This window comes from Nyctereutes procyonoides, unplaced genomic scaffold, assembly GCF_905146905.1.
Source record: "Nyctereutes procyonoides isolate TBG_1078 unplaced genomic scaffold, NYPRO_anot_genome, whole genome shotgun sequence".
Classification (NCBI taxonomy): Eukaryota; Metazoa; Chordata; class Mammalia; order Carnivora; family Canidae; genus Nyctereutes; species Nyctereutes procyonoides.
The window spans coordinates 6,402,901-6,512,612 of record NW_026575155.1 but is presented as its reverse complement, the minus strand read 5'-3'; the positions used below and the strand labels follow the sequence as shown (position 1 = coordinate 6,512,612).

At 39.0% G+C, this 109,712-nt stretch overlaps 2 protein-coding genes and 1 non-coding gene across 13 annotated transcripts; 2 read left to right on the top strand and 1 right to left on the bottom strand.

Annotated features, from left to right (window-relative positions):
- The first annotated feature begins 4,427 nt into the window (after positions 1 to 4,427).
- SYNJ1 (synaptojanin 1) lies at positions 4,428 to 96,302 on the top strand. 10 transcript variants are annotated; one of them, XM_055313356.1, is made up of 33 exons: positions 4,541 to 4,637; positions 5,569 to 5,714; positions 27,868 to 27,954; positions 29,465 to 29,732; positions 32,925 to 33,150; positions 34,241 to 34,324; positions 40,057 to 40,118; positions 42,558 to 42,654; positions 43,792 to 43,961; positions 45,318 to 45,399; positions 47,854 to 48,006; positions 50,964 to 51,120; positions 53,616 to 53,639; positions 56,385 to 56,576; positions 58,470 to 58,554; positions 63,580 to 63,720; positions 63,989 to 64,181; positions 64,630 to 64,788; positions 65,923 to 66,079; positions 66,769 to 66,886; positions 66,985 to 67,200; positions 71,088 to 71,166; positions 74,681 to 74,843; positions 78,288 to 78,497; positions 79,346 to 79,486; positions 80,049 to 80,087; positions 82,203 to 82,250; positions 83,517 to 83,555; positions 83,689 to 83,759; positions 86,237 to 86,345; positions 86,585 to 86,802; positions 90,753 to 90,776; positions 93,263 to 93,398. In XM_055313356.1, the coding sequence occupies exons 2-32, from the start codon at positions 5,591 to 5,593 to the stop codon at positions 90,771 to 90,773; spliced, it is 3,933 nt and encodes a 1,310-aa protein (XP_055169331.1). In that variant the 5' UTR covers positions 4,541 to 4,637; positions 5,569 to 5,590; the 3' UTR covers positions 90,774 to 90,776; positions 93,263 to 93,398. The 10 variants fall into 10 exon arrangements, with proteins under 10 accessions (XP_055169323.1, XP_055169331.1, XP_055169330.1 ...); XM_055313355.1 differs by lacking the exon at positions 53,616 to 53,639 and having other exon boundaries at positions 50,955 to 51,120; positions 90,756 to 90,776; XM_055313354.1 differs by lacking the exon at positions 53,616 to 53,639 and having other exon boundaries at positions 50,955 to 51,120.
- On the bottom strand, positions 66,288 to 66,434 carry LOC129502272 (U4 spliceosomal RNA). Its single transcript, XR_008662924.1, has one exon. It is a non-coding gene; the product is annotated as a U4 spliceosomal RNA (small nuclear RNA).
- A 2,672-nt stretch (positions 96,303 to 98,974) lies between the features above and the next one.
- On the top strand, positions 98,975 to 109,423 carry CFAP298 (cilia and flagella associated protein 298). 2 transcript variants are annotated; one of them, XM_055313358.1, is made up of 7 exons: positions 98,975 to 99,267; positions 102,045 to 102,212; positions 103,403 to 103,470; positions 105,437 to 105,595; positions 106,297 to 106,428; positions 108,736 to 108,831; positions 109,116 to 109,423. In XM_055313358.1, exons 1-7 carry the CDS (start codon positions 99,129 to 99,131, stop codon positions 109,224 to 109,226), a joined length of 873 nt encoding a protein of 290 aa, XP_055169333.1. In that variant the 5' UTR covers positions 98,975 to 99,128; the 3' UTR covers positions 109,227 to 109,423. The 2 variants fall into 2 exon arrangements, with proteins under 2 accessions (XP_055169333.1, XP_055169334.1); XM_055313359.1 differs by lacking the exon at positions 98,975 to 99,267 and adding an exon at positions 99,438 to 100,994.
- Positions 109,424 to 109,712: the final 289 nt, after the last annotated feature.

The window sequence follows — 109,712 nt, the reverse complement described above, 5'->3', positions numbered from 1 at the left end:
CGCCATCACCAATTGTAACAACATTTTGGTCTGTTGTTTCAGATAAATTAAAACACTAGAAGAACTTATACATGTAGTAAGAACGATGTAAAATGTCTGAATGTTTGGGAGGCCTGATGCTTTGATACGGCTCTCGTCCAAAATGTTTTGGAGACTGTCCTTCACAATGGAAATTATGGATAATGGGTTCACAGTTGCTGGGAGAGGCTTCAGACTTAACTGGCAAAGGCAGACAGGCTAAAAGTTTATGGAATTGGTTCTGTGTACAATGTTGACTGGCCTCTGGCCTGTTTCTGGACCTCCAGGCCTCAGTAATTTATGCTGGCTTAACCCTAGGCCTGCAGCCCTAAGTCTCGCAGGGGTTTGGATGTTAATCCTCCAGCTCAATGAGAACGCCTAGCACATTTCTTGGAAGATATACTATGGTCCTTAGTTTAGGGCCTTTTACTTAAAAAGATCTTCAGAGGGACACCTGGGTGGCTCAGCGGTTTAGTGCCTGCCTTCGACCCAGAGGTGATCCTGGAGTCCTGGGATCGAGTCCAAAGTCGGGCTCCCTGCATGGAGCCTACTTCTCCCTCTGACTACGTCTGCTTCTCTCTCTCTGTCTCTCATGAATAAATAAATAACATCTTAAAAAAAAAAAAAAGATTTTCAGGAAGCTAATATCCTGAGCTTGATGATTCAAAACACAGGGTAAAAGGTGAAAGATTTGTCAAATTCTGTAGAAGCCTCTACAAAAGGCACTTTGCCCATAAAAGCTTACCTTTTGTAGCCATAGGTGTTGAAATTCCAGAGACACCTGCTGCTCAAGGACCAAGAGCTAGGTTGACATGAACACCCTCCAGCTCTAATCTCAATGAGGCTGAGCCCCCCCTTTGCTCTGGGCCTTCGGTTTCCATAACAATCCTTGGGTATCATTAAACCCCTTCACTCACTCCGTGAGTTGGTCTGTTATTCCAAATGAAAACTTTTTGGCACACACAAGTTTCCTGTTCATCACAGGGGTAATGTCCTTATCTATGGTATGTGTGAGCAATTTTCAGTCTTTGAAAAGTTTTTGATTTTATTTTCACAATGATTCTGCTCTCAAGCTTAGTATGTATCCTACTTACAGGGTTTCCGTTTTCCATTTTAAAATCTTTTCCTTTGCTGATTGCTACAAACTTACTCTAAGCACATGGTTAATGCTATTTGGAAGCTACTGTTGTGCTGCCTCTCAGGGAGCTGTCCCTTTCTATATACTAACAGTTCTGCAGAATGTGATACAGCTCTAGTCTATGTAACCTGAACAAGAGCCTGTTAGAGATAACTGGATCAGGCTGTTAATATTCCCCAAGTTTGCCAAACATTTTCTAGTATTTTTGATAAAACTCAGGCTATAAGGAAAAGTAGACCCTACTACTAATTTGTATTTTAGACATCTGTCAAAATTCGTGATATAGTAACCGGGTATATAGTTTTTTAAAAATCTCTTGGGAATAATATGTTATTTCTAAATTAACCCTAGCTACAGTGTACTGGGGACAGACTATTAGATTGAGCCATTTATAGTTTCCTATAGGAGTATTCTGGACTTAATAGAAATGATGAGTGCATATATTATTAACTTGATACAGAGAATTGACCATAGGAGAAATAATTTGGTCAAAATCAACATTTAAAACTCAAGAGTGTTTGCCTTCAATTTGTTGATGCTATTGAAGCTCGTATCTGAATCATCTATCTGGGACTGTTTTTGGTTTTCTCAGTTTCTCTCCTGATGGGAAGTCATAAAAGACTTGCATTGAAAAAAAAAAAAAAAAGACTTGCATTGATTGGGGTTATTGGAACAAATTATCACAAACTGGGTAATTTTAAACAATAGAAATTCTCTCACAGTTCTGGAATCCAGAAGTTCACAATCAAGGTGGTGGCAAGGCCATGCTCCTCCAAAGGCTCTAGGGAAGAATCCTATCTGCTCTCTCTGGTGGCTTCTAGAGGTGGCTACAGACATTCCTTGGCTAGTGGCCACATTGCTCCAGTCTCTTCTGTCTTCACATTGTGTCTGTGAGTCTAATTTCTCTCTGCTACCCTTTAAGGACAGCTGTGATTACATTTAGGGCCTACCCAGATAATGCAAAATAATCTCAGATCACATTAGCAAAGGCTTTGTTTTCCCTACAAATTAACATTCACATGTTCCAGGGATTAGGACATGATATTTTTTTCAGCCTACCACAGGCCTCACTGCTCATTTTCAAGGGAAAAGAAAGTGTCAGCACATCTCTGTGGGTCCTTAAGACCTCATTAAGAAGTTTGTGGGTGCCCCTTAACATGTATTTTAAGTCAGCCACCCCAACCCCTGACACTTTTCAAATCTGGGGAAACTGTCCAGCTATTTTCATGTGCTATAACAAACAAGTAATAGGTAGTAAGGAGGGACAAGAAAAGGAAGGAATAAAATTTTACGAAAGTCACTAGTAAAATGGCCCTTGTGTTCAAGGGCATGTGCTTATTTCATGACTAAAATAATTTTGAAAGGCTTTGGAAAAATCCTTGCCTTCTGACAACTCTGATAATGAGCCCTGCTTACCCTCACTCCCACCCCCAGTTCATTCCAAAGAAAGAAACAACAGTTTAAACCCATATCCAAGAAACTTTGACCTTAATCTCCTTAGTCCAGACTCCAAGGAAATCAGAAATAGAACATCTACTTCTAAAAGAGCCCCGCTCCCATAATTGCCACTCTGAGAAGGAGGGGTTCCCAGTGTAGCCTCATGGATAGGCATGGTGGAAGTCGTCTTAGATTAGGGGTGGGCACGTTTGGTTTCAGGTCCCAATTCCACTTGAAATTCAGTAAATTTTAAGAACTCATCTTTTCTGGGTTTCAGCTGACATTAAAAAAAAAAAAAACAAAAAAAAAACCTCCCAAGCCAAAGTATTCAATAACATCAACATCTCTCCTGGAGCGATATCCTTCCATATGTTTTTCTGGTGCATACATCTGGTATTCCTTCAGGGCTAGAGAGGCATTATAATTGAATAGGCAAATAAGAAAATTTCCATTCCCACCCACTCCCATGTACTTTCCTCTGTCAAATGCAATCTCTAATTGAAATGGATTCTTCAGGGGTAGGGGGTGGGGGGTGGGGGTGGAAGCAACCCCAGTCCAGCAGAAAATCTTCATTTAAGTTCAATTCTCAGTCACCACTACTGAGAGCCAAACACCTTTTTCTTTTTCTTTTCTTTTTTTTTCCAAACACCTTTTTCTAAGTCCATAGGACTAAATGAGAAATCCTCTCCAGTTCTCAGAGCTAAAACGTGTCCTTGCATACTGTCCTTCTAGAAAAGAAATGGCTTCTCCTCTAGTGAATGAGAGCTACTTTAGTATCCTGAAACCAGGGTGGGTCCAGCTTCTCTAAAACGGATGAAGAAATGTTGAATCAAGCCGCGTGACACAGGGCCTGCAAGGAGGGGGGAAATGATTTTGTGCAATATGACAAATTTAAATTCTGCTTTCGCTGCTGAAATAAAAGCAAGAAGGGGAAGAGGTAAAAAAAAAAAAAAGAAAAAAAAAAGAAAAACAACGAAAGCAAGCAGGAACGGTCTCTCAGCGTGTCAGAGTGCTGGGTTCTTCAGGATTTCAATTCCCTTGGGCCCCGTTGGCTCTGACTTCATTCCCATATTTGAGTCTCATGGGGGGAAGCAGAAGGAAAAGTCCGTGGGACACGCTGGTGGCCACGTAGCATGCTTTGTTGAGAAATGAGTACGCTGAACGGGTCAGATGCCTTTGGTCATTAAACTCCATGGCTGACCCAAGCTGTCGGCCATTCGCTGCCAACCCCAGCGGCCTCGCACAGCCACGCACGCGTCAACTCGGGCCTTGGGGTCCCGGCGTGTGACTCCCGCCCTCCCGGTGTGGACGGCTCAGCACTGTCTCACGCTGCCTCCTGCGAGCTCTGGAACCCTCCAGGAGAAAAGGCGGCCCGCGGAGTTGCTCCAGAGCAGGCATTCGTTTCGCTTCGGCCACCTACCCAGACACGCTCGGAGCAGCAACCGGGCGCTGCCGGCGGGAGACACCATGGACAGCTCTCCGGGCGCCGCCCCGCAGCGCACCCGGCCGGGGCGGGCACGCACCAGTCCCCGCGCCCCAAAGCTTTCCCCTGGCGCCCGCGGGGACGGCTGGTAAGCTCTGAAAAAGCCCCCGCGAGCGGGCCAGGGGAGGCCGAGCCTCCCCGTCCCCGCCTCCCCGGCGGCGCGCCCCGCGACTCCCGCCGGGACCCCAGGGCGGCTCCAGCGCGGGGCGGCCGCGCGCGGACCGAGAAGGTAGAGACCCGCGGTGGGGCTCGGGGTGGGCGGGGCCTGCCGCCCGCAGCCCCGCCCCGATCCCCCGAGGGGGCGGGCCTTCCGCCCCCGGCCGCGGCGCAATGCGGAAGAGATGGGCCCGCCGGAGCGGAAGTGACGCCTGCGGCGGCTGTGGCGGCGGCGGCTGCGGGTGAAGGAGGAGGAGGAGCCGGAGGGAGAGGTGAGCAAGCCGGCGGGGGGGGGGGGGGGCGGGGAGCGGGAGCGGGAGCGGCCGCGGCCAGACCCACCGGCAGCCGGGCGCGCGGGCGGACGCTTCCCGGGCAGCCTCCGCCGCCGCAGCGCGGGCGGGAACGGTGAGGGGCGACCGCGGGCAGCCCGGGGGCGCGGGAGCGGGGAGCCCGCGGGGCGTGCGTGGGGCGGGGGGCTGCGGTGACAGCGCTGTCAGCCCGGCGGCGGCGGCGGCGGCGGAGCCGAGCGCGTCGGGGCGCGGGGTCATCGCCTCTGGCGCATCGTGGAGGGAGCCGGCGCCCGGGCGGCCTCGTCCGCCGGGGAGGGAGCGGCTTTCCCGGGACCCCCCGAGGAGCCGCGGTCGGGTCCGGGTGCTCAGCCCTCCCGGGGGCCTGCGGGCGGCACCCGCGCCGCTCCCCCCGCCTGCCCTTCTGGGCCGCCCCCGGGCGAGCCACTGGCGTCGGATCAATCCTCTTCCCTCCTCCTGCCCCCCTAAGGAGCTTTGGAGGCAGCCTCGCTCACCTCCCCACCCCCCCACCCGGGCCGCGGAACGGCTTGAAGTTTCCGAATCGGTTCCCGAATCGGTTCCCTTTCAACGTCAGTGACAAACCCCGACGCAGGAAGCTGATAAACAACTCCGGACGAAATACGCTCAGAAATCTTATTTTTTTTTCTTTCTTTCTTTCTTTTTTTTTTTTTTTTTGCAAACATAAAGTAAACGAGTAACTCCTCCGAACCAAAAACCGCTCGTGGACTTAGAGTTAATTCAACCTTACGTTGCGTTTGCAGGGAGAATCGGTTAGCTTTTCTTTCCTCCGGCTTTTTTTTTTTTTTTTTTTTGATGAAATTAAGTGACGGCTTATCTTTTTTTTTTTTTGGAATAAACCATTCTCAACCCCCCCTTTTTTTCTTTTTTTTTTTTTTCCTTTTTCTTTTCTTTCCATCCCCCACCCCCCACCCCTACCCCCCATCAAAACCTGGCAGGGAGGACTTCTGGACGCCTTGCAGTCCTTGCTGCAGAAGGAAACGTTAGCTTCATTTATTCGTTCTTTGCAGGGCTGCCTCTGAAGAAAGGAGGATGGCGTTCAGCAAAGGATTTCGGATCTATCACAAACTGGACCCCCCACCTTTCAGTCTCATAGTGGAAACTAGGCATAAGGAGGAATGTCTCATGTTCGAGTCTGGGGCTGTAGCTGTGCTTTGTAAGTCATCTGTCATGGCCCAGCTGATCGTGTCTCTGTTTTGGTTTGAAACCATTCCGATGCAGCCGGTTCTTTGGAGGACACCCCTGGCAACCCCTTTCCTTCACTGTATTTTGCTAAGCAGATTATGCTCTAATTTTCCTTTCATCAGACCTTATTTTAAACTTTGATTTTCTTTCCTGCCCCCTGCTACAGGTTTCTTTAGGAAGTTTGGTGGGGGGGGCGGGGGGATGCAAGTTTGGTTACAGGTTTTTGCTTTCTTGGGTTCTTTGGCTGCTCATAACAGTAAATCTTTCTTTCCAAAAACAAAACAAAACCATATATATATATATGTGTATATATATATATATACATATATATATTATTACACACACACACATATATATAGTTACAGTTTATATCACATCACATAAACCCATAAAGGCTTGCTTGACATCTTCACCGTAATGAATGGGATTTCTTATATATCAGTTATCCTAATGAACTACCAGGGTGCTTATTTATCTGATCTTTTCGGAATATTTTATGGTGAGGCCCTTACATTTTCTATTAAGAAAACTGTACGTAAACTTCTAAAAGCTTATGTGGGATATGTGAGTGGGTTCATATTATTTAAAAAAAAACTATCTTGATAAGTCTAAAGAAAAGGACTACTGTAGCACAAGGAAAATAGCAGATTGGTATGGTGTAGGTTATTTTTGGGCAGATGGATGAAGTTAAAAATAAAAATACTAATTTGAATATTAATTTTCTTTCTTAATCTAAGATGTTGGCAGATAACTCCAGCTTGGAGTTATTTGAAATGCGATTGTGTTTTTAAAGGCTTTTATTAGTGATAACTACTTTTTTTTTTTTTTTTTTTGTCATGTTTTTGCTTTGTTAGCATCAGTTTAGCTACTGGTCATATTTTATGAATTAAAAATAGTATTTGAAGGTCATACTTAACAGGGGTGCCTGGGTGGCGCTGTTGGTTAAGCATTTAGCTCTTAATATTGGCCTAGGTCATAGTCTCAGGGTTGTGAGATCCAGCCCTGTGTTGGACTCTGCACTCATTGCAGAGTCTGCCTGAGATTCTCTCTCCCCCTCTGCATCTCCTGCTCCCATGCAGGCATCCTTTCTCTCTCACTCCTCTCCCTCAAATAACTAAATAAACCTTTAAAAACAAAAAAGTCATACTTAGAAATATAAGCCCCTAGATATTTTAAATTGTTAAACTTTGTTCAGATTCAGTAAGTGAAGAGCATATGTAAGGCCCTAACTTTTGCATATAGAACATTAACCTGATAAAATGTTAACCTGATCTTAATATTCTAAAATAGTAAAATTTTATCCTGATTGGGGAAAAGAGAGTGGTGACATAATGAAAAGGCTTAAGCAAAGTGTAATGTATAAGAAATGTATATATTTTTGGTACATACAGTAACATGGTTTGAGTGAGCAAGAAGAGCTATTTGGGTTCTAACAAACAAGTATTAATGAGTTATACTTGGTATGGACTTAATTCAAAGTTTTTTATATTTAAATAAACTGAAATATATCTTGCTGTAATATTAATTTGCAGTTTTCTTTTCATACTACAAACAGTTCTTATACTCATGAATTCTTAATATCTGGGGGGATGGTGTGGTTTAGTTGTGAAATACTTTTTAGCTGCTTGCGTTTTTTTTTTTGTGATGTTATCTGATTTTCTGATTTGCCTAAATTTTAAATGTTTCTTCAGTTGTGATTACTGGTAATAATAGGGAGTCAAATTCTCAGTTATCCAGTATATATAAGCCATAGTTATTAGAATTATTGCTATATTTTACTCTCAGGTAGGAAACCTGAGAATAATCATACTTCTAAACCTCTGATGGCTCTCTTTTATATCAAATAATGGTTAAAAAAGCAAATGACCTAAACGATCCATTTTGGCATTAACATTTACTTTAAGGAAGAAAATATTAAAAATACTGTCTTAACATTATTGAGTGTATTTATTTTCATTAGATTTAGACTATATAAGCAATTCTTTCAGGAGAAAAAAGTTCAATAATGCCTTTCTCAGTAAAAGTAGCATAAATGGATGTATAATTTTTTGGATATGTTATTAGCTTTCCTAAAATAAACTCTATTGTAATAACTTAAAATATTACTATGAAGAGCTAACAGACCTATTTATAAATCCTTTACTTATAAAATTAATTTGACATTCATTTGGGAGCAATACCAATGTGCATATTGTGCTGTAGAGTGTTCATTTTTAAAACGTCACATTTCTTAAAGGCCTGTTATATTCAGGGAACTGTGCTTGGAAGATACTGAGATGTTCTTTTTCTCTTTAACACTCCCAGCCCCTTGAGTCTCAAGACATTCTGCTTATTAATATGTAAGAAGAATCTTTTCAAAACATGTTTGACATTAAACCAGTTTTTCAGTAAGATTAAGTTTAAAGTCTTCAACTTGTCCATCAAGGCCTTCCATAACTCGGCCCCACCCTGTGTGTCCAGTGTCAGTATTGGTCTCCTTCAAGGAGGCTTACTTTTTCTCAGTGCTTTCCCAAGTTACCATGCTTTTTTTCCCCCTTCATCGTGCTGTTCCTATTGCACCTTCTTCCTTCATGGCTGCTAGAATGCTCTTCTCTATCTTTTTTTTTAAGATTTTATTTATTTATTCGTGATAGACATAGAGAGAGAGAGAGGCAGAGACACAGGCAGAGGGAGAAGCAGGCTCCATGCCGGGAGTCTGACTCCGCCAAGACTCCAGGATCACGCCCTGGGGGATGATAGGCGCTGAGCCGCTGAGCCACCCAGGGATCTCCTCTATCTTTCTAATTCAAGCTCATTCATTCTCGCTCAAGCCTTCTTCCTTCCTGAGAATCTGCCCACCCGCCCAATCCATCTCTTGTCTCTTTCTTTTCTTCATTTTGCTAGAACCCAGTCTGTTTTGCAGGATAAACCTTTTTTTTTTATGTGCGGGTTTGTGATTCTTATGTGCAGGTGATCTTTGTGAAAATAGATGGCAAAAGTGACCCTTGCAGGAAGTAGTTGTGCCCCATAAGCTGATGGTTTCTACAGGCCTCAGTTGTCCTGGCTTTAAAGTTTAAAAAATCAGACATCTTAGGCAGTACATATTGGATTGACAATCACTTAATTTTTTTGGCTTATGCCAAAAGTGCCATGAGATAACCAACAGGAAACCTTATACACAATATAATTGTGTATTATTAGCACATATCAAAAAATGAGGTGCAAGTAAAAACAATTTCAGGTGATGGATCTTTGTAGATCCTGAGGGTCTAATCTAGCCTCAGGACTCTGTCTTTATGTTGCTAAGCTTCTAAACTTAAATCAGCCATGATACTATGACTTAATCAATTAGTGAGCCAGTGGTTTTCAGCCTTGGAGGCACATTGTAATCACCAGTGGGGGTTTACAAATACTGCTGCCTGGGCTCCAGCTCCCTAGAGATTCTGTTGTAATTAGGTTGGGATGATCATTCTGAGCATAATTTATATAGGCCTTTTTAGGATAGATTATGAGACAACTTTTTAGCATTGCAAATTTTATCCAAAGTAGCCACATTTCCAGAATTTTAATGCTATTATTGACTATTATGGGCCAGTAGCTAGTTTTCTTGAAACCTTCAGCCTGAACCAAGTGCTAATGATCCCATAAGCACTTTTGATACAGTGCTTTCAGTGGAACTTCTGTGCCTGGGCACTGTACTCCTTGAGGAAAAGATCCATATCTTAGTAATCTTTACATCTCTACTGCTTAGTACAGTGTTTTACTCATGCTTACAGAATAAATAGCTAAATTAGTGCCTTGAGGGAGAGTGGAGATTAACCTAAACTAGCTTACCAAGTTGACAAAAATACAGTATTCTGTGTTTGAAAGTACGGTACCTTTTTCTCTAAAAATTTTTAAAAATCTTTTAAAGAATGCTATTTGACAGAACTGCTGATATAAAAGACATAAAAATTATCAGTTCAGAAAACTAATTAAACTGAAATTCGATGTCCGTGGAGCCAGTGGTTCAGTGTAGCAAGTGGATTCTCTGTGACCAGTATACTGTCTGGACCAGTATAATAAGCAGCAAGTGTGATGGGCAAGTTATAACATTATTTTTTTCTTGGAAACTAATAGGAGATTAAAGAAAACATCTACTAGTTTTTGTTTTAAGATTTTAAAAATTTATTTATTTATTCATGAGAGTCACAGAGAGAGAAAGAGAGAGAGGCAGAGACACAGGCAGAGGAGGAACAGGCTCCATGCAGGGACCCTGATGTGGGACTCAATCCCAGGACTCTAGGATCATGCTCTGGACCGAAGGCAGGTGCCAAACCATTTAGCCACCTAGGGATCCCAACATCTACTAGTTTTGAGTCAGGTTCAGTTTTCCTCATCTTTCTAAAGTTATTCGCACAGAAAGACTGCAACAGGAGAAGGACAAGTAGCCAGTCTGACCAATGCATGCATGAAATTCACAACCTGTCCCATTATTTTTCATCCCATCTCCTGCTTCAGGAGAAGTAAATAATTTACTTGTATCCTAAGTAGAAAAGAAAGGGAAGGGAAGGTCAACAGATGGGAAATGAAGGATGATTCTAAAAACAAATTATGAATATCTGTTTAAAAGATGAGATGGAGGGCAGCCCAGGTGGCCCAGTGGTTTAACACCACCTTCGGCTCAGGGCCTGATCCTGGAGACCTGGGATCAAGTCCCGCATTGGGCTCCCTGCAGGGAGCCTACTCCTCCCTCTGCCCCTGTCTCTGCCTCTCTCTCTCTGTGTCTCATGAATAAATAAATAAAATCTTAAAAAAACAAAACACAAAACAGATGAGATGGAAAGTGGTAATGTAAATTCCTTACTTTTACTATTAGAGCTTTTGCTCTTTTCAGTATATGCTAGTATGGAAGTAAGGATTAATTGCTTCTGTCTAGTGGTAAGATTATTTTCAGGTTTTCCAACTCAGGACTCAAATCATGTACTTACTAGACAGCAAGGCCATATCACTGTACTCTGGACCTGGTTTTACTCCAGGTTGTCCATCTGAATTTCTTCATATATCTAATTTTTTCTTTATGGAAATATGAGCCATAAAACTATAGGACAACATTCTGGTGATCTTTGTCACAGAATGTGAATTACACTGCCTTTTCTATGAAACTGCAGACCATAAAGGAGTAATAATAGAAATAATAGTTGCCATTTCCTGGAATCTCCCTCTGCCAGTCACGACATGAAGCCAGAAGTTCCAAAACCTTATTTTTTTATGTGTCTCATTAAGTTTTTCACCGCACCCCCAGGCCACAGTTCTGTTTCTTAAATAATTAGGTCCAAATGTTAAATATGTCTGTCATAACAACCCCAGTGGCTATTTGAAAAAATGCAGGTAAATGGAACATAATCTATTTCCTTCATAAATAACCAGTTACTTACTAATGTGATATTACTGTACATGTTGAGCATTGAGCAGCTTTTCAAACCTTAGAATCAGACTGGACAGCTCCACCCTCATTTCCTGTTCTACTTTGATTTTAGAGTGGTACTTGCTTTTTGTCACAGCAAGTACTGAAAACACAGATTTACAAAGATACAGTATCATTAAAGGAATGTACTACGGTCTAATGTGAAAACTCTGAACTACCTCAAGCTAATAGTTTGAGCAAGGCAGCATCTGTTGAGTATCTCTGTGTTTCTTTTGATTTAAAATCTCCTGCAGCTCTTATGGGAGTTTGTTGACATGTCCTGGAGCATTTCAGCCTACGGTTGAGGAGATGTGGTCATAGACATCCTTTATTTCATTTAATTCTGTGGATTATGCTTTCATTTCCATTTCACAGAGTGCAAACTGAGGCTTAGACAAAATAACTGGTCTAATGATGTAATCTAACCATTTTATTTTTTTCACTTTAATGATTATTATTTTGCTGTGAGAGTGGTGGTGATTATTTTGGGAGTTAGGGAATGAAGAGCAAAAATAAGGGAATGCAAGTAGAAGACTTTAAAGTTAAGAGTGAAATTGGTAGCATTTTCTAATGAGGGAAATGTTAAACTTGCTGTGTTTTTGCCTACAAACTATTGATATATTAGGGAACATGATTTGATTTAGAGTTAGGTCATTAAAACAAAGTTGCTGTGCTGAGCCAAGTTAAATGTCAGGTTCTGAAATTTTGGATAACAAGTATAGTAGGTGGTGATGACAAGCACTGTGCATGTTTTTTTTTTTTTTTCCTTAATTGCCAAATGCTGGCAGTCAGCATGCTTACCCTTTAGATAAGTTGCAGTATCCTATCTCTTTTTAAGAAAAATTTCAAGTTGAGGGAAGAAGTGACTTTTTATAGTTGACCTTTTCTGCACAGAATGATGAAATTTAGACTTGTTATATATCACTTTGTGTTAGGGTTGCAAAAATGCATTTTCATTTTGTAAGTAATTTTTGGAATGTTCTATTTGATAGAAAAAGTAAACAGCAACTTAAATATCTATGCTTAAAAAGAAAAAAAATTTAACCTAACCTTTTACTCCTGGGCCAGAGAGCGGGATTAGCTTGTTAATATAGGGCCAAAGTAGTAGTTCCTGAGTGATTTCCTTTCTCTACCACTTAACTTTGCTATGAGAAAATAAAAGGTGAAGCACAGTGTGTCTCTTATTGAACAGTGAGCCCCCATTATGTAACTTTTATTATGTAACTTCAGGTTTACCGGATGTTCTAACTTGTTTTATAACTAGTACAAATCCATAATAGAGTTTTTCTTCTGATCATGATGTTATAATAGGAATTGGATTTACCCTTTTACTTTACATAACAACAAAACAAATAGAATGAAGCAGTTTTCAGACATGAACAACAAGCAGGTGGCATGAGACACTGATCCTTGAGGGAGGGGAAACAAAGAAGTGAGCCTTATGATTGCTCTAGCGGATCACTCTGCTTACTACCTTGAGTACTTCCAGGCTGCAGTAGCAGTGAGATGCACCCAAAGAAAGCCTGGCAGTCTCCTGAGTTGAGGAGACAGAGTAAGGAATTTGTGGAAGCCAAGTCAATGAGAATTCTCAGGGCTAGTACCAAAGAGGAGGTAGCTGCACAGTTTTAAAGATGTGCTGAGGGTTCCACTTGAGATTTCAGCTGAGCACTGAAACTGTCCAAGGCAGGGAAAGAACCAGCAAAAAGGAGCAGTAAGAAAAATTCCTGGACCTCACCCAGGGCTGGAAATAGTTAAGCTGTTAACAGCTTCCAGAATGAAAAAATATTATAGTACTCTGGGAACTCGGTTGAATATTCAGAAGGGTATATTGCTTCAGTAGTGGGGCAGAGTAGCTCTAGACTAAAGGCTTCTTGTGGTCCTCCTATCTGACAAAGCTTAAAAGCAAGACCTAAAGGGATCAGGCTGTTTCCAAATAACCTAATTTATAAAAATCTTCACTGTACCCTAGAACAAAGTTTAAGAATATAGGAAGACAAAATAGATATCCATATATCCAGCATTCAACTCTGTAAAATTCACAATGTCTGGCATTCAATTAAAAATTGCCATACATGGAAAGAAACAAGAAAACACACCCCATAATGAGGAGAAAAGTCAATCTGTAGACACAGATGTTAAAATTAATAAACAAGGAGGGGCACCTGGGTGGCTCAGTGCGTTAAGTATCTGACTCTTGATTTCGGCTCAGGTCATGATTTCGGCTCTGCCCTGAACATGGAGTTAGATTCTCTCCCCCTTTCCTCTGCCCCTCCCACACATGCTCTCTCTTTTAAAAAAATCAATAACAGCTATTGAAAATATACTTCATATTTCTAAGAAGTAGAGGAGAGAATAAACATGTTAAAGAGAGACATGAGGGGTACCTGGGTGACACTGTCAGTTGGGTGTCTGCCTTCTGCCTAGTGGTGATCCCAGGGTCCTGGGATTAATTCCTGTGTCAGACTCTGCTCAGCGGGAGTCTGCTTCTCCCTCTGTTCTCTCTCTGACTCTCAGATAAATCTTAAAAAGACAAAAATGTGAAAGACCTAAACCAAATAGAAATGAAAATAATTATCTGAAATGAAAAAAAATACACTGATAGGTATTAGATTAGACACTGCAAAATAAATGATTGTGAATTTGAAGACATCATAATAGAAAGTATTCAAAATGAAACACAGAGAAAAGACTAAAATTGATAAACAGAGCCATCAATGGCCTGGAAAACAACTTTATATGGCCTATATATGTGTAATTGGAATCCTAGAAGAAGGGGATTGAAGCAGAAAAATTTTTGGAGAAATAACAGCTGACATTTTCCAAATTTGGTGAAAACTATAAATCCATAGATCCAAGAAGCTAAGTGAACCCCAAGCAGAAGAAACATGACACAAACTACACCTAGATACTTTATCAAATTGCTTAAAACCAGTGATATGGAGAGAAATCTTAAAAACAGGCCAAGAAAAAAGACATAACCTACTGAAGAAAGAAGACGTGAGATGAATAATGATAGACTGTTCTTCAGAAACAATCCAAGCCAGTGGATGTGGAACAACATCTTGAAAGTACTGAAAGAAGAAGAAAATAAAACTGTACACTCAGGTTTCTGTGCCCAACCACAATTAAGATGATGTAAAGACTTTTTCAGATACCCCAAAGCTGAAAAAATAGCCAATTATGTGGGTAGCAGTTTAAATAGTATAACTTTTCTTTGCATCTAGTACCAACATGTTCAACAATGGTGATAAAGTCTGACTCAGTGAAATTTTATCACTTAGTTACCATACAAAGTTAAACATAAGAAGTTAGTTAAACCTAAGAAGGAGGGTGGACTAGTGCATTTGGGGTTAGTCTTGTAATTCGAGTGCCAAAAGGAGACAGAACTTAAAAATTGAATACTGTACTTTTATTGGTGACAGATTATATCTGCTTGAGTTTTTTAATGGTTGTAAATAAGAATTTGTGTTTTTAGCATTTTCTACTAAAATAGAGTTTGCAAGGGTAAGCCATCGTTGTTCCTCTTGTTGTATTACATGATATAAGCAGGTGCTCACATTGGAGTGCATTTCACAGCCGCTGAACTAGTCACATTCTTGAGTAAATGTGGCATTTGGGGAGATGAATTAACATGTTGGTCAGTTGGGCACTTTTTAATCACTCTTTTAGTTTAGGTTGAAAGATATGCTCTTTAAATTTCTGGATGATTTTGAAATAAGAAAAAAAAGGAAGGGAAAGAAAAGGAAGGAAAAAAATACTTTGGGTTAAATTGTAGGCTTAAACATTATATATTACTATGTATTGAATGTTATATTAAAGTCTTCATTTCCATTTTATCATAGTTTTTTTATAACATTATATATAAAGTGTTTACTTATATAAACTAGCTCTTACCAATAAATATTTATTATGAGTTGTGTTTTCTTTCTGCTTACTAGTAGACCATAGGATGCTGTAGTCTTTTGAGTACCTTACTGAAATGTAGCTACTCAAAGTCTTTTAATCCTATGAACTTTGTGTGAAGTATAGGAAGAATGAATCTTATAATTAAGTAAATTCCTAGCTAATTGTACATTAGTGCTCATTAGTGATCTGTGCTTGGTCCACATTGGGTCTAGTCTTTGGCTTATTTTGTTGGATGAGTTTATCATTCTCTTGGAGAATAGGTGGAAAGTATAGTTTACCAGACTTGTAGATGTTGCAAAGCTGTGTGGGACTGATACAGAGCTGGGTAGAATAATTGCTTATGTTGGATGACACAATTGAAATCTAAGGGAATGGATTGGAACACACAAAATGAACATGAACTTTCTGTTGCGCTGGATCAAACTGAGTTTTTCGTCCTTTCCTGATTCAAATGCTGTGGCTGTAGGGGTTTCATATGCAATTTGCATTGGGATGTTGATTAGCAAAATAAGGTAGAAATTACTATCATTGTCTAGGTTTCCATGATACCCCAACCTGTATGGTGGCTACACAGTACAGAAAGGTTGAAATAGATACTGGGTTTATAGTCGCATCGATCTCTGCACTCCCTCAAACCTGCTCTTCCCTATATTAGTGGATTGCAATCCATCCTGCCTTGTTGTTTAAACCAGAAGAATCATTCTCTACATTTCCTTCTCTCCAACTTCACACGTTCAATCTACTACCATGTCCAGTGTACTCAACCTTCTAATTTCACTGAGAATCCATGCAATTCACCATTTTAACTGGTTCTACCACTGTCAAGCCACTATAGTCCCTTTCATGGACCATTACTATAGCCTCCTTAACTGATCTCCTTGTTTCCACTCCTCTTACCCACTGTCCAGTATCTTTAAAAACAATTTAGATGATTATTATTTCCCTGATTAAAACCTTTTTGTGGTTGACCACTGACTTAAAATCCAAGCTCTTTAAAATGATCTGCATTAAATCATTGAGTCCCTGCCTCCCTCTTCAGTCTTAGATTATTTTGCCTCTTGATTTTTGTGTCCCAGCCACTTCGGCCTTCTTTTAGTTCTGAATGTACCAAATTATTTCTGATCTCAGAGCCTTCACATATGCTGTTTATTCAATATTTATTTTAAAAAATACATTTACTCATGCATGTAGAAAAATACAGAAATCATAAATGTAGAATGTGATGAATTATTAGAGTGAACATATCCATGTTACCACTGCCAGGTTGAGAAATAAACATTACTGGCTTTCTAGAAGATTCCCTCACATTCTTCCCCAATTATTATCTCTACCATGATTTGCAGAGATATTCACTGCCTGATTTCATACAATCACAGATTAGTTTTATCTGGTTTTTAACCTAATGGAATCATTCAATATGTATTCCGTTGGATCTGGCTTCTTTCAAAGTTCTATATGAGAGATTATCCATGTTGTAGCATGTTGCAGTAGTTTTCATTGTCAAGTAGTATTCCATTGTATAATTTTTCCAGTATTTGTTCTGTTGACATTTATTTCTAATTTTTTCTGTTATGAATGACACTAGTATGACATGCTTATCCGTGTCTTTTGGTGCATATATGTACACATTTCTGTTGTATATATTTTTAGGAATGGAATTTCTGGGTCATAGAGTATTTGTATGTTGCCTGGAATGTTTTTATTATTATTGTTGTTATTATTATTATTATTTGCCTGGAATGTTTTTACCTCCACTCTTCATTTGGCTAGCTTTCTGTTTATTCTTCAGGTTTCCTTGTAAAGGTCACTTCTGCAGGCAGGCTTATCCTAACCGTTGCTCTTCCCCTAACAATTTTAAATGAGTTCCTCCTGTTGTAGTCTATTGGAACTCCATCATAGTACTTACTATCACTTAGAATTTTGCATTTGTGTAGTTATATAATGGCTATCTTCCCAATGGAAAGTATTAGAACACTGACTTTATTTGTAGAACTTTGCTAGAGTCCTGGTACATAGTAAGCATTCAGTAGACTGGTTACATGAATGAGTGAAAGGTTATTATTATTTTGAAATGTTGTCAAGATTGGGATTTGCAGTTTATACAGAACATTAATTTGGATAGTTTAATGTCTTTCAGCTGGAATTTTAATTATTTAATTATACAAAGAGAACCTTTTCCTTTTAAAATAATTTTTGTTTTAATGTATGGTAAAATGGAAAGTGGCTTTACTGCCAGGTAGTTATATGATCTTGAATGAATCACCTAAACTCTTAGTGTTTTTTCCTTTTGAAAATGAGTAGCTTGTTTTGCATGATCTCCAGGATCCTTTGACTAGAGGCTCTCTCATTCTACACCAAAGTGCTACCTGTATGCAAATAAGCTGACCACAAACTGCAGTGCATGCAACCACAGGCAAATTGTGATTCTAGGAAGAGCATGCTAATTTGTAATCTTGTTTTCACATTCTTAATGACTTTCTTTAGTTTGGTCTTATCAGCTGAAGAAAGTCTACTGCCCAGCTGGAAGGTTTGAGTCACAGTAGAATGTTGACATTGGGTAGCAGGACCTTCATTAGGTAGCTTAATTGTTTAATTTGAATTATTGTAATTCTAAGAAGTCAGAGAAATTTTCCTATAAACTTAATCCTCAATACCATTTAAATTTAAAATAAATGACTTTGTAATTATCTTGTGATCTTAGGTAATAAGTTAATTTTGTTTCTTTCTGTTCAGATGGTAGAGTTAGCAGTGCAGGTCTGATCACCAGTTATTCTCTGTTTAGTAAGCCTCTGTTTTAGAGTCACACTCATGAAAATCAAGAAATAGGTATATGATTATGTTTTCATCTGACTTTCTATAGATGATGTTATGCTTCATTATTTGCCTAACATTCTAATTTGAGAAGAGAAGGTGTGATACCAATAATGCTGAATAATGCCAGTTATGTCATATGATATAATCCTACAAAAGCAAGCCACTCCAGCAAAGGAGGGTGCTGAGCAATGTGCTAGAGGACAATTAGTATGTTAAATTTTGATGAAGACCAATTGATACATGTATACTTTTGAGTGTTTTCTGTAGTCTATAAATAGATCACCTCTTCAGCTTCTATTTTCATTACTTTCTGTTGCTTCAGTAGGAAACATAGGTTAGGCCTCCTTGCTGTCCTGAATTTGTTCAGTTAAAAGAACTTTGAAAGCAGTACAGAGCTAAAACAGCTGAGTGAGTTAAGTCACTTGAATAAAGGTGTTGGATGTCACTACCTCATGGCTTAGTGTAGTTTTCAGTATTCCTCAACCTCTCCTGTGATGAGCCAGGGCCAGCTTATTATTCCCCAAGACTGTTTTCAAGAGAGGAGGATACTAAAGCTAACTTATTTAGGATGAATGGAAGGAAAACATTTATGGCGGAGTACAGCATTATTTACCCTTCCTGGGGTTTCCATTCTGGAATCGCTGAGTTTTCCTTTCCAATTTATTATACATTTATCATTTGATGATTATATGATGGCCTTAGATTGGGCTATGAGGTCATTCTTTTTTTTTTTTTTTTAAAGATTTTATTTACTTTATTTGAGAGAGCATGTGCACCTGTGTATAGGAGGGGGGCAGAGGAAGAGGGAGAGAGAGAGAATCTCAAGCAGACTCCACACTGAGTGTGTAGGTGGACATGGGGCTCTATCCCACAACCGTGGTGAGATCATGATCTGAGCTGAAATCAAGAGTTGGTTGCCTAACCACCACCCAGACACCCCCTACGGGTCTTTCTAAAGGCTGTAGGACTTACAGCTTCCTTTCAAGTTCTAAAAGTCCAGATGCCCATTGAGCTTTTGATTAGTATACCTTTGGTCGAAGGTAATTGGAGGAAAGTATCTCTCAGATTACTTAGAATTCCAGTAGCCCCTGCTCTCACTGACTGGCCAGAGTTATCTTGCCTTCTCTTCTTTCTAAACTTATCCAGCATACCAAAGAATGTTGTCAGAATAAGTTTTTTTTTTATCATTTTATTTTGGGAAGTATCAAACATGCATCAAAAAAGGGAGACTAATGTCATTGTACTCCATGTATCTGTCACCCAACCTCCATGATTATCAACTCATGGACACTTGTGTTTATCTATATCCCTATCTACTAGGTCCCCCTCCCCATTTATTTCAAAGTGAATCCCAGATGTCATGTAATTTCATCTATAAATATTCTTAGGAGAATAAATGTTGGGTAGCCTGGGTGGCTCAGCGGTTTGGTGCCTGCATTCGGCCCAGGGCATGATCCTGGAGACCCGGGATCAAGTCCCACATCGGGCTCCCTGCATGGAGCCTGCTTCTCCTCTGCCTGTGTCTCCCTCTCTTGCTGTGTCTCTCATGAATAAATAAATAAAATCTTTTTTTTTTTAAAGAATAAATGTTTATGGCACATATTTTCTTTTGTTTTAAATTCTATTCTGTGCCTCTCTTGCTGTGTCTCTCATGAATAAATAAATAAAATCTTTTTTTTTTTAAAAAAAAAAAGAATAAATGTTTATGGCACATATTTTCTTTTGTTTTAAATTCTATTCTATGATCTTATTCGTATTCACATACTTACTAGGATTAAAGTCAGAGGACCTTCAGATGATCAGTTCTATAGAGGTGTGGATATATTGTAAAATAGCCCCATATTCTCCGGGACTGCATGTTTGCATTAGATGGTAAATTAAGAAAAAATTGAAAGCACAAGTGAAAGGCAGTGTTGGGTGTGACAAGGGAAAAAAGAGCTTTTCTCTTTCAGATAAGCCTTAGAGGAAGTTGGGTACTGTTGAACCCTGAGGTATTCCAGTAGTAACTTGGGGAGTCAGGCCCTGCCTTACTTTACATGTTGAACAGATAAGCCAGAGAAGTCCAGCCTTTTTTTTTTTTTTTTTTTTTAGTCCAGCCTCTTTTACCTGAGTTGAGCTGCTATGGGTCTTGATGATGGTTAGAAATCAGTAACTTTTAAAAAGAAAGGTTTGTTTTTCCTAGCATCCTGTTTGCTTAACAACATCAACATGAACAGAAGAAAAAAAAATACAGAGCAGTCTCTTCCCCTGATTGAAAACCCAGTAGATACCTTGAAAGACAGCCCCAGGGGCAAGGAGGAACCTGAACCTCCGAATCACCACACCTGCTGAACTCTCATTCCTCTCATTCTTTCACTCTGTTTTCCTTGGGGCTCTCCAAACATCCTACCATTCCATAAACTCCACTAGTTTAAGTCTGGTTAGAAATCATTTAACAAGGCCTGTGTTGCCCACTCCCAACCTCACACCCCCAGAGACATCCACCATAGATAGACATCATATTGGAAAATTTCCAGATGTCACTGTGAGGAAAAGTCAAACTTTAGAGCATTCAGGTGCTATTGGTAGTAAGGTTAAATGTTTATCTTTTTCTATATTATTTTAAAACTCACAGCACATTCCCCTCTGTGCTATAACCTCTTAATTTGTTTTGGTCTATTAGATGAATACTTAACAATCTCAGTGTTCAGCATCTCTGGTTAGGTTGGTATTGTGTTGAGATAAAAAGAAATGAGGGCACCTGGGCACTCAGGTGGTTAAGCAACTGACCCTTTGATTTCAGCTTAGGTCATGGTATCAGGGTCATGAGATGGAGCCCCTGTTCTGGGTTCCCCATTCAGTGAGGAGTCTGAGGACCCCCCCTTCTCTCCTGCTCTTCTCCCCATTTGTGTGCTTACGTGCTCTCTCTCTCATTCTCATAAGTAAGTAAATAAATCTTTTTTAAAAAATGAGGCCATTTCTGTTGCTGTTCGTATACAGGGAATGAGGTATAAAATAACGAGAAGGAAGATTTACTTCCGGCATGATCAAGGAAAACATTTGAGTTAGGTATTGAAGGATGGGTAATATTTGGAAACAGAGAGATGACTAAACGGTGTTCCAGATGGAAAGAACATTGTGAACAAAACAATGTGGAGCACACAGAAGGAGCCACCCATTATTCATTTTTTATTCATTTTGGCTGCAGTGTAGGACACCAGGGGAAAGTATGAGGAAAAAGGAAAGATGGGGATGAGTGAGTGAAAATTGGTACATTTTGTGTTTTATCTAAAGGTTATACACAGTATTTTAAAGTACTATGGCTTTTTAATTTAAGTAATCTCTTTGTAGTGGAAGATTCCCAAACTATTTTCCAGAATTAAAAGTTACCAGAGAAATAGAACAATAATTAAGTCTCTCCCTCTTACATCATGTACTTCTATTTCATGGAGTTTCATAAAATAAGAGAATTCTTTCCCCATTAAAAAAATGTTTGGGGAGGAGGTAACATGATACTGTAAGCATTTATCTTAGTGCTTTGTAGAGATAAAAGCTTCTTAATTTAGGAATGTGCATGTGTTTAAATTTTAGTTTTGATGGTTACATTTCATTTTTTTTAATTTGAAGCAGTGTCAAAGATACAGAAAAGCTGAAGTTCAGTACAAAGAACTTTTCTCTGATTTATTGGAGAATATTGCTGACATAATGTTCAGTCACCCACAAATACTGTTACTTATTTCCTAGAAAGAATTGCTCCTTCATAACTACAATATAACCATAAAAAAGTTAACATTGTACATCTGTCTAATCCTCAGACTCCCTCCATTCAAGTTCACCAACTGTCCCAACGACTCATAGTAAAACGATCCAGTTCAGATTTATCATTTTATTTGTTGGCCTCCCTCTTTATTCCCTTTAAATCTGGAAAAGTTCTTCAGTCTTTGATGTTTACGACCTTGAAACTTCTGGAGATGAAGGCCAGTTGTTTTGTAGAATGTACCTCACTTTGAGTTTGTCTAATGGTTCCTTGTGCTCAGATTCGGGTGATATGTCCTGGCAGGAATATTACAGAAGTGGTGCTGTGTCCTTTCCATTATATCTTCCTGTCAGGGGGCACACAGTTTTGACTTGTCCCATTACTGTTGGTATTCATTCTGATTATTTGATTTAGGTGGTCTCTGGCAGACTTCTTGTATAAAAAGTGTTTTGAGGTAAGGTACTTCAAGAACGTGTAAACTTCCCCATGACTCATCACACTTTCAGTTGATGGGCTTATTCAGTGGGTTGTAATCTGTTACTATTATAATTTGTTTTGATGCTTCAGATTGTTCCAGATTTCTCTAGTAGACGCCCCTTGAAGCTGGCTTCTTATTTCTGTGACATTTCTCCATTATTCTTTGAGTATTCCTGTTGTGACACAAGAATATGTTCCAGGCTCCTCTTGTCTCTGCCTTTGCCCTAGAATAGCCATTTTTCCAAGGAATCCTTAATAGTGGACAGTGGTATTAGAAAGCAAAGTCTGGGTGCTAGGTGTGGCCATTGCTATTGGAGTACTGCTGATCTCAGGCCCTGTCAATGGATAGAACTAAGGAGAATGTGTAATTATGTGTGAATATATATATATATATATATATATATATATATATATATATATATATATAGTTATACACACCCATTTATATCCATGTCTGTCCATCTGTCTATCTAGAAAACTAGGAGTTCACATTGGTAACTCCAATTCCTATCAACACTGCAGTGCCCGTTCTAGTTTTCTCTCCTTCCATATTTGTACACTCATTCACTGACAGTGAGGAACCTGGTTCCCATTTTCCTGATCATTCCCCTTATAATCAACCACTTTCCTGTTGCCACTGAAGCCACCTCCACTGTGTGGGTGCCTTCCTCAGCCTACAGGGCCTCCAGCACCCTTCCCTGGGCTTCCCTTCAGTGCACCCTGCCCTCCCCACCCTGCCCAAGCTTCAACCTACCATACCAGGCCTCTCCCAACATCCCTGGGTGGGCACCACCCTCCTCACCCTACTGAGACTTGTCTTATCCCAGGCTGTCCTCCCCCCAAACGAGTGCCCTCTCTCCCTGCCTCTGGCTTCAAATCCATGCACAGAGCCATTGTTCTTACTCTGCTTGGGCTCTGACAACCTGCAAAAGACCTCCCTCAGTTCTACCCCAAACCTCTGAAACATATATGGAAGAATAGGAAAACATCTACAGTCCTTTACATAAAAAAATGTTTAGGAAGAAAACACTATGTTCTCTTAGGGAATTGAAAGTATCTGGAATTAAAATTGCATATGGCTCTGAAATTTCATTCACAAATTCATTTGACATAATATCTTTGAACTCCTATCGAGCGCCGGGCACTGAGCTCTGCCACTGGGGATAGAGCAGTGAGCTAGGCCAAATCCCTTCCTTCCGGGGATCCCTGGGTAGCTCAGCAGTTTAGCGCCTGTCTTTGGCCCAGGGTATGACCTGGGGTCCCGGGATCGAGTCCCACATCAGACTTCCTGCATGGAGCCTGCTTCTCCCTCTGCCTGTGTTTCTGCCTCTATGTGTGTGTGTGTGTCTCTTATGAATAAATAAATAAAATCTTAAAAAAAAATCCCTTCCTTCTGAAGCTGCATTCTTTGACTGGGGCTGTTTAAGAAGTTATCAGTTTGTTAGTAACAAATTGATCACCTCTCTAACCCTGTTTCCTCATGTCAGATGGAAATAGTCGTAATTTTGCTGATGGGATTGTTGTGAAAATTGAATAATATGTGTTAGTTACTGTCATAATCATCACAGAAACAATATACAGATACTTCAACTGCAGCATCATTTATCACTCTAAAACTTATTTTAAAATTTCATTTAATAGTTTGAGGAGAAAGCAAAACGTTCCTGGGAAAAAAAGTGATATCTGCTCTTCAAATTATTTTTCCTTTCCTTAAGGAGCATACTTTTATCTAGGAATAGGCACTTTAGTTTAAATTGTATGCCTGTGTGTGTGTGTCTGTCCTGTTTCCTGAGTCTTAGAATAAAATATAAAAGTGTAAATGAGCAGCATGACATTTGTTGGCATGTTTGAATCAGATGACAGTTTAATAGGTTTTCATGGGGCCTGAGAGACACAACATACTCATATATTTGGAGCACAGTCAATGAAAAGATAATTATTATACATGACTAGAAGAGTGACCATTTTGTTTCATAGTATTTAAGTGATAAAATACCTTTTTTTGTTTTTAAGGAAAGGTGATGGCTTAATACTAACAATACAATTTCTTTTTAATCTTACGGCTGCTGGTCTTTGAACCTAAATAATGATTGCTGTTGAAACTGATACATCTGGTAATATCTATATTACTATATTAGTGATGGTATTTAAATACATACAGCATGTATGCTCTAAAACTAACATTTGCCCTGGAAGCCATGCCTTCTGTCATCAGAGATGTAACAAGTCTCTAACGTTTGCTTTAATGTACATGTGGTACTCTTAAAGAGGCAGTATTTAGGGATAGGATCCTGATTTACTTTATAAAATATAATTAAAATTAATGTGACATTTTATATTTGTGTCATTTGTCATTTAATGTTAGGAGTAACAGTTACTTAAGCATATGTTGTAATAAGGAGAAGAAGAACTCTGGGAATGCAGAAGGAAATACAAGTCCTCAATTTTAATGGCTGGGTGAAATCTTACTCTCTAATTTTGTATAGGCAGCTTTGATAAAGGTAAAGGCCTCACTGAATAATGAGCATGCTGGAGAATTATGACAGTATTAAATTAAAATTGCATATGGCTCTGAAATTTCATTCACAAATTCATTTGACATAATATCTTTGAACTGATTAATTGAGTAATTTAGTTTTTGCCTGTGCTGCCAGCTAGCAGAGCACAACTCATTCCAAGGCAGAAGTGGGTTAACTAGGAAGAAGGCTTATGAGTAGATAGTCCAAAAAGAGGTGACTCGGGCAAGGAAGATGAGATTGATGAAGTTTTGGAATATAGGTGAGTTTTGGTGGGGTGAGGTCCAGAGCCAACGACCAGGAAAGAATTCTTGAGACGTCTTTGGTGCAAAATGGTGGGGTTTTTGTTTGTTTGTTTTAAGATTTTATTTATTCATTCATGAGAGACACACACAGAGAGAGAGAGGCAGAGACAGGCGTTCCAAATGGTGTTTTTATTAAAGCACGGGGACAGGACCTGTGGGCAGGAAGAGCTGCTGCCCCGGGCCTGTGAGGAGTGACTGATCATATACCTGAGAGTTGGGAGGAGTTTGAGGATAGCATACTGTCTAAGGAATTCTGGAAGCAAGGTTTCCAGGATCTTGAAGGGCCTAGCTATTGTTGGGAAAAGGTCTTTTATTACCATCTAATAAAACCTTAGTCATGAGACCCTTCGGAGGTATATTGGTGTGCCATGTGCTTGGGGGATGATTGCCAACATGTATCTTGGGGGGGTTTAGAGATAAAGGAGGTTTCTAAAGGAATTTTTATATGTTAAAGTAGACTTACAGGATCCTGGGGGTCGGGCTAAGATTTTCTGCCCTTAGCAAAGTATTAACATGGATTGAGGCAGTTGAGTCAGTAGAGGAATGTCCCTCTGCCTGCTTCAAGACTTGTCAGTGTGCTGCCCTGGGCTTGTGCTTTGTCCTCAGATAGTCCTCTGTTCCCTCATCATATCCCCCCCGCCCCCCCCCCCCAACAATTAGAACCCTGGAGAAGAGCTTGGGGCAAAGGAAAAGTTCTCTAATACAAAGTACTAAGGAATATTAGGCAAAGTAGTAGGCGGGGAAGATAGCCCTTTTGTTGGCTGTAAAGATTGACAAGTTGGAAGGCATGAAGGATCTGATGATATGCTTTCCTTTTCTTTTCTTTAAGATTTTATGTGTTTATTAGAGGGAGAGAAAGAGCACAAACCAGGGATAGGGGCAGAGGGAGATGGAGAAGCAGGCTCCCCACTGAGCAGGGAGAAGAGTGGAGCTCTACTCTGGGCTTGATCCCAGGACCCTGAGATTCTGACCTAGGCAAAGGCAGACGCTTAACCTACTGAGCCGTCCAGGGGCCCCATAACATACTTTTCTAATGTTGAACACATACTGTTGCCAAAATGTATTATAATTCTATATTGTAGATGAATGAGGAAAGGAGAAAAGGGACAGACACAAGAGATTAGGGTAAATAAGGAATGAACCAGTCAGTCAGGAGGTGAGTTGGGGAGTGTGGAATACAGAGTGGAAAGGGAGAACAGTAAAGAAGGAAAGAAATAGAAGAGAAAGGACAGAATGAGAAAGAGAATCACATCTTTCTGGATTTGTAGACTTTAGAATTATTTGGAATTGTCCATTGAGTTACAAGTTATGGCTTAAATTTCTTCGGGGTTTTTGGTAAAATTTTTAATATTTGCTAAGAACTGGGAAGAGTTTTCCTTTAAAGTTTCAGGATTTGTTTTTGTTTTTCAACAGAGCAACCATAACACCTGACCTAGGGATATTATTCTGTGGATTGTATTCATCAGCAAGATAACATTAACTTGATAGCAGAAGAAATGAATCAAGACAAAGGTGCAACTGAAGATATCGTTCCTCTGCTAAACTCTGTAGTCAAGCGTTGCTGTTAGCTTTTATCATTTAAACATTTGTCATCTTCTATGTTTCAAGCACTATTCTAAATGTCAGGGATAAAAGGATGCATAGGACAACATTCTTGCCTTCAAGGATTGGGCTGGTTAATGGGAAAGAGAAGTGATGGGTCTATTTAAAATGTTTTGACAACATGAAGAGGGAGCTCTGTGAAAGAAGTGTGCCTGTAGAGGTTAGAGAAAGGTTTCCAGAAAGTAACTTTGTGTGATGTTTACATAAGGTGGTCAGGTGGAGCCTTGTAGGCAGAAAGCTAGATTGCTGTGCAAAGGTGCAGGAGTGTAAAAGAGTGCTATGGGGCAATTAGGGACAGTTTAATGTGATGAGAGCATGGGGGGGGGGCGGAAGGAGGGGGAAAGTAATTGAAAAATGAAGCAGAAAGAGGAGGTTGAGGCCACATTCTGAAAGATGACTGGTGAAGGAGTTGGATGTTGTCTACTAGGGGTGTGATAACACAGGGCACTGCTGGTAGTAGACATGGGCAAACAGGTGAGTGGGACAGAGAAGATTCAAAAACAATCTCCAAATAAATAAAATCTTAAAAAAAAAAAGGGGGGGATGCCTGGGTGGCTCAGTCAGTGGTTGAGCGTGTGCCTTCGCCTCAGGGCGTGATCCCAGAGGTCCTGGATCGAGTCCCGCATCCCGCGCCCTGTGTGGAGCCTGCTACTCTCTCTCTGCCTATCTCTCTGTGTCTCTCATGAATAAATAAATAAAATCTTTAAAAACAAAAAAGTCTCCAAAGCATGAGTATTATTTAGGGCAGTACTTCAGATCATTGGGAGAGGCTGGATTTATTCATCAGTGGTGCTGGAAAAATTTGTTGACTCTTTGAGAAGGACAATTAAGTTACTAGCTGAGAAAATCTTTTATTTGATATATTTATATTAAGAATATCAGGTTTAGGGATGCCTGGGTGGCTCAGTAGGTTAAGCATCTGACTCCTGATCCCAGTTCAGGTCTACATCTCTAAGTCATGAATTCAAGCCCTGCATTGGGCTCCACACTGAGCATGGAGCCTACTAAAATAAAATAAAATAAAATAAAATAAAATAGAATAGAATAGAATAGAATAGAATAGAATAAAATAAAATAAAATAAAATAAAATAAAATAAAATAAAATAAAATAAAATAAAATAAAATAAAATAAAATATAAATAAAATAAAATATAAAATAAAATAATAAATAAAATAAAATATAAAATAAAATATAATAAATAAAATATAAAATATAAAATAAAATAAATATACACACACACATATACACATATATATGTATGTATATGTATGTATGTTGTATTTAGATTTTTGTTTGAAACTCTGGCTTTATAACTAAATAACCCTGGAACTTTTTTTGTAGCATCTGCAGAAAAAGAGGCAATCAAGGGTACATACTCCAAAGTACTGGATGCATATGGACTTTTAGGTGTTTTACGATTAAATCTTGGTAAGTTTATTATTCAGTATAATTAATAATCTTTTTTATCTCTATAAATTCTAAGGATTTGAGTGATTGCTTGTATATCATTTCATATTCCATATTTGAACTAAAAGCATGGTAACATCTTTTAAACCCTAATTATGCTAATCTTGGGAAAATGTCGGTTGAAAAGGCATGTGACATACTCAAGCTGTTGTGATTTTAAGTTTCAGAGACATTATCCTATATGAACACTTTAAGATTGGTATCAGTTGTTAAAAGCCAAGTGAGTGGCTTTTAAAATCAGGGCATTGTCTTTTTTGTTTGTTCCAGTGCTTTAAGAAAAGACGTCTTAGAACCACACTGATTGCTCTGGTTTATAGTAGAAAGGACATCTGCTTTGTATTTAAAAGGTCTCAGCTTGAGTCTATCCCTGCCACTTAATGTCACCGCAGGCTGCAGAGTAACCCTTGTGATTGATTACTGATTACTGGTTTGACTGTAGCTGCGTAGCTGGAAGTGTGGCCCTAGGCCTGGTACCAGTCTGTGAACCATTTTGTTATTGGTATGTAATGAGAATAAGGAGCTTGCACCATCATGCAAATCAACACATGGCTCCCTTGGTTGAGTCTTACTATGCAAAAAAAGTCAGCTAAGCTGAACAGTGAATTTAGTGAGGTAATTGATTTCCATTCTGGAACATGCACCTTTCTCACTGTGACAGTCCATGGGCCAACTTTGAGGAGGACTGGTGTAAAGTGGAGATTCGTCATTTGTTATGAATCTATCACATGTAAAGCACTATGCCTAGGTGCTTAGCTAATATTGCCTCAGGTAACCCTCACAGTCCAGTGAGGTTTATTTTAATCCTGGTTTGTGAGGGAGTATATCTCAGGTTGGTTCTGTTAGCACACTAAAGTTGGTCTAGATAATAAGTGGCAGAGCCAAGATTCAGGGCCACTTCTGCCCGTCAAAGTACACCACCGCTGAATTTCGCCTTCATGCTAATTTCATGGGATTTTTGCCAAAATTAGTGAAAATATCTATGAAAGTTTTTGTAAACCAAATTGCTTTATAAATTGTTATCAGGGGATTTCTGTTCATATGTCAACTACAGCAGCTCACATTTATATTTTTTCCATTTCTTTCAACTGTGCTATTTACAAAGAGCTCCCACATTTATTGTCTTATGTGGATTTCCTGACAATCATAAAGGAAAGATGGGGAAGATAACATATAGATTATTTTTTTACTTGATAAATTTTTTTATATCAGATTAATCAAAGGAATAATTTCATCAATGTGAGATTATTCTGTTAATGTTTAAATGGTTCATGGATCTAAATGTGTTTAATCAAGGATTTTTTTCAACTTTTGCAAAAATCCAGTTGTAAATGTAAACATGTCCATGTCAGTTTAAAATAAGCATGCTGTCAGATTTTAAAAGTTGGAAACATGACAAGAAAGTTGGAGGAAATTTTGAATAACTTGAAAAATATTGGGACTTTTCATCTGATGAATTCTTTGGTTTTTGCAGGTGATACCATGTTACATTATCTGGTTTTAGTCACCGGATGTATGTCTGTTGGAAAAATTCAAGAATCTGAAGTTTTCCGAGTTACTTCTACTGAATTCATATCACTACGAATTGATTCTTCAGATGAGGATCGCATATCCGAAGTGCGAAAAGTTTTGAATTCAGGAAACTTTTATTTTGCGTGGTCTGCATCTGGAACCAGTTTAGATCTAAGTCTTAATGCACATCGTAGCATGCAAGAACACACAACTGATAATAGATTTTTCTGGTGAGTTTGTGTTAACGTTTTTTCCCTTGGTAATCATGTGCTTGCTGTGCAATAGTTTGGTGATTTGGTGCATAGTGTGTTCATCAGTTATTTCCAGAGATAGCAAGGATGGACATTGCTGATTGAGCACCCCACTGTCTCCTGCTCCAGAATCCTCAGCAGAGCATCGCAGGCAGCCAGTGTCAGTTTATTGAAGTTCCCATGTGACATGTGACATGCAACCCTTTTGCTCTGCCCAATCTAAACTGACCTTTCATTTCTGAAATATATTTAAGATATTTATTTTAAAATTAAGAATGAATTAGTTGTAATCAAGTTGTGATACTCATATTTACTGTTCATAGTTTGAGATCTTGTTTCTGGCAGTACTGTTTTTCCTTTTTTTTTTAGTACTGTTTTTCTAAGACAGCATTGCCTCATTATTTTTAATTTAAAGGTAATAGGTGCATAATCTTGATTTAAGAGCAATGGACTGTGAAGAAGTGATATGCTAGGATAAAGTTTAGTACTATAATAAAGTAAAACTTAAGTAGGTAATGGATATTTCATGATTATGCATAAACTGTACTGTAGTATGCACAAAAGGTAAGCACATGTAACTATAATTAGTGCTGCTTTATTGGAGCTGACCAGTTTTCTAGGATATTGTTTCTCTTGTCCACAGTCAACATTGCTGTAGACATTTTCCCCTAACATCATGTAGTAATTATATTTCATTATGTTTGCACGTCCTAAGACCGCAGTCCAGGACTCTCTGCCCTTGGGTCTCCCTCAGTAGGTCAGATTCAAGGTGTTCCTCCTAGATATTTTCTTTTCCTCCCACTTGCACCATCTACCTATGGTCCTTGAGTGGCTCGTTTAGTCTGACCTATCTGTCTTGGGTGTCAGAGGGCTCAAAGTCAACAAAACCTTAGGATAAGAAACAAACTTTAGAGGAAGCTTTTTAGTTAATGTGCAAGTTTTTTGGCCCAGCATAGTAATACAGAGGAGAAACGAGGCAGAATGAAAAAAAGACTCCAGCATCCTAGAGACTTGGAACCTCACAAAGGAGGAGACAATGAAGGGCTGGGAAGGAAGGGTTAATGGGGCAATTAAGTGAGCCTAGTCAGCCCCACACTTTTTCTGATGGAAGAGACATCGAAATCCCTGAAAAGTTAAGGTGGCGCAGATGGGCAGGGCAGTTGCCCTGACTTTTTTCTCCCCACTCTGGTCATTCTAACCCCAAATATCTTAGATTAAGAGAGAAAAATTTTCTTGCCAATAATTAGAAGTTTAAGCAGGTGTGGATGCATTGGCTCCAATGATCAGCAGTTAAGCACATTTGCTAAGTTTAACCAGTAGGAGTAATTTGTTTATTTCATTTACTTAAGGGTGGAGGTGGCAACAGTTTACCTAACAGACTGAGGGGGTTTATTTTTTTTTTTTTAATTTTTTTTTTTTATTTATTTACGATAGTCATACAGAGAGAGAGAGAGGGGCAGAGACACAGGCAGAGGGAGAAGCAGGCTCCATGCACCAGGAGCCCGACGCGGGACTCGATCCCGGGTCTCCAGGATCGCGCCCTGGGCCAAAGGCAGGCGCCAAACCGCTGCGCCACCCAGGGATCCCCTGAGGGGGTTTATTGAATAGGAGACAGGTTGAACAAAAGGGAGACTAAAACACCAAAAATGAGTTTTGGTAATTTTACACTTTCTACAATTTTTCCGAGGATTGGCATTCTTGAGCTTCACCTTGCATAGAAAAATGAAAGCTTTATGAATTTATTATGCATACTCTTGTAGCTTAGTAGAAATATTTTCCAGGATACAGCCAAGTAAGTTTTGTTTCCAGAGTCACAAACACCTATCACAAAAACCCCACTCATTTATTCCTTTGGAGATTTGAAGCTGCAGCCCGTTGAGAGTTGTTTATGAATTTAAATAGAATTAAGACAGCAATTCATTGACAGCAAAGAAAAATGAAAACTGATGGTAGAGGGAGAAACTACCTGAACAAATACATAGGATCCCAGTTGTATTTAAATGGAGACAGGTATGTTGCTTATACCTCTGCCATGACATGGGACTCTCTATGGTATCTGGACATACTGGATCACAGTCATTTGAACTTCACCTCAGATCAGTATAAGCAATAGGAGAGTATGGAGGCTTATGTCATATTTTGAAAATACTTAATGGCCATTGGATTGAGTGTTAGTCTAATAGTAATCTCACCATTCACTTACGTAGATGGTTTATCAGAACTGCACGTGCCCACCAGCTGTCTTATCTCTACCATCGCCTATACCTTGAGGAGGAGGGCTGGGCAGCTGCTGGTGTAGCAGTAGTGCTGTGTATTAATGAGACTAAGACAGTGAGATAGTGCAGAGTACTTAAGAAAAATTTCTACCTAAAACAGGAGAGTTTTAAAACTTGAGAACCAAGCTTCAGTATTATAGAAAATTCACTTTTATGAGACTCCTGGTTATCTGAAAAGCCAACCAGTAAGTTTTTCTGCACAACAATATATTTCCCTTGGTGATAAATTGGTCAGGATATTCCATATGCATTCTTTGGAGAGCTAGAGTTCCAGTATAGAGCCCAGAAGAGGCAGTCAGCAGGATCAGAAGGTAGCCAACCTGGCAGGATTCCAGCCCCTCTCCTTGCTTTAGCCATAGTGACTCAGCTCTGGTGAGTTTCCTACTCATTGGGCTTCTGTATGTTTATTTTAATAAAACTTTTTGCCCTGAAAAAATTTGAAAACGAGGCCCCCACTAAACCATTCAGAGTAATGGAAAAATCTAGACATGTATTAATATGGTAGCTACTAGGTCAGTTGGCTATTTAGAGCCTTATTAAAGTCGAACATTAAGAGTAGAGCTTTATAAAGTGGGGTGGGAATATTTGTATGAAATCCTTTTTTTGGGGAAAGTTAAGTTATATATACATTATATGAAAAGACAACAGAATGGAGCACAGATAGTAAAAACATAAAAGATGTTTCTTTTCTTTGAACCATAGATCATATGCCGGAGGATCACATTTTATAGCCCCATCTTCTGATTCCTAGCATGGTAAATGTAAATGAATTGACTTATTTGTAGGGCCTTTTAATTGAATGACATTAAATTAATGTTTCAGGAGCACTGTTTTAAAACTTATGCTGTGTTATCTGGTACTCAGTAAGCTAATGAGTTGTTTTTTTTTCTGCTAGGAATCAGTCTTTGCATTTGCATCTCAAGCACTATGGTGTGAATTGTGATGACTGGTTATTACGCCTCATGTGTGGGGGAGTAGAAATCAGAACAATTTATGCTGCTCATAAGCAGGCAAAGGCTTGCCTCATTTCCAGACTCAGCTGTGAACGAGCTGGGACCAGGTTTAATGTCCGGGGAACAAATGATGATGGTCACGTTGCTAATTTTGTAGAAACAGAACAGGTACATAGTGTTTTATATTGCTTGATTCATGTATTAGAAGAGAGGCTCAGAAAATAATAGATCCATAGATTTCTACTGGATTCAAAACTCCTTTTCACATCTGTAATGTCATTTTGTGGTTGTTCTTGGCTGCTTACTAGCCTTAAGAAAGACTTCCCTAAGACAAACTTATTTATAAACAAACTTCGGTATGACTCTTCAAATGAGTAACAAGATTTTTACTAATTAGCATGTTGTCAGTGCTATACGTTTTGGTATTGAATTTAAAAATCCTCAATTAGAGAGCTAGATAATTTAATAAAATGTTTTGTGTGAAATTAAATAAAAAATAAATAAATAAAAAATAAAAAAAATTAAATCAAACCCAGTTCTTAAAGGTAGATATATATACCAACTAAAAGTAAGTTATGACATTTGCAGTTAGAGAAAGGCAGATACCGTATGATTTCACTCATATGTGGGATTTAAGAAACAAAACGAAAAAAGAAACAAACAAAAAAAAGTGCTCTTAAATACAGAGAACAAATTGGTGGTTGCCAGAGGGGAGGTGGGGGGGTGGGGCTGGATGAAATAGATGAAGGAGATTAAGAGTACACTTATCTTGATGAGCACTTAGAAATGCATAGAATTGTTCAATCATTATATCATAGGCCTGAGACTAATAGAACACTGTATGTTCATTATATTTGAATTAAAAACATTTTTTTTGGCTCTGAAACTATATTATTGTACATTCAGGCCTCCCCCCAGCCCAACTCAGTACTTCAAATTAGTTTTAGAAAACAGAAAAAGCTAAAGAAAAAAAAATAAATATAAAAGTATGTGTGTAAAATATTGAGATTCAGAAGGCAAACTAAAAATTGTGATTTTTATGCTTATATTTTTACTATTTTTTGGTTAATTTATGGAAAAACTATCACTAGTTAAGAGAAAATCACACTCATTTGGTGGCCTCTTCTGGATATTTTGTTAGGACAATTAGATGTGAGTTGGTTATGAGATAAAACTAGCATGCAAGAGATGTTAGTATATTTGTCTTTGTAATGTAGTAACTTTGTGGAAATATTTTATATGTTATTTTTCTCTGTAGGTTGTATACTTAGATGACTCTGTTTCTTCTTTCATACAAATCCGGGGATCCGTTCCATTGTTCTGGGAGCAACCAGGGTTGCAGGTATCTGTACAACATTGTTTTGTCTTGCGTTTTCTCTTGAATGTTTTCTAACCTCTCAGGGTAGTTCATTACTTCATTAGTTAGTTATTCAGTTTAGTAATATTAGCTAGATGCACAAATGAGGGTATAAATACAAGCATTCTTGGAATTGTCTTAGGTATTTTTGTTTAATATTCTTTCAGATGTCCATAGAAATTCAACTGCTGTTTTTAATATTAAAATTTTAATGTTTCCATAGCACATTGATATTTAGTGTTTCATATTTACTATCTCCGTATCTTTATATAACAATTTTGCCCCTTTAGGTAGGAGAATGTAGTAGTTAAAAAGGCATCTGAAACCAGACTTCTCAGTTTGGATCCTTACTCTGCCACTACTAGCTGTGTGTTCATGGGCAAGTGGTTTAACCCCTCTGTGTCTCAATTTGCTTATCTGTAAAATGGGAATGATAATATTAGTAGTTCCTCTTCATAGAGTTGTAAAGATAAAATGAAAAATATTAAAACCAATGCTTGGTACCCACAGGCAACACTGTTGTAAGGGTTAGCTATTGTTGTTATCAGTAATATATCTGATACTGAACTTTTACTTTATGATTTGTAGGGACCAATCATCTTTATTATGTTCTTTGGTTTGCTTCCTGATGGTTTCTTTTTAATTTTGTTGATATAAATATCTAATCTTTAAAATAAAAGATTTTTTTCATGTAAGTTCATAACATTAGATTGCCCATAATAGTGTGATTTTGCATTTTATTTTTATTACAAAATATTTAGTCCCTAAAGTTTACATTATTTTCATTTTAGGCTTCTAGTGTGTATTGTCTAGTAAGTTTTATGCCTTAGCCTATAGTACTAAGAAAATGGACAGAAAAAAAATCTTGCTTCCTTTTAGCTCACAGCTGGATCTCTTACATTTTAGGATGACTGTTATGGAGATTGATTGCAGGCCAATTGAACCTTTGCAATACTGCAATTTATATAAGATGAGCCAAGAATTAACAAGGATTAAAAGCAGTTACAATTCCTGAGTTCTTGTCCAGAATTTTAACTTACGCAGGTTTTCTCTTTGGCATGTAGGGATAACTTAAGTAGATATATCTCTCGCCAAGTCTCTTTTGGGAAAGAATCCCAACCCTATTCCACTTCCTCTAAACCTTTGTGATCAGCGATGGGTGTTTAAAATATTCAAGAACATTCCTAAAGCCTTGTTTTGATGCAAGGTGAATGCTTTTGCTTTAGAGACAGAGGAGTATAAGAAATGGTAGTGATCTATTTATGGGCTATTTGCCACTCTCTGTGATATTTTATGAGAAGCTCAGAATTACAGTGTTTGACCATTCAAGATGGTCGGATGTTGAGTAGTCACATTGATGGATGAGGCTACCCTCCTCCCTCCTGCTGTGTTCTGTGGCTGGCCCACACAGTTTCTGTCTGGCCAATGTCATCTTGTTTATGGGCTGAGAACTATGGATTTTTAAATCATGCATTTCTTGATAGAGATAGTAATTTTTAAGACGTTGAAACAGTCCAGCAGTTCTACTAAATTGTCATGGAGCTGGCCTATTGTTGTCTTGAGTTGAGGACTGACTAAGTGATTCTCAATTATTTTAGCTTAGTAGTTTTTAAAGTCAGCCTTTTTTGGAACAGGAATGGATTATTTTTATAAATATCTTTTACAGAAAAACATTCTCCCCATCATTCTAAGAATTGGTAATAGAGGGATGAAAATATTTTATCTATTTTTAAAAACTGGAAAATAGACATTCATTTTTAAAAATAAAAAAAATGCCAAGTCCCCAAATTTATTTTCCCTTAGAAGACAAAGAATGGCTTTTGACAGAGACTGGTTGAAAATGTTGTTAGGTATCTTGTGTATTCTCAAGACTGGAATTAATTTTGGGGTTCCTTGGAGTTAGTGTTACCTAATGAGATGTCCTACTTCAGAAGGCACGGGCAGAGAATCCTTAGGAGTTGTTCCTTGACTTGCCTTTTATTCTCCACAGTTAATTCCTCAGAGGTTTTTTAATTGTAAGATTTTGAAGGAATCACCTGAAATGATTAAATACAAATCCATGGCCTCAACTTCATATCAGCTGAAATAGAGCCTCTTGGAATGGGGCCAGCAATATGTATTTTTAACCAGGTTCCCTACCATTCGCATTTGAGAACTTCTGTGTACATGATGCTCTTCTGCTATTCTTTAAGCATCTCTAAGGTCTGTTGACCTTCAAGCAGCTCCAAGCCTATTTGTTCCAACAGCCAGTCCTGAACCAGCAAATGTAGCCTGCCCTGTGACACTTAGCCCAGCGTTCTCCTAGGCACTGGGACTCTCCCTTTCTTTCAGTTCCCACTCCTATCATCCCAGTTAGGGTCTTCTCATTTCTTCTTGCCCAGAAGACTCTCACAGTTTTCTAATTGGTCTCCTCCCAGCTCTCTGGCACGTTTCCCGGCTTTTGATATATTATGTTCATCAGATCTACAAGGTGCCCTTTTCTTCACAATCTGTCTTCCTCTGCTTTCCTCTACCTATCTAACCTCATGCCTTCCTGTCTTCTAACAGGTGTCCTCTGCTCCCCAAATTAAAGTTGTCATCCTTCAATATAGGCCATTCAGATCTCCTTGAATGGAGTCAGTCCCCCCTCCACACTGATCTCTTCATTAAATACTTAATACTTCCCCGATGTATATTATTCTATACTGGGTGTATAGTGTTGTATACTATGAGAGTTTCAAAGACTGTACTGATGCTTCAGAGAGAGCTTACCATCTGTTTGGAGAGGCAGGCCTTTTATAGAAAAAGCAAATGTCAGTATGAATTAGAGGAATTATAGGAGTTGTCATAAGGTGCTACACAAGTAAGAATGATATTTTAAGTGGTAACAACTCATTCATTTTACTTATGACTTTGTTTCTTTGAAATTATTTAACATTTACACTGTTATTCTGACAGTATGTTCTAGCTTAAATTAGCCTTAAAAGATGGTAAACATCATCAGATCTATGTCTAGTATAGTGTTGCACACTCAATTTTTGGTCGAATTGAAGTTTTAGAAATACATGAACATGAAGCAATAATATTGATGGAAAATGATGTCCCATACCGTCCAATTAAATGTTTTTTTAAAAAATATCTTTGATACAACTTTTTTTAAAAATTGGATAAATTTGTGCTTATTTTAAGCCTTAAAACTTTCTGGAGTACTACTTTTATCATAATTAATATAAGAGCTCTTTTATTATAGAATTTTTTTAGGCAATTGTCCTAAAACTTTAGTAATAAAACAATCGAGTTTAACCAATATATTACTATAAGAGTATGATGTGTGGCTAGTTATGTGTTGTAGCAGGATGATGGGGAACAACCCCAGCCATTGCTTGAAAAACAGAACTTGTATTTTGTTTTACCTTCCTGACAGTTGGCAGTACTGTTCAAGATAAATATTAATCAATAGACAAAATGCTAAGTCTTGGATTTTTACAGAGTTATAGACAATTACCTGAGAGTACTCCAATGAAGAGGTATCGACTTCTGCTGAATTTTCTTCAGTCTAAAATGCTTAATGTCCTGGGGTACACATCTTTCAAATTTTAAAATTTTCATGAAGACTACTAAGCACTATAAAGTAAAATTGAATATAGGCATAACTTTAGGCTAATCTATTTCTTATTGAAAAGAAAAAACAAGGGGCATGTGGGTGGCTCAGTGGTTGAGCGTCTGCCTTTGGCTCAGGTCGTGATCCCTTGGTCCTGGCATCCCCCGGTCCTGGGGTTCAGTCCCACATCGGCCTCCCCACAGGGAGCCTGCTTCTACCTCTGCCTATGTGTCTGCCTCTCTCTCTGTGCTTCTCATGAGTAAATTTAAAAAATCTTTAAAAAAAAAAGAAAAAACAGGGGATCCCTGGGTGGCGCAGCAGTTTAGCGCCTGCCTTTGGCCCAGGGCGCGGTCCTGGAGACCCCGGATCGAATCCCACGTCGGGCTCCCGGTGCATGGAGCCTGCTTCTCCCTCTGCCTGTGTCTCTGCCTCTCTCTCTCTCTCTCTCTCTCTGTGTGTGTGTGTGTGACTATCATAAATAAATAAAAATTTAAAAAAATAAAAAAATAAAAAACATTAAAGACAGGATACTGATTATCAGGAGAGTTAGTAGATTGTCTTATCAGGAGAGAAGAATGATGAATGAATAATACTGTTAATTTAATTTTCAAATTGGATGAGCGTGTTAGAATTTATTTTCTTATTTTATCCATTGAACTGCATGACTGATTTGGTAGCCTTCTTCCCATGCCCCTTTATTATTGATTGATTGATTTTTTATTGGAGTTCGATTTGCCAACATATAGCATAACACCCAGTGCTCATCCCGTCCAGTGCCCCGCTCAGTGCCCATCACCCAGTTACCCCAACCCACTGCCCACCTCCCCTTCCACTACCCCTTGTTCGTTTCCCAGAATTAGGAGTCTCTCATGTTCCGTCACCCTCACTGATATTTCCCACTCATTTTCTCTCCTTTCCCCTTTATTCCCTTTCACTATTTTTTATGTTCCCCAAATGAATGAGACGAAACAATGTTTGTCCTTCTCCGATCGACTTACTTCATTCAGCATAATACCCTCCAGTTCCATCCACTTGAAGCAAATGCTGGGTATTTGTTGTTTCTAATGTTCCCATGCCCCTTTAAAGTCACTTTGTCCGGATTAGGGAGAATGAATTCTGGGGAACTTTGATCTCAGAGCTTCAGAGGGAGATGTTTAAAAGTGAAGCTCAGGGAAATAATCTGGTGTTACTTTTATATTTCGTCTTGGCATCTCTTGTATCTTTCTTAATTTTGTCTAATCTTTCTGCTACTCTCCTTTGTGAGAACAGAAAAACTATAACAAAACAGAAAGGCAGATATTTTCCATATTGTTTAATTCTCCTAACCCATATTTTCTGATTCTGTGTGTGTGTGTGTGACTGTGAGACTGCCTTGGAAAGCCTGTTTTTCCAGGTACAGTATTGTTTTTAATTTGTTGACTTGATGTAGGTGAAGTGAATAAAGCATTTAGTGTAACAAAGAAATTTGTAGACCTTGTACTTGTAGTCAGCTTGGAAGAGTAGGAATTTAGTTCAGGAGACCTAAATTCCCATGTGAATTGTTTTTTGGCATTCTGTTGACCTAAGAGGACGAGTTATTTCATTTGTCTGAATTTCAGTTTTTTTATTGCCCAAATGGCAGTAATATGTTAACTTACACAGGGCATATAGTTTGAGTTTTAAACAAGATAATGTATATGAAAGACCTCTTAAAAATATCTTTCATAAGTAAAAATTCTTGTTATTTTGTGTTTTATAACTTCTTTTTTTTTTTTACAACATCATGTTTTTTGTTTTTTTTTTTTTTAAGATTTATTTATTTGAGAGAGAGAGGGCACACAAGCCAGGGAGAAAAGAGGGAGAAAGAGACTCCCCACTGAGCAGCGAGCCCGATACAGCTTGGTCCCAGGATTCTGGGATCATGACCTAAGCCAAAGGCAGATGCTTAACCAACTGCACTCAGGTGCCCAAGAAGTCATGTTTTTAAAAATAAAGGAAAAGGAAACCCTTTGAATTTTTTTAAACAATAATATGAATGAAAATCAATTATTCAATTTACTGTTGTATGTTCAGCAAATGAATTACTACATATTATGAACAGTTTTCCTTTGTCTGCATGTTGGCTTCTAGTATAATTAAATGTATTTCTCTTGTGTAGGTGGGATCTCATCGTGTTCGTATGTCAAGGGGATTTGAAGCCAATGCACCTGCTTTTGATAGGTAAAACTGATTATTTTTACATAATGCTATAAGTTTTGATTAAAAATGTTGTTAAACAGCGAATCTAGTTATTATATTTTACTGATTCATTTCAGCTTGCTTTGGCTGTAAGTAGAATTTTTTCTGACTACTAATTTAATCAGAAGAAAGTGATACCCAGTTTTAGACTTCTGGGGTTGGTAGCACTAGGTTGTGGTCTTGATCTCCTGGCCTTAAAGCCACGTCTTTGGATGTGCTGTCTGATAGGGTAGCCACTAGCCACGTATAGCAATTGAGCACGTGAAATTCAATTTGAGATGTACTGTAAGTATAAAATACAAACTAGGTTTCAGAGACTTAGAGCACAGCAACTTTTTTTACCTCAGCCACGGCAGCTTCTTGCTAGACATGTTCCAAAGCAAGAGAAACAAAAGCAAAAATGAACTATTGGGACTTCATCCAAATAGCTTTTGCACAGCAAGGAAAATAGTCATCAAAACTAAAAGGCAACCTACAGGATGGGAGAAAATATTTGTAAATGACTTCTCAGTTAAAGGGCTAGTATCCAAAATATGTAAAGAACTTATCAACCTCAACATCTCCAAAACAAAAAATCCAGTCAAGAAATGAGCAGAATACATGAACAGACATTTCTCCAAAGAAGACTTACGAATGGCTAATAGACACATGAAAAAATGCTCAAAATCACTCATCATCAGGGAAATACAAATCAAAACCAAAATGAGATACCATCTCACACCAGTCAGAATGGCTAAAATTAACTCAGAAAACAACAGATGTTGGTGAGGATGCAGAGAAGGGGGAACCCTCTTACATAGCTGGTGGGAATGCAAACTGGTACAGCCACTCTGGAAGATTGTGTAGAGGTTCCTCAAAAAGTTAAAAATGGAACTTCCCTACAACCCAGCAATTGCACTACTAGGTATTTATCCGAAGGATACAAACATAGTGATTCAAAGGAGCACATGCATCCCAGTGTTTATAGCAGCAATGTCAGCAATAGCCGAACTATGGAAAGAGCCCAGATGCCCATCAACAGATGAATGGATAAAAAAGGTGTGATGATTATATTTATATATATTACATATATATAAAAAATATAAATATATATTATATGTGTATATACTTGGTTATATATATATATATGTATATATATATATTAGTCATCAAAAAATGAAATCTTACCATTTACAGTGATGTGTATGAAACTAGAGGGTATTATGCTAAGTGAAATAAGTCAGTCAGAGAAAAATACCAAATGATTTCACTGGTGGAATTTAAGAAACAAAACTGATTAACGTAGAGGGAGAGAAGGAAAAATAAGATGAAAACAGAGAGGGAGGCAAACTATAAGAGACTCTTAACTCTAGGAAACAAACTGAGGTTTGCTGGAGGGGGTTGAGTTAGGGAGATGGGGTAACTGGGTGATGGGCATTAAGGAGGGCATTTGATGGTAATAAGCACTGGGTGTTATATGTAACTGATGATTCACTAAATTCTACCCCTGAAAGTAATACTTACACTATATGTTAACTAAATTGAATTTAAATTTTAAAAATATTTTTAAAAATGCAAAATATAAAATATCTTATTAATATATTACATATTGAAATGATATTTTAGCTATATTGGGTTAAATAAAAAATATAAATTATTTTCATTGTTTATTTTTGCTTTTCTTAATGTACCTTCTAGAAAATTTAAAATTATGTTTGTAATTATGTCTGTTCCTGTTATATTTCCTTAGGATGGCATTGCTCTATAACACCTGGAATGGTTAGAAGCTAGAGAGAAAAAAACCCTCATATTTGGGGCCTATTTTTCTTAAGACTAAAACTGTTAAGGAGATCTCCCTGAATACCCATGGGGTATATGATGTCCTCACATATGAGGTGCAACCCTCCTAAGTGGCTGCCATCCCCAAGTTGGATGGCTTGTATTCTCTGTGTTGTCTGGCACCAGCCTCACATATTGAAGAGGGTGGGTCCAGCAGCTCCAGCACAGGTGGAAGTCTCAGCATTGATGAATCAGAGAGGAAATGGGCATTAACTGAATTTTCATAAATTCAGAATTTTGAGAAGAATGATTTGGTGCAATGAATTTGTATCCAGTTTTGCCAATTCTAGGAGTTTAGAAAACTGCCTTGAAGTTTCTATTTAATGGATTTCTGATTGTCTAAAAAAAAAAAAAAAAATTAGCTTACAGGCCCCTGTGCTCAGTAGGTTAAATACCTGCTTTTGACTCTCATGATCCTAGGGTCCTGAGATTGAGCTCCACCTCTGGCTCAATGTTCAGTCTCCTTCTCCCCCTCTCTCTGTCTGGTGCTCCTCCTGTTTGTGTACTCATTCTCTCTCTCTTCTCTCTGTCAAATAAATAAAATCTTTTTTTAAAATTAAGCTTATCACTTGATACATGCTTATTTCTTTTTTTCTTTAATAGGCATTTTAGAACACTTAAGAATTTATATGGTAAACAAATAATAGTAAATTTGCTTGGATCTAAGGAAGGTGAACATATGCTAAGTAAGGCTTTCCAGGTAGGCATGATCATTTTTTCTTCTGTTCTGGCCTACAGACATATAGAACAATATTTAAAAATAATATGATACAATAATGAAATTACTTTCTAGAAAAAGACTGGGTACTTGTTGGAACCATTAACTCTTTGGGCTACTAAGAAACAGTTTTGTATAATGTTGCTGAAATTGGGATTTGGAAAGCTTTCAAAGTAATTGAAGCTGTTTTCTGAAATATTCTTATTTATGCTGTGGAGAAGCAGAATATCCTCCCCTCTGAAAAATATTCATCTGTCACTGATAAAAAGATACCAGGCAGTTTCCTCCTTCATCTGTTCATTGCCTTGCCTATTTCCTAGAAACCACTGTCATTGTTTTAAACCTGAAATGAAATGGTGAATAATACATTTGTATAACTGCAAGGCTATGCCTTCTTGTATTGATGAGAGAAAACCTGAGAATTTCGAGTAAAAAAGAATCCAAAGATATGTCCAACTTCTTTTTTTGATATGTCCAACTTCTAAAACCAAAGTATTCTTCATAAATACTTATTGAATCAATAATGAATTAATGTAAATAATGGTGTAATAAGATTGTAAGCTTAAAAATGATTTGAGAGTATTTTCTGAAGTTCAATCTAATGAAGTCTGGAAGTAACTTAATTATGTGACTGTTCTAAGTTTGTGAAATAAATATTGTTAATAAACAGATTATACTTGAGAGAATGACTTAAAACCCTTGAATGATATTATAAAAAATGAATTTTTAAGTCTTTAATAGGTTTTATCTGAAATCAGTTACTTTATTTTGAGATTCTATAACAGATACATTGTTTATAAAAAATGAAGTGCTAGGGTTAGAAATAATTTTTAATTTTCTAAACCAGATGAGAATATTATTTAAGTTCTCTGATGTTAATTATGTCACCTCATCTCTCGGGGGCAGTGTGTGAGCTTTTACAAAAAAGATGTTATTGGATATCAGCAAGTAATTTTCCATTTTACTGCTAGTATTGATGCAAGCTTTGTGTGCGATCAGGGAGGTTTCAAGGGGCAATGCTGAGCTTTAAATTTAAAATGTAAGGTTCCGTTTTAATGTTACTTGGTAAGGTCGTATTTAGTTAACATTTAGATGAGTATTTGCCTTTTTTACTTTCAGAGTCATTTGAAAGCTTCTGAACACGTTGCTGATATCCACATGGTGAATTTTGACTATCATCAAATGGTTAAAGGAGGAAAGGCAGAAAAATTGCATAGTGTTCTTAAACCTCAAGTCCAAAAGTTTGTAGATTATGGATTTTTTTATTTCAATGGAAGTGAAGTCCAAAGGTTTGCTCTATTTCTCTTTTCTTTGAGTTGGCACTTTGTTTATTGTAAAAGTTATTCTTAACATTGAACTTCTAAATTTTCTTTATATCAAAGTTTATGATAAAATATCTTTATTATATTTGATTTTTAGGCTTGTTTTTCTTTAGAGTTGAACAAGTAATATTAATAATAGCTTATATTATTGGGCACATAGTATGAGCCAGGTAGTGTACGTAGTCTTTACATCTATTTATAACAACAATTGTAGGAGTAGGTACTATATTATCTCCATTTACATTTGAGGAGACTGAGGCATAGGCAATAATTTGCCCAAATCACAAAGCTAAAAAGTGTTAGAGCTAGGATTATCTGGCTCCAGACCTCATGCTCTGAGAGGTATTCCCACTTCTCTCTTTAAACTAATCTTTTAATATTTCTTTTTTTTTTTTAACTGCAAGCTGCAATTTTATTAACACTATTTTTCTCTTAAACCAAGTTCATCATGCTGACATTCCCAGTGTTGGGAGGCACAGATACCATTAACCATCTTCATTATTTTTTCACCTCAGTAAGGACTTTTAAAAATGCCAATAGAGGGATCCCTGGGTGGTGCAGCGGTTTGGCGCCTGCCTTTGGCCCAGGGAGCGATCCTGGAGACCCGGGATCTAATCCCATGTCGGGCTCCCGGTGCATGGAGCCTGCTTCTCCCTCTGCCTGTGTCTCTGCCTCTCTCTCTGTGTGACTATCATAAATAAAAAATAAAAAAAAAATTTAAAAAAATGCCAATAGAAGTGAAAGACATTGTTTATTGTCTGCTTTAGTATAATTTAAATCTTCAGTTTTTTATTATGAAGTTGAGGAGGAAAATAAGTATTGAAAAAATTAAGATCAGAGTATAGGATGAGGTAAACTTTAGTGGACAAAGCTCAAACTTTCAGTTTTTTTCAATTTGTGCAATATTTAGCATTAATGCCATAGAAATTGTAAAGGTCAGTAGAGAGAACAGATTGTAGGTTTTTAAAATTTCTTCCATAAATATTTATCTTTTATGTGCAAAGAGCTATGGGATTATAAATCTGAATACATATTTAGCTCCTGACTACTGGCCTAATTAAAAATAAGTGGGTGTAGATAAAACAGATATGTGAAAAAGAATATATGACAGAAGATGACTGGTTGTAGAATCTAGATGGTGGGTATTATAGATGTTTGCTGTAAAATTCCTTCATCTTTTTTTTGTGTTTGAAATTGTGGTAATAAAAAGTTAGGGATAGAAAGTAGATGCTATATTTTAATCACCTTAGTTTTTCTCCTTTTGTTTTAGCTTCATTATTTTTGTTTGAAACTAGCTGTTAAACTTTGCTGAATTTGTTGCAGATGCCAGAGTGGTACTGTTCGAACAAACTGCTTGGACTGTCTTGATAGAACAAATAGTGTGCAGGCATTCCTTGGCTTAGAGGTAAAAAAAAAAAAAAAAAAAAGTTGAAATGTATGTATGTGACTTGTATCAAAAGCCTCTTTCAATGTTCTTGTAATATTCATGTTTCTTACTGGTTTTCATAAAATGAAATTATGCATCATTAAAGCCGTTTCTTCTCTTACTGGGTTTTCCCCCCAAAAAAAATTCCTTTTCATTTAAATAATTCCTTTACTTGTTTCAAATACTCTTTTTAGATAGCTGATATTTCACTGTATTGCTCCCTCACTTTCCCTTTAAAAACTGCTATTTATACTATTCCAATAATTACTTCTTTTGCCTTTTGGAAGAATAAAATATATATAGATATGGGTATACACACACACACAATGTTTATATATTGGCCTTTGTTCTTTGTGTAATTTCTTCAGAATTGGGGAGGATCTTTTCGCATGTGCAAATCTATCGGATTATAGTTTTGACAGTCTGTAACCCAGTACAATTTGCATGGTATTCAAATCAGTAGCTACAAAAAAACAGGATCAGTGAAAATGTCTTTAGTGAGTGAGAATGAAAGTGAATGAGACTCAGCTTCCGTAACCGTCTTTGTTTAAAACTTTTTTCCTTTACCACCTATGCATAAATTCAGTCTAATATAGATATAGTCTCAACTATATGACAAACTTGCAATGCTGAGCTTTCTAAGTCTTTCCTGTTATGCAGCAGTAGGGGTCATTTGGGTCTTCGTTGGGTCTTCATTTACTTACATAGGAACTTAGCATCGTTCTCAAATACTATAAAAACAGGAATAGGAAATAACATGTTCTTACTTCTTCTAGATAATGATCTTAAATTTGGCCAGGACATTGGTTAATTAGTTATTTTGCAGCTGAGGTCCTTTCTATCTCAAAAAGCAGAACACAGGGTGTAGAGTTCTTCTGCATTTCTTCTCTGCTACAGAAATGCAGCCTTATGTAGCTAAATGAATTTTATACTGTTTTGCCTTTTTAAAAACTCTATCATTGAGTCTTATCATTATAGTTTATATAGAAAATATGACAGAGACAAGAAAAGTGAAAGGCATTTGGTCATTTGGCATTTACCACATGGCTTGGATTTGTTTTGAGTTGTGTTTTTTTAAGTGGCTGAATATGTTTATTTAAAAGTCTTCATGAAATGTATAACAAGTATTAGTTCTCAGAATCTGAGTTAGGTGACTATCCACTGTTGGTAGTTAGGTGTGAGAGTGTACTCCCTCCTATCTAGCAATTGGTTGCCTGGTTACGAAATTTACTGCTAATAGGCAAAGCCAAACTAGGAATGAAAGTTAGTTTTTCCTTGAAGAGAGGGACCCATAAATGATAAAGGAGGTCCTGGAGGCTAATATTGTTTTCTTCACACTAATGAAGAACAGCTCTGGATCAGTCCTTAGGTAATCAAATGAACCTAGTTTAATGGTTTTTTTTATATTATTTTAGTTTTTTAATCTCTCTATAAATATGGATAATCATGATACTTATAGATAAAAGGAAACACAAACGGGAAGGAGGTAAGTAAAAACACAAGTCATAAAATATGACTGGATTCCAAATAAGACATAGACTGGGTGAGAATTATGCATTGCTTTGACTGTCAGAGGCCAAAGTTCATTCAAAGACCAATGACTCTTCTAAACATGTTTATTGTTATCTATGATGAAGGAGTTGTGGTAGCCTAAAGACCTTACATTCTTGCATGATGTATTTCCCCGCTAGTTTCCCTTTATAGACATTGCCAATATAGATTTTATGCATTAAATCAGACGGTCATGACTTTATTCAGAAATAGGACTAATTTATTTAATTCTGTGACAGTTCAAGAGCAACTCTACTTTTCTCATAATTTCCTGATTTTAATCACCCAAATGTGTAGAAACCAATCCAAAAAATAAAGAAAATTAGTTATTTCTATATATATTTAAATAACCTAGGTAGATATTTTCTGTGCCCTATTGCATGCAGTTAAAAAATCAGTTCTTTTAGTGAACAGGGTAAGCCAGTCTGATTTATAGAGGCATTCTAATAAGGTTAATTTTATCATTTAACCAGAAAGAAGTTCTTATTGCTATATGGGAATATTAAGGTTCTTGTAAGCTTCACTGATGTATTTACTTTAAAATTGAAATGGTGGGACAGAACACAGCTTGGTAAACTGGTAGATTTTCAGAATCTAGTCCCATGTAGTGCTATAAACTGTAAATTTTGATTCTTGTAGTTCTTAAAAAGTCACATCACAATATATTAATATACTTATAAAAGTTTCTTCTTTGGGGTGGGAGGATGGGGTGACTGGGTGAGGGGCACTGAGGGGGGCATTTGAAGGGATGAGCACTGGGTATTATATGTTGGCAACTTGAACTTCAATTAAAAAAATAATAAAATAAATTTAAAAAATAAAAGTTTCTCTTTTGCTGTTTTATTTTTTTATTTATTTTTTCTTTCTCTTTTGCTGTTTTAGATGCTAGCTAAACAGCTGGAAGCTCTCGGCTTAGCTGAAAAGCCTCAGTTGGTGACTCGCTTTCAAGAAGTTTTTCGGTCGATGTGGTCTGTGAATGGTGATTCCATCAGTAAGATATATGCGGGGACTGGAGCTCTTGAAGGAAAGGCTAAGGTAGATACAGATTTATCATAATGTTATAAAATGTCTTTGTTTTCCTTTTAATAAGCTTTTAAATCATCTCTTTTTAAATTAATAATTGGGGGCGCCTGGGTGGCTCAGTTGGTTAAGCGATCAACTTTGGGTTTTGGCTCAGGTCATGATCGTATAGGTCCTGAGATCCAACACACACACCCCTCCTTGTAGGCTCTACGCTCAAGAGGGAATCTGCTTGGGATTTTCTCCCTCTGCCCCTCCCCTGCCTACACTCTCACTCTACAATAATTAAATCATTAAAAAATTAATTAATAGTTGGGTTTTTTAGGTATCTGTTTCAGAATTCTATTTTATCATACCTTCATGTCCTCCTTAGTACTTCCTTCTGTAGCGAATACTAGTCATTGGATGGAAGAGAGTTATTTCCATCGGTCTGGGGGGCATTATATGTGTTGTATTTAGTCATTTAGTGATAATCCACTAGGCCTGTGTATGTATTGCTTGAATTTTTTTCATGATTTTCCCTTACATATCTATTTTACTTTCTATTTTACTTATGTTGTTTATTTGGATTATAAATATGATTTATTTTAACCATAGTCATCCTAATAAAGGATCCTATCGCATTTGGCTTTGTGCTCCTAGCACTTGATGCAGTGCCTACTGTTTAATTAGAATTGTGACAAATTACTGGATGGATGAACAAGTCCCTTGACAATTTATGCAGCACTTACTATAAGCCCAATACCTTTAGAGCTTGGTTATTAAGTTTCTATTCTTTTATTTATCTTACCTTGAAAAGGAGGCTATCAAAATGTACCAAGGTGTGAGATGGACTTACTTATAGTTCAGTGCCTCATCATTACTTTTTAATTACTGGCATTATCTACAGACCACTTTCTCTTCTAGTATTAAGGGATGTTGAAAGCATACTAGAGATATTTTTCATTATTTTATATGTTTACATACTGCCTTTTTAAGCCTTATGTTCTTGGTTGGATTTTATTAACTTTTAAATTCCTACAATTCTTCAGATTACCTCAGGTATAGAAATAAGGAATTTATCATTTTTATAGTTCTCTAGCCTCCTCAGAACAGTACCTGAAGTTCTTTGAAAACCATTCATCATCTCTAAGTTGTCGCTGCCCTTTTTTTTTTTTTTTTTAAGATTTGTATTTATTTATTCATGAGAGACACACAGAGCGAGGCAGAGACATAGGGAGAGGGAGAAGCAGGCTCCCTGCGGGGAGCCTTACCTGGGACTGGATCCCAGGACCCCAGGATCATGACCTGAGCCAAAGGCAGACACTCAACCACTGAGCCACTCAGGCATCCCTCTAAGTCTTCTTTTAATGTCTAAATCTTTTTCCTCTTCTATGTCTCATAAAATGCCATGCCTCTCTCTGTTCAGAGGTATTGGCCTTACCTGCAAAGCTTCTTTTGTTCAACTCACAGAAGTGATTTTGTTGACATTTACAAATATTTGCTTCTTAAATGGGCCCTATTTTTTGAAAACCTGAAATTGTTCAACCTCATTTATTATTCCTTTAAAATAGAGAATATTAACTCTTACTGTTAAAATTCGATTCTCTACAACTGTTGCTTAAAATATTCTTTTATGTTCTGTCTTCTTGTTTCTGGAGTGACTAAGACTATATATATATATATACATATATATATACAAAGGTTACATATATTTTCAGTGGTCTTTTGTCTCTAACATAATAGAAATGAAGTTTCATGTATTAAATATACTAGCCTGAATTGAACTAAACTCTAACATCTGAACTGCTCTTTCTTTTCCTTTCTCTGGGTTCCTTTTGATTTATTGCCTGATAATATGAATGGTGAGTGTCTTTTCAAATAATGTAATTTGTTTGTGTTGTCATGTGGAAGACATTTCAAATTACTAATCTCTAAGGAATGAAAATTATATATTACAATCTGAAGTATTTTTCTAAAAGGCAAGAGTTTTTTGTTTTTTGTTTTTTTCTAAACAGTCGTTAAATATGTAAGAGGGAAGGAAATCTTTATGGTAACTAACATGCTAAGTAAAATATGTATTCATTAAAAGTTATAATCAGGAAATACAGGTTTCCAGTTATGGAATGAATAAGTCATGGGAATAAAAGCTACAGTATAGGGAATATAGTCAATGGTATTCTAATAGTATTGTATAATGACAAATGGTAGGTAGCTACCCTTGTGAACACAACATAGTGTATAAACTTGTCAAATCACTTTTAGACACTTGATACTAATATAACATTGTGTGTCAGCTGTCCTCAAAAAAGTAGCTATAATCAACTCTCTCACTGTAGGAATGGGCTTCAGTTTATTATTTTTACTATTTATATTTACATAAATAAATGACCTAAGATATAAAAACTAGTTTGCATTTAATATTTATTTATGAACTGTAATTATAAATTTCTTTTTAGACTAGTCCTTCATTCAGTCTTGGTTTTAACTAATGTGAGTTATTTAGGAACAATTCCAATTTTAGTTTTCTGTTAAAGTACTTTGAAGTTTTTCTGAGAGCATGTGAGTACACCATATCCTCCTTGATCTCCTCTGCTTTCACCCACCCATGCCATCCCCAATTCTGAAAGTTACAGTGTAAAAAGTAATTTTCTTGATTTAAATAAGTACACTTCACTTTATTTCCTTTATAGTAAACAATTTTAAACATTTACAGCTCTCGATGTCATTAGTGGATGGGGTTATAGTATTGAGCTTTTTTTTTCTGACATCTTTTTGTGCAGAGCTCTTACGCAAAAGGAAGAAACAATGACATCTTGAGCCATTTTAATAAGATGATATGATATTCAAAATAGAATGATTAGGTCCTTTTTATTGCAATAAAGTCATTTAAAACTGATTTAAAGTTTCAGAATGCCTAGTGAGTAAAATCAACACTATTTATAACAAAAATCCATGCTCTTTTTTTTTTTTTTCCCCAACAGGCTGGAAAGTTAAAAGATGGTGCTCGTTCTGTTACTAGAACGATTCAGAATAACTTCTTTGACAGCTCCAAGCAAGAGGCCATAGATGTTTTACTACTGGGAAATACTCTAAATAGTGATTTAGCTGACAAAGCTCGAGCACTTCTAACTACAGGAAGTTTGCGTGGTATGCCTACTTTATATTTTGATTACTTTATGTTGTTTATATCCCTTCTAAAAGTCCAAGAAATAAATGTAAATTTATTTACATAAATTTTTTTTTAGATCAAGTTGATTAAAATAGTTATGGGAGAAGTTTCTATTAATGTAATTTTTTAAAATTGTATTCTCTAAAGGAAATTGATCTTTTTTGAAATGTTTTTATCATCAATGGTATTACTAAACTATAAAATGAGGCCCATGCATGTTTTCCTTTACAGCTATAATTAGGGGGTATATGGTTTAAGTATTGCTATATCTAAGGCAGAATTTCATAGAATATTCAGCTAGTCCTTTTAACAGGACATCCAATAACCTAATTATGTAGAAAACAAATGCTTTATTGAAAAAAAACAGTACCTATATTGGTTATTTTGCTAATTTCTAACCCCAGATTTCTATAACTTGATCTTATCTTACTATTGTTTGAACAAGCATTAAATCATATGAATTAATAATTTAGAATATTGCTTAATATTTGACATAAATATATGGCTTTCAGGGCAGCTTTTAATCTTTGACTGAGTCTTTTATTAAAATCAAATGAATCTGAGCTCATATCATTGAGTATGTATTTAGTATCACAGGAAAACAACATTATTGTAGAACTAGTGAATTAACTTCCTTAATTCCATATTTTTTCTGTCTTAACTTTTCAGCACTCTGAGCATTTTTACTTCTCTGTTATCCCCAAACCAAACCTTTCCCTGTCCATGTAAGAGATATTGTTCCCCGTCAGATGATGAACTCTTGGATAATTACTTGGTTAAATAGGTTATCATGGATTCTTCCAGAATTCTGCATGGCACTGGTAGTTGATTACAGTTAGCTGGGAGACTGAGACCCTAGTAAAGCTCTAAAAAAGTCTGATATTAGCTACCACTTAGCTACCACTTCAGGCTTTCTTCCTGGCTCCCAGCAGTGGAGACTTGGCCAATTTGCATTTTACCACTTCTTTCCTGTGCCTGCTTTGATATGGAGGCATTACTAAATAACAATTGAAAGTAAACAATTGAAGAAGAGAAGCAAGGAAGCTAAGAATTCCCAAACCTGATCATAAGTTTTTTTTTTTAATATCCTTGCACATTTTACTATGTGTTAAATATGCTTAAAAAGAAGTACAGTCAGTTCTGCTATAATGCTTGTTCAGAGAATGGGAATTTGTTCCAACATGGACGCTCTACGAGGGAACATTTGGAGCATAATGTTAGTTCTGCATTATTTTATGAATGGTTTCACCTAGCAGAATTTAGTTGAGTAGAAATATACAAAGCACACATAGACTAATGCATACACTTAAAACCTTTCTCTACCTCAGTTCCCCCCCACATGTGTTATGAGATGTACCCATTCACATCTGGTATTACCAATTTCCATCCCAATTTTAGAGAACCTTCTTCCATCTTTCACAATTACAGTTGACCCTAGAACAACACAGGGCTTGAGGCGCCCACCCCTAGAGTCGAAAATCCATGTATAACTTTTGATTCCTCAAAAACTTAACTACTAATTACTTACTATGGATTATAAGCCTTACTGATAACATAAACAGTTAATTACACATGTTTTGTATGTTATATGTAGTATATACTGTATTCTTACAATAAAGTAAGTTGGAAAAAAAGAAAACATTAAGAAAATCACAAGGAAGAGAAGATACATTTACAGCATTGTAGTTATTGAAAAAATTTACATGTTGATTGGACTGGTGCACTTCAGACCCGTGTGTTCAAGGGTTAGCTTACTTACAAGCTCTACCCTCCTGATGCCCACTTCTACAAGCAAACTTCAGGTCTTTTTCAACACAAAGTGCTATACTTAAATTCATACCTCTCAAGCTATTTAACAGTGTAAAACTGTACTACTATTTTTATTAGGTTCCCATCTTTTTTAGCATGTCTCTGTTGGAAGTTTTTGAGTGCTGTGCCCTAAACCCATTTTCCCCCTAAGCTCTGTGGCTATTGGAATTTGTATATTTCGGCGCTGCATGATTATTTTTTGGAATGTATATAGTTTTGTTATAACTGAACTGATTGTACTTATCAACTGAGTCCCAGAAAGAATACTAAAAGGTAGATATTAGGGTAGTATCTTTCATGTGCTTAGTATCCTCTACTTCAGTAGGTTTTCAGATTTGTACTCTCCCTCACATGTATGTGCACATGCACACATGTGCACACACAAACACAGGAGCAGTCTGAAAAGCAGGCTAAGGACTTCCTGATTATGAAACTCTGGACATTACTGAATCACTGTAGGATCTTTCTAAGATGCTGAGGGTTTGCATCAGATATTGTCATATATTTCTAATATTTGGTGTCTGAAAGGCATCAAATTGACTTAAAAGAAAAAAAAGAAAAAAAATGAGGCCATCTTAGAATGTATTGTCATGACACTCTAGGTTTTAATTGTAACTTGTTGTTTTACTAATGATTCTTTGTTTTCTTCTTGATGCATCCATAGTTTCTGAACAGACATTACAGTCAGGTACAGTATAGAAACTGATCTGTAAATAAAAGCAAATTTTTCTTTATTTTTTTCTAAAGTTGGTATTGTAAATATAGAGAGCCATATAAATGGAAACTTTCTCTTATTTTGCCCTCAGATTCTAACAGGATAAATTAATATCTTGTTTTAATCTGAGAAAAGAATTTTAAGGTTGAGAAAACTAAGTACCTCATTTAGAAGGAAATATGTAATGCTGTCTATCTTCCTGTAGCAAATGCTTAATTCTAATTAAATATAGCTCATCTAGTTTTATTTTCACTTTTATATTTCATTGAACAAACATTGTTAGTGTTCTACCTTATACTCTTAATAGGCTAATGGAAAAAACCCAGACGAGGCTATTTGGGATTAATTTCGGAGTACTATCTGTGGTATTGATAATTGTTCAGCAGCATTTCTCACACGTTATTATTTGAAAAACCTTTGACTTGTTTTCTCATACAGTGGAGGAATTATTTTTTGTAACCATAAGACCTGCACTAAAATGTCATCTGAACTCTTTTAAAAAGCATCAAGATTGCTAACCAAGTTAGAGGAGTTAAGTAATTAGGACCTAAAGGTCATTATTTTTCTCACATTTCCTACTTCTAAGAATCTCATGCCTTCCTTTTCTGGACAAGATTCATGAACTTGTCCTTAAATATGAATCAGGAAAAAGAAAAAAAAAAAGGCTAAACTCTTCCCAGAAATTTAGCATGAAAAGACATCTCTTCTTCCCTTCACTTAAGATTTGGTATCACTTGAGATTTGTTTTGCTTATTTACTGTTTGGAATGTTCTAAGACATTATTGGTTATTCTTGTGAGAAGGATTGAAGAGAGCACTTGGATATATTTTTGAGTTAGGTAACGAAATCCATTTTCTGAAATGATACGGCATTTAGGAATGGGCATCTTCTTGAACACAGACTCATTTCTTTCTGCACATTAAGGTGCCAGTTAAGAATACACTAGAAAATTTTAAAAACGCTTTATTCCATTTATAAACCGATTTGACTTTATTCACACAACATGGCAACATGTTTTCACACAATTCATTATTTGTCTTGCTGAGTATTTTAAGCTGTTAAATCATTTCAGAACTTGTGTTTTGATATAGAATGAATCACAGAGGCAGTTTTCATAATATAACAATGGCAGTGCTAAAGACAGAGAATGATTCTTTAGGTACAGCCAGCTTTCAATTAACTATACCAAAAGACCAGAGCAAATCATCTGCTTCCATTACCACCTGACACCTTATACAAGTAATCAGATCAAATAGCAAGAGGCTAGAAGTCTACATGTTTGTCCCTGGAAACAGTGGGATGGGCCCTACATCTACAGCAGTTCCCTCGGAAGGTTCACTGGTCAAACTATTTTCATTCTAATATTAGGATGCTATTTGCCTTTTCACTTTCATTCTCTCACAAGTCTGCAGTTTCTTAGTATCATAAAATAATTAATAATAATAAAATCATTGATAGAGAATAATAAAAAGGTGAGAATCATTGTGATTTCCTTTTCCTCTTACCAGTTAAGTGCCAATTAAGTATTCATTCTCTGTTTTTAGATTGAAGTCCTGTTAAGGTTCTAGCTACATTAAGTGCCGAGAATTTAATTTAATCAAAATGAAGTGTGATTTAGAAGGAAGATGGATGGTAGTCAAAAAATATGCAGGAAAGAGATTGAAGATCTGAATGTATTGAGCATTCATTTAACAGTGATTTACTGAGCACTTACTGTGCACCAGGCACTCTATAGTCACTAGAGATACTGCAGTAAACAAAACAGACCAACATTTCTGCCTTTGTGGATCTTCCACTCTTGAGACAGGAGATGACAGTGACAGCGTAAATAAATAAAACTCGCAGTCTATAAATGGTGGTAAATGCTATAGAGAAAAATAAAACAAGGAAGGGAAATGGAAGGTTAGGGAAAAAATGCAGATTTTAATAAGATGGTGAGGAAAAGCCTTGCTGGAAAGTAAAGACTGAAAGGAGGTGAGGAAAGAATACTGAGGGCAGTGGAGACAGTCCATGCAAGTCAGTGCAGAGGCCGCCTGGTAGGACCAGGCAGGCCTCTTACTGAAACAGCAGGGAGTCAGCAGCTTTGCAGTGAGCCAGCTGGGAAGATGTAGCAGATGAGGACAGAATGGTGATGCACGTTGTTTAGTTCCTTGTAGACCATTGTTAAGGACTTTGGCTTCTACTCTGAGATGGAAAGAATTTCATAGTGACTTCAATCTCTGAAGCCTCATTAGCGTACATAATGTGTATTTTTGTCAGGGAGCCATTTTTCTTCAAGCCACCTGTCAGTAGCTAAAATCTTAAGTGTAAGTGTTCTTAAATGTTTTTGTTTGGAAATAAATAAGGTTTATTTTTTTTCCAGCCTTCAAATGAAAGTTATATGAAAGTCAATCGCTATATTCCTAAAAATGTATAGTCTCTAGTTTTGTACATTATAAAAACGGTATACTTACTTCACTGAAACAGAACTGTTCTGCATGTTTTACGTTGTTGCAATAATTTTGTAAGAGCATCTTTACTATGACTATTGTATTAAATGTCAAATTTTTAAAAAAATTGTGTTGATTACTTGCATTATGCTGGGCTCTGCATGTATCTTCTGCTTGTTTGTGTATGGTGATAGCTGTACTTTCCAAGCATTATTTCTCAGGTATAAAACTCAATTTCTAAAAGTGGTTTAATGCAGCTAAAATTTTGTTATGTTTTGTTTTTGATTAGCATCTTCCAAAGTACTAAAGAGCATGTGTGAGAATTTCTACAAGTATTCAAAGCCCAAGAAAATTCGAGTATGTGTTGGAACCTGGAACGTGAATGGTGGGAAGCAGTTTCGCAGTATAGCTTTTAAGAATCAGACACTCACCGACTGGCTTCTTGATGCACCTAAGTTAGCTGGCATCCAGGAATTTCAAGGTCTGCTTTTTATAGTAGGGATTCACTTAATAAATCCTGACTGTGATTTTATTAGTCTATAAAACACCTCACAATGTGCATTACCTTATAAAAGAAACTTGGATTTATAAGTATGAAGGTCAAATCTTTATAGGTAACCACACATATAAGAAAAACTGGTTCTGTTCTTTTAAACTGACACAAAGCAAGCTTATTTTGTAATTGATCATTTCTTAAGCCTAGTGTGTTTCATTTTTTAAATCTAGTTCTCTAGTTAATTACAAAGATAAGAAATTCGGGGTGGATTTTGAAAAATCTTACAAAACTGGTTGTGACATTTGTTGGTACTCTATAACTTAACAGTACTGATTTATCCTTGTAAAAACCCAGTTGCCATTCAGCCACCAACCTCTTAATAGCCCAAACCAAACACTGAGCTGAGGATGCTTTTAAGATTTGATTAGAATCATAAATTTAAGGCTGCCTTCTTTTTTTAAAATTCACTTTGAATTCCTTTTCAAATGATACACATCTAGCAAGTATTATGTTTAAAGGTGACATACACAGAAAAAATTGTGAGGTACAGATTTTCTTTTTTTAGTTACCTGTAATCAGTCACATCTTAAACCCTAAGATTTTCCCCAGACTTTTATTAAAATCCTCCTTTTCACTTATATTGAACCTAATTGAAATCGTAGTTGTCATAATACGTAGTAGTATAATAGTACTAAATAATACGTAGTAGTAGTAATAGTAGTAAATAGTAGTAATAGTAGTAAAATAACAGCTAACACCACAATTCTCTATGTGTGTACATCTAGTCATTTATTCCTCATAACAGACCTGCATAGACACTATTATTATTCTGATTTCACAGATAAGGAAACTGAGACATAGCAGAGGAAGTGACCTGCCCAAGGTCATGGTTGGTAATGGCAAGTCAGGATTTGAACTCAGGCAGTTTGTTTTGGGGTCATTGTGCCATACTGCATAAATTTCTGGGCAAGTTCCTTAGGTTCTTCAAAGCCTCAGTTTCTTCTCTGTAACTAAAGGACAAAAATAATCTCTTATAAAGTGTGTTGCAAATGAGATGAGGCATGCATAATCCTTGCACATAATAGCAGTCAATAAATATTTTTATTTGTTTTATTTCTCTATTCATACTATTTATAAGCCTTTTTCTAGCTACTCTCATTACTGAATACTTGGGCCGCCCAACTACCCCTGGGCTGCTTATCTCAAGTAGCTTCTGTTCTCTCTCTCTGTCTGTTAGGAGAGAGAATGGCTGAAACAGGGGGGCATATCTAAACCCTCGATCTCTATTAATTTTCTTGGATTCTTCTAGGAATAGTAGAAAAATAGTAAAAAGGAAATAGTAAAAAGGTCAAGCCTCTGGTTTTCAAATTTGAATGTGAAAAATCCCTTCTGTTATCTAATTTGAGGTAGGCACAGCCACTTTGTGCCTTTTCAGAAGAATCCCCCTTTATCCAATATCTATTCACTTCAGCTTTTGAGAAGTGGCTTGTTTCTCTGATACCCTTGGTATAGACTTTAGCGAGAATTTGTTGAAAATTACTTCTTTTTTTTTATAAAGTCATTGCCAGTGTATTTTACATTGATGGTTTTCTTTCTTTCTTTAATTTTTTTTTTTGTTGAAAATTATTTCTTAAAGGACTTAAGGATCTTGATGAATAACAGTCTTAAAAAAGCAAACTTAGGCCTAAATATAAGCTCACTTTAAAGTAACTTTTCCCAATCATTGTTTTTGCCCATAATTGAATTTGGTTAAATGTAAAACCCAATAAAGGACTTTCATGAGATCTGGTGTTGATCTTAGTTGTGCTGGGTGGGTGAGAGGGGTGCCAATTGACTAAGGCTATATTTTAAAAGTTTTTCTTGGATGCTTAATTGTAGATAAAAGAAGTAAGCCAACAGATATATTTGCAATTGGTTTTGAAGAAATGGTTGAGTTAAATGCTGGAAACATCGTGAATGCAAGGTAAGCCAGCAAAGTAATTGTCTAGTTGAGGGGCTTAGAATGCAGATAACTAAGTAGTTGTTACAAACATAGATTGAGATAATATATGTAAAGGTGCTTTTTTTTTTAAAGAGATATAGATTTATTTATTTATTTATTTATATAGATAGAGATAGATAGATAGATAGATAGATAGATAGATAGATAGATAGGAATAGAGGGAAAGGGAGAAAGAATCTTAAGCAGACTCTATACTGAGCATGGGCCAGATTCAGGGCTCAGTCTCACAAGCCCTGAGATCATGACCTGAGTGAAAACCAAGAGTCGATCGCTTAATCTACTGTGCCACACAGGCACCCCTTTGCAAGTCTTTTGATATCTGACTTAAAATAGCTGAATTCTCACATTTACTTCTATATTAGTCTGTTGCAGTATGTTGTTTTGATTGAAGTGTATGAAGAAAATCATATAAATATTTCATTGGAAATGGAACTAATTTAATAGCCTTTTCAGATACTTTCTTCTCTGATGCTACACCAAAGCTCAACAAATAGTTTCTTAAAGGTTAGTTCAATATGGAGTCTGAAACCACATCAATGAACTTGTTTTTGTGTTCTGTTACACTAAAATACATTGGTCTATTTTTTTACCCTTGCATGATTTTGAAACATCATGTATTGGTCATTTTGAAAATATTAGTTCACTGAGTTATGTAAATCTTCCAAATTTTGACACATTTCATTGTATATCAAAGCATCATATTGGTTAGTCTCGTTACAATGTCATCAGCAAATTCTTCAAATATTTGGAAGCTGCCAAGATCACAGTAGCAGATTCAAGTTTTCCAAAATTCTAATTTTTGCTGGAAAATTCAACTTTTATCATTGGAAATAAATACTATTGGTTGTTTCCCTTAAAAATGTTGGCTCATTTGAAAAATATTTGTCAAAATAACTTAAGTCTGCATAACCATAGTTTGTCATTAGTTCTTTCAAATAAAAATGCTTTTCCATGAAAAGAGTGGCAGTTAGTTCTCAACTCAAACTATCCAGTGCTTTTCTAACCATCTGTGCAGAAATGCTTTGTGTGTATTTCCTATTCATCACATAGAATATGAAAAAGATAGGACTCAAGACTGAGTTTTGATCAGGTTGATAACATTTATTGCTTCAACAAGGATATTCTGAGGTGAAATGGTAATTTTTTAAATGTAAGTGCATGGTGGTGAAGACTGATGTAATCCTAGTACGATTTGGTGTCTGGATTCATCTGCAGACATCAGCACTTTTACTCATTGTTGCTTTCGCATCATCATGCAAATGTCAGTCAACACTAAAGAAGACAAAAAAGTCTTAGTAGTATTCTGAAGATAATTTTGACCTCATTGATTTGGGGGAACCCCAGGCCACACTTTGAGAACTACTGTTCTGAAATCTTATTACAAATGCAAATTACTTAAGTGGAACTTAAAGCTTGAGTGTTTTATTTTAAGAAAGTATGCTTGCTTTTAAATGAGCAGTTGCCCATCTTCTGTGACATTTTTTAAGATTTTCAGAATAAAATTATAGGCTGAAATAGTATGGTATAGTCATCAATCTTGCAAACGATTACAATTTTTTTCTTAGCTGCAGTGAATAGCATTCATATAGGGAAGTAGAAGTCCAATTTCATTCATTTTGCGGTTTGGAATCTCTTTTTTGAAAATAGATATTCAGGTCTACAGGGCACCTGGTGGCTCAGTCAGTTAGGTGTCTACCTCTGGCTGAGGTCATGATCCTGGAGTCCTGGGATCGCATCCCGCCTCTAGCTCTTTGCTCCACAGGAATCTGCTTCTCCCTCTCCCACTATCCATGCTTGTGTTCTCTCTTTTTCTCTCTCTGTCAAGTAATTAAAAAAAAATCTTTAGGGACACCTGGGTGGCTTAGTGGTTGAGCATCTGCCTTGGGCTCAGTACATGATCTCTGGTCAGGGGATCAAGTCCCACATCAGGCTCCCCGTGAGGTGCCAATTTCTCCATCTTTCTATGTCTCTGCCTCTCTCTCTCTGTGTGTGTGTGTCTCATGAATGAATGAATGAATAAATAAATAAATAAATAAATAATCTATCTTAAAAAAAAGAAAATAGATATTCAGGTCTTAAAATAGAACATACTCTTAGAGTTTCTACTACCAAATTGTTCAGTTGGTTGTCTAAGTGAGTTTAATCAAATTATTCTTTGTTAAAAAAATTTATTTATTCATGAGAGACAGAGAGAGGCAGAGACACAGGCAGAGGGAGAAGCAGGGTCCCTAAGGGGAGCCCAATGCGGGGACTCGATCCCAGGACACCAGGATCACACCCTGAGCCAAAGGCAGATGCTCAAACGCTAAGCCACCTAGGTGCCCCTAATCAAATTATTCTGAAGTAAAGTGATTATTCATTCATTCAACCAGTATCTATTGAGCCCTGTTCTAGGTACTAAAGATATATTAGTAAATAAGATAGGCAAGAACCCCTGCTTCCATGAATCTTCTATTCTAGTGGAACAGACAGGCAATAAACAATAACTGTAGTAACTAAGTTACAGGTATACCTTGGAGATCTTGCAGGTTCAGTTCTCAACCACTGCACTAAAGCAAATAGGACAATAAACCTAGTCAAATTCCAATGCATAGAAAAGTTAAGTGCACACTATACTATAGTCTGCTAACTGTGCAATCGCACTATGTGTAACTAACAACATACACCCCTTAATTAAAAAATACTTCATTGCTAAAAAATGCTGGTCACCATCTGAGCTTTCCATTAGTTATAATCAATCACCATAACAAATATAATAAAAATAAGAAAAGTTTGAAATATTGTGAGATATATCAAAATGTGACAGAGACAGGAAGTAAGCAAATGCTGTTGGGAAAGTGGCACTGATAAGCTTGCTTACACAGGAATGCCACAGACCTTCAATTTGTAAAAAACACAATATCTGGGAAGCACAATAAAGCAAGTCACAGTGAGACAAGGTGTGCTTATATGTAGCATGGTAGAAGATGATAAGTGGAATGGAAAGTAAACAGAGAAGTAAAGAGGGTCAGCCATGTGGTGTTGTGCAGTTTCAATGGAATGATCGGGTAGGGTTCACTGGACTTGAGAAGTGAGCTGGATAAATAAAAGAAAGTCATCATTCTCTTCTTAGAATCCAAGTTGTAGTGGTAGGATTATGGTAGGTAGTAGAGGAGAATCCATGTGCTGGATTTGTATTTTGGGGTCGGTATGGCGGGGTTAGATTAGATAAATGGGCGTGAGGTCATGTTCTGGCTCACCACTTATAATGTGTGTGGCCTGGAACTATAAAAACACACTCTTTTGCTCTCCTTGTAGGTTCTTGGGCATTCTTTGGAGATTCAGACTTACTACTCTGAAAATCTATAAAGACCCCAGCATTTAGGCTACCTTCTCCGTATGAACTGTGTTTCAGACTAATTGAATAGTTGAGAAAAGTTCTTTATAGAAGAATTCTAACTTACTGCAAATGCCTATGGAATGCTGAAATTATAAAATCAACATTGTGCAACCCTTAATGAAGTAATGGCAGTAATCAATAGACACTAAAACCTTAAAAGGATTAATGGGAGAACTTTTCATTATAAAGAGTTGATTAGATTGTCAGAGTCTGCATAGCAGATCAGGTTTAACAGCACAGAGATTAGGTACTTCCTGCTTTGATGCAAGGGTGACTGTATTTGCCATTAGGTTATTTTTGCCAAAACAAATAAATAAATTTGAATGGGTTCCTTAAGCTTCTGCATTAACCAGTTTAAAGCAAATACGAGTGTTAGAGGAACAAGTTAAGATACTGTGAAGACACATCAGTCAAATCCAGACTGTTGAACATTTCACAGACAAATGGCCCAACTTCTTAAAAAAATAAATAGCATTAGAAAGGGGATGGATCTGGGAAGATTGAGAGAGTATTAAAGATTCAAGAAATATAACAAGCAAATGCATTGTGTGGGCCCTGTATGGATCCTGTTTTATTTGTATTTTTATTTCTTGAAGATTTTATTTATATGAGAGAGAGAGGGAAGGGGGCAGAGGGAGAAGGAGAGAAGCTCAAGCAGACTCCCTGCTGAGCCCAAAGCCCAATGCAGGGCTCGATCTCACAACCTTGAGACCATGACCTAATCCTAATAGAATTGTGATTATGTAAAAATTAAAATGTCCATTGCATTAGATGGTGCATACTAAAGTATATATAGGTGAAATGGCATGTGTCTTAGATTTAGTTTAAAATATTCTAGGTTCATGCATGTGTATACACATGATGAGCACACACACAAGTGAGGAGAGATAGAAGAAAAAAGATTGCCAAAATGTTACTTGTTGAAGCGAGGTAATAAGTTTATGGTGCTATATCTTACAATTATTATCTCTTTTTTGTACATGTTTTTTTTTTAATTTTTATTTATTTATGATAGTCACAGAGAGAGAGAGAGAGAGGCAGAGACACAGGCAGAGGGAAAAGCAGGCTCCATGCACCGGGAGCCTGATGTGGGATTCGATCCCGGGTCTCCAGGATCGCGCCCTGGGCCAAAGGCAGGCGCCAAACCGTTGCGCCACCCAGGGATCCCTTTTTTGTACATGTTTAAAATTTTCCATGATAAGTTTTAAAAAGATATTAATTATAGTATGGAAAATAAAAAGGTGGAAAGCATGTCTGGAAGCATGTACTTCTCTGTTATCCTAATGAAAACTAAAGGAAAAAGTACAACTGTAGATTACTCAAATGGTGAGCACTCATTTGATAAGTATGCTCAGATTTTCTTTGTAAAGGAGTAATAGACTTTGAAGTATGTTATTCTTTTGGCTAAATTTTAGGTTTTTCTTTTTAAAGGAAGCAAAAGATAGCCTACATAAATATTTCACTGTTGGTATGGATCTCATAACTGTTTGATCTCATGTATTCTTATGAAATTTGAGTATATAAAGATATATTTGACAATTGCCTTATAAAGTAGGCTGTGTTATCAATGTCTATTAAAAGATTCCCTTTTTAATATTTTCTGGTAGCACAACCAATCAGAAGCTCTGGGCTGTGGAACTGCAGAAGACCATCTCCAGAGACAACAAGTATGTGCTGCTGGCTTCTGAGCAGCTGGTGGGCGTCTGCCTGTTTGTTTTTATCAGACCACAGCATGCTCCTTTCATCAGGTCAGTAAACACTGCACTCTTGGAAGGCTACATCCTACTATCATGTAACAAGAAAAAGACCTGGAATGTTTGTTGCTTCAGAGAAAACACTCTTGAATCTTGGTTTTAAATGTGTTTTCAATTAAAGAGTCATTAATAGTTTTACCATACTGTTGCACAGCCTTGTCCTCAAACTGTTTTATATTTATGTCATAGACATTCCTAATTTCTTATGTGCACAGAAATACTGGAAGTTCTGATCTTTGATTTAGAGTCCTTTGTTTTAAAGGGATGTTGCAGTTGATACTGTGAAGACTGGAATGGGAGGTGCCACTGGAAATAAGGGAGCAGTTGCAATCCGAATGCTATTCCATACAACAAGCCTCTGCTTCGTCTGTAGCCACTTTGCTGCAGGGCAATCACAAGTCAAAGAAAGAAATGAAGATTTTGTAGAAATTGCACGGAAGTTGAGTTTTCCAATGGTAAGCTCTTACTGATTGTTCTTGAAGATGAAACTTTTTTTTTTATTTTTTAAAGATTTTATTTATTTATTCATGAGAGGCATAGGGAGAGGGAGAAGTAGGCTCCTTGAGGGGAGCCCGACATGGGACGTGATCCCAGGACCCCAGAATCACACCTTGAGCCAAAGGCAGATGCTCAACCACTGAGCCATCCAGGTTCCCTGAAGATGAAGCTTTGAAATGCACTTTAATTTATCCCTAATTCTCTATCAGTTTTTAAAAATTTAAGATAGTTCTTAGAAACATCAACAGTGGTCACGTAAATAGATGTTTCATGTGTTATTAGTCTCGGGGCAAATAAATAGGGCCTGGCCAGAGGAAGGCAAGCATATCTGAAGCAAAGAAATAGTTGTAAAACATTTTTTAGATTGACTTTTTTGAACCTAAAATCCCTTCTCCTTGCCTTCAGGGAAGGATGCTGTTTTCCCATGACTACGTATTTTGGTGTGGTGATTTCAACTATCGGATTGATCTCCCTAATGAAGAAGTTAAAGAGCTCATAAGACAGCAAAATTGGGATTCTCTTATAGCAGGAGATCAGCTTATCAATCAAAAAAATGCTGGACAGGTACATACATATTTAAGAAGATTCTTGCGTTGAGAAGAAGGGGACGTTTATTACGAGACATGCTTTCCTTAATCATAGTGTCCTCCCCACCTTTTTAAAATTCTCTTGGAGTTTTTCTTTTCTCTTTTTTCTTTTCTCTTCTTTTCTTTTCTCTTCTTTTCCTTCCTCTTCTTTTCTTTTCTTTCTTTCAGAGGGGGAGAAAAGGTGGAGGGCACAGGGAAAGGGAGAGAGAGAATCCCAAGCCCTGGGTGTGGAGCCCTACAGTGGGGCTCAATCTCACAACCCTGAAATCATAATCTGAGCCAAAATCAAGAGTTAGATGCTTCACCGACCAAGCCACCCAGGTGTCCCTCTTGGAGTCTCTTCATACTTAAATACATGTCTCTAGTTTAACATACACTGAATTACCTTTCCTTAAAGAATAAAAAAAGAAAAGAAAAAAGACTCATATTTCCCAGGAGGAAAAAATGGTAAGCCTCTGTAACATTCACCTTCAAATAGAAGAGTATACATTTTTGGTTCTTTCTTTTTTCAATAGTAGTGAATTTAGAATCTTAGTCTTTAGAGCCAGTTTTTTGCCTTTAAGATCCCGTGAAAATCTACTTTATTCTTTTGTTTCTAATATCATCTAAAGATTTCCAAAACCTGTTTTTTAAAACTTACAGCCACAAAATTTTAGAAGGTTAAAATAATTTTTTTTTTTTTTTTAAATAAGAGGTAATTGAGGCCACTTGAAATGGTTCCTTTCTGATCTTGTGATTTAAATTCTAACACTTTGGGCCCCACTTAACTTTTTAGGCTTTACTTCCTCATTTGAGAATTAGATGTCAGACTATATGATTTCTAAAAATCCACTATAGTTTTAATTGTCTCTTAGAACTCAAAGGCCTGATAGAATTCCCTTATTCTACATTTTTGTACTTTGTTTAATCAAAGGTCAAACAAGTGGCATGAACAAGTCCTAGGTTTTTTTTTTTTTTTTAACCTTTGTTCCATTCAGTTAGAAGTGTTTATCTAATGGACACAAATTTTGTGTGAATCTCCACCGCATAATAAACATTTAATGAATGGCTGTCTGAATGAAAACAGAACTTTTTTTTTTCAAATAATTTACTTTGCGTATGTTTGTTTTAGATTTTTAGAGGATTTTTAGAAGGAAAAGTGACCTTTGCTCCGACATACAAATATGACTTGTTTTCTGACGACTATGACACCAGTGAAAAGTGCCGCACCCCTGCTTGGACAGACCGTGTCCTCTGGAGAAGAAGGAAGTGGCCTTTTGACAGATCAGGTTCGGACATGAACTTCCTCATTTAAATTTGCTAATGCGAATTTTAGGAGGAAGAAGGGAGTGATATAAATGTTAAGGGAGGAGGGCTGCTTTTTTTCAACAAAGGTTTCTAGAATAGAAGAGATAAAATATAAAACAATTTTTAAAATATTCTCAGACTTGTTTATAAAAATTTAATTTTTTAGTCTATTTTCTTTCAGTGACAAATTCATATAAAAAGAAACAAGGAAACAATTTTCTGAAATTTTTATGAAAATCTCAATGGAGTGCTAATAAAGGTTTTTAATTTGAATAGCAGCAATAATAGCACCTCGGATAAACCTCATTGGCTACGATACTGCCACTGCGCAAAGCTAATTTGAATAACTAATATGGTTCATAAATATAATGAACTGCCATTTGTTGAATTGCTTATGAAACACTATATGGTCACAGGCGTTTAATCTCAGAAGTAAAGCCTTAATTTTTACTAAGTAAAGCATACAGTGATAATTTAACCAAAACACCTCTCTAAGTTAAAGGTATCTAGACTTCCTGCTGACTAACAAGTGTATCAGGCATCCCAGCCTTGGGTGACTGAGGCCAATAAAGCAAAGCAGCTAGCTCCTTGCTCCCCATGATCTGTCATGCTCATGTAGCTTCTCTTGTGTGTGTGTGTGTGTGTGTGTACTTTTTATTTCTGACTACAGCTGAAGATTTAGATCTTCTAAATGCTAGTTTTCAAGATGGAAGCAAAATCCTGTACACATGGACTCCTGGCACTTTGCTGCACTATGGAAGAGCTGAGCTGAAGACTTCTGACCATAGGTTTAAAGTCTTGGTACTTCTAATGGTGCTTGAAATTTATTTGAAATACATCCTTTCTTAAACATTTCTAACACACTCATCTTCCTTTATGCCTCAAGGCCTGTCGTTGCCCTGATTGATATAGATATATTTGAAGTTGAAGCTGAAGAGAGGCAAAACATTTATAAAGAAGTAATCGCAGTTCAGGGCCCACCAGATGGTACAGTATTGGTCTCAATCAAAAGTTCTGTCCAAGAAAATAATTTTTTCGATGATGCTTTGATTGATGAGCTTCTGCAGCAGTTTACAAATTTTGGTGAAGTTATCCTCATAAGGTGAGTAAAATATTTAGTGTCCAAAAGCAGCTCATGACTCATAAGTATTTTTCTGTGTCAGAAATTACCTTTTTATTGTTTGAATAGCATAGGAGTATAGTAGATCCTTGAATAGTGTGGGATTTGGGGGCACTGACCACCCCCAGGCAGCCAAAAATCCACTTAGAAGTTTGACTCCCCCAAAACTAAGAGTCTACTATTGATCGGAAGCCTTACTAGTAAGGTAAACAGTCAGTTAACATATTTTATATGTTATATGTCATATATCCTAATAATAAATAAAGTAAGTTAGGGGAAAGAAAATGTTATTAAAATCATAAGGAGGAGAGCAAACACAGTACTGTATGTATCGGGAAAAATCCACATAAGCAGACATGTGCAGTTCAAACCTGTGTTGTTCAAGGGTCAACTGTATTTTTATTTCCAAACTACAGGAATATCATACTATAGAAATGTTATTCAAAGGATTCATAGGTTTTGAAACTAAATTGTGGTTAGAAAGCTTTGCAATTGAGTAACAAAAGTTTGTGTGAACAATTGATGACAAAAACGTATGCATTTAGATATGGTATCTTAAGACTCCCATACAATCTAATGTATAACACAACCCCATGGCAAAAATGGAGCTACGATCACTGTTTTATTTTCGTTAGGAGAGCTAGGAGTAAAGCAGAGTGACTTTTCCTCCCTCAGTTTAAGAAATCTGATGTTTTAAGAAATTTTAAGTACATTTAATTTCCAGCTAACAAAAAAACAGCACCACAGGAGGAATAGTCAGGAGTCATCCATTCCAGTCTTCATTTCCAGCTTGACTTAACCATCTGCCTTTTGCAGAACCAGATGCTTCTTTCCTTGTTTAAAAAAATGTTCTCTTCCAAGTGTTCAGCAGTTTTTGAGAGACTGAATGACATGTATGTGTTTGAATTTCATGGGGAAGAGGTTTGATTTCTTTCTGTGCTTTTCATCTACTCATTTAGGTATGTTTTATAGATATTTGGATGATAGATCTCTGTATTAGGTGCTGTGGAAGAGCAGAGGAGAATTGAAGACTATTCTTGCTTATAATCTAGTTGGGAAGACCAGAATTGTGTAATGGCTTCCCTAGATCTTAAACAAAGTACTCCACAGACTGAGGATGGTGTGCTTTCTGTAGAGCAGGAAGAATGCCTAAGAAACCTAGAGCCCTTTCAGAGAGTAAAGGAGCAAATAGAGAAGAAATTGCATTTATATGTCCCTCAAAACTTTTTAACAAAGATCCATCCCAGAGCTTTAAAATAAAACAAAAATTTCTAAAATCCTAAGGTACTAGGAAGTACGTAGTAAAATCTCCAAGTTTACAGATGAAAGTAAGCTTTGCCAAGTACAGAAAGCCAAATTACCAGGAGCGCCATGTGGGCAGCATTGTAGCAGGCAAGTGTCCTCATGAGCAAACGTAAAAGAATCCAAGGTGTACATAAAGGATGAAAGACTCTGATAAAGAAAAACCTCTTTATAACCTAGTCTCAAAGGAACTTGGTATTAAATTTGGAGTCAAAAGTTTTCTCCAAAGTACTTGTCATCATTAGAAAAAATATTGGTAACAAAACAAGGTATTACCCTAACATTATAAAACTATGCATTTCCTCCACACATGGAATATTCTCATTGTTATACCTGTGGACAACCAACTTAGAATAGAAAGAGCAGACATGGAAGTAAACAAGGAGAGGACTACTGTCACCAGTAAAGCTAGGCTGACCATTATCTTTTGGTCTAGAATAAAACAACCATTCAGGAGTGACCAAAGTCTGTAAACCCATTTATTTGTAAATAAGAGATTCCCTGGAAATGTAAACAGGGCAAATTTAGATACTTTTATTAATTGAGAGAAAAATCTAGAAGCTTTTACCCTAGTAGTAGAAAACAGGAAGAAAACACAGCTTCTGAAAAGATCTACATAAGCCCATGGTTATTAGAACCAGAATCATGGGGGCACCTGGGTGGTTCAGTCAGTTAAGCATCTGCCTTTAGCTCTGGTCCTGATATCAGGGTCCTGGGACCAAGCCCCATGTTGGGCTCCCTGCTCATCAGGGAGCCTGCTTCTCCCTCTTCCACTCTCCTTCCCCCTACTCGCATTTGCTTGCTCTCTCTCTCTCTCAAATAAATGAAATCTTTGGGAAAAAAAAGGAACTAGAATCTCTTGCTAAAGTTAAAAATGCATAAGGAGCACATTGCTAATTAAGGATATGATCAAGAAATGAGCCTTGCCATATGACCACAAATGCTTTGGTTCTACTACCAAAGAACAAACACTGTGGACCCCCCTTTATCCATGGTTTACAACAAACTAAGGCATGGTTTCAGTTACGTGAGGTCATCTGTGATCTGGAAGCAGATGATCCTCCCTCTGAGGTAGGGTCAGAAGGTCAGTAATAGCCTGCTGTTATTCCATAATGCCTATGTCATTCCCTTCACTTGATCTGTCATGTAGGCATTTCATCATCTCACATCATCACAAGAAGGGTGAGTACAATCCAATAAGATATTTTGAGAGAGACCACATTCATATAACACTTATTACGGTATATTGTCATAATTGTTCTATTTAATATTATTGCAAAGCCCTTGCTGTGCCTGATTTATAAACTGAACTTTATTGTAAGTATGTATGTAGAGAAAACATAGTATAGACAGGGTTTGGTACAATCTGCAGTTTCAGGCATCCACTGGGGTTCTTGGAATGTATCCCCCATGGATAGAAGGAGAGCTGTTGTAATGTTTGAGGTTGGGGGACTGGTGAGCATAAGTGCAACTTTATGGTAGTGAGAGTATAACCTTTGGAGGAGGGATCTTCTCCATTGGGAACATGGAGGTATTCAGGTATTCAGATGGGAATGATGTCCCTGTGTCTTTCAAATGATGGCATCCTGTAGCTTAGTAACTTTATGCCAAAGAAATTAAGTCACTTATCTTGGTCATATTTGGGTGATTGTAGAATCTGTTCCAGCCCTCTGATTTAGACAGGATAACGTACTTATTCATATTTCTGCTTTTTAGCCTCTTCCTCTTGATACACATCAGCCATACATTTGAATCCTAGGTTAAGTGTGTGTATGTACACGTGTACATATTTACCCCTTTGAAAAATCTGCAGGGATTTCTGGTCTTGATTTGTATAATTGGGGGTCGTTCAATGTGTAAAATTGTTTCTATGAATAAGACTGATACTACTCTTGTTTTCCTCTTTTTTTAAAACTATAACATTATTACATGTCAGTGATCATCTTATTCAGAACTTGTTTAGTGTCCTTTTTATTTTTTCTTTTGGGGTTTCTTATTTCAAAATTACAAACTTAGAATCATAGCAAAGGCCACTGAAGTCCCAAGAGAGTAAATGGCTGTCAATGAATAAAGGCAAGGACCACAACAAACTAAGGCAGCTCAGGGCCAGTCAGATTTAAACATTCTAATGACAACTCCCTATCTTATTTCTTGATCAACGGAAATTTGCTTCAGGGAAGTCATCGAGACTGTGAAAATATATAGTTCTGGACTACAGGGACAAGGGACTTGGATTCTAGCCCTGTAACTCATTATCCTTCTAGAGTCACTTTGAACAAGCCACTTAGAACCTCTGGCCCTTTTTTCCCTTGTCAGTGAAGTGAAGGATTAGATTAGCATGGATCACAAATGGGAGGTCCACAGGTCCTGCTTTATTAGCATAATATTTGAAACAAATTTGAATTTGAAAGCTTTTAGAGGAAGAGTGCCCTCTTCAGATCATCAGTGATCCTATTGCTCTCCCCATTGTTTTTCACTTCCTGGCCTCTATGGGCCCGTTAATCAATAGTCATTGGGCTAGTTATATATAAGGTATTATTTTTTATGGTTTATTTTTTTTCTTGAAGGTTTGTGGAAGATAAAATGTGGGTCACATTTTTGGAGGGAAGCTCTGCCTTGAGTGTTCTGAACCTAAATGGTAAAGAGGTAAGGTAGCATTTGTTGATTCTAAACCATTTTGAAATAAGGTATCTGAAGATTATGTTTTTATAGACATGCAGCGAAATCGTCTAAATGTATTTCCAGTGCAAAGCCTTATGGTGTGTTTTAATATTTATTACTTAGACTAGGTTTCTGACTGGCTTGGAATTACTTTGATCCTCCCTAAAGATACTAACCACTGGTAAGAGACTAAGAAGAAAACGTGTTTACCACCTAATTGGATTTTTATTATATGGAAACTTTATTAATTGAGATACATATTGTGGCTCATTCATTGTAGGAAAATTTCTATCAAATGAAGAAAATGGGGATCCCTGGGTGGCGCAGCGGTTTGGTGTCTGCCTTTGGCCCGGGGCACGATCCTGGAGACCCGGGATCGAATCCCACGTTGGGCTCCCGGTGCATGGAGCCTGCTTCTCCCTCTGCCTGTGTCTCTGCCTCTCTCTCTCTCACTGTGTGCCTATCATAAATAAATAAAAATTTAAAAAAAAAATGAAGAAAATGCTTTACAAGAAAACAGGAGAAGAAGATGTACTGTATTCCTAGGAACTTGTTTTATTGGCTTAGATCATGGTACCCAGATACCTTATTCAGGTATAGGTAAAATAATTCCCATAGATGACAAATCCATCTCCCTGAAATATTTTTGGAAACTTTCAATTAGTGGAGGTATTCCTAACCTATGATTTAAAAATGTTATTGATGGAAGAAATTTACATCAATGACCTAGAATAGTTTACTTCTATAAAGTCCCGTGTCTGTTTTTTCTGAATGCTTTTGGATAGATCCTAAATTACTAAGTATATGGTCACTAGACTAGATGATCTAAAGTCCAGGCCTAATTTCTCCCAACAGTGAGCAGGCAGCTCATAAGGACTTCTCTGAGCTTCCTCTTCTATCACATTACTTGAGTTTCCTTGGAATAAAAGTAAAATTTCCACACATACTGCTTTTGAAAGAGGTTTTATATGCTAGTTTTTCCTAGTGTAATAGTCATACCCAAGCAAAATAAATTGTAAAGAAAGATAATGAAAAACACTAATCCAACCATTACAAAATAATTTCTCTTAACCTTCATGGATGCATGTATATAAAAACCAATGGGATTATATATACATTTGTGTGTGTATTAACACAAGTGGGATATACATGTTCACTTATACATACATGCACAGACACAAACAAGATTGTGTTGTAAATGCTGTTTTCTCACTACCTCTTCACTTGAGACTATGTCGTGGACATTTTTCTCTATGAGCAAATATGTAATTGTTAATGTCTGCATTAATTTCATTATGTGGATAAATACATAAATTTATTTAACAAACTCTTATTAATAGCTAGATTTTATCCAACTTTTAATTATTAAAACCACTCCAGGGAAATCCTGTGTACACTATAACTTTGTGTGCTTCTCCTGTTATTCCTGACCTTAGGATAAATCCCTAAATATTAAATTTGCTATATTAGAAAGAATAGACATATTAAAATTTGGTGCTTGCTGCCTAATTGCTCTTCAGAAAGTATAGATCTAATTATATAATGCCTCAGATTACCTAAGATCTGCATCCTGATTGATGCTGGGTTATTTCTAACTTTGACAACCTAGAAAACCAAAAGTAGTATGTCATTTCCATGAAGATTCGGATTGCTGGTTATCTTAATTTATTGGCCATTGGTACTTTCTAAATGAGCTGTTCATGTCCTTAACCCATTTTTCCCTGGGGTATTTATTCATCTTCTGAAGCAGCCTTGGTGTAAAGTTCAGTCCCTTTCCATTTGTGCTGCAGACATTCCTGTCAGTATTGTAACTTTATTGTGTCTTAACTGAATGGAAAATTACAGATTTTTTAACTTCTAGCTTTAGTTTCTTCAAAAGCATGTCCTCATCCCCAAGGATATAAATATTTAAGAGCAACTCTCAATTTGACCTTACCAGCTTACTCCCTTGCTGAGTATGTCTTTTGCCTTTCTCTGATAGTTTAATTTTCCTTGTTTTATTTTTTCCCCTCTAATTCAGCCCTCTCACCTTTAAGTCTATTTATCTGCATTATGCTCTTAGGAAATACCCTCTCTTAGCTCCCTAAAAATATTTTGAAAATTCTGTAAAAATTATGTTTATGGAAAGTACGTAATAATGTTTAATTTGTCCTTTTGAAAGTTAGACATTTCCAAATGTCTAGTCTGCTGCCTTTGTTAATAACATTATTTCAGCCCCAGATCTTTTAGGATGTAGATCCATAAGAGTTCTTCCATTCCAGGGGAGGATCTGGAAAAAGTTAGTTTAAATGGGGTAAACCTAAAGGATTACCTTTTTTTTTTTTTTAAAGATTTTATTTATTTATTCATGAGACACACAGAGAGAAGCAGAAACAGGCAGAGGGAGAAGCCGGCTCCTCACAGGGAGCCTGATGCAGGACTCGATCCCGGAACCCTGGGATCATGAATCATGACCTGAGCCAAAGGCAGATGCTCAACCACTGACCCACCCAGGTGCCCCCAAAGATGACCTTCTTGAGCATGTTCTTGAAAGACCTATGAAGCGTGTTGCCAAGTTCTGAAATGGAATTGATTTGCTCTGATAGGCAGGTGAAGGATGATTAGCTTCTTACAACACTAACTTCAAAGCTCAGGGCAGATTCTAAATCGCTATTAAAAACCGTACCATTTAGGCCAACAGCTTTCAGTGTCTCCATTCTGTGCCTTCAAGGAATTCTAATTCGATAGCACTTGGAGCCAAGGAAGATCTGTACCCACAGAGGTGCCGGCTGTCTTCTCAGCATGTTGGTCACAGCTACACAGCTTATTTGGAAATACCAGAAAAGTTCACTTATTTTATATACTCCAGAAGCTCTTTAAATGAAGGGAGTTGAAACTATGTAGGAGAGAGCTTACATTTTAAAAAGCAAATTTGTTACATGGTATGAATTTTAAATGAGAATGTTTTTCTAGTGCACAGTCTCTGTTTGAGACCAGGGAGTCTGTGGCTGTCTACAAGTTTTTTGAGATTATTTTTAAAATACATCAACAGGCTGGTGTGACTTAATTATAATGTATTTGTTTTAGATCATACTTTTGTCTAAAAGCCACTCACAGTTATAGGAAAGGCAGAATGCCAATCCTTCTCTTCTAGAATTGTTTCATGTAAGAACAGTTACTTAACCTGTGGATCAGAATCAAAGGAAGTATAAAATTATGTAGCAAAGTCATCAGTGAATTTACATCTGGCCAGGGAAAGACACTGGCTACAGCAAAGGAAACCTGGATCTGTGTGCATCTTAGAAGAAAGACCTTAGATTTAGCAACACGGTCTTTTAGAGCAAAGATTGGGAATGTTTAAGGTACTTAAAAATTCAGTATATGTGAGACAGTATACATTGTATTGAATCTAGCTGAATGAAGTCTAGGTTATTGCATAGTGTAACTAAAACAGTTGCTTTTTTCCAAGATAATTTTCATGCCAATGAATTTGTATTTTCCATCTCTTTTTATCAACTAGTTATTGGGTCGGACTATAACTATTACTTTAAAAAGTCCAGACTGGATCAAAAATTTGGAGGAAGAAATGAGTTTAGAGAAAATTAATGTTGCATTGCCATCATCGACAAGCTCCACCCTGCTTGGTGAAGATGCGGAGGTCACCGCAGATTTTGATATGGAAGGTTTGTTTATGGAACACATTGACTTTGACTTCTGTGCTTCTAGATAAGTGTCCTTCCTATCAGTGAAGTCTTAGTCTCCAAGTTTATCCATCTCTATCTTCTTGCCACACACAGAGCAGTATTAATTAAATTTGTTTTGCATTGTATTGTGTCTCTTTTGCCTGTACCTAGACTTCAGATTGCAAATGTATTGGCCATTCTTCCATTTAAAGGTTAAGATCTTTACAAGTGTAGGTTTATGTCCTTCTGTGCTAGGAGCACGAATTGGTATTTCTGGTATGGGGTTATGGTCCTACTAGTTGCAGTTAAGGTAGAAAAGTAGAAGTTCAAAATGGGTGTTCTAACAACAGAAATGAGTTCTAAGTAGTTACAACAAAAGAAGATCCTTTTCAAAGTAATTTTTAAAGGATTCTCAAGAAGGCTAGGAACACATGCATTTGAATGGATCCATATACATGTAGCTATTTCAAATTTAGTGTTTAGTATCCAGTTATCTGGATAATAATTTCCTTAAATGTGATTTTTTTTTAAAGATTTTATGTATTTATTCATGAGAGACACAGAAAGAGAAGCAGCGACACAGGCAGAGGGAGGAGAAGCAGGCTCCATGCAAAGGAGTCTGAGGTGGGACTCGATCCCAGGATTCCAGGATCAGGCTCTGAGCCAAAGGCAGATGCTGCTCAACCGCTGAGCCACCCAGGCATCCCTCCTTAAATGTGATTAAGAAATGAAGGTGCCTTCTCATGCTATATGCTGTATTATTCTAGCATATTTCCCATGACAGTGCATCCCTTAGTTTAAAAAATGACAATATATCATACTGTGAGGCCATGTATATCCAGTTAACACAATTAAAAGTTGAATCCTTACAACTCCAGCTTTCATGTTCCTCTGTTCATTCATTGGCTTAGTCCATACATTTATATCCTACATTGTATGTGCCAAGTGCATACTAGGTGCCAGAAATTCAACAGATGTCATCCTGCCCTTCCAGAACTCCTAGCTTAGTGGTGCTACAAGTGAGCAAGCAGTGAGAATTAGTGACAGAGATGCAGTAATGAACAACGCTGTGGTAGTGCACAGGACAGTTACCTACCTCAGATTTTGGAAGTTGGGAAAGGTTTCCCAGAGAAATTGAAATTTGAGTTGAGAGTCTGAATGAAGACTGGCTGAGAATTAGATGAAGGAGAGAGAGAGAGTGAACCAGGAAGAAGGAACATACAGGAACCAAAAGAGGAAAAGGCTTAATGTTCTTGCATAAGTATTCCACTCATGAGGAAGTAAAGGGAGAGAGAAGAAAGCAGGTGGGGGAGTGATGTGGAGTGGAAGATGAATTTGGTTTGGACCATGTTGGACTGAGGTGTCTTTGGAGCCTTCTGGGCCCACATATAGGCTGTGGGTATGTGGACCTGGTGCTCCGCAGAGACCTCTGGGCTCACAGGGCAGCTCTGATGGCAGCTCAAGGCATGCTTTTTCATTAGCTTGGTAAAAAGGACTGTATAGAGATGGGAAAAAACTGGTCCTGGGAATGAACAGATTTTAAGGTCAGGAAAAAGGCAGCCGCTCACAAAGGGAAAATGAAAAAGAAACAACTATAAATGTCAAAGAGCCAGGAGATTGGCCTAAAAATCAAGGAAAGAAGTGATAACAAGGAAGGCATAGTCAGAGGAATCCTGTGTCACAGAGAGATGAGAAGATATGGAGACCACCACTTGCCCTTTGGATTTAATACCAATGAAGGAGGCTGTTGGCAACACTCATGAGAGTACTTTCAGTGCAGCGATGAAGGCAGATGGTGGTAAATTGAGGTGTGGAGAGAAGGTGAGGAAGTGGAGAGAGTGTCTCTACACAGCTCTTTAGGGAAGTGAAGATGGGGCTGGGGAGAGAGAGGCACTTGCTCCAGGGAGATTGGGGATCCAGGGAGTGCCATTTGAAATGAAAGAGGCTTGAGAGCTGGCTGACAATGTTAGGGACCAGCAGGGCAGAAGTGGTGATAGAACAGGTCACGGGGAAAACGGGGGTGGGCAGAACCACAAGACCTGAGTGCAGCTGTGGGATTGGACACAGCTTGGCAGCAGGTTGTTGAAGGGGATGGGGGTCCCATCTTAGGACTTCTTTTTCCTCTGAGAAATGTTAAAAGTTGAGGTTATCTGTAGCAGTAGGATAACCCACAGTGTCTGGAGAGTTGAGAAGCTTTGAGATAAAGCTCCTGAGAAGGAGTCAGGGGAGAGCCAGTAATGAAATTGCCAGGCAGCTTTGGGATCCCAGAGAAGGCTAAACATTGCAAATTTAATACGACTGCAATCATAGGCACCACGGGATTCTCTCCAGCAGCAGCAGCAGCAGCAGCAGCACTCAGCAGCCCTGGTGCAGTGATGGAGAGGTTCAAAGTGGAACTGCTGCAGCTGGGACAGAAGAGTAGTGCATGAGGGTGGCCAAGGTGAAGTGCCATAGAAACTGAGGACAGATCCAGAGAAGCAGAAAGGGATAGGGACCAAAAGCAGAGGGATCAAAGGCCTGGATCCTGATAAAGTCACAAGGGGCAAGAGTCACTGAGGGAGAGAACTGGCAGGCTGGGAGGTAGTGATCAGAATGAAGTGTTTTTTGAGTATTATTTCAGAGCGAGGGCAGTTGTGAGGGCTGTGTATGTTTGAGTGGAAGAGAATGTAAGGACAAGACCAAGGTATTATGGTTGTTGATGTCCTATCTCCATGGATTTTGATGTCACCCAGAAAGATGGTAGGACCCAACCATCATCCTACTCTCTGCTTAGTCCTTGATGAGTGGATTCAAGTCACTGGAAGGATGGAGGTTGGAGATGATGGCAGCTAGGGGATGCGAAGGGCGTTAACATAAATTCCTGCTGGCATAGCCTCGAAGTAGACCTTTTTGTTCAGAATTGGAGGATTAGTGTTCTGAAACTGGAACCAGGTTGCAAAGGGCACCCTGCCTCTACTCTCCAACCCTGAGGAAAGGTGGAGAGATTGGGAGGCCTCAGGTGAGGAGCCTTGACGAAGGGTGCATGGCTGTCTGAGGGCTGGAGTGGAGCTGAGGGCAATGGGGAAGGAGTGGTTCCATGGAGCAAGTAAGAAGGTTTGGAAGGAGAGTAGTAAACTTCTGAGTCAGCCAGCACTGAGATAGCTGCTCAGTGGAATATTGAAAGTCGTCATGTGTTAGCCCAGCTCCAGATGTTAGGCACTGCTGGCATCCTGCTGCTCTGAGGTAATGGGCTATCTTTACAGTTTTCTGTAAGGGCATATATACTCATTCTGGTTCTATACATATACATTTTTCATCTATGTCTACATGTTTAACCTGTACGTGTTTGCAATGTCATAATGTTAGCATTTATTTTGTGTATTGAACCTCTTAAAACCTGGATGGGTGAAAACAATCTCTGAGAAAGTTAAAATGGTGGTGATTTTGACAACCTCCTTTCCTTAGGTGATGTCGATGACTACAGTGCTGAAGTGGAGGAAATTCTTCCCCAGCACCTCCAGCCATCTTCAAGTTCTGGCCTGGGCACTTCCCCAGGCTCTTCACCCCGGACCAGTCCCTGCCAGTCACCGACCATATCGGAGGGCCCTGTACCTTCCCTTCCTGTAAGACCAAGCCGAGCACCATCAAGAACTCCTGGGCACCCGAGCTCACAAAGTGGGTATTTATTTAAAGCTTTATGTAACTTTCCCTAGCTGACCTATTTGATTTTAGGTGGTCAAATCTCTGATGCCTTTGGATCTGTCCCATGTTTTCTGTGCATGCAAAAGAGGAAACTTGTAAATGGTAAGCCCTGAATGGAAAGGAAACTCATCATCGCTTTCAAACCTTTTCTTCTGTGAGGTTAGGTTTATCCATATCGTAAAATCGATGTTTTTTTGGTCAGTATATGAAGAACTCTTAACTATCTGGGCTTAACTATCTATCTATGCATAACCTATATTATAGTATGAAGCAAGGAGAGACAAAGAATTTTTTTGAATTCAAATTTAAGAGTCATTACTCCTCCAAAACTGGAAGATTTGTCTCTGGAAGTTGTTATATCCTATGACTAAATCACTGTTCTATGCTTACCAACATCTCCAGAAAATGTCTTCCATTTCATAAATTTCTCCAGTTCTCCATACTACTACTCTTAGAGGACTGGCTTCATTAGATAGGTATAGGGAAAAGAAGAGATGCGTTTTTTCTTCTCTGGATAGGCCAGCAGGCTGCAAATGACCTCATTGAACCAACACTTTTGCCCTCTTGATGGGGCCACTCAGTAAATCAGTGCTCCTGGGGCCTAGCTGAGGTGTCCATATGGAGCTAGCTAGCGCTATTGCTTCTGTGGTCTCGAAGGGGAATTTAATGGCAGAACTGCTTGTGTTATTGGTAATAAAAATGCATGTCAGTGTGCTATAGTACCAATGGAGAATTGTGAATATATCATATGTCTTGGGAAGTACCATATCTTTGTGCTCACACCCACGTAGAATCTGATCTTACCTAACATACTTTTCTAGGTTCTCCTGTCGACACTCTCCCAGCAACACAGCTACAGCAAAGAGATTCCCAGCCCCTTGAGCCCAAACGGCCACCTCCTCCCCGCCCGATTGCTCCCCCCGCACGCCCTGCGCCCCCCCAGAGACCACCTCCACCTTCAGGTAACAAACCGTTTGATTTCCACTAATGCCAGACTGGAAAATATTCCTACATTCTCTTTTAAAAAGTCTTGCATTTTTCAAACCCGAGCTTCTAGATTTTATTGTTTTTCTATCATTGTTGCTACTACCTGAGCTTTTCTCTCAGGTATGTGGTAGGAGCAACAGAACAGGTAAAAAGAGTGTTTCCCAACTGGATTTCAGAGATAGGTTTTTCTAGCTGCCTTCTTACAGGTGTGCACAAAATGTTTGCTTTGTTTTTGCTAATTTGATGTAGTTGTACTAATTTCTGTAAAATATATAGTTAGAACCAAGGAACATACATATACTTATTTATGATCAAGTTTTATATGTTTGCTTAAATATTCTTTTTAAGTAAGTTTAGTTAAAACTTAAATTGTTAGAAGTATTTGCATTAAATAATAGCTTTTTTACAGTACCAAGATACTAATATGTAGTTCCCACATGATATTTAACATCATGAATACTATAGTAAATATTTGACATTCAGTTCTTTATTTAATGTCCTTTCCTTCTTGCTGCATATTTTCTTATGAACTATAAGGGGCTAGGAGTCCTGCACCTGCTAGAAAAGAATTCGGAGGTAACCATTTATATTTGTTCTAATACATGCTTCTTGGTTTATTTATGTTTTAGAGTTTGATCCGTGTAATGAAAAGACATTTTAGATTTGTTTGATAAAAGCCAAAGTGAATGATATTTATACTCCAAGTTAAAAATAGTGCCAAACTTCCATTATATTCCTGTTGAGTAAAAGATTATAGTTTTATTAGTGAACAGAACTGATAAAGGCTTCCATTCTCCGAGTAGACGTAGTTGAATTACTCATCAAGGACTGATACACTTTTTCTTAATAAATATAGTTAGTTTGGTTACACAAATATAATTCCCCTCAAATCACATTAACTTTAAAAGGAATTCAGGTATAGTAAATATGGTAAATATTTTCCAAGTATTTGATTAGTGATGCACTGGTACTTTCCTTTTCTAGAAACTTAGCAAATCTAGTGATTAGCAAAATTTCCTAGGAATGCAACTTAAAGTTATAATTATCTGAAATATATCTTTCATTTTGCATGGCTTTATTGTAACTGGTCATAAAACTCATGCTTCACTTTTTTTAACAATGATTTTGTTTTTTTTTTTCAATAAGGAAATTTTTTTAATAAGGAAATTTTTATTAACAAATGGGTCACTTTTTTAAAAAGTGTACTTCATTTGTTTTACATGAAAATTTCTCATAAAAATCAGTTGGAGGTATACTTTTGACAAGTTCATTTAATCTAATTCTTTTTTTTTTTAATTTTTATTTATTTACGATAGTCACACAGAGAGAGAGCTAGAGAGAGAGGCAGAGACACAGGCAGAGAGAGAAACAGGCTCCATGCACCAGGAGCCCGACGTGGGATTCGATCCCGGGTCTCCAGGATTGCGCCCAGGGCCAAAGGCAGGCGCCAAACCGCTGCGCCACCCAGGGATCCCCATTTAACCTAATTCTCAAGAGAGATTGAGGCGGATTATCATTGATCTGCAGAAGAGCAGATTTATAAATCCACTATTAATATTGTTAAGGTTCACTCACTATGCATGTGTGGTTGTTCTATGTCAGCTCTGGCTACCTAATGCCATTGCTGGCCAATTCACATGTTATCACAGGTTGACTTTGCTTGTATACAGATTTTAAGGACTTTGTATAAAAGGTATAGTTTGATTATTTTAGCATGACAACTTCTGCAGAACACTGTTGGATGATAATTTTTCCATTAACTTACAAAAAAATTAATTTTTCCCATTTTAAACTCCTGCTTTTATTTATATTTTTATGTTAAGTTCTATTTATCCCCTTCCTTCAATAAAGAAAAAACTACAGAAAATAAACTTTTAAGTGAATTTGTGAAAAGTTATATCAAATTTAGAAATCTGAATTTTTTTAAAGTTGCTTCTTTTCATAATTCTTTTGTAGGGATGTTTGCAGCATATTTTTTTGAAACTAATAACTATAACCAATAACTATAAACCAATAACTCTTCTAAGGCAGTCACTAAGAGAGTCATTATAGTACTTACAGAGTTTTCTTAAAATAATCCATCAAAAACTAACTTCTAAGAAACTAATATAGTCTCATAGAATTTTTTTTTAAAGGTTTTATTTACTGATGAGAGACACACAGAGAGAGGCAGAACATAGGCAGAGGCAGAAGCAGGCTCCCTGTGGGGAGCCTGATGAGGGACTTGATCCCAGGATCACAACCTGAGCCAAAGATAGATGCTTAACCACTGAGCCACCCAGGTGCCCCTATCTCATAGAAATTTAAAATGAAATTGAAACTATGATTTTTCTACCTTTGACTGTCAAATATTAGAGCTTTCATTAGTGATTTAACTGTGGATATAATGTGATGATCATAGAGCCAAAGCTTTCATTAAGATATTTTAAAATTCTGTACAGCTAGTAATCTCTGATGTGAAAAGAACAGTGTCCTCCCCTTCCTATCCTGTTTGAGGAAAGAGAGGACTGGGGTTTGGGCTAGGCATCGAAAGTCGCTTTGGTTTATATTGATATCTTTGAAGAACTGTAAAGGAGTAAAAGAATCTTTTTGCAAAAGTCAGTTGAACGCAGAAATTGTTTTGTGTGCCTGCCTTTCATTCTGTGCTGTGGGCCCTGAACAATATACAGCTTCTGTTCTTTCTCTAAAAAGGTGTTGGAGCCCCTCCCAGTCCTGGGGCAGCTAGGCGAGAGATGGAAGGTAACAAGACTTCTACACCATAGAAATGGACCTCTCATCTCACTTGTAAATGTCAGCCCCCCATGTGTAAAGGCACACTAAACCTGTCCTTAGTCTACCTGTAAACTTCCTTACCTCTCTTATGTACACCATGTAATCTTGTACTTCTTCTCTTTCCATCCTGTGTTGTGGATAGTTTCTAACGGGTTCCCCATTTAATTTCCCTGTGATTCTTCTGTCGTTTTGCACTCTGTTTTGTATATATTTCCTATTTACTTAGGATGTGGAATTACTGTACAATGTTATTTTAAGAAGAATGCCTTTCAAAATACTTTATGAAGTCAGATCTTTAGAAATATACTATGCCAACTCTGAAGTTTTACAAATTAATTAAAATTTATAATTAAACCCTATTAATTCAGGCCCAAGACTATGTACTTTGTGGGTGATTTCAAATAACATAAATTTTTATGTATAATGATGCTGAACTAAGTTTCCTTAAAAGACCATTAAGACAAAGCCATTCATTAAGATTATAGTTGCCAGAGGGCTGATGTATTCAATGTAACAATGGCACTTAAATTTCCTTTTAAAAAGAATAAATTTGAGATGCTACCTTTAACAGCCCCCCTCCGCCTTTTGACCCCCGGAGTGACTTATTTCATTTGTCCATTACCTTTCTTGTGAATTTGAACCACGTGTTAACACTATCACCCATAAGGCAAATACTTAGTTGTAAGATATGCCTGCCTTCTACCTTCGTCACAGGATTTTGTTGCAGAAATCTGAAATACCTCCTTTTAAGATTACTTAATCCATAGTGATATCTAGAGCATGAAGCTCTAAAACTGGGTTGTTAGGAGCACCCTTGTGTAACTTGGAAAATGCTGTTTGCTCAGGAGCAGTTTGTCTGCCAAGCTCTGAGAGGCAGTAGTGTCCCGTCTCATGACCATTCACATAAGCTGACCTTATGTTTTCAAGGTTCACAGGAGAGAACTCTGTGGAAAGGTCACCTTAGAAGTAGCTCTGTGATTGATATATCAGCCTGAGACCTAAGTCGTCTCTCATAAATGTCACTCTACATATTCTACTAATTTTTCTCTCTTTGGGGACATTTTCTTCAGGGCTGATAATAGCCTTCATCGTTATCCAAAGCAGTGTACCTTTGGTTCCCATCTCACGCCCCCATTTGTGCTGATAATGATACAGAACAGCCAACGGATATTACACAGTGTTGTTTGAGTGTTTACTTATGACTCATTTTTTTTTCCCCTTCCTGCTTCAAAGCACCCAAAAGCCCTGGAACAACACGGAAAGATACTATAGGTAAAAACACTTGAATTTAGCTACTTAACTTTAAAACTGGACCATGTAGACACTTGGGATATAAGTGCATGGTTTCTTGTTTCTTTCTTTTTAAAAAATACCCTAAATACTTGATGTGATGTCTTTGTTTCAGGACGCAATCAGCCTTCACCTCAAGCAGGATTCACAGGCCCAGGACCTGCTGGTTACAGTGCAGCCAGACCGGTAGGCAACACCTAGCCTATGAGCCAAGACATTTAGGTTCTAGGTCCCAGTTTGGTATTAGTCATATGTGTTATGTTGGGAAATCCTGTGGCCTGTCTAAAATGAGGGCATGGCACTTGATGCCTCCAGGGTACCTTTCAACTATAACATTTAGCACACTCTTCAAAAGTAATGAAATATACTTTATTATTTGAATAAAAGTGATATACTTAAGTAATTATGGTCACTAAGCAACTTAGAATCTCAAAGTTTATGAGAGGGCAATGTATTTGGGCAGCATTTTAAGCTTTTAGTATCTGAATAATTAATGAGGATATAAAGTCATCCTTTAATAAGAAAGATTTAAAAACTAGATTGCAGGGAAAACATTTATAATAAGAGTCCATATACTAAACCTGGTTCTGAAGGTAGTAAAAGTAGGAGAGCAGATGGCATTTCAGGGCTTCTCCCTTCCTTGTAAATCTGTGGTTTTCTGTGTTTATCGTATTTTCTCTTATATACATAATTATTCTAATGTTTACCTAAATGAAAATTTTCTCTGGGATCTAACAAATAATAAAAGAAAATGGAAACCAGAATCAGTGGCTTGTCCAGTGGCGCCTGGGATGCCAGGAGGTGGGGTGGGGCACCAGCAAGGTGCCTCTAGCTGCAGAGTGGAAGCGGGAGCTGGTACTCTCAGAAGAAATGCAGGGGCCTCTTCTAATGAAACCGCTTCTAATTCCTAGTAAGAAATGGTCATAACATTTCTAAGACAAATCTTTGTCTTTCCTGTTGTAGCTGTCTACTTAACATCCACCCTAAAAGTCCTTTACTCCACATAATATTACACTCCACATTAGTGTCTTAGCAGGGCCCCTGGGTAGCTCAGTTGGTTGAGTGCCTGACTCTTGATTTCAACTCAAGTTGTGATCTCAGGATCATGAGATCAAGCCCCACGGTAGGCTCTGCACTGGTGTGGAGCCTCCTTAAAATTCTCTCTTCCTTTCTTCCTCCCTCTGCCCCTCCCCATCTGCTCATGATCTCTGTCTCTAAAATAAATAAATAAAAATAAAGTGTGGGATACAGATATACAGACACAGCTAGAGGATCTGTTACCCATTCCCCTTTTTTCAGAAAGGGAAAGTCACTCTTCACTGACTTTGCCAGCCACTTCCCACAAGCACTTTATGTATTCTGTTTAATGCCATCAGAATAGGGAAGGTAAGTCAGGATTTTGTGATTACAATAATAACTATGCCAAAAATAAGAACCATTGAGGGCTTAGCGCCTCCAGCAAACTTATTAAAATAGACAACGTATTTCTCACCAGTGTCTGTCTTAATGTATTTAATTTAGCACATTGAGTTAGTCATTCAGGAGTTTTTACATCTGTGTTTGAAAAAAAACAATCTCAGGGTGTGGATTTTCTTAAGTGTCTTAGTTGTGTATCTCCATCTCCTCTTGAGCTTTCACAGCATCCCTGGCCCCAATCAAGGTATTGCTTAAGGGAAGGGTGGGGCCCCGCCACTTGTGACACTTGAGCTCTGGTCCTGGCTTTCCTTCCTAGCTTTGTGGCCTTGGGAAAATTGTATACATTTCTTCATCTTAATTTAAAATAGAGTTGGTAAGGGCACATGGGTGGCTCAGTGGCTGAGCGACTGCCTTTGGCTTAGGTCATGATCCAGGGTCTTGGGATTGATCCCACATCAGGCTCCCTGCACGGAGCTTCCTTCTCCCTCTGTCTGTGTTTTCTGCCTCTCTCTGTATGTCTCTCACGAATAAATAAATATTTAAAAAAATAAGATAGAGATGATAGGGGCACCTGGGTGACTTAATTGGTTAAGCATCTGCCTTCAGCTCAGGTCGTGATCCCAGGGTTCTGGGATAGAGCCCCTTATCTGGCTCCCTGCTCAATGGGGAGCCTGCTTCTTCCTCTCCCTCTGCTCCTCCTCCTGCTTGGGCTCTCTCACTCATTCTCCCTGTCAAATAAAGAAATAAAATCATAAAACAAAATAAAATGGAGAAGCTAAACCTATCTCGAGGGGTATTTTGAAGATGAAATGGAAATGCCTATATAGAGTGTTTAGTTAACATCATGTTTGCCACATAAAAAGTCAAAATAACAGTCAAAAATAAAAAGGAAGGTTTTATTTTTTTAAAAAAATATTTTATTTATTTATTCATGATAGACATAGAGACACAGGCAGAGGGAGAAGCAGGCTCCACGCCAGGAGCCTGATGCGGGACTTGATCCCGGGACTCCGGGATCGCGTCCTGGGCCAAAGGCAGGTGCTAAACTGCTAAGCCACCCAGGGATCCCCAAAAGGAAGGTTTTAAAACTTAAAACTATCTGACTATAAATAGAAAGGAATTAAAATGACAAGATGGGAGCTAATGCCAGAAAGGAGACTAAATGAGATACAAAAGCAAACATATTTATAAAATCTTATCTATCAAAAATAAATAAATGTCTCAAATGTTATGTTTCCCATTTTCAGACTGTTCCACCCCGTGCAGGAGTGATCAGTGCCCCCCAGAGCCATGCTCGGGCATCTGCTGGAAGATTGACTCCTGAAAGCCAAAGCAAACCATCAGAAGTCCTGAAAGGTAGACCCTATTGTAGAAATACCAGTTTTGTTCTGAATTTTTTCACTTCTCTTTTTCCCCTCCTCTCACTTTCCACGATGTACTCAAGGAGGGAGAGCCTTCCTTCCTTCCATGTGCCTTGAGAAATGAGGCTGCTAGGTGGGGGAGTAGGGGACTAGAATCTCCCAACAGCTCACTGAAAGGAAGAACAGAATGTGGCTTTCAAGAAAATACCTAACATCTGAAAATTCATTGTTTAGGGCCAGTTCTTCTTCCTGAACCACTGAAGCCTCAGGCTGCCCTTCCTGTGCAGGCTTCTCTGCCCCCACCTGTTCAGAAGATGCAGGAGCCTCTTGTCCCTGTGGCAGCACCTTTGCCTCAGTCTGCCCCCCAGCCGAACTTGGAAACCCCGCCACAGCCACCCCCTCGGAGCCGGTCGTCCCACAGCTTGCCTTCAGAGCCTTCATCACAACCACAAGTAAGTCCCACTCGTGAACAAGATAGCATCTTTGATGCCTTCAGTAGTCTCTGAACAGACTTACTTTAATTAACTCTGCTGAGATCAGGGGTTCTCAGAGAGCGAGCCTAAAACCAGGTTCTTGAGGGACTTTCCAAATGGTTCCTAGGTGGTTTTATCTTGGTTACATTTAAAGTGTTTGTAACTTTTTTATTTTTTTAAATGCACAATTTACTTTGGGCAGTTAATATATGAGGATAAACAATAGTTTATTTTTCTCATTGATAGCTAATATATTAGTTTTGGCTTTTACTTCCTGGAGAGAAACTCCTCACTATTGGCAGTATGGTCAATTTCCAGTAAACAGAGAATAATCCTTTTATCCCTCCAGCTACAAGCAGTCATTCTTTTCTGAGGTGGAGCTGGTCCTAGGATCCTCAGGTATTTCCGTGACAGTCATTGGTCCAGTTTAAATGGTTTGGCTATGCCAGATGGTTGGTAGAAACCATAAACAAAATAAGGTCACCTCATTAGTGTTGCACAGAAAGCAGTGCCATTGCCTTAGTGGGTGAAATCATAGGATCATAAGGACTTTTATTATGCCAGTGTGACCTCATATTGGAAGAACTTCAGCATATACATACAGAGTTATTTTAATATAGCAATGGTCATGCAAGTTAAATTGTTTTTATTGGGTGCTGTTCTACTTTGTTTTGTTATGTACATTCTAGTAAAATTGTCAATATAAAATTTATGTTTAGTAAGAACATTTTTTTCTTGTATAACCTCACAATTTTATCTTGATGTTTTAACTTGAAAATGCCATCAAGGCCAAAGAAATGTGTACAGTTTTATGAGTCTGCTTTTAACTTTGTAAAGTTCTAAAATACACAAATATTATACATTGGCTATGCCCCTTAAGCACATTTATAAATAATAGTTTATATCTATTTTTACAGATATCTGGGGATGTCCAGCTAGTAGGGAGAAGTTAACAGCTTCTTATGCTTCTATATAGTGAAAAACAGATAATAGAGTAAATATGAGTCTTAAAAATGAATATTGTTAGCAATTAGCACTTTCTCAGATGATTGGTCACATTTGTAAAAACTGAAGAAGGATACATAATTGAGAGAAATGAAATGTTCTCATAAGCTGATTAACATCAGAAAGTATTCTACATTTTTTAGTACAGAAAATTGAGGATGTTGGTGATGTATAGAAATTGTAGAAATCCTTCAAACAGTAAATGTCCACTGTTTTTTTCTCTCTGCCAATCCACTTTTAGCGAGTCATGATTTTTTCTTCTAATATTCTTGTTGTGTGTTCTATTGTGTTTTGTTTTGTTTTGTTTTGTTTTTTAATGTAATCGGGGGGTGGAGCAGCTGGATGGCTTAGTCCATTGGTGTACAACTCTTGATTTCTGCTCTGGTCATGATCTTGTAGTCCTGAGATGGAGCCCCGCGTCAGACTCCATGCTCATCTGGAAGTCTCCTTGAGGATTCTCTCTCTCCCTCTTCTTCTGCCCCTCTCCTGCCTCTTTCTCTCTCTAAAATAATCTTTTAAGAAAAATGTTTAATGTAATTGGAAGGCAAAAAACTTTCAAACTAGCCATCTATTGCTTTCTACTACTGTTTTAAGACAGAAAGGGAGCATCTATTTCATGTAAAAGTCAACCTTAATTCCTAAAAGTCTGTAATGGTTTAAGTATTCTTAGACCAATATGAACATAGATAGAGTACTCTGAAAAACCTGAGAAAGAGCCAACTGTCCAGTAAGATTGCAGTTTTCAGTAGGAAATCATAACAGAAAATCTTAACACAGAAGTATTATAGGACAAATATTCCCTTGACTACCACATTATCATTTTCTTAGGCCATTTTCATTATTTTGATTTCTCTTTTTGATTGGAATGGGTGTAGTGATTTGGTGGACGACAGCCTGGGCTTTGTGTTTGGCTTGGTAGAGGATGTTCTCGAATCTTGTAGTATTCACTTCACTGAAATTACCAAAGATGTTTGTTTTAAATTCTGAATATTCTTTTTACCTCAGTCATTGATATCAGATTCCTCCAAACATTACATACACACTTTTATTTCTTGGGGGAGCAGGGGTCTTGTTTGTGTGCAGACCATCTTTGGGAATGATCACAGAGTGGTTGACAGTTTCCTCTAAGTAGTGTTGGGGGGATAGAAGGAAGGGTAGCATTTTACCTTCTTGTGCCTCTTGAATTTTGAACCTTAAGAATAATGCCTATTCAAAAAATAATAAATATCTAAAATTTAAATATCTTCCAGAGCCTTGGGTTGAAAAGGATAAGAATTTAAAATGTTATATTTGCTATTTTGGTGATATATGAAATAGTCGTAGAATTGCATACTTAACAATTTTTATAAGTCTTTATTATTTCTGCCCAAAATATGTAGGTATTTAAAACATAAAAACATACATGGCCCAGCTTTGCTTTTTATTATTATTTAAGTGCTCTTTGACTCTATAATTCTATGTCGAAAAGAGTCATCCAATTCAAATGATTATATAACATGTACAAAATGTAGAAATGCCTCACTTCTCTCTGCCTGACGTGTAGCATCTTAGTCATCTGATTGTCATCTAAGGACCCGAAGTTAGGAGAGTCAACAAAAGATAAAGGAACAGCCTCAGTGCTGTACCGTTGTGAGAGCTGACAGAGGGAGAGGGAAGAGATCACGTAGAAAATCTCAGCATTCTGGATCTGTTCAATACCTACTACCTTCTGTCTGTTAGTACCAAAGCTGATAAACGTAACCCTGACGTCATCGAGAAAGTATTCACTTAAATTCAGGAATCTCGTGGTTCGTAAGCAGGAAACTCTGTTCATGCTTAATATATTTCTGAATGTGACCCCCTCAATTGTCAAACTGAATTTTGGTATTTTAAAATAAGGTAAGCTTTAGACATTGGGGAAGAGTTGGTCAAAACTGTTTTTGAGACTATTGTGTTAAGAAAAAATACTGCTATATTATGGAAAGGTGATTTCATTTTTAAACAACAAAAAATAGGGTCCATTATTTTGTTGTACCTTCCAGCTAATAAATTCTGAGGTGAAGTCATGATAGTGACTTCTGAAAATTTGCGTAATACGGAATATGCCTGGCTCCTGATCATTTTGTTAAAATAAATACTGATTTTTTTCAGTAGGGTACTGCTTTTGCAAAGTGGTGCCATTTTGTACATTTTCTAAATGCATAGGCTACTTTGTGGCTGTGTCCTACTCTTCGTGGGCTACCATAACAAAAATACCATAAAACGGGTGGCTTAAACAATAGAAATGTGTATTCTCACAGCTCTGGAGGCTTGTAGTCTAAGATCAGGGTGCCAACACAACTGAGTTTTGGTGAGGGTTTTTCCCAGCTTTCAGACAGCTACCTTCTCACTGTGTGCTCACATGCTCTTTCCTCCATGCTTCCAGTGGGGGAGAGAAAGCTCTCTGATGTGTCCCTTCAAGGGGACACTAATCCCTCATGAGGCCCCACTCTCCTGACCTCATCTAACCTCAGTCACCCCCCAAAGGCCATGCCTCTAAAATATCATCACATTAAGGGTTAGGGCTTCACCATATGAATTTGAGGGTAGTGGACTCACAAACATTCAGTCCGTAAAAGATTGCTTAAAATATCTTAGAGCTCCAAAAACCTAGTTGGAATATTATTTTTGTAGTAAAAAACTTCTTTGAAGTAGATAGTTATCAACCTCTGACAAAATTAAATCTTGAGCCCTAATTCAACAGTACATTTTTTATTCAAAATTACAAAAGAAATTGGAGTTGTCTCTTGAAGGTTTGGTTTGATCTACAAATAACTGCTACGCTCAGCTTCTGTGTATAATCTAGAAATAAAAGTATTTTGAAGACAGAATTCTTAGGGTTGCTGGTTGGTCTCAGATTGTTCTCCTAACTCTTTCCTTTGATGTCTGTGTTCCCTTTCTCAAAGCAGGAGCAACCATCAGGGTAACAGGTATTGGATTCTTTCTCAATCTTATCTGTGCTTTTCATCTGTCTTAGCACATTAGATGTATGAATCTTTTGGCTTCATACATCTAAGGTTTCACCCATTTTTAAAACCACCTGTCCACATTAATAAATTCTATTATCATACCATAAACTTGCTTTTTTTTCTTAGTATTTCAAATTTTTAGGAACCATTTTAGTTGTTCTTGTTAATGCTTTATCATTTTTTTGCTTTGTTTTTTATTAAAATTAACAAAACTAAAAAATATAACTTCAAAAAGGTAAGCTCTAGATTTTGGAAAGTCTATTTGGCAAGACCCAACCCTGTCCTAGTTTTAATGATAGCATAATTACATAAATACAAAATTCAACTTTTTTTTCTTAGGTTTCTTTTGGGAAATTTTTTTCAAAGAATTTTAGTAACAAGATTATTTTTGGTAAGGAAGAACTGATGATTTGGAAAGATAAAAGTGAATACTATTTCAGGATTATTTAAAGGTCCTTCCAACACCTTTCTCTGTAAAGATACCATCATTTTAAAAATGTTAATTCGTCACAAATCCTGCTTAGATTACAAATTAATTCTAATACAGTGAATAGTGGTGTGGCTTTCATTGTAATTTCAAGTCTGATTGGGAAAAATGATCTTGCTTCAATCAAATTGCCTTTGACATCTCTTGAAAAGAAAAATTTTTTATATGAAAATAAAGGTATTTAAACAAATAGCATTTATTTGCCAAAGGCCTGCTATTCTAAGTTGGGCAATGCATAAAATTCTCCTGCCCTATAAATAGTGTCAGTGTTTTTGGACTGTTCTATCTGCTGTGGGAGAATTTGGTTCCAGACCCAATCAGGTACTTTATTTGTTGTATTAATCATAAATAATCCAGAGATTATTGGCAATATAGAGTTAATTGTAGTTTTTTATTCAATAATAGATCTCTTAGGCAGATTTCCATATATAAACCTGCTTACCTTCAATACACTTAGACTACAGTTTTGATTCTATTAAAGATTCTATTTTTGTACAAATTTATGGTCATATTCAGTTGAAAAATATACTTGTTTATTCAATTATAAAGTATGTTCTAGGACAATTGAATAAAACAATCAGACACTTGAAAGTTACTCACTTAATGAAGTTATCCACCATTTCCTTGTACAAATGAACAGCTTTCCCTGTTAAAGTAGCAAGTTAATACTTGATAACATGCAAGTATGTCTTTGGGGGGGAGCTGCTGCTCTTTTTTTCAACACAGCTTATGAACATGTAGCTATTTTGCTTTAACAACTATGTGAATTCATTTTGAGTAGTGCTCCACTTGGTTACATTGTAGGTCTTGAGCTAAATTTCTCCCTCCTTGCCCTTTCCAACCCAAAATTAGTCCTTATCTTTAAATTTGGCCTCAATATCCAAGTCATCTATTTAGTTTCAATAATTGTGTACAATTGCTGGGGTTTTTTAAATTGAAATGAAGCATATGAACTAATTTGCTCATAAAGCCAGCATCCTCTTTCCCATAAGAGAAGTTGGCTTTGCTCAGTCCCACAGCCACACTCCACTTCCAGCTGGCTCATCTATGGACTAGACCCTAAAGTGCACACTTTTTATGACCATAAAGTCCTTTAGAACACTCTCCTACGAGTTCACCGCCAACCCTGTCACAGAGAAAGGACTGTCCCACTCATCTCTTGGAATTAATACACCAAATAGAAAATGGCTTTCCCCCCCCACTCTGGGTTCAAACAATCATTGTGTATGATTATTAATAAGCGTATCTGTTTGGAAACATTTTTTAACAAGATGGGAAGGTCAGTTAAAGAATATTGTCACATTATTCACAAAGTTAAGTCCGTAAGGAGAACTTAAAAGGCAAAGAATGCTTTGAAAATTCATTTTTCCAAGTAGAAAAGGAAAAGATGCATTGTCTTTAGCTTATGAATACAAATATACTAATGAAATCTATTTTCATTCATAAAGTTGAATTTCCATAGTAACATTAACTTTAAATAAAAGTATATTTAAAAGAAAAATGAAACCACATCATCATCATAGATGGGTGTTGGAAGTCTAATATATAAGTTTAGCATAAGTTCTGAATATAGGTTTTTTTTAAGTTCATGCTAACATTTGATAGAATAGGGCATGAACAAAAGTCATTTGCTAATTCTGTAAAATTCTCCATTTTACCATATTAAAACTTGCATGAATGAAATGGGCTTTCTAATTTCTTTGGGATTTAAAAAATGTATTTAATAAAAGGGTTTATTTAGTAGGGAGTTTTTAAAGAGTAAGATTTTAGTTGTTTTTCCTAAGCCACTAGAGTAACAAACTATACAAAGCTGAGCTGCTTTTTACTTTCAAATTTGTATACTTGTCTCCCCCCAAAATGAAGAATAATTGAGATAGGAAGCATAGAGGGGGGTGTTAAAAGTAATATATTACCTTTTATTATTATTATTATTATTATTATTGAGTGCTCTCTTTTTCAGGTAAAAACAAATGGAATCTCTGCTGTCAGACTGGAATCACCGTTAAAGAGTGACCCATTTGAAGATCTGTCATTTAATCTGCTTGCTGTATCAAAGGCTCAGTTATCTGTTCAAACATCATCTGTTCTAACTCCAGACCCAAAGGGGTTGATTCAGTTGCCTTCTGCAACACAAAGTAACATGAGTACTTTGAGTTCTGTAAGTTGCATGCCTCCAATTCCAGCCCGGAGTAAGTCCCAGGAAAATATGCGATCTTCTCCAAACCCATTTATTACGAGCTTGACCAGCACAAATCCTTTTACGGACAGGACTGCCGCTCCTGGAAACCCATTTAGAGCTGAGTCTCGAGAATCTGAGTTAATAAGTTCATGGCTCTCCAAAGAAGAGCCTGTTGCTAACAGTCCTTTCCTTTCTCTGAAGCCTCTTGGTTATAACAATATCAAGCCTTCATCTTCATTTGATGGTTTTAAGGACAATTTTGATCTGCAGGGCCAGTCTACGGCAAAAGTCAGCAACCCAAAAGGATGGGTAACGTTCGAGGAAGAAGAGGACTTTGGTGTGAAAGGAAAGTCAAAGTCGTCTTGCTTAGACATACTGGGTCATCAGCCAAGTTCACTTTCTGGCTCCAGCATGACCTTTGATGATGACTGGAATAAAGGTACAGATGTTCCTCTCTATGTGCAGCCATCAAGAAGACCACCTCCACCTCCTGTCGCTCTGCTCCCATCTGGCACCACCCCTTCCATAGCTCCTTTCACAACCTTGGCATCTAAGGCATCACCCACACTAGACTTCACAGAAAGATAAGGTAACGCAGTAGAAAACTGTTGGTTTTTTTAGTTTGGGCAGGTTAGAGCCAAAAGAATTGGGCATTAGTTATTCATAACGTGCAATAAGTAATTGTAAGTGCACTGACGTTGTCATGAAATACCACTATTTAATGTGTACAGAGTTGGAATATGTGTATATTGGAAATAAGGAAAAAACCCTTCTCATTATTAACTGGAGTTTTTGGTGTGTTTCTGTTTGGATAAGTCAGAGAGAGTAGTAGCCATAAACCGTGCTCAAAACTACTTGAGAAAATAGTCCTTATTCAGAAATTGGCAGTCTTCTCTGAAGAATCTCAAAAAGCCCAAATAATGTCTAGCTGACATTACTGCCGGCTCTTTTGTGCTTGTTAAAATTTGGTGTTTCCAAGTATTTACCAAAGAGCTATCAAAGTTATACTGAAACAATTTTGGAAAGGCATGGCTTTAAAAAAAAAAAAAAGTGTGTGTACACACATACACACACACACACACATATATATATACACACTTCCTACTTGTAAAACTCCTAAATTAAATTCTAGGATATAAGTCAGACAAAATTTTACCTAAAAGTTCTAACAGAGTTATCTTTTCAATATTTTCTTACTAAAGGGATGGCTATAATTGAAATCTGGACATTTCATTAATTTTCTTTGGAAAACTAGAATCTCACCACAGACCAGATTTTCCTAGCATCCCATCCCCCTCCCCCAAACACATACATAATGCACATCTATGTTACTTTGCCCTCCAACACCTCCATATGCTTCTCTCTGGGAGGAGGTTCTTGAAGTTGGAAGCAGCCTATTGTGTGGACACTGTGATGTGGATGGACACTCCAGCCCTTACAAAAAAAGCACTATGGCCTTATCTGTCAGGAAGGCACATACCTCTAAGTTCAAAGAGAAATATTAGAGCTAAATGTACTCCCCTCTCTCTGCACTAAAGTGTATGTTGCCCATTTCCACCGCACACTTGGTCTTTGCTGCTTCCACTCTAGAATTTCGTTAGCAGGGAAGGCAGCAATCCTCAGAATGCTTGGAATTGGGGATCTACTCAAGTGTGTGTGCTCTGTCCCTTTGAGAGGCTATGCAACACATCTGTGATGCTGCTTTACATATTTAGAGGCCGTCCCTCAAATCAGCTGTGGATTTTGTCTCCTGCACTGCCAATATGCAACTGATCCTGCTTTTGTTAATTTTATGAAGTTCACAGAATTTTTACACAATGTAGTATTTTGATATCATTAAATAATTCCAAACAGAAAACTCCTTGGGCAGTAGTTGTTTTGTTGTCGGTTTTAGTTAAAATCATCTTTACCCGTTAAGAGTTATATTAACGTTCCTTTTATAAAACAAGTTGTATATGTCCACCTAAATTCTGTTGTCCACATTTAACCTTTAGAGATGTGCATTGGGAGAATATCAGAAAATAGAGTTCATGGCTAAGATTATGTAAAATGGAAAAGCACAGCAAACTGCATTGCACTTAAATACATAAAGCAAATCTAGTAGGAAAAAAGCACTTTTCTAAATGCTCAAATGTTATCAAAATACTATATTTATAGAAGTAATCCTCTCTGTTAACAGCCCAGATTTGCTGTTAGAAGTAACTCTTGTGAGTTTTATATTGTGCTTTTTGGGGGTTCTAATCATTTCAGCAGTAGTATATTTTAAACAGCAGTATTACTATAAGCAGTGTGCTTCAGAATGTGAATTAACTTGTTGAAACTGTGGCTTTAACATCTATGTGATTAGTGTATATGGTATTTGCTCTCCATTAGCAGAAGAATTCATTATAAACTTCACTAGTGCAGATTGCAGTTGTGTGAGCAATGTTTCCTATTGGGTATAAACTACTGTCTAAAATATACATATCGTGCAGCAGCTCAGCCTTTATCAGGAAAATTATTTGGCAAGTTGCTGAAAGGGCACAGAGTTATGAAAGTTAAAGGTATGCTGCAAATAACTAGCCATTATTCTGTGTTATTAAAATATTTACCAGCTCTGTTAAAAGCAGAGCAGAAATTAGACACTAAGGATCTCTTTGTGAATTCTTTGTTCTCTATAGTAGATTGCTGTTTATATGTAAGAATTTTATTGCTTATGTGGCATACAATATTTATAACTATATACTTTATAGAAGTACAGTATTAAAGTCAGTGGTATACAAACATTCTGTACATATCCTGTGAAATGTGCTGTCATATGAAATAAATATACCTGTCTTTACCGTGTTGACTGCTTTGCTCAAGAGGGAAGAATTTTTCTAAGCCATTTTCCTTGAACTTTTTTATATACAAGTTTAATGATATCTGGGAATTAACTCATATTGTCAAGTCAGGTATTTTGATTCAAGACCGTTTCATCCATTTCACTTCTCTATATAATACTCTAAGATATTCTGAGACTACAAATCCTCATTTAAGAAGTCCATGCATGTACTCTGTCAGGCCCTCATTCAAAGTCTTGTTGGCTTGAAAACAACACTGAAGGAGGAATGATGATTCTCTAACCCACAGCAAAAGAAACAAGTGGGGGTAGAAAGGAAAGCCAAGAACAGCCAGACATAGGACACTGACCTAAGAAACCCAAAAGCCAAGGCCAAGGCCAGTAGATCCCTCGAGTATTGCCTTTATGCAGCACTACATGATTGCTATTCAGAACAGAAACCCTGTTTTGTTTTCTTTTTTAAAAAAAGACTTTATTTTAGAGGGAGAGCATGAGTGGGGAAGGGGCAGAAGGGGAGGGAAACTCAAGCACAGTCCCTGCAGGGCTTGATCCCAAAACCCTCAGATCATGACCTGAGCCAAAACCAAGAGTCGGACACTTAACGAACTGAGCCACCCAGGCACCCCCAACCTTGATCCTTAAGCCACTGGATTATGTTCATTAACCTCTAAGAAGTTATAGAGAGTAACAGGCTTTTTAAAGGAACTTTGCATTTTAAGATGATTGAGATATCTATATATGCAGTTGTAAGAAATATTAGAGAGATTCCATGTACCCTTTACACAGTTCCCCACAGTGGTAATATTTTACAAAACTATAGTATAACCAGGATGTGAACATTGATACAAAACATTCCCATCACTGGGAAGATCCTTGTGTTGCCCTTTTCCTGCTGCCTTCCCATCACATCCCATCTCCCCTCCCTTGTCCTTAGCCACCAATCTATTCTCCATTTCTATAATTCTGCCACTTGAAGAGCATTATATAGATGGAATCGTGGTAGATGACCTTTTGGGAGTAACTTTTTCTACTCAGCATAATTCTTTGGAGATTCCTCTAGACTGCATGTGTCAATGGTACATTCCCCCCCCCCTTTTTTTTTAATATTTTATTTATTTGAGAGCACAAGCAGAAGGAGAGAAAATCCCAAGCAGTCTCTGTGCTGAGTGGGAAGCTTGATTCCAGGACCCGGAGATACGACCTGAGCCAAAATCAACAGTCAGACCCTTAACCTACTGAGCCACCTACGTGCCCTTCGTCTATTCCTTTTTATTGCCAAGTGGTATCTCATGGTATGGATGTACCACGGCTGGTTTAACCGTTCACCCACCCACTGAAGGCTATCTGGGTTGTCCCCGGTTTGGGACTGCTATAAATAAAGCGGCTACGAACATTCCTGTACAGGTTTTTGGTGTGAACGTTAGTTCACTGTCAACCAGGTTTTGAGCAGTAGGTTTGATGGATACAGAATGGGACTCAGGATAAACAGGGGGATGACCTTATGGCCAGTAGTGAGGAACTCAGATGCCGCAGCAGGCCCCCTTCCCCCCCTGGGGAGAGAGACCTTGGCCATTGGTCTCTCCGCACTGCACGTTCCAGGACATGAAAACGCCTCTGCTCCCCGGGCCCCATCCGCTGTCTGTGCAGCATCACTGTAGCCCTCTTCATGGGAGGCCCTGGGTTGGCTTTGGGCATTTCCAGGCCCACGGTCACACACCATCTGCGCGGCACGGCCTACCCCCCGACCTCAGGGATGACGTTTCCACGGCGAGCGCCCGAGTCTCAGGGACACAAAGCAGCAGGTGCAAAGCAGCAGGTGCAACCTTCCAGTCCATTCCTATTCGGCAGCCGCTGTAGGAGATAACCTCGCACCTTGTTATCAAGGGCTCGGTGCAAGCGTCCTCCCCGACGGGGCCCTCCATGTCTAAAGAGCCAGTCGCCCTATTTGGTTTCCTCTAGACTCCTATGAGAATTGGCCTTGTCCCCGTATTCTGTTTTCTCTTTGTCACTTCCCCTGGACTGTGAGCTCCAGGACCGCAGCGACGCCTGGAACAGCGCCCGCTCAGTAGGGACCTGTTGGGCGACGGCTGGCTGACAGTCTGGGGACGGCCGCCGCGGCGGCAGCCGCCCGAGCCCCCCAGCACCGGGCTCCGAGACAGCCCCCGCCCAGGGCCGCCGGCACGGCCTCCCGCCCCTCGGCGCGCATACCCAGCAACCCCCGCGCGCACTTCCCGAACTCCTCCAGACCGGAAGCCGCGGGCAGCACTTCCGGAAGTGGTGGGGGCTGACGGCGGAGGCAGTGCTGCGCGGACGGGGTCGGGGCTCGCTGCGGAGCTCGGGACCCGGAGGCGCTCACCGCCCCACTCACTCCCGACCTAGCAGCCTCCTCCCGTCGCAGCCAGCTCCCTGCGTGGAACCTCGGGCGGGACGTTCCGCGTCCCCCTCCGGCGGCTTGCGTTGTGTTGGGCGGTTGCCCAGACAACAGGCACTTCCGGAAGGGGGACTCGGCGTCGACCTGTGTGGATCGTTGCCAGGCAGCACCTGTTTCCGGGAGCGCGACGCGGGACCTCGCGCCCTGCGGCCTCCCCACCGTCGGCTTCAGACCGGAGCCGGGGGGGGGGCCCCTCTGTGTTTCTCTGTTGCTCCTGGCAACAGCCACTTCCGGGAGCGAGTACGCCCCCCTCCCCCCCCGGCCGCGTCCCTTCCCCGCGGGCGCGCGAGCCCCGGGTTCCGGTCTCAGCAGCGGTTAGTCGGTGGTCGCGGGTCACCCTCGGGTTACGGCCTCCCGGGCCTCCTCGCCGCCGCGGCGGGGTCTCCGGGGCCGCCATGGTTCTGCTGCACGTGAAACGGGGCGACGAGAGCCAGTTCCTGCTGCAGACGCCGGGGAGCGCGAAGCTGGAGGAGATCACGGTGCGGGTGGCCCAGGTCTACAACGCGCGGCTCAAGGTGCAGCGCATCTGCTCAGGTGCGGCCCGGCGCGGAGAGTGGGCGGCGGGGACCCCGAGCCCGAGCCCGAGCCCGGGGCGGCGGGGGGGCGGGCACAGGACCCTCGGGCGGGCGGGGCGGCGGGGGGGGGCGGGATGTCAGGTTTGCAAAGATTTGCAAAGACGTGCGGCTGGCGGGCTTGGAAAGGATCGCCGGGGTCCCCCCGAGGTGCCCGAGGAGCCCGCGGGGCGCTGGGGGAGAGGAGGAGGCTGGGCAGAGCGCGTGCGCGGGGACTGCGCGGGCGGGCAGGGGCGGCGGCCCCCGGGCCTTTTCACCTGCGGCGCGCCTGCGCGTCTCAATCCCTTAGGCAGGCGTCGGACTGGATCTCAGCTCAGGTCCTGACCTCGGGGCTTTGAGTTCAAACCCTGCCCTGGGCTCCACGCTGGGTGTGGGGCCTACTTGAAAAAGCCTGAATGCACCGGGTTGAGACTTCAGTGGAGCACGACCTCCCTTCAGGACGCTGCCCCCCAGGGTGGGAAGACCGGCCCAGGGCTTGGTGTTCCCTGCCCTTCTCCAGGAAACCCGAGCTTTTTTTCTCATTATTACAGCATTTGGTCACTTCCGTCCATGATCTAGAGCAGCGCCGTCTGGAGACTCCCCCCCCTCCCCCCCGGGAGGGGGGTGATCCCTACTTGTGTGTCCAGTAAAGGCACCCACTTGGCACGTGTGGCCGCTGAGCACGACCCCAGGAACTGCGTTTTTAATTGCATTTCTTTTTCATTTAGGTTTTATTTATTTATTGGAGAGGGAGGGAGCGAGCAAGAGCAGGGGGTGGGGCGGAGGGAGAAGCCGCCGCCCCGCTGAGCCGGGAGCTGGGCATGGGGCTCCATCCCAGGGCCCTGGGATCAGGACCTGAGCTGAAGGCAGATGCCCAGCTGACCTGGCCCCGCGGGCGCCCCCGATTTTAATTTTAATCTTTTTTTTTTTTTTTAAGATTTTGTTTATTTATTCATAGAGACACAGCTAGAGAGAGGGAGGCAGAGACACAGGCAGAGGGAGAAGCAGGCTCCATGCAGGGAGCCTGACGTAGGACTCGATCCCGGGTCTCCAGGATCACACCCTGGGCTGCAGGCGGCGCTAAACCGCTGAGCCACCCGGGCTGCCCCGATTTTGACTTAAATAAAAAAGTTGTGTGCCGGCTGGTAGCTACCACAGTAGGCAGCACAGTACTTGACAGGACGGTACACTCCAGATGTGATCTAGGATGTTACTGAGTGTTTCTAGAACTCTGTGATTTTTGTGCCCTGGAGAACTCCTTAAGGGTCTTGGTGTCTACCTTTATGAGGCAGACACATAGTTTCTTGGTGAAATTTACTGATACCAAAACAAGCTCAATATTACATGTTTTTTTTTTTCTTAAAGCATTTGGGGGAGAAAAGGGACTCCAATTTCTTTTTCTATAAAATCATCAGTTAAAAATGTGCCAGATGTTGTCATGCTAGTGACTCCTTCATGTGTTCTGCAGCCCCCATTGTCAACTGCGGTTCACGCAGGCCCCAGTGCTCTGCCTGCCAGAGACCAGCCCCTTCCCCAGATACTTAGAGTCTTGGCAGGGAGAGAGACGGTAAAGACCCCGTAAAGTTAACACCGTTTGTTTTGTAGTACTGTATTATTACACGCCATCTGGTGTCCTCTACAGCGCTGTGGGAAGACCTAGATCTGTGTGCTTTTCTACAGGAAGGAAGGAAGTGCACGCAATTTTGCAAGGTTAAAATGTGGATTAGGCGGTGCCCTGGTGGTGGCTCAGTCTATTAAGCATCTGCCTGCCGGCTCAGGTCACAATCTCAGGACCCTGGGATCAAGCTCTGCATCAGGTTCCCTGCTCAGCGGGGGACCCTGCTTTTCCCTCTCCCTCTGCCCCTGTTTGTGTGCTCTCTTGCTTGCTTACTTTGTCTCTCAAATAAATATTTTTGAAAATAAAATGTGGATTAGTTTTGGGGTAAATATATATAGGATAGGAAAAGTATAAAGCCATGCTTTTGAATACTGAACATGATACTAGAAAACCAAAGTCTTGTCCCAGAGCCAATTTGGAAGGGCTGTGAACTGCCTTAAGTCCTCCCCACTAATCAGATTTACCCAATTTTTTTATTTTTATTTATTTTTTTATTTTATTTTTTAATCTACGATAGTCACACAGAGAGAGAGACAGGCTCCATGCACCGGGAGCCCGACGTGGGACTCGATCCGGGGTCTCCAGGATCGCGCCCCGGGCCAAAGGCAGGCGCCAAACCGCTGCGCCATCCAGGGATCCCCCAAATTATTTTTTAAGTGTGTATATAAAATAGCAAGGCTGAACAAGCCTCAGATGATAGAGGTGTAAATTAGGGGAGATGAGGATGTTAATGGTTTTTCTCTCAAAAACCTACCTACCTCACACCTACCTCACAAGGTGAAATTAAATAAATCTGTGTGAACACACTTGGAAATTATAACGCCCTTTGTGGATGTGTGTTCAGAGTGTCGGTGAATTTTAATTTGTGCCTCCTGAATGCCAGGAAGTACAACCCAGCAGAGGATCAGAGCAAGGAACCTGCAGCCCTGCTGCCTGTGACCGCAGTGAGCTCCTACATTCTGGTGACCGAGGACATAGCCATGACCATTTGTCAAAGGTCAAGGACAGGTCTGGCACAAACCAAGTGGTATCTAATGTTAAATAGGGCAAGACTGGTGACCTCTAGGGAGCTTACATTTCATTGGGGTACACAGTGTTGTGATGATGATCATGATACATACTGTCTTTTTCTTATTTTTAAGAAATGGAAGAATTAGCAGAACATGGCATATTTCTCCCTCCTAATATGCAAGGACTGACCGATGACCAGATTGAAGAACTGAAATTAAGAGACGAATGGGGTGAAAAGTGTGTACCCAGTGGGGGCTCAGTATTTAAAAAGGACAACATTGGCCGAAGAAATGGGCAAGGTAATCCAGCCTGCTGTTTCTGTGGGCACAACGTGCAAGCAGCTCTTTACATTAAACACTGACCTCCGTTTTCTCTACAAACCTAGGAGATGCTGCTGCACTGGGTAGCTAAGCCCTTGTGGTGCAGTGCAAATCCAGAATGAATTGGGCGGGTAGAGGAAGCGTCTGTCTTCTTGCTTTTACTAAGACACTGCTAGCTTTTAAACATGTTAGGTGAACCACTGGAAGCTACCATTATTGTAGGTAACAAATGGTGAAAATCAGCAGTTTCATGTGGTTCAACCTAATTGCATTTGGGGGAAGTCATTGCAAATGTATTGAAGGTTCCGTTCTGTTTTGATTTTGCAGATAACGGGGTTTATTTAGAGATTCCATGAGAAAGAAGGAAATTAACGTGGGCACACGGGTCTCCCCTTGAATTGAAGGCATGCCTCTCCATGACGTAGAGCAGCTCAGTACCTGTCAGAGAATCCTGGAATTATTCCCCCTTTAGTGTGTGCTTGGTCGTGTGGAATTTCGAGGAGGAAAGATGGTAACCCATTCTGATAGCTTATCCCTTTCAACCTGTGAGAAAGCTCCATTTAGAAGACTGTAATTAATTACTGAGCAAACACTTAAGTATCTGCGGTGCTCCTAAAACACTGTTAGGAACAAAAGAAGTAGAGAAGTATCCCTACAAGGACTTTACACCCTCAAAAAATATTTTTGCAAAAAAATTTTGAAGATAATAGCAATTGTATTATTTCCGTTGAGTTTTAGCCTGGAAAATGGCTGGCTGTCTTCCACGTCTTTTTGTATGTAGGCTCCTTGTCAGTTTGGAGAGATTCTTTGCTTTATAGAAGAAATTGCATCAGTGAGAAAAATAATAGTGTCGCAGAAGAACCAGTTAATATGGTTCGTGGTTCACCTTTAAACCAGTATTGTCTTATATTAGCCATTTCTACTCTAACAGGGCTTTAGGTTTCTAGCATTTGCACTGCCTGATTAGCACTTTTATTCATTAAGAAGTTAAGCTTCGAGGGAGTCTTACCTGACTTCTCACAGCCAACTTTCCCGTGTCCCTCACCTGAATTCCATGCAGGTCCTTCTCTCATCTCCCTGCTCCCTGACCCAGCCGGGAGGGATTAGGATACTAAGAATCGTTTTAAAGTTGGCCATTTGTCTTCCTCTTCCCTGTTTTATTTTCACAGCTCCAAATGAAAAAATGAAGCAAATTTTAAAGAAGACTATAGAAGAGGCCAAAGCAATAATATCGAAGGTTAGCTTTTTAAATGATGCCCTAAAGCCTGTCGTTTGAAACACAGACTCTACTCCTGGCTTCCAGAGTTCTCCTCGGACTGGCCTTTGATTTCTGTTAAGCCTTCCAGAGGCAAGGGAGACCAGCATGCCTGGGGCGGCCCCTCGCTTTGTCTTCCCACGATGATGACACTGATGATGCCTTTGAGCACATTGAGGATCCTCCCATTCTTTCCCTCCTGGCTCCCCTGGGTGTCCTTGCTCTTGCTCTTGCTCTTGCCTTGTACATTTAGTATTTAGGAGACACAGAACTTTCTCCTTGGCCCTCCTCTCCCTCCTCTCTACTCTTCTCAGTGTTTTCCCTCCTCTGCCAGATGCATGCTTACCTCTGCGGTAACTCAGATCTGCCTCCTCCCCTGACTCCTTCCTTCCTTTGCACCTCAGTTTCCATCTGGTTCCTAGGTGGTTCTCCCTGAAAGCCCGCCAGCGGGGACTTCAATCTCAGCTCTCCTAGACTGAACAGCTCATTGATTTCCTCTCTCCTCCCCGTGTTCTGGACCGGGGAAGAAGCACTTCCTGCAGATTTCCCCCTGGTGGCAGCAGAGCCCCCGGTGCCTCAGCGTGGGTCCCTTGAGGATGCCTGTCTGACCCACTTCCTTGTCCCTCACCTCAGCCAGTTTTTTATTGCAGACCTTTCAGGCACCAGCAGGGTGGCCTGAGTTCAAGTTTGACACTAACTACTGGGATCGGCTCAGATCCCACGAGTGGTAGGACGAGGCCCCAGAAGGACCCCCCCACACACACTTAGTTCAGGCACCAGGTAGCCCACACTGCTTCCGAATTGGCCCTAAATGTGGATGTTCCCACGACCCCCGCTCTACATTCACCAATTTGCTGGAACAACTCACAGAACACACTGCAAGTACAGTACTTACTAGTACAGTTTTGTATCAAGGGTACAACTCAGAAACCGCCAGGTGGAAGAGATACTTAGGGCAAGGTCTGGAGGGGTTGGGGGCTTGCAGTTTCCCCACCCTCTCCTTCAAATATCAGTGTATTCTCCAACCAGGGAGCTCTACTGAGCTTCAATACCCAGAATTTTTATCAGACTTTCATTACATGGGCAAATTATTGGCCAGTGATTTAACTCCTCTCCAGCTCTCCCCTCCCCCAAGCGGCGGGTAGTAGTGATGGGGGTTGGATCTGGAGGTTCTAACCCTCTAATCCCAGCTTGGTCTCCCCCAGGTGGCCGGTGGCCAGCCTTTCCCTCAAAACAAGGCCCCCCATGGGTCACCTCATTAGCATAAACTCTGGTGCCTCCAAAGGGACTCATGAATAACAAGAGACATTCCTACCACTCAGGAAATCCCTGGGGATTTTGAAGCCCCTGTGCCAAGAACAGGGCCAGAGAGCAGATGTATCCTCCACTGTATCCTCTCCTGAGCTCTGCTGAGCCTGCCGCCTGCCCTCCCTGAACCAGGGCCTTCTTCACCTAAGATGAGGTTAGGCTCCTGGTGCCCCCCCTCCTTCCCAGGAGAGGCACCCTGGCCTCCATGGCCCTTCCGGCCTGAGCCCCAGCTCCCTGGCCAGCACTGGCTGTCCTGTCCCTCCACCCCTTGCAAACAGCCCACTGCTCTCCCCTGCTTCCCTCTGCTTCTGCTGGGCCTGCAGCACCCCGTTCAGTTCCCCTCTTCACCCCGTCACTCACCCCTCCTGCTCCTGCGCCACCTCCTTTCAAGGTGCTGCCTGACTCTCAGTGTGTACTGCTGAGTGTCCTGAGCCCACTCAGAGTCAGCTTTATGGTCTAGGCCGTGGTGGGTGCATGGAAGCCCCAGACTTAGACGGAGTGGCTTTGGTAGCGAGCACTGTTGGAGTCCTTTTTGTCACGCTGGCAGTACCTGGCAAGAGTCTCCTGCAAGAGCTTGTTAAATATTTACTGAATGGATTAGCCGCCTTGTGAACAATGAGGCCTGTCCTTGTCCTTTCAGAAACAAGTGGAAGCTGGAGTCTGCGTTACCATAGAGATGGTGGAAGCTGCGCTGGACCAGCTGCGAGGTGCAGTGATGATTGTTTACCCCATGGGGCTGCCTCCCTATGATCCCATCCGGAAGGAATTTGAAAATAAAGAAGACTTGTCTGGAACTCAGGTATGTGGCTCGTGGGCATTCTGTGAGGTGCATCACCGCCGATTTGACCCCTCTGGGTGTAGCGTTCTGCTCTGTATGCAGCTTCCCCCCTGCTGCGCTTTACCTTTTGCTTCATGTTATTTTCTTGTTTTTCTCATTTATTTCTTAACCTACTGGGCAGTATCCATGGCTCTGAGCCACCTTAAACAGGTGGCATATGCAGAAGCATACAAACAGCCTCATTATGCCTGTATTTAAAACCCAGCAGGATTCCAATGTTCCTTCTTGGCAGTATCCTAAAAATCCATCCACAGAGAAGGGTGCAGATGAGCTCAGATACTCTCTCCTTCCCAGAACCAGAAGTTAACTGAGTCAGGGAGTGAGTTGGCATCAAAATGAGCAACGGCAAGGGCACCTGGAGGGCTCAGTTGGTTAAATGTCTGACTCTTGATTTCAACTCAGGTCATGATCTCAGGGTTGTGAGATCGACAACTGAGTCTGCGGGATTCTCTCTCTCCCCCTCTTAAAAAAAAAAAAAAAAAAAGCAGTCTGACTTGGTGGAGGGGTTGGTTCTTCCTGTGTGGGGAGTGGGACGTGGAGGGTGGAAATGCCAGCCCCACACTGGCAGGGAGCACCAGCCAGGCTGCACACATCAGGGGTGGGATCACACACTTGGGGTGGTGTCCTGATAAACCTTAAAGCCTGTTCTTGCTGTGCCCCAGGCAGGACTGAATGTCATTCGTGAATCAGAGGCCCAACTGTGGTGGGTGGCCAAGGAGCTAAGGAGAACAAAGACGCTTTCCGACTATGTGGGCAAAAATGAAAAAACCAAAATTATCGTCAAGATTCAGCAAGTAAGTACTTGTGCTTTAACATGTCACAACTTTTTATTAATTATTTTCCAACTGATAAACATCTTCAGTAAGTCTGACTTTACCTCCTAGTTGCAAATATTTGAATCCCACTAGTCCAGGCTTAAAGTCAGACTCTTTGTGCACCAGCGAAAACTGCAAGAATCTGTGGATGGATTATTGATTGACACTGTCTGGAGTTTGTTTTGTTTTAACTGGGGGGGGGGGGGGGGAGTAGATAAGCCTTGTTGACTTCAACTGTAGAAATGGGCTATAAGTAACTAAAAATATTTCTTCAATCAAGTGGAGGCCAAGATGAAGTTCTCCAGCTGAGGACCCTGTCAGTTTCTTGAAATGAAAACTAGAGCCTAGAGGACTGATTTCGAGTTTTCAAAGTACTGATACTCTGTGAACAGGAGCATTTACGGATGTAGGTAGCCTAGAGCTGTATCTCCACAAGGCTGCTTTGGTCACAGTCACATGCTGTCATGAATCATTTCTCTATGATTTGGGGGAAACGGAATCCTCCATGATCACCCTCCGTTCCCCACTGGACCTGCAGTGGCTGCCTGGGGAATGGCCACGGCACACAGCACTGCCCGGCCTCTGGTCTCCGTCTACCATGAGGGCCCAGGGCGAGGGGCTGCTGGAGTCCAGACCCTCCCGTGCCGATCAGGATGGATCACCGTGTAGCAGTTAGCGAAGGCTTCTCCTTTGGCATGTTTAATTGTGATGTTTAACGGACATCCTTGCAGTTTAAGATGACACTTTTATTTTATTTTAAATTTTTATTTATTTATGATAGTCACAGAGAGAGAGAGAGAGAGAGAGAGAGAGAGAGGCAGAGACACAGGCAGAGGGAGAAGCAGGCTCCATGCACCGGGAGCCCGACGTGGGACTCGATCCCCGGTCCCCAGGATCGCACCCTGGGCCAAAGGCAGGCGCTAAACTGCTGCGCCACCCAGGGATCCCAAGATGACACTTTTAAAATAAAACTCCAAACGATGACTTGAGCCCTGCCACTCGATGGGAGAATCAGCAGAACCTGTAGGATCTTATTTGGAATTGACATTCTCTATTGTAATTTTGTTCCTGTTTATTTTTAAATTTTTTTTTGTTTCACTGGAAAGATGCTCAGCTTTATTTATTTATTTATTTATTTATTTATTTATTTTTAGATGCTCAGTTTTAAACGTTAAAAGTGTACAAGGTGCTTTGTTAAAATAAAACTAAATGTGTACACAAAAAAAATAAATAAAATTTCTTTTTGGGTAAAAAAAAAAAAAAAAAAAGGAATGGGCTCCGGGAAGCCTCCTGAGACTTGCCAGAAGTTCTCACTTCTCCTGAGCATTCAACAAACACCAATGGCCCACTATGTGCCAGGTGCTGTTTAAGGAGGATTAGGGACATTGTAGTGAACAGAGACACGGTCCCTTGTCTCATGAAGCTTATGATAGTGGAGGAGGATGGACAATGAATGGAGACTCAGCATAGCACTGCAGGAGGAAGTACGGAAGCCGGCAGCCCAGCCCTATTACAGATTCAGGATTCCAGCTTCGCCCGCCCTCTCTGCTGCAATCCTTCCATTGCTCTCCACTGCCGCCCTGGCACACTGCAGAGCCCTCTTCTACATCTGCTGCTCTCCGTGCTCCCATCGGCACCCTGTCCTCCGCGAAGACAGCTGGTGGGCTCCTGGGGCCTGCGCGGGGGCAGGCCTGACCTCCTTGGCCCACCCCCTCGCTGCCCACTCCCTCTTGCTTCCCTCCGACTTGGGAGACAGGTTTCCTCCCTGAAACACCACCCACTTCCCCTCCCCTCCTTGGGCAAACCTAGTCCTTCACCCCCCCCCCCCCCAGCGTGTTCCTCACCTGTTGTACGCCCTGTCCCAGACCTTTGAAAACCACCATCAAAATGCTCCCTCTAAACACAGCGCTTCACGCAGATGCTCCGTGAGCCGCTTCTCATTCTCCCAGCTCTGCTCCATTCAGCAGCATTTCTCAGCGGTGGCTCCGGAGCTCTGGCCAGAATCACCCCGCAAGGCTAAAACCCTTCCTTCTGGGGGTGCTCTCCCCGGCACCTGTACTTCCAGTGCTCACCCTCCCTCTGGGACCAGCCCCTCCTTACAGGCCTCAGCCTCATAGAGCCTCCGGTCCCCCTAGCCCCACTTTCTGACCTGCCCTTCCTGCCAGCACACCCTCTGCTTCCTCTGCTGCCCCTGACCATCACTGTGGTTTACTAAAAAAAAAGGCTTCTGGATTGCCCCTGTGAGAATGCTGTAATCCACAGTCCGCTCCACCCTCCTCTTTTCAGAGAGGACAAGGAGCTCCAGCCCGAGAACCAGTGATCAGCAGTGAGGAACAGAAACAGCTGATGCTGTACTATCAGAGAAGACAAGAGGAGCTCAAGGTATCGGGTTGGCAGAAGGTTTTCAGCGGAGCTGGCGCCAGGGGCATTCACCCCCTGGCCTTACCCAAGTGCAGGATGTGGGGAGGGGGCACTGCTACAGCTCCCAGCTCTCCAGGGCCGTGGGGACCCCACCTGGCAGCGTCCCACCTGCATCTGAGTCTGGGAGCGCCCTTCTGGGCAGGCGGGGAGTGGGAGTTTCGACACAGGTTCTTTCCTCAGCCTGTGTTTATATTGCAAAACACTTTGCAGAAATGCCTTCCTGAGTAAAACATATTTATTTCTAGAAATTGGAAGAAAATGACGATGACTCCTGTTTAAATTCTCCATGGGCAGATAACACTGCTTTGAAAAGACATTTCCACGGAGTAAAAGACATCAAGTGGAGGCCAAGATGAAGTTCTCCAGCTGACGATGCTGTCAGAAATACTAGCTCACCTTTCATTTGAGCAAAATAATACAAACTTAAAAAATAATAATAATAGTAATAGTAGTAAGGTGTTGAATTTCTAGTTTTCTTAATTTTTCTTTCAGTTTGAATGTTTAAGAAAATTATTCAACGTTTCAGAACTTAATAAATACATCCTCAGAAGAATCAGCCTCAATTATTTTTATTTCAAACCAACCATTTAGTATCTGAGGTTTTTCTTTGACTGAGTCCTAAGGATGTAATGACAAACATTTTTGTTTTTCGGACTTCTTTGTTTTATATTCTCACCACCACTGCCTTGGGGCGGAGATGGAGTTCCTCTTCTCCCTGCGAGCCCTGCGTGCGCCGTGGAGCTTGGCCGGCAGTGGCCACTAGAGGCCGCCCGCCACCTGCCGCTCGCTGCTCTGGGCCGACCTGTGGGACCCGCAGCCGGGATCCATCCACAGTGTCTGTG

What these genes read in the sequence shown, in the direction of transcription:
- CFAP298 (XM_055313358.1), top strand. Translation starts at nt 99,129, where the DNA reads ATGGTTCTGCTGCACGTGAAACGGGGCGACGAGAGCCAGTTCCTGCTG. An exon ending in GGTGCAGCGCATCTGCTCAG is followed by an intron (nt 99,268 to 102,044) that starts GTGCGGCCCGGC and finishes CTTATTTTTAAG; the next exon opens with AAATGGAAGAATTAGCAGAA. An exon ending in AAGACTTGTCTGGAACTCAG is followed by an intron (nt 105,596 to 106,296) that starts GTATGTGGCTCG and finishes GCTGTGCCCCAG; the next exon opens with GCAGGACTGAATGTCATTCG.
- SYNJ1 (XM_055313348.1), top strand. Translation starts at nt 5,591, where the DNA reads ATGGCGTTCAGCAAAGGATTTCGGATCTATCACAAACTGGACCCCCCA. An exon ending in TGGCATCCAGGAATTTCAAG is followed by an intron (nt 56,577 to 58,469) that starts GTCTGCTTTTTA and finishes GCTTAATTGTAG; the next exon opens with ATAAAAGAAGTAAGCCAACA. An exon ending in ACCATCAGAAGTCCTGAAAG is followed by an intron (nt 86,346 to 86,584) that starts GTAGACCCTATT and finishes TTCATTGTTTAG; the next exon opens with GGCCAGTTCTTCTTCCTGAA.